Source organism: Tasmannia lanceolata, unplaced genomic scaffold (genome assembly GCF_043159265.1).
Source record: "Tasmannia lanceolata isolate RefF3 unplaced genomic scaffold, GAP_Taslan_0.1 ptg000011l, whole genome shotgun sequence".
Lineage (NCBI taxonomy): Eukaryota > Viridiplantae > Streptophyta > Magnoliopsida > Canellales > Winteraceae > Tasmannia > Tasmannia lanceolata.
In genome coordinates, this window is record NW_027518688.1 from 16,581,601 (window position 1) to 16,725,376 (window position 143,776).

General features: G+C 39.4%; 9 protein-coding genes and 1 long non-coding RNA gene across 13 annotated transcripts; 3 read left to right on the forward strand and 7 right to left on the reverse strand.

Moving 5' to 3' along the window:
- Positions 1 to 157: 157 nt before the first annotated feature.
- On the reverse strand, positions 158 to 1,548 carry LOC143886495 (MYB31 transcription factor31-like). Its single transcript, XM_077390484.1, has 2 exons — positions 1,179 to 1,548; positions 158 to 800 (listed from the first exon to the last, which is right to left on the reverse strand). Exons 1-2 carry the CDS (start codon positions 1,439 to 1,441, stop codon positions 425 to 427), a joined length of 639 nt encoding a protein of 212 aa, XP_077246599.1. The 5' UTR covers positions 1,442 to 1,548; the 3' UTR covers positions 158 to 424.
- Positions 1,549 to 10,937: 9,389 nt separating this feature from the next.
- LOC143885935 (DNA mismatch repair protein MLH3-like) lies at positions 10,938 to 12,844 on the reverse strand. Its single transcript, XM_077389966.1, has 4 exons — positions 12,711 to 12,844; positions 11,975 to 12,026; positions 11,833 to 11,880; positions 10,938 to 11,125 (listed from the first exon to the last, which is right to left on the reverse strand). Exons 1-4 carry the CDS (start codon positions 12,834 to 12,836, stop codon positions 10,938 to 10,940), a joined length of 414 nt encoding a protein of 137 aa, XP_077246081.1. The 5' UTR covers positions 12,837 to 12,844.
- A 7,185-nt stretch (positions 12,845 to 20,029) lies between these two features.
- LOC143886183 (Tetratricopeptide repeat (TPR)-like superfamily protein) lies at positions 20,030 to 23,140 on the forward strand. Its single transcript, XM_077390136.1, has 4 exons — positions 20,030 to 20,305; positions 20,419 to 20,631; positions 20,733 to 20,888; positions 21,738 to 23,140. Exons 1-4 carry the CDS (start codon positions 20,144 to 20,146, stop codon positions 22,815 to 22,817), a joined length of 1,611 nt encoding a protein of 536 aa, XP_077246251.1. The 5' UTR covers positions 20,030 to 20,143; the 3' UTR covers positions 22,818 to 23,140.
- A 962-nt stretch (positions 23,141 to 24,102) lies between these two features.
- Positions 24,103 to 54,345, reverse strand: LOC143886496 (L-ascorbate peroxidase 3-like). The gene is made up of 9 exons (XM_077390486.1): positions 53,913 to 54,345; positions 49,529 to 49,653; positions 43,741 to 43,790; positions 29,760 to 29,825; positions 29,629 to 29,677; positions 26,881 to 26,963; positions 25,750 to 25,829; positions 25,325 to 25,427; positions 24,103 to 24,445 (listed from the first exon to the last, which is right to left on the reverse strand). The coding sequence occupies exons 1-9, from the start codon at positions 54,023 to 54,025 to the stop codon at positions 24,263 to 24,265; spliced, it is 852 nt and encodes a 283-aa protein (XP_077246601.1). The 5' UTR covers positions 54,026 to 54,345; the 3' UTR covers positions 24,103 to 24,262.
- Positions 54,346 to 55,925: 1,580 nt separating this feature from the next.
- LOC143886497 (cysteine protease ATG4-like) lies at positions 55,926 to 73,130 on the reverse strand. Its single transcript, XM_077390487.1, has 9 exons — positions 72,993 to 73,130; positions 63,723 to 64,204; positions 63,538 to 63,623; positions 63,029 to 63,079; positions 62,478 to 62,863; positions 59,776 to 59,914; positions 56,587 to 56,642; positions 56,394 to 56,464; positions 55,926 to 56,308 (listed from the first exon to the last, which is right to left on the reverse strand). Exons 2-9 carry the CDS (start codon positions 64,183 to 64,185, stop codon positions 56,091 to 56,093), a joined length of 1,470 nt encoding a protein of 489 aa, XP_077246602.1. The 5' UTR covers positions 64,186 to 64,204; positions 72,993 to 73,130; the 3' UTR covers positions 55,926 to 56,090.
- Positions 73,131 to 84,682: 11,552 nt separating this feature from the next.
- LOC143886184 (pyridoxal-phosphate-dependent serine hydroxymethyltransferase, putative (DUF632)) lies at positions 84,683 to 89,910 on the forward strand. The gene is made up of 4 exons (XM_077390137.1): positions 84,683 to 86,393; positions 86,512 to 86,705; positions 87,083 to 87,306; positions 88,770 to 89,910. Exons 1-4 carry the CDS (start codon positions 85,718 to 85,720, stop codon positions 89,551 to 89,553), a joined length of 1,878 nt encoding a protein of 625 aa, XP_077246252.1. The 5' UTR covers positions 84,683 to 85,717; the 3' UTR covers positions 89,554 to 89,910.
- Positions 89,911 to 92,901: 2,991 nt separating this feature from the next.
- Positions 92,902 to 114,120, reverse strand: ATRAD17 (RADIATION SENSITIVE 17). Of its 4 annotated transcripts, none has more exons than XM_077390488.1 (13): positions 113,867 to 114,120; positions 112,235 to 112,546; positions 109,156 to 109,219; positions 108,191 to 108,303; positions 102,862 to 102,909; positions 99,397 to 99,453; positions 96,176 to 96,278; positions 95,695 to 96,005; positions 94,824 to 95,211; positions 94,325 to 94,450; positions 93,795 to 94,005; positions 93,614 to 93,674; positions 92,902 to 93,376 (listed from the first exon to the last, which is right to left on the reverse strand). In XM_077390488.1, the coding sequence occupies exons 2-13, from the start codon at positions 112,415 to 112,417 to the stop codon at positions 93,131 to 93,133; spliced, it is 1,911 nt and encodes a 636-aa protein (XP_077246603.1). In that variant the 5' UTR covers positions 112,418 to 112,546; positions 113,867 to 114,120; the 3' UTR covers positions 92,902 to 93,130. The 4 variants fall into 4 exon arrangements, with proteins under 4 accessions (XP_077246603.1, XP_077246605.1, XP_077246604.1 ...); XM_077390490.1 differs by having other exon boundaries at positions 113,855 to 114,120; XM_077390489.1 differs by lacking the exon at positions 113,867 to 114,120 and adding an exon at positions 113,769 to 113,862.
- A 7,141-nt stretch (positions 114,121 to 121,261) lies between these two features.
- On the reverse strand, positions 121,262 to 121,850 carry LOC143886353 (uncharacterized). Its single transcript, XR_013253750.1, has 3 exons — positions 121,667 to 121,850; positions 121,507 to 121,572; positions 121,262 to 121,387 (listed from the first exon to the last, which is right to left on the reverse strand). It is a non-coding gene; the product is annotated as an uncharacterized LOC143886353 (long non-coding RNA).
- Positions 121,851 to 123,379: 1,529 nt separating this feature from the next.
- On the reverse strand, positions 123,380 to 123,963 carry LOC143885936 (protein FAR1-RELATED SEQUENCE 5-like). The gene is made up of 2 exons (XM_077389967.1): positions 123,948 to 123,963; positions 123,380 to 123,852 (listed from the first exon to the last, which is right to left on the reverse strand). Exons 1-2 carry the CDS (start codon positions 123,961 to 123,963, stop codon positions 123,380 to 123,382), a joined length of 489 nt encoding a protein of 162 aa, XP_077246082.1.
- Positions 123,964 to 126,805: 2,842 nt separating this feature from the next.
- Positions 126,806 to 127,876, forward strand: LOC143885937 (protein FAR1-RELATED SEQUENCE 5-like). Its single transcript, XM_077389968.1, has one exon. The coding sequence runs from the start codon at positions 126,806 to 126,808 to the stop codon at positions 127,874 to 127,876; it is 1,071 nt and encodes a 356-aa protein (XP_077246083.1).
- Positions 127,877 to 143,776: the final 15,900 nt, after the last annotated feature.

Here is a 143,776-nt window from a genome sequence, read left to right on the forward strand (position 1 = left end):
AAAGAAAAAAATGAAAGAAAAAAAAACTCAAAAAAGCCTAAAACAAATAGAAAAAAAGCAAAAGAAAAACAGTACCCATGTGTTTTCCTTCGATTTTCATCATGTCTTCCCAATCCCAAAAGCCCATTTTACAAGACCCAAGAACTAAAGAGAAAAATTGGAAAAAGACCCATTTTTTTTCTTTCAAATAAATGAGCAAATATTCCAACATATTTTCAATGAATCAACATAGATTCGATATATCTAAGGATAGAACCCATATGTAATAACCTACTTATCTTATAGTTCAATAATTACCCAAATAGAAGAAAGAGAAAAACATCAAATTTACACCCATCATTCATCTCTTTCCCTTTCAATCTCTCTTCTTCTTTATATCTCTCTATTACTTTACCAAGACAAATTCAATATTCTCATTAACCCATCATTTCATCTCCATGCTTCTATAATCCAACATCCCAGTTTTCAAACCCAAGAAATCAGTAGGGAAAAAAAGGCTTGTTCCTCTTTGTACTGACTCAGTATTCTCTTGCTGGTAAGGAGGGCTGATACAAAGGTCCAAGTTAAGATCTGGACACCTTTCTTCCTTCTCTCTCTTTTCTTCTTCAAACCCAACAATCTTCTCCTCTTCTTTCACAAAAGAGATAGTTATATCTGCTAGCGAATGCTGCTCGTTAATCGGACGGTGAGTCGATGGATCAACTCCTCTGCTTAGAAGCTTCCTTCTTATATGTGTATTCCAATAGTTCTTGATTTCATTATCTGTTCTTCCTGGTAATCTCCCCGCGATCAAAGACCATCTTTATAACAAAGTAAAAAGAAAAATAATCAATACCCAAATACTAAAAGATCGAAAAAATGGAAAATTAGAAGAAACAAAGTGGATTGTGGTGGTTGGTAACTCCAGTCATTTCACTCTTAATCTCATTCTTCAATTTTATAGCATAGAAAAATTAAAAAGAATCAATACCCATATGCTAAAAAATTGAAAAAAAAATCGAAAATTAGAAGAAATAGAGTGGCTTGTATTAGAATTGTGTTATGGGTCCGTATAAGACCTTACGTGGTCAATGGGTAACTCCAGTTATTTCACTCTTAATCTCATTCTTCAATTTAGACTGTCGATCTTAGATCAATGATTGCCCACATAAGATCTTACAGGCCGTGTCACAACTTACTTGTTGCCTAGTAGGCTGTGAAGCTTGATGATGAGTTCATCTTCTTCTTCAGTGAAATTCCCTCGCTTAAGATCTGGCCGTAGATAGTTGATCCAACGGAGTCGGCAGCTCTTTCCGCATCGGAGGAGCCCAGCAGCTTTGGGGAGAGATCTCCAACATCCCTCACCATGAACTCGGATGTGCGCGATCAAACGATCATCTTCTTCCTTTGTCCATGCCCCCTTGTTTGTGTGAGCTTTTTCACAACATGGTGATCTTCCCATGTTTTTTCTTCTCTATTTCTCCCTCTCTCTGATTTCTTGTGTGTGTGTTTTCCCTTTTTTGAGTTTTGGGGGCAAAGGGAAGATGGGAAGATGGGGTTTTTATAGACGTTTGACTAAAAAAAGGAGGGCTTTTCTTCTAGACGTGAGTTGGTGAGAGGGGGTAATAATACAAGTGAAAAAAAGACAACCGTTGGGTAAGGCTTAAAAAAGGGGGAGGTGGGGTTGGATAGATATAAGACTATTTAATAAGTATTGAAAGACAGAGCCTTGATTTCGGCCTTTAAATGTATTATATATATATCTCTCTAAATCAAACTTTTTAAAGTAATAGTTGTCTTTGCCCCATATGGATGAAGTTCTCCTATTTCCCCCCATGTCTGATTTTTCTCTTTTTTCTAACCTTGTGTTTGAAGAAACTAATGGAGAGATTGGAGGGTGTTGGGTATGATGAGAGAGAGAGAGAGAGAGTGAGAGTTATTTTGTTTTTATTTTGTTTGTGTGGTTGTTTTCCATTTATTAGCTTATTTTGTTGGTAGTGGTCATTGATGGTTGTAGAAGTATATGTTAAGAGAGAGACATAGAGAGGGGATAGAAATAGTGTGGTTGTGGTGGTGTGTGGGGTTTACTTCTGGTGTATACCTTCCCCTCCCCTTTTTTTATTTATTTATAGAAATGATATATTTGCCCCCTTTTCTTGCTGGGACCACCCCAGTGTAGTGTACGAAGAGTTGTCATAAATTCACTAGAGGGGGTGGCCCAGGGAATAAAATGGGGCGAATATATCACTTGCTTTTTTTCTGGTCATTCTTGTGGTGTAAGTTTAAGGTAGAAAGTGGAGTTAGGGAAGAGAAGGGTTGGTTTGCTTTTCTGTTATTATCTCTTTTCTCAATTGCAAACAACGTGGGGTTGCCCACCACACATTGCCTAAGATTTCCATTTATTTTTCACCTCTCTCTCTCTCTCTCTCTCTCTCTCTCACACACACACACACACAGTGGCCACCCATTTGAATGATATTGATAGTAACAGTCCCAAAGAGTCTTGGACGACCTTGGGGTCAAGTGGACGAGGGTCTGTTTTATGTCTACTTTTCTTGTTTTCTTTTTGTATAATTTAATACAAGGGAAATGATATCCACACTCATGTTTTGATATTTGCTATTTTGCTCTTAGTAGTTTCTAGAGGCAGAGTTTCAAACTTAATTAGAAAAGTGTAAAGGGAGATGATATTTTCACTCCCCCTGCATTACGTGCACGCTCCCCTTATAACCTGATTTGACGGGAAAAGTGGGCAATTTTAACGCTTTTTGATGTCAAATCACATTATAAGGGGAGCGTGCACATAAATGCGGGGAGGGGGTGTTGAAAATATCATCACCCAAGTGTAAATGATAGGATTGACAATGTGACATTATTAAAATGTTTAAAACAATCGATTGGAGATATATTTCTATTATATGGAATTTGCTAGGCAATTTTGCAGCAAGCCATTTCGTGGCTGAATTTTGTATGAGAAACAACCACCTCAGATGAATTAAATGAGTAAGACAAATCCATATTTTGTCTTACTCACTTAATTCATCTGAAGTGGCTGTTCTCTAATGCAAAATCATCCGAGAAGTGGCTTTTGGCCAAATTGCCTTCCAATTCCTGTATATGTGGGAAGTGATCTATTCATCCCTTTTTTATGTGGAACAGTTCACTCTGGTGTATTTATGACTACTCTTTTACACTACACTAGAGGGGGCTGTCCCAGGGGAAAAAAGGATGAATATATCCTTGTGAAAATTATGTGTTTCTTCTGTGGTTTTATATTTTTATTGTTTTGAAAAATGAAGGGTTTTGTGGCATTGTTTTTTTCCCTGAATCATTAAAAAACCATATTTTCAGTCTTGGGTATGCACAGAAACTTGGTGTATAAACTACCCGGATTGTCTGGTCGGGTGACTACATGCCCGTAAATCTGCACCGTCCAATTGTGATCACTTAGCTGATCAATGAGCTAAAAATCACAGACAAAATGATTCTAATTGTTGCCCATTTAACATCTATTCTCCATTTAGAATCAAAAGCTCTTGATCAAGCCCTAATGGGAGAGATGGCTTATACTCTTTATATCGGTGTATAGCTCTCATTCTTTCTCTCTCTCTCATGCTTATGAAATAGGGCTATAATGGTATGGAAATATGGTCATGTCTATAGACTCATTTTAGGGTTGGCAAGAAAGAGTATCTAGTTCGCACCTACACTGGGACCCAATGTAAATCATGTGCTTAGGTGATGAAGTAGACCCATGGGTTTTTTCTAGGTTTACCTGACTCTTTGGTTGCCTTTTGCATGTGGCTGTCACCCTCTTGTTAGTTTTCCTACTTGCCTAAAGGTGTCTCCATGTCCCCACTAACAGACTATAAGGTTGGCCATGGTTGTTAAAGGGCCTTCCCATTGTGTACTGTGTATACACCTAACCTTGTGTCAATTACCACACGTGCCATTGGTTGGAACACAAGTAGGCTACTGTCATGGGCCTTTTCTCTCACAGATAAACCCGTGGGGTACCCCACATACGCATATGCTAAGGCCAAGTGACCTTCAAAATTATTCTACAACTCACTCTGTCAATTGCATCCCCGTGACAATAGGCATTGTGCCCTGCACTTGATGTCTCAATGGTTCATAATATGCCTCGTGACGAGTGTATGCATTGATTTTTGGTGTATGTTAGTGTTTCAAAACTCTGGACACCAAGAATTTAGGGGTGCAATTTGGGTCGGGTCGGGTCGGGTTGAGCTTTTGAATGAGAATTGGAATGGTAAAAGCTCAACCCGAGTTCCCAAAAATTGACCCAAGTTGTACCCTCAGCTTAGATAAATGGGAGTCGAGTTGGGCGAGTCAATAATTAACATGTTCAATTTTTCATTAACTTGGGTGAGTCAAAGGAGTTGTGATTGACTCGGCGGGACAATACTCAATCTTAGACAAGAACCTGATCAAGGTAAAAGGGAGTCGACTTAGGTGAGTTGATGATTAGCTCAGAAAGTTCTAAAGTAGTGGTGTGTATATTGCAGATTGAAGGATAATGTGATTGGGCCCACCTACATGACATCGATGTGATACGGAACGTTCACATGATTGGACCCACCACGAGATTTCCTTGCCCAAAAATCACTCCAATGAACAATCCCCAATAATTTATTGGTCGGATACAATCGGTGGTTAGGATTCACTTGTTAGATGGGCCCACGGATAAACGGTCTAAATCATGTTGATGCCAAGTAAGTATCTTAATCACTGCATATATCTCATAAGAAGTCTAACACCAAAGTGAACAATTCATAGAATCTCATAGCTAGTATCATTCCCCATATACAAGAATTTCTCTTGGACCCACTTAATGTTGCTGCAATTTCCTTCCCAGTTGGAAATCTAGGGGGGGCTGTTTGGATGTTTTGGGGGGGGGGTGGAATTTAGGTTTTTTTCCATGGGAAATAAAATTTTCTGTCTTTTACCTTGGAACATTATTTTTCATAATTTTCTTTTCCCTAGATTCAAACACCCTAAGTGAAATACAATTTTTGAAAGAGAGTGAAAGAGATATCACTTTTGAACTTCTATTTTGGGGTTCCTAATTCTAATTAGGGTTAATTAAAAGAAATTAGTCTCCTCAATTGACTTAAAACTTTCAACACTTTTGAAATCACTTCTCATGATTTGATCAATTGCTTGAACGACCATTGTGTTGACGTTGCAACATTAATTTCACATGTCAATTTTTTTCCTAATGACATTTTAGTCTTTGTTTGCTTTGAAACGAAAAGGAAAAAATGTTTGTATGTAAAAAGAGATTTGACTGGTGAGGAATGATATTTCCATCCCATTTTGAGGGTCTCCACACCTTTTTATTTCTCTTTTTCTAGAAATAACTATTTTTATTTTATTTTATAGAAATGAACATTTTTTAGGAAAAGACAAATGAAATGGGGTGGAATTATCTGTTTCCTCTATTAGCAAGATAATATTGTCTTGGTAAAGACAGCATCAAATATTAGTGATTGCACAAAAGCTGGGCTTTGCTAGGGGATTTACTTGGGTTTTGGGTGCCACGTCATCACGAGCAAAACCGGGCCTTCTGCAGCAAACTCCCAACAAAATCCAAACAAAATCTCTCTCTCTCTCTCTCTCTCTCTCTCTCTCTCTCTCTCTCTCTCTCTCTCTCTCTCTCTCTCTCTCTCTCTCTCTCTCTCTCTCTCTCTCTCTCTCTCTCTCTCTGCCCACTTGAAAGCGATCAAATTCAAATTCAAAGCAGTGGATACCTAGGATATCTTGTAATCCAGTAATTCCCGTTCGTTCTCCTAATTGAAACTAAACTCGGCCCAATCTTTTTACTAAGAGGATTGAGCCGAATAAAGAATGAGGATCTTATGTACTTGCATAGTTCGATTTAAACAACTCGATTGTTTCTAGGGGCTCCTGTCGGAAAACTACTGGTCAAAAGTATCTAATTTGCGTGTAGGAATCCGTGAGTTGTTCCATGTAAGGGTTCCTCATAATTCAACATACTGAATCTTCTTCCTTTTTTTTCCTCCTTTTCTTTTTGCCACGTTAATTCCTCGGATTTACTGACTAAGGAACACAACATAACAAAGCCTTACTTGCGGATGCAGGCGCGTGTGTGCACATGTGTGTACCCGTATGTGTGCATGCCTATGTATGTTTGAGCATGGGCACATGCTTACAATTAATTGCCTATGCATGTGTGGAACAAAAAATATTTGGATTTAGATGGTAGATAGTTAGGTTTAATTTATTTATTTTTTCATTTTAGATATTCTTCTTTTGAAGAGATTGTATTGCATACATCTATATAATAAGGTACCCAAACTCTAGTTGTTTGTTACATAAGGTATTTAATAACTATAGATAAATTAATTTACATTTATAAGGAATTTAATTGCTAAAAAAAGTATGCATTTGTAAGATATTTAATAGATCATATGTAGAGGAAGTGAAAATGAGAGTGAGAGTGGGAGTGAGGAATGCTAAACTGAAGGTGTCCTTGCAAAATCCAACCTCAAAGGACTCCCCCATTGGATCCATGTCACCAAAGTGCATTAATATTTTCTTTACGTTTACAATTTTCAGTGCTATTATAAATGTGCTTTGATGGCATGGATCCAATGAGGGTGCCCTTGCGGCTTATTTCACCCTTCAGCTTAGCATTCCTCATATTTATATAAGGTCTGATATCTGCACGACCATGTTTTGATAATGGGATGACTCGCCATGTTTTACACTTCTTTAATTGATAGCCGAGAGCTTTTTGATAATTCTAATAGCTTTTGACAGCTAGTTAAACAAGTGTAAAACAAGGTGATTTGTCCCATTAACAAAACATGACCGTGCCAATATCATTCCCTTGTGTAAAACTGGATTAAATATTGGTATTTGGGTGCAAAGACAGATTCCATAATTTCTCAAATTTGGCTCGCTTAGAAAGCAACTATCTCAGCATTCTAATTACTCAAAGATATCGAAGAAATGTAAATAACACCGCAACAAAAGCTAGTTAATAAGGAAAAAAACTTGGCTCCAGATCGGTCTAGAGAAACTTCCTCCAAACACTTGCTAATAGCTCTAAGCAAGGGGTGTGGAAATATCAATTCCTTTTAAAACCAAAAAGTAAGCATTGAATTGATATTTCCACACCGCTTAAGGGGTTGGAGGAAGTTCTTCCAAACTGATCTGGAGCCAACTTTTGTTCGTTAATAAGGAAGTCTCTAATAGTTTAAAAGAATTGATTGGAGGACAGGGGTGTGTGTTACCATTATTTTGGTAACACAATCCAAGACACTTATGGTACTTTGCGGGGTGATCCCCACCGATATAGTGGGCATGTACAGCTACAAAGGATTTAATAGCTATTGAGAAATGTACATGCAAGAGATATTTAATAGCAGTAACAAAATATAAATTTATAAGAAATTTACTAGTTAAGAAAATTGCACATTGATAAGGATTTAAATGAGCTTGAGGCATACCGAAGTTTTCATGTTATATATAGTATAGATAGAATTTAAATAACTCTACACCGAGGGTGTGCTTGGACTGCAGGAATCATGAATCGGTATCAGTATCACATTCCAATCCAATTCCAATTTCCTCTGTAAATAGAATAATGATTCCAATTCTAGTATTTATGTAAGCAGTGGAATTCATCTAGGGAATCAATTGTCTTTTCCGGTTGAAATTAATTATCGTTTCCCATTCCATTTTGCAAACGATTTTTTCCTTCTTTTTTTAACCTAGAATTTATCTCGGAACCCAGGTAACACCTCAAATTTTATTGATAAGAAAAAAAAAGTTATAAGATGAGAACATAGAACGTTGCCTCTAACCCATCAAGGTAGTTAAAGAAAGAAAAAAATCCCTTTACAAAGAAACATTCAATATTTTTTAAGTGCAAATATAAGGAATATATAATTGTTGGCATCTAAATTCTCTTCTAGAGTTTTGGGGAGCGTAGACCAATCCAAATAAACTACCTAGGGGTTTGTATCTAAGAGACCCCAAGCTTCCCCATTTATTTGTTTCATTATTAATTAAAGATTATGGGTTTGCTCATGGCAATCCCTATTTTCTAATATATTTATATGGGCATTGATAGTTGCAATATCCCGTTCTGATACTTTCACTAACTCACTTTGTCTTTTACTATTTAACCAGTTGTAAAAGGTTATCACAATTCCCAAAAAAATCTCTCAGAAGCAAGTTGAAAAGAAAAGACAAGCAATTATCAAAACACGGTAGTGCAAATATCAGTAGCCTATTTATTTATAATATATATTTGTTTTGTTTCTATATTTTAGATCTTTATTGTTGCTGCTAGGAGAAGGGTTTAAATAACAAGAATAAAATTTTGACAGTTTTTTTTTGAATGATAGCCAAAAATATTTTAAAAAAAGACCGAGATGGTCGAGTACAAAAGTAAATAACAGGCGCATAAAGGTTACAAAGATCCGAAAAAACCAAAATCAAGGTGGAGGGTGTCGAACAAAGCAATGATTCTTCGAAGACACCCGATCTAGCTAACTTATCTGCCTCTGACTTAGCTGATCGCCGAACATGATGATGCATTATATTAAAATTGCCGGTCATATAATTAATTTCATCAAAGTATTTTTCAAAACTCCACGGATTATGATGTGGTCCATTAAGCCAGCGGATGACATTAAGAGAGTCACCTTCTACCACTAAATTGGAAAGGTGATTATGATCCACTAGCTTAAGTCTTGGTGAATAGCTTTGACTTCAGCTTCTGATGCATCTGCAACCCCTATTGGTCCTACAAATGCTTAAATAACCTCTCCTGAGTCTTTCCTTAATACACCTCCAACTCCGACAGGTCTAGGATTTCCTAAACTCGATCCATCAAAGTTTAGTTCTAGGAAACCCACAGGAGGAGGATTCCAAACTAGGATGATTTTTAATTTAATCTCAGAATTGAAGTAAACTTCCTTCCATCTTTCCCACTTCCTTCCATCTTTCCCATAAATCGTAAGCAGATACAAACTTAACAAGGAAGAGACTTAGCCCACAAGATCGTTAAAGCAATTGCTTTTATGAAAATAAAAGCAGCACTTCTAGCAACTCCTTTAAAGATTATTGCGTATCTTTTTTTTCAAATCACCCAAGTACTAGCTAAAAATGTTAAGTTCCATAGTATCTTTCCTTTCCTCTTTCAATGAACATGTGACCATCCAAGTAACAGATCCATGAGATTATTAGGGAAGACCCACTCAATGCCAAATCTGCTCAAAATTTTACCCCGCATTTATCCTTTTCACTTTGCCCCGCATTTTACTCCGACAGGTCTAGGATTTCCTAAACTCGATCCATCAAAGTTTAGTTCTAGGAAACCCATAGGAGGAGGATTCCAAACTAGGATGATTTTTAATTAATCTCAGAATTGAAGTAAACTTCCTTCCATCTTTCCCATAAATCGTAAGCAGATACAAACTTAACAAGGAAGAGACTTAGCCCACAAGATCGTTAAAGCAATTGCTTTTATGAAAATAAAAGCAGCACTTCTAGCAACTCCTTTAAACATTCTTGCGTATCTTTTTTTCCAAATCACCCAAGTAGTAGCTAAAAATGTTAAGTTCCATAGTATCTTTCATTTCCTCTTTCAAGGAACATGTGACCATCCAAGTAACAGATCCATGAGATTATTAGGGAAGACCCACTCAATGCCAAATCTGCTCAAAATTTTACCCCGCATTTATCCTTTTCACTTTGCCTCGCATTTACTCCGACAGGTCTAGGATTTCCTAAACTCGATCCATCAAAGTTTAGTTCTAGGAAATCCATAGGAGGAGGATTCCAAACTAGGATGATTTTTAATTTAATCTCAGAATTGAAGTAAACTTCCTTCCATCTTTTCCATAAATCGTAAGCAGATACAAACTTAACAAGGAAGAGACTTAGCCCATAAGATCGTTAAAGCAATTGCTTTTATGAAAATAAAAGCAGCACTTCTAGCAACTCCTTTAAAGATTCTTGCGTATCTTTTTTTCCAAATCACCCAAGTAGTAGCTAAAAATGTTAAGTTCCATAGTATCTTTCCTGTCCTCTTTCAAGGAACATGTGACCATCCAAGTAACAGATCCATGAGATTATTAGGGAAGACCCACTCAATGCCAAATCTGCTCAAAATTTTACCCCGCATTTATCCTTTTCACTTTGCAGTGTAAGAACATGTGATTCACTATTTCTCCGTCTTCAATACATAAGGCGCAATGATCCACTATTAGAATCTGTCTCTCACGTAAGAAATCAACCGTTTGGATTCTTTCTTGCAAGGCCACCCAAGTGAACACATTAACTCGTGGAGGGCCTTGGCATGACCACACTCTAGCTCCTTTGGAAGCCTCCGGACTAGCTACTAGTTGATGATATAACGATTTGACTGTGAATTCCCCAGAGTATCCCACATCCATACCCTCTTATCTTCCCCATCCTTCTTAATATATGTGCCTGATAGAATCTCCAAGAACCTTGCTATGGATGTCAACTCTCTTTTAAAAAAGTTCCTTCGAAACTTAGGTTTCCACACCACTCTATTAGATTCTTTATCTATATTATCCTTTACAAAGCTATCCTTCATTGATGCAATGACATACAAATCCGGAAACATGTCTTGTAGAGAGAGATCAGACACCCATTTGTCTTGGGAAATGTAATAGACAATTTTCCTAAGGCTCTGTTCACTTGTTTTCCCGGGAAAGAAAAGGAAAAGAAAGGAAAGGAATCTGATGTGGCAAAATGGAAAGGAAAGGAAAAAAAACTATGATTTTTCCTTGCTTTCTCGTTGTTCACTTGCCCAGAAAGCGAGAGAAAATATGCAGGAAAGTTGTTTTATCGTTGTTCACTTGTCCAGAAGGCAAGGGAAAATATGCAGAAACCCATATTAAACATATTTTGCACAATTTCATTTTTGGGCATTAAATGCTACCACATAAACAACACGTGCATGCCTTTATGACTTTGCGATAACCATTTGGCCTCTCACGAGCTTTTGTTACAACTTCTAACAAGGAGACGTCAGAAAGGGAACCCAATGCCTCTCCCCTAAAACCAACGCTTTCAATACCAGCATCCATTTCAGATAAGCAGTGAAGTTTCGATGTGGCTGTTCACGTATCAAATATAATCTGGGAGTTATGAACATTGACCAAGTTCATTAAATTACCTTCTGAAACAGAGGATGACCATTATCTAAATATAATCTGGGATTTTGCACACCACACACACATACACAAATACACACAACTCACCAAAACCTTCCTCCATGGAGAAGCAGCCAACAATAAAATCATGGAAAAGCAATATGAGTACAGTTGATCAAGCACCACAGGGTAAGGCCTCATGAATGATTGGCTATACATGTTGTTGATTCAAATAGAGCAGTGTATCCAAATAGAGCGGCAACAAACATCTAATAACTTCAATATTGGAAGAAAGCAGGTAGCAAACCATACTTTTTTGACAAATTAGAGAAGCATTGAAACTTTGAAGCATCCATCAAAATCGAAGCAAATAGCAAAAATAGTAAATTTCAGAGAAAAAAATCAGGATTAATCAGGTTTTGGTCCAGAAAAAACAGAAAAAAGAAAGAGTACTACGAAAATAGAGCACCAAAAATTTGGAGATTGAAAATTTGAGTTTACTTCAGCTTCAACTTAAAGAAGAAAAAGAGAAAAAAAATGTAAAGGAATGTAAATAAATATAAATTGCATTCTTGTAATATTATGCAATAGCTGTAAAACACAATAATATAGATTGCTAAGAGTGTGACTGACTGACTGGACAGAGTGAAACACATAGTTAAATAAATACCATATTTTTCCCCCAAGAGAACCAATCCATCACGTGAAACACCACATCCTGCAAGCATGCATACAAAATGGAACATAGTAAGTGGGGACTAAATTTAAGAGTGCCATAATATACAAACTAAATAAGTGAAATTATTACTCACCATCATCCTCTACTTTAACATAGCATGCCCCAACACCTACAGAGACATGTACCTGACACAACAAATCATAATCAGTTACAGAATTTGAAAAAAAAAAGAAAGAACCGAACATAAATGGATGGACTATATATGTAAACTGCTAGAAGGAAACCGAACTAAACCATTCAAAAAAAGGAAAAAAGAAAAAGAAAACCGAACTAGAGTTTGCTAGCATGATTTGCCATCGCATTACCTGAATTGATAAATCACAAAAAAACCTCAAAAAAAGGCACCCACATGAAAAATGATCTTTTTTCTTTACAAAAACATTGTAACCAGCCACATTTACAGTATTAGCCCCTCCAGTGCCTTTTCATAGAAATCATTATTGGACTTAAATTTTTTTAATGCAAAAGGTATTATAGGGCCAAAAACCGTGCATTATGGGAATGAAAACCATGTGTGCATAATGAGCAATCCCACACAAGACAAAAAGAATAGTTATATGGAAGAAGATGATGCTTGGATTGAGCATGGTATCTTGATAGGTGTTGAGTTTGTAAACTATCTCTTAATGTAGTTGCTAGTTTGTGTATCATAGCTGTGGGTCATAGGAAAGTACTAGTCATTTATATGTTTGAGGACCTATGAGCAAAAGAATGAACTAAAGGCAACAACAAAAATGACTAGCTTGATTAAATTTAAGCATGCAGACAGATCAAAAGAACTTTGAACAGGGAGAGATCAATCTTATTACCTTCGAAGCACCTGCGTCCACACTATTAAATACCAATTCCTCAACAACTCTTGTCAAGTCAAACAGAAAAATGCACGAACGCAAGGAACTATGAACAGCTCTTGGCAAGTGCTTAATGCTCCTCATTCACACCAAAGCTGAAAGCATACATAAATTAAATGCTACCACATAAACAACATGTACATAGTATGATCTACCAACAGAAAATAAACATAACTTATAACATTTCTACCAAGGTCTTGGTACACACAAAATATAGATACACACACATAGTTCATACATAAACGGTTCAATTAAAAATAGATAAACATCACATAGCCAAACGGCGCATTCGGCGCAGAATGCGCCCCAACATCTCTACTCGGTCCATCTCGTCCAGAGAAAGGAAGGCCTCAGCTTCCTTGTGATGCCCGTGCAGGTACATGTAAGCATCAATGAGCTCACCTCTGACGAAACCATCAATGTTCAGCACGGCATCTTTGAGGTCAGGGAGGCTGTGTACCTCACCAGAAGTAATTTTGGCATTAGCAACCATTTTAATGCCCAGTCTGCATATAAAACCATAATGTGAGTCAACATACCTCATAAACAAGTGGAAAAAAGTCTAAAATGCTACTGTCATAGGTACTAACCCCACACCAATGGCTAACCCCAAAAACCAAGGAACACTGTGGATGTCCTTTTCACGCTTGTCTTTCAAATCCTCATGGCGCTCAATATATGCATTTAAGGCTGCTTCTGCCTCCTTCCTTGTGGCATTGGAGCGATAAGATGGTCCACTATACTTGTTCACTTGAAGTGACAGTTTGCCCAACTCTTGAATATGCCCACCTGTCGTCCCTTGAAAACCACATAAAACTTATCCTTCGTCATTACCTGGTACCACATAAACAACACATACATAGCTGCAACAAGAAATGATAGATAAACAACATTTACTTATGATTTGGGCCAAGGACCACAACCTTCACACACACACACACACACACACACACACACACACACAAATCATCAAAATTATCAAACAAAATTTAGCCAAAGACCCCAACCTTCACATAAATCTAATATATCTAAACATTACACCCATCCATAAAACCAATAGTTCCAAGAAACTATTACACCCATAGTTCCATCCATTTCCCAAACAACACATAGTTCCATCAAACAAATACACCCAAAATATATCTAAACATAACACACAGATAGTTCATAAGTAAAAGGTTCATAAGTAACACATACTTCCATCCATAAAAAGACCCAAGAACCAAGAAAACCTCCAACCGAAATGGTTCAAGACATAGACCCAGCCAAACGGCGCAGAATGCGCCCCACCATCTCCTGTCGGTCCATCTTCTCCAGAGAAATGAATGCCTCAGCTTCCTTGTGATGCCCGTGCACGTACACATAAGCATCAACGAGGTCACCTCTAGGGAAGCCCCCAATTTGAAGCACGGCATCTTTCAGGTCAGGGAGGCTGTGCACCTCACCAGTAGTAATTATGGCATCGGCAACCCTATTAATGCTGGAAGACACAACCTGCAACTCCGATAGAAGTGCAGCATTAGGACGCTTCTTTGACTTCTTCCCACCATTAGCAGATGGGCCCCTGATAGGAGAAGAGTCACTATAGCCAATGCTAGCATCTAAGGCAGGTGTAGATGAAGACGCTCTACCATGAGGCGGAGTACGGAGGAAGCTGTCGTCCATATCATCTAGCCCAATCGGAAGGGTCGATGAAGAAGCACCATGTGTGTCCTGCGTCGTCTGAGTGGGATCCCTTCTTGTGTCCCTGACATCCTCCCCACGTGCGTAACCATCATCGCAGACAGCTTTCATATCTTCGAAGAGGGGATACCGTTTGCTAAAGAAGCGTTGGTGTTCTGGATGCAACTGTAAAAAAGGAAAGGAATTGTCACGGAATATTATTTAAACATGTAACTTATAAATAGAGGACGCAATATACGAAAAATAAATATTACCCTCAAGTATTCACTCTTCACTTCTTCGTCAACCGATAACTTACATATGGTTTCATTCCATCCAAAGCCACTGAGATTTATGATGGAGTTCAAAGTCCTATAAGTTGTCTTCAATGTCTTCAACCGATTTTTCACATGCTCTTTCGTTAGGGTCATGTTCAGAACAGTAACTAGTTCCTGCGCAACAGCAAAATAAGCACACTCTTTGAACCCAACACCAGTTTTTTTCCCCTCGGCTATCTGATTCTTAAGGGCTGCCAAGAGAGCCCCATCCATAGTCACATTCCATGAGACATTCACCTTCTTATCAGTTGTACCTGCAGTTGCTGCTATCTCGCCTGCAACTTTTCGAAACACTTCATATAAAAATCTTCAATCATAGAATTATAGATAACCAATAGACATAAGCAATCTTAGAAGTTAAATTAACCAATACTGTAGCAAACATATAAATTACATAAACAGATCTCCAACCAGCACACTAAATGAATATCTATAAAAATAGTACACCACAAAGAAAGGAATATAAGCTACAGTTCCAACAAAGTACACATCGAAAATGTAAACATAGGTGTGTTTCCTAACGACGACGACGTGCTTGGAAATCATTCCACATCTGATTCATGATTGTGGTTCGAATGTTACGACCTTTCCTTAAATCCTCGGCCCTGGTCATAGGAGGAGGAGGAACAGGTCCTTCCTCCTCTTCCTCTTCAGGTGGAAGCAATGCCAGCTTATCGTCAACATCCTGAATGTAGGCATCGTCGGGCATCTCCCTCCTAATGTGGTTGTGGACGCAGCAACATGCCAACACTATGTTGATCTGCTTGTCATATGAGTACATGGGTGTTGAATTTAATATGCCGAATCGCTTCTTCAGGACACCAAAAGTTCGCTCGATTACATTCCTTGCCGAAGAATGCCTTTGGTTATACAACTCCTCGGGTTTTCTTGGTCTGCGCCCTCTAATCTGATTGAGATGGTAACCAATACCTCAGATTGGAGTTATAAAATGGGACAGGCACGGATACCCGGCATCACCAAGGTAAAACTTTCCTACAATCAAAGAAAGGATTATACTCAAATTAGCTATGTACTACGGGAACTGCATATGTACAAACATAATAATAAGGTAACTATTACCTGGCAAAATAGAAATCCTGTTCTGCTTTGATATGGCAGATGCTAACACCCGTGAGTCCGATGCCGACCCCTCCCACCCACAAAGGACGTACGTAAACTTTAGGTCAAAGTCGCAACAGGTTAACACATTTTGGGATGGGAAGTGCTTACGACAAATATATCTTTTCTGAATATCCTGAGATACTTTTGCAGGAATGTGCGTCCCGTCAATTGCACCGAGACAATCCTATAATATGGACATCCAGATGTCAACCATCACTGTGAACATGCCTCAATTACTAACAAACTACAGTCGAAATACGTAGCTATCGTAAATGTACCTTAAAATACGGCATGAAATTAAGATTATCAAGGATTGCACGTGGTGTCTCCCTTGATGGACGTACTATGAACATGTATTGCAGAATGAGAACAGCATCGAGAACCTTATTAAAATACTTTGAAACAGTTGCCCCAGACTTTCTTGTGGTTGCCTTAACAGTACGATTCCTTTCGTTGTGTGAAATCACACTTAAGAAAATCATAACTTGTTCCTCAACAGTGCAATGAATTGTGTCTTCCAGCAAAGTAGTGTTTCTGAAAAGGGCCACGAAGGTGCGGAAGCACCGAACATCCATACGAAGAAGAGCAATACAATGGTCATCTGCGTTCGTGATACGTCTAACAAAGGTCCTACGGGTTAGGTACCCGCTTTCGTAAGGTGCTCTTGTAATATTCTGCTCTAGGTATAGTCGAACCTTAAGCGTAACTGCAGCTGTCGCAGAGATTACTATAGTTGCAGCTCGAAGGATCAATATCCGCCTATCTACTAGTTGACGGGGCATGATGGTAACCTTACGAAATACTAAAAAAACAAAATTTAGTATAAGAAGACAACCGGCAAAGACACCATAACCACAGTCACAACCATTGAAACAAAACTCCTATAGCCACCACCAACCACCAAAGCACCGACTTGCAACCACAACCACCGTAACACCAAACAACATCATCCACAAAGCACCGACAACCGCCCAGAACCACTAAACCACCAAACACCCATCAACCACCAAAGCACCAACATCCATCCAGAACCACAAAAACATCTAAACCATCATCAACAACCAAAGCACAAACATCCACTCACAACCACCAACACATCCATACTTAAAACATCCATACACCAACAACCACCGACAGAATTATATAATATTGCCATTGCAAACAGAAATCCCCCAAAATCAGCCATAAAAACCATTGCAAAAAAAGAAAAAAAAATCTGTATGAAGCCATTGCAGACAAAAAAATAGCATAAAAATGAAGAGAAAAGAGAAGAAAGGGGATCTGAACCCTAATACCCAAATAAAAGCTTTAGACAAGCCATTGCAAACAAAATGCCCCCAAAATCAGCCATAACAACCAAATCCGAACCCTAAAACCCAAATACACTAACAACCACCAACACATCCATACCCAAAACAGCCATACACCAATAACAACTGTAGAACCGAGGGAGAGGGGGTTCTCCAGATCCGAACCCTAAAACAGGGAAGAAAAGGGATCTGAACCCTAAAAAACCTAAATAAAAGCTTTCTCAACAACTAACACTGATATTTCCATGAAAAAAAATATTAGTGCATATCAGAACTTGTCGAGGATAGTTGTAAGAAAAAAGGCCAAAATCCCACAAAAAATGAAAAACGAAGAAGGAATGCAGAGATTCAGTAAAAAAAATGAAAAAATGAGGGAGAGGGAGGAGAAATCTGAACCCTACCAACGTTTTACCACCAAAAATAAAGAAAAAATCTCGAATAAAATGAAAAACCGAGAGGGAATGGCGAGTTTGGGCGAAAAAAAATAGCAAATGAGAGTCATGAAGAAGGGCACTAACCTTTGTAGTGTTCGCCGGAGGTGGAGCTCGCCGGAGAAGATGATGTTGCCGGCGGGTTCGTCGAGGGTTTCGTCGAATGAGGGTTTCGAGAGGAGAGAGACAAGCGATGAGAAAAAAGAAAGATTTTCCCGTGCGTTCTTTTTCCCACTGTTTTTGCAAAATTTCACGAGAAAGGAAAATCGTGATTTAGAGGGAAAATCCATTTTCCACATCATTTTCTTACTTTTCCACATCGGTATTTCGATTTTCAAGGGAAATGCAGCGAACGGCGGAAAGTAAGAATCGCGAGAAAATTTTGGGTACTTTCCTTTCCTCTCATTTCTCGAGAAGGCAAGTGAACAGAGCCTAAGAGAAATGTTATCAGCACAACCATATTTTGATATTTGCGCAAACCCAGCTGTCTTTTCTTCTTTAATTGGCTACTGAGAGCCTTTTGGGAAATGTATTAAGCTTTTGACAGCTCTTTAAATACTAAAAGACAAGATGGTTTGTGAAAATATCAAAATATGGTTGTGTTGACCTCATTTCCCTTTTGTAATAAGTCTCTAAATAGTAATATAATTTCCAAATAATCAATAAAAATCATATATTATCTAAACAGAAGATTTTGAATTTTTTTTTCCAAAACATCCCTAGACTAATTTTCATTGAATTCCATTTACGGTTAACTTTATAATTATATTTTTACCATTAAGTTTTTTATTTAGTTAGTAGAACAAAAAACTAAAAAATATTGTTCATCTGTCTCTTCGGGTTCAAGTCAAACCCTAGCCCCAACCCCCACCTCTGTAATACATTGTCACAAAGTTCGAGGTCTGATCTATTGGTCATATCGGATCCCCTCTGATACCGAATTATCTCAACGATTCTCGATATATTGGCATATCGAACCCCATGAGTAGGGAAATGATATATTCACCTCCTTTTCTTCCCTGGGGCACCCTCTTGTAGTGTATATATCACTGCCCATATATGCTCCATTTTTTACCGTGTAGAGCTTGTAGGCCATTCATTGTGATGGGTCCCACTCATGATAAATAGATATCAAATAGAGAAGTAATATATTTGCCCCCTTTTCTTCCCCAGGCAACCCAGAGTAGTTGTACGCCTAATCTAGAACTACGCTCAATTGTGTAGCCATAAATCCTATTACATTGACTAGACGGGGTGGCCCAGGAAAGAAAATGGGTGTATATATCATTTCTGAGTTTTTATATGGTGTAAGACCGTCTAGTCTAGTATTTTTCCAAAACTTGGGCCATGCCATAGGATTTGTACCCAAAAATCATTTCCACCGGATGATCTCACCCCTCCAATCAATAGAGGTTTTCATATGCAGTTTCTCTATTGATTGGAGGGCTAGGATCACCCTATGGAAATGATTTTTGGGGCACAACATATTTATGTGTTGGCCCATTAAATGAACGGTTCGGATCATCCTATGGTGTAACCCGTACAGCACTTTTGGAAAAGAAAAACCTGTACTCTACTGACTTGCACAATATAATAAGGGAAATGTTATCAACACTACTATATTTTGACTAGGGCACTCCTCACTTTATTAAAAGTACGGTATGGCCCGCACCATAGGATGATCCAAACCGTCCATTAGATGGGCCACAGCCTTGCACAATATAATAAGGGAAATGTTATCAACACTACTATATTTTGACGGGAGCACTCCTCACTTTATTAAAAGTACGATATGGCCCGCACCATAGGATGATGCAAACCGTCTATTAGGTGGGCCACAGTCTAAATAGGATGTGCCCCAAAAATCATTTCCATAGGTTGATCCTAACCCTCTAAATAGGATCAACCCTCTAACATTCAGATCGGAGGTTAGGATCAACCTATGGAAATGATTTTTGGGGCACATCCTATTTAGGCTGTGGCCCATCTAATGGACGGTTTGGATCATCCTATGTACTTTTAATAAAGTGAGGAGTGCCCTCATCAAAGTTCAGTAGTGCTGATAACATGTCCGTATAATAATAAGTCATCATTTTACACAGCAAGGGGTGGCCAGGGGAAGTAGGGGGGGCAAATATATCATTTCCCAGCACATACAGGGCAATGTCCCATCTTTTATTTGGTACAATTTTCAAATGACTGGGCAAAATTGTCAATTACGGAAAACCAAAGGGCATTGGTACATATCGACTAAACATTTTTTTTTTTTCGAAAAAAACAAAGCAGAAGACAACGGCTAGATTTTCGAACGGTAACTCTCCAACGGTCGAATGCTTCAAAATTCCCTTCGATATTAACAGCAGGGGCTTCATCTCAAAGAAGAAACCTTTACTTCACACTCTCTCTCTTCTCTCTTCTCTCTTCTCTCTTCTCTAATTCCTCCACAGCTTAAATTCCTAAATTTGTCTCTTATTCCATAGATCTACATCTTCTTTACAATTTTAGCACTAAAATCATAAGAACAAAAGATGATGCAGGATCTATGGAATGCTCCCATTGGAATCAGGCCTTCAAAATCTGCTCCATGTTCTCCGATTAAGCCGCTCTTAAAAACCGGACCAGAGTCCTTTCATGTCGCCCATAAGGTCCCTATTGGAGATTCTCCCTATGTTAGGGCAAAACAGGTTCAGGTAAGTTTCTGGGTTTTTTTTTTTTTTTTTTTGGGGTTAGAAGAATAAGATAGGATATTTTGATTTTTTATGGGGTTTTTTCATTTATCTTTTGGCTTATTTTCTATGGGTAGTTGGTGGATAAGGACCCAGAAAAGGCAATAGCTCTGTTTTGGGCTGCCATTAATGCCGGAGATCGAGTCGATAGTGCTCTTAAAGACATGGCCATTGTAATGAAGCAACAAAATCGGGCCGAAGAAGCCATTGAAGCGATTAAATCGTTGAGAAGCCGGTGTTCGGATCAAGCCCAAGAGTCTTTGGATAATATTCTTCTGGATCTTTATAAGGTACTTTTTTTTTTGTTCCCAATTTTTGTTTAATTTGTTCATATCTGAGTTGCTGTTTGGCCTAGAAACTAAGGAATGAGAATGAGTAAAATTTTGTGCAGAGATGTGGGAGATTAGATGATCAAATTGCGCTATTGAAGCACAAGTTGAATTTGATCCAAAAAGGGATGGCTTTCAATGGAAAGCGCACGAAGACAGCTCGATCTCAAGGGAGGAAATTTCAGGTCTCCGTTGAGCAAGAGGCAACTCGATTACTGGTAATTAGTCCTTTTTTTTTGTACCCTTTGGTTGTTCCCCCAAGATTTTTCATGGGTGATTCCAAAATGAGGAGGAGGGTCTGATTTGATAATAACTGTGAAATAATTTATTACTTTAAAAGCTTAAGCTGTTAGAGTTCGTGTTATTTAATCAGCGGATTTTTAATGGGTTTTGCTAACGGGGTTGCCCTTACTGTTAAGGTGCATTGGAAATGGTATTTTACACATCTTTTCATAATAAATTCACAGAATATGATAATTTTACCCATAAAAAAAAGAATATGAGAATTTTTATCAAACAATGTGTAAAATGATTGTAAAATATCATTTCCAATGCACCTTAACGGGGGTGCCCTTGCTAAAGTTGGCAAAGCCCTTACCGTTAAGGTGCATTGGAAATGGTATTTTACACATCTTTTGATAATAAATTCACAGAATATGAGAATTTTACCCATTAAAAAAAAAAAGAATATGAGAATTTTTATCAAACAATGTGTAAAATGATTGTAAAAAATCATTTCCACTGCACCTTAACGGGGGTGCCCTTGCACACATTGGCAAAACCCTTTTTAATATCAAGGAGTTGTTGGGTTTTGAACACATGGAAACAAACAATTACTCCAAAAGCTTGAGTTGTGCTAGAGTTGGTGTTATTTACTCATTTATACTTATAATACTCCCCTCACGTGTGACCCTTTTTGGGTTGGGCTGTACACATGAATTTTTAATATCAAGGAGTTGTTGGGTTTTGAACCCAGAACCCTGTCGCAAGGCAATAGCTCCAATACCCTGTCGCAAGGCAAAGCCCTTGGAGTTTTGGTGTTATTTAATCATTTATGGATGTTGCAGGGTAATTTGGGTTGGGCACTAATGCAGCAGCAGAACTACACTGAAGCAGAATCAGCTTACCGAAAGGCCCTTGTGATTGCACCAGACAATAACAAGATGTGCAATTTGGGCATCTGCTTGATGAAACAAGGGAGAATCGCCGAGGCCAAAGAAACTCTAAGACAAGTAAGACCGGCAATGGCAGATGGCCCAAGAGGCGTAGATTCCCATCTCAAAGCCTTTGAAAGAGCACAAGAAATGCTCCGAGACCTTGAGTCCGAATTGATGAATAATTCTCAAGATCGATTGAAACAGAGTCAGCTCTTCGATGCGTTCTTGGGTTCTTCCTCCATTTGGCAACCACAGCCATGTAAAGATCACATTCCATCTATCACAAACTCATCAAAATTGATAGATGATTTAGATAACAAGCAAGATAGATTCAAACATAGCCAGCTTTTCGATGCATTTTCGGGCGCTTCGTCCTCCCTCTGTCAAGCTCCTCAGCCTTACAACAAAGCTTCCTCCATTCCATCAACCACAAACCCATCAAATTTCCATGGTGATTTTGCAGATGAGAACTTTGATGTAAACAAAATAAATAGAGGGGTTCAAGTAGATAAAAAAGCACTTCCTCCTCCATTACACAAAGGCACAAAATGGACTGTTCAGCCCCAAAACTCTCTCAACTACAATGCTCCCCCATTCATTTCAAAGTTAGTAAAAGACCCACGCATAGCCCAATTTCATGATCCAATCAGTACCCTTAAGAGGACTAGGTCTGGTAACATTACCCGCGGCCTATTCACAGAGCATAAAACAGAGAAATCACATGAACCCATTTCAGGTATCGAGCCATCGGAGAATAAGACCAGAAGAAGATCTCTTTCTCTCGAGAAAATTGATAATAAGTGGCTGGATTTGTTGCCAGACAGTAATGAATTCGAGGAAGCGATCATGGCCGCAGTTCTCGCTCCGTTTTGTGACACGAAAACTATGGAAACAACAAGTAATAATCCTGGAATTTGCCATGGGAAGATACACCAAAAGAGGCTCAAGGCCTTTCAGGATATGACACTCTCTTTGAGCCCCAGAGCTTGAACTCATTCTTTCTTATATTGTTTCTGACTTTCTTATCTAAGTAACTTTATAGATTAGGGATGGTGGGGTTTGGAGATGAACTTGTTCTCCTTAACTCCTTTATTTTTCTTCACTCCTGTCTGTCCTTTTCAGTGCCTTTCAAAATAACACTACCCTTCCTTTTTTTGGCCAAGTTTAATTTTTATTTCTGTTGTATTGCTTTGCAGATTTCCTCTCAATTTATTGTTAGTTATTGTTAGTCATTCAATGTAGCTGAGAAGGTATTATTGTTAGTCATTCAATGTCACTGAGAAGTGTTAAGGGAAAAACTACTATTATTCTTCTGGGAAGTGTTATCATCCAATTTTTATTCTTCTGTTGTAATTGCTCCTCTCTCAATTCTATTCACACCACCGAGAAGTGTTTAAGGAAAAACCACCAAGAAGTGTTTGAATGACACCGAGAAGTGTTAAAAAGGAAAAACTACTTTTGTTGGTTCGGCTGTTGATTGTGATTTTTCATTGACCCACTTTAAGAAAACTAGATAGCAGTTAGTTTATTAAGGTTTTGGTTGAGAGAGTTTGTTAAGGTTTTTGTAACCACACTCTTTGCAAAGGGTTTTCCTTAAACACTTTGAAATTAAATCGTTGCTTTTCAGTATCATGCATAGTAATTAAATGGGGTTCTCATTAAATGAAACACTTGTCTGCACTTCTGGTTTTTGCTCCAATTTAATAATTTCTATACATGAGACTGAAAGCTACGATTAAATTTCTCTAACCACACTCTTTGCAAAGGGTTTTCCTTAAACACTTTGAAATTAAATCGTTGCTTTTCAGTATCATGCATAGTAATTAAATGGGGTTCTCATTAAATGAAACACTTGTCTGCACTTCTGGTTTTTGCTCCAATTTAATAATTTCTATACATGAGACTGAAAGCTACGATTAAATTTCTCAGCCTGAAATTAAAATGTTGTCAATAATAGTTTTTAATTTCTATACATGGCTGCTCTCTTAATAGGGCACTGATAAGTCGGACCCCCTATGTGAGGAGAGAGATAGACACAGAGGGGGTCAATTTAAGATATATGGGGGTCGATTTATCACTTCCCTCCTGTTCTCTTATTAAATACTTTATATGGGTTCCTTATTAAATGAACCCATTTAAGGTAATACCACATTTGTTTTTAAGGCAGAGAAGTTTATTTGAAAATAAGTCAGTCAAGAAATTTCTTTTTGGGCGGTGTGTCCATCTAATTTCTTAGAAACAGAGGAGAGGAGAGAGTATTTGAAGGGACTATGTGAGAAGTTCAACTGTTGCTTTTATACCACTGGGCATTTTTTACTAAGAAACAAAGCAGAGAAGTTCAACTGGTAGATTTCCAACATGAGCCAAACCCTGTGCCCACCCCCCCTCAATCCAACAAGGTCCAAATCAGGATTACAGACACAAACAGCTCTGTTTCAATTCCTTCTAACCTCAAATAAGTAACTTAGGATCACTACAGCAGCTGCAACAGCTAGTCCTACGCAACTTTGTGCCAATGTGATGCGGGTCTTAGGGGCTGGACATGAAGGAGGAGTAAAGCCCAATTCTGAAAGTTTCTTGTGTGATTCTGCATAGTCTCTGAAAAATGCATCCTCATCCTGCCAAAGTTGAAAGGAGGGAAAAAAATAGTCAAATATAGAAATGAATTTTTTACAGGTAAGAAACAAATTTTTTTTACTGAAACTCGAGAAAACGAGGGAGTATTGTGATCAAGATAAATACAGAAAGGAGGAGAAAAAATTAGTCAAATATAGAAATGATTTTTTCCTGGTAAGAAACAAATTTTTTTTACTGAAACTCGAGAAAACGAGGGAGTACTGTGATCGAGATAAAGTATTTACATCTCCGCATTGTAAATAAGGATAATCGACTGCAGTTCAATATTCTACTCTGGTTTTTCTTTGACGTGGCTAAATTAGCAAGACTTTGAGGGGGAATATAAGAAGAAACTCAGTTCTGTTCTCTCCAAGTTTTCATCTATATAGGAAGCTGAGTAATTGAAGTAACAAAAATGGAAACCATAGCAACACTTTTAGGTCAGTAAATGCATTAATTATCTATCTGGGTTAGCAAAGAAGATACTTGGGAAATTACTGAGATCTCTCTACTTGGTTTTAATTGACTATCTGGGTTTGCAGAGAAGATCTGGGTTAGCAGAGAAGATGCATGGGAAAGTACTGAGATCTCTCTAGTTGGTACACATTCACCTCTCCAAACAAAAATTATAATATGTCAAGTTCATCACACCAAACCAGGCCGAAAGGCAACAGGTAAATCCAAGAAACAAAACATACATTTTATTTTTGCAGTTTTATGGAATGAAAAAAGTTTTGAATTTCCTATATATATGAATGTAATTCACACTTTGGTTCCGAATTTGGAGATCAGACATTCCATGGTTATAGGAAATCATGGGTCTTTTGGTTTATGTAAGATTACTGTACTTACATGGTGGAGGTTGAAAGAAAAAGCATTACCTTTGCATACAGCTCAACATAATGTCGAAACTTTGTATCTTCTAATAAAGCCTTGTCTGTAGGAAGTTTCAATAGCCCCTCTGTATCCCCTTTCAACAATTCCCTGATACAATATTTACAGCGAAATTTACTCGGGTCCCTTATTCGATTAACTCAAGTATAAAAGGTCAAGAGATTAACACCAAAGATGCCACTGACATGGAAAACGATTAATTTAGAGTAATGTTAGCAAGACCGAGCAGGGGACCGAACAAATGGGTTCTCGCCACAACATCACAAGTGATGCAAGCAAGCGCTTAGGTTTAGGAAAATCAACAAAAAAGTAGATTTTTCTGCACACATGGCACATTCTCATTGTCGGGCTCTCCCATCGGTCTTATTTTCGGCCACGATATCATTTTCCATTAATTTATTATTACTCTTACACAAAGTAGGAGTTGTCAAATTTCAGGGGGTCCTTGGTCCAAGGGCCGTCAAAGTCTGACCTCTGTGGATGTGCCCTTCCCTACAACAGCAAAGTCATATACAACATACAAATGTGAGGTGAGGCTTCGCTCTAGTGGAGATGACCCCATGCATAGGGCATTGAGATGAGAGGTTGCCCTTCAAAAAATTATGTAATTAATAAATGAGTGCTTACATCATGATACAACAATAAACATAGGCTACTGATATTCCCACTGGCATGTTTTGATAATGAGTCAAAATCACCATGTCTTTTATCATTTAACCAGAATCAAAAGTTATTTCTATTACCAAAAAGCTCTTACCAGCTAATTAAAATAGAAAAGGCAAGGTGATTTCTTCTCATTATCAAAACATGATAGTGCAAATATCAGTAGCCTATATACATATATAGGGGGCTAGTATAGACAAATGTTTCAGGTTTTGATTTTTGTATATATTTCGTCGTGACAGAAATAGAAATATGTTCGTTTTGGATGGAAATTTCAGTCAAAATCCTATAAGATCGTGAAAAGGTATGAAAATATATGCAAATGATGCACACAATAGATGAAACGTCAATAAGTGCTAGAATAAGCACAGATACACACTCAAAAACATCACATAAGAAGAAAAAAAGTACCCATAATGGTTTAACAACATCGAGCACATTTCACATGTAATTCATATCAATATTCATTCATAATTCATACACCACATTTCATATGCATTTCATATAACATTATAAATATTATTATGTAATACATATTGATATAGTGTACCATTGATACAAGCACGGCTTTGGTTTCAGTATGCAATTCAATTTCGATATGCATTTTGGTGGGGCACAAAGACAAAATATTCCGGTTGTTTTGTGTCAATTTTGCTGAAACTTTAAAACCATGGTTAGAAACCCTTCAAATTGGGCATTACACCCATGCCAGTTTGTCCTTTATGTAGAAAAGTAAAAGAAAATCAAATGACAAAACCCACATGGTGGAAAAAGCCTAAATTTACAGGTTGAATACCACTTCCTTGTATGTGATATGTGTGTGTAACTGTGTATGTATGTATTTAGTTCACAGACGTGTATCTCACTATTTCTATATTACCAGTGTGTGTGCACCAGACAATGCCACAATGTCCTTGTCGCATAAACCCATTCGATAGAAAATGTCCCTCAGATGCTTTGAACCTACAACCAACATATATAGTTAAAATGGTCGAGTTGAACAGTTTCAAATAAGAGAAACTTTGGTGAGTGATTTAAACATGCAGAGCTTTTCGCCCAGGTGTGAGGTGTCATTCATCCATATTTGAATCTTGAATTGGAATATATCACAGAGCATTAAGTGAAGTTGGAAAGCACATTCATAATAAAGACGAGGAAGTAAGGAGGTATCTATACAATAATATCAAGAGAGCAACATATAGGAAAAGCATGTGCCATCAATGCCATGGACCTTGTTTGATAACTTTTATGCACTGTTAAAATATGATGGGTTCAAAAAAAATCAAAGACGGGCGATTGCGTGCATCCATAGGGATTAGTCCCACCCTAAAATGGGGTGGGGATACCCTATGTCATCAAAAAAAGAAGTCAAAGACCACTACTTGGGCAAGCAATGATCCATCGTGATAGATCAAATACTGTGACATCTCAATTACATAACAATGCCAGGAGCAGCCTGACTAAAATGCAATAATAAAGGAAACATCCAACTCCATATGTGAAATGAAAGGTTTAGAACCAACCAGATATTCCATGATTGAGGTGTATGGAAAAGGAGTAAGGAACAACAACTTGCGGAAAAATATGCCTTGTTTACTTAATGAATGCAAGAGAAAAAATTGTAACAGATCTCTGTAGCAGTAAAACAGAACAAATTTTGCGAGCAAAAAAGGGTCTGCCATTAAAGTTCACATGATAAACATGGCGGGAATAACATAGACATTATGCATCTGACCTAAGATGCTTTTGTAGTAAATCAAGGGTGTCAACAGATATATGGGCATAAGACTTTATACATGGAAGCAGTAAACAGACTTTTAAGATGCATCAAGGGAATGAAAAATGTTTTTTATCACAAGAACTAATAACTTTTTTTGGAAGTAATTTAATTTCATGGAGCAATAGATGTTGGATTATTGATAGATATGACGTAGAAACAGAGTATAGAGCTATACATACATGTATTATGGGCTATGATGTATGGACACGGACTCGAGTGTCGTGTATCGACACGAATATGGAGTGTTGGACACGGAAAATCCCCAAATTTTAGAATCAGGGACACTGCTCAAATAAAAAGTATATATAATCATGATTTGGGGACACGGATTTGTGTGTTGAGTTTCGACGTGGGTACGGGGTGTCTGACATGGTAACCCCTAAAAATATAAAAATGGTGGCACGCCCATTCAAGTACATACATATAAAATTGCTGATTATTATTATAATTTGCAACAATATAAATACGGTATTCATTAAACAAATTAATAATATTAGGATTAACCAACTATAATCTAAAACAAACATGAGATCATCAAATAACGCATTCACCGATTTAATCTAGTTCCCTACTGTCTCCAATATACAGCGAGAAAGGGAGACCAGTATGATACCATGAATATAATATTGGAATAAGAGTTTGTTTAGGGTTTTAGATTTAGGGAGGGGATATAACATCAAATATTAGTTGCAGAAGAGCTAAAAGAAAAGTTTATAATAAAAGAAGAGTTAATGATAAAGGAGGTAAACACAATATTCAATAATAAAATACGGTGTCACATTTGACAAGGTACAAAAATGTGTCGACACGACCACATTAAGTCCGACACTTCTAGCAGTACATTTAAAAGCGTTGAAAGGAGTGTCGACACGTGTGTCAACAATAAATTCAAAGTGGGCTAAATCATAGATTATGTGTATATACATATGTGTGTGTGTGTGTGTGTGTGTGTGTGTATATATATATATATTACATGGTGGTGGGGCGGGGGGGGGGGGGGGGGGGGGGAGATTGTAGGCTTCAATTCTTCTTGTATTTCCTCCCAATATATCAAAAAATGAGGTTTTCAAAATTTCCTCATATTTTCAATCTATGATTTGGCCGACACTTTGAATTTATTGCCGACACTCCTTTGGACACTTTTAGTTGTATTGCTGGAAGTGTTAGACTTAATGTGAGTGTGTGGACATGTTTTTGTCCCGTTTCAAGTGTGACATTCTGTTTTTTTATTGAACAACTTGAATCCATGTCGAAACTAGATACACAAATCCATATCCACAAATCATGATTACATATACTTTCTATTTTAGCCGTGTCCCCGTTTCTAAAGTTTGGGGGTTTGCCGTGTCCGACACTTTGTGTCCATGTCGGCACACGACACTCGTGTCCATGTCCACAAATCATAGTTTTCAATAGATTTTTTATTATATTTATATTTGTTCATTTTTTGGATTCCCTTTATTTACTAATTTAATTTTCCATGACATTTTCCTACTAATATCCTGAGAAAGAACTCAAAATTTGAAAATGTTGTGTGAAGTTCCAACATGATGTGCCACTACATATAGGAAGCTGGTGTGTGTATGTCATGTTCCCTTTATGTATGCGCACCATACATCCACACATCATGTATGTATGTACGTACATTTGTATGTATGTGTGTGCATTTTAAGCTTACTGATTTAAACTCCGAGGTTCCAAGTAAATACGGTTAGGGTACTCTGAGGGTTCCAAGTAAATATGGAATACAAAACATCATTCACGTACGAAGTAGAATCTAACAAATGGAGAATTTCATTTTTCATTCATTAAAAGGTGTCAATAAATTTGAATAAGGTATCAAGAAACCTTGTTTTGCATCAGGAAGCCGTCCTTCTTTGGGAGAAGCCAGTGAATCCTGACAGCAAGACAACAATTGATATTAATGAGCAATAATATATTGAACAGCTATTTCCCAATAACATACCATGTTACAATACCTTTCTACCTGGAACAAAGTCAATGGTGGGTCCTCCAGTGACCTCGACTGCAACAACCCCAGAAAGCTGAAAGTTTCAACATGTTAGAAATTGGTTAGTTCATGATCACCATTTTGAATTATGATAGCTCAATAGAGTAACTATTACGATGAACAAAAGGAACAGACAAAGTAGCAAGCAATAAAATATAGAGCAAATGATGCAGAACAATACCTAATTTAGGGAAAATCCCACACTCCGAATGGGATTAAGACTTTAGGGCAGTTTAGGGCTTACACGGAAGACTAAAAGAACACTTAACAACTAACCTAGGGCTGAATTAACGCCTAATTAATCTATGGGCAGCAGCAATAATGAGCCTTAAATAGCATAAATAAGTGTAAAGATTGTAATTAAGCATGAACTAAACTTTATACTAATCAATCAAAGCGATAAGGATTCGTTAGATGAATCAAAAATATAAAGATTAGTCCGAAACTAGGCCTAGGCATGCAACCAATTAAAAGAACTAAAAGATAATGTAAGACCTATCAATTAGATGTAACAAAAGCATGAGAAATTAATAATAATCTGAACTCCGCTCAACTCAACTCAACAAAGCCTTTGTCCCAAACTAGTTGGGGTCGGCTAAATGAATCCTTTAGAAAAATTTCATGGAGAAGGTGAAAGGAATCTACCCGGCTCTAATCATGGCTCTAGTTGGGTTCTTCTACGTGGATCATTTTTGTTGCAAGAGAGATTAGAGAGAAAAGAGAAAGTGAGTTGGGCATCTCCCCCTCACTCATTATTAATAATAATAAAAAAGAGAAGTACAATGACCAAACTTCCCATAGACTTATAGACTTATTCTAACACTCCCCCTCAAGCTGGAATGTATAAATCATACATTCCTAGCTTGTTACATATATCGCTAAGCTTAGATTTATTCAATGATTTTGTGAACATATCTGCCAACTGTTCTACAGAACGAGTGAATACAACGCATATCTCCCATTTCTGAATCCTCTGACGAATGAAATGACGGTCGACTTCGATATGTTTAGTTTTCTCATGAAAAACAGAATTTGTCGCAGTATAGATGGCTGCCCTGTTATCACAATATAACTGTGAAGGAGAGGGAAATCCAATACCAATCTCAGTTAAGAGTGACCTCAACTAAATAATCTCAGTCGTAGTATGCGCCATGGCTCTATATTCTACTTCTGCACTTGATTTCGCAATGACATCCTGTTTCTTACTTCTCCATGAAACCAGGTTACCTCCAACAAAGGTACAAGACCCGGTAGTCGATCTCCTATCAGCAGGAGATCCAGCCCAATCAGCATCTGAGAACCCCTCAATCCGTGTATGACCATGCCGTTTGAATAGTAATCCTTTCCCTGGAGCACCCTTCAAATACTTGAGAATTTGAACCACTGTGTTCCAATGAGATGTGCGAGGAGAGATCATGTACTGGCTAACTACCCCAACGGCATAGGATATATCAGGACGAGTAACAGTAAGGTATATAAGCTTGCCCACAAGTCTTCTATATCTACCAGGATCTTTCAACAAATCACCCTCTTCTGGAACCAGTTTCACATTTGGATCCATGGGTGCAGCTACTGGTTTCACACCAAGATTTCATGTCTCTTCTAGCAAATCAAGAACATACTTCCTCTGAGATAGAGATAAACCACGAGAGGAGTACGCAACTTCTATCCCAAGAAAGTATTTGAGACGTCCCAAGTCCTTTGTTGCAAATTCTTTTTGTAAGAAGTCTTTCAATTTTTGAATTCCCCCTGAGTCACTGCCTATAATAATGATGTCATCGACGTATACAATCAACATAATGCACCCTGCTGAGGACTGATAGCTGAATACTGAGTGATCTACAGCACACTGTTTGAGACCAAACCTCATAACTGCCTCACTAAATCTACCAAACCAAGCATGTGGTGACTGCTTTAACCCATAAATCACTTTTCTGAGTCGACAGACAGATGAGGACAACTCCCCCTGAGCAACATAACCTCGCGGTTGCTCCATATACACTTCTTCAAGGAGGTCGCCATGCAGAAAGGCGATTTTCACATCGAGCTGGTGAAGAGGCCAACCATTATTAACGGCGAGGGAGAGTAGAACACAGACAGAAGGTATCTTCGCAACTGGAGAAAATGTCTCATGGTAGTCTACACCGAATGTCTGAGTGTAACCCTTCGCCACCAGACGTGCCTTCAGTCGATCAACCATGCCATCAGGAAGATACTTAACGGAGAATACCCATCGGCAGCCAACTGGTCGTGCGCCGGCAGGTAGAGAGACAAGATCCCACATACTGCTGGACTAAAGAGCGCCCATTTCAATGTCCATTGAAGCTCGCCAGCCTGGGTGGAGGAGAGCCTCATCCAAAGACTGTGGTAACACAGCAGAAGACATAGACAAGACGAAGCTTTTGAAAGGGAGAGTTAGACAATCATAAGAAGCGAAATTAGAAAGTGGGTGAGCAATAGAATGGGAACGAGTACGGAAAGCAATAGGAGAGTCAGAGAGAAAGATGGGGTTAGGTTCGGAGTGCTGGGCGAAAGAGGGGGTTAGGGTTCGAGTGCTGGAAGAAGGAGGGGGTTAGGGTGAGGAAGATGATGGGCTGAGAGAGAGGTTAGGGTTAGGGTTTTCGGGGAGACGGAGAAGATGGAGGCTGCGGAACTTCCCTAGGGATCAGAAACTCTACGGCTTTGATACCATGTTGCAAGAGAGATTAGAGAGAAAAGAGAAAGTGAGTTGGGCATATCCCCCTCACTCATTATTAATAATAATAAAAAAGAGAAGTACAATGACCAAACTGCCCATAGACTCATAGACTTATTCTAACAATTTTCTTCCATTCTATCATATCCAAGGTCATATTCTCTGTTATGTTCCTAGCTATCAAGTCTTTCCTCACTGTTTCTACCCAAGTTGTTTTCGGTCTGCCCCTACCTCTTTTTACTCCCTCAATTTGGCACGAGTCACCTCTTCTCACCGGAGCATCTAAAGGCCTATGTTGGATATGTCCAAACAATCTTAAGTGGTGCTCTCTCATCTCCTCCTCAATTGGTGCCACCTCCACCTTTTTACGAATACTTCATTTTTAATTCTATCTAACCTTGTGTGGCCACACATCCATCTAAGCATTCGCATCTCCGCTACACTCAACTAATACACATGCTGCTTCTTGGTGGCCCAACATTCTGAGCCGTACAGCATGTCTGGCCTCGCAGCGGTCTTATCAAACTTTCCCTTCAACTTGGTAGAAATTAATAATAATCAATGAAGAAAAATAAAAAAAATATCCAGCAGCAGGAATTGGGTCAAACGGTCTAGATTTAGGCCGTAGGGGTATTTTGGTAATTTCTGCAAATCTGAAAATTGAAGAAAATTGTTGTCCAGATCTTAGGTAAGGGTTTAGGAAGGGAAAATCAAGGTAATTCTAGGTTTTAAGTTCTGATTTGATAGTAGGTTTAGGGTATGGATCTTTAAAAAGAGTTTTCGGGCTTAAAAAGCAGTGTTTAAAAACTCGTTGACTCGGCACAGAACTCGGCCGAGTCGACTCGGTTTCGTGAAGACCACATTTTGGAGTAGCAGACTCGGTGAGTCCGGGCCGAGTCAAACACGAATATTACTTTTCTCTTGGATGGGATCGACCAGCAGGAGAATCTTGGCGATCCGTGACTTCTCCCACTGGTTGATCTTCCCAAAACATATTTCTGAATCTAAGGCTTAAAAAGACAAAAAAAAGAAAGATCCGTGCTTGATTTATTCAACAAAAATGATACGATTCATACCTATAAATCTGTGTTGAATGTCTCACATTTCTATTCATCCAAAGAAAAGCTCAATCTCCCTTAGTTTCTTCACTTTCTTGTGCAAAAACCTTTTGCCATTGCCTTCATCCACTGTTTTCTTTTTGTGGAAGCAAACCCACATCTAAAGCCTATGATAAACCCTCCTTGCGGGGTTTCTGTTTCCTACTAGTTGGGCACTTGGGCTTTCAATTTTCGGCAGAAGAAGAAAAATTCTCTGGTTTTCGTGCATTTCTTTGTTAGGAGGAAGAAGAAAGGTTATTTTCTAGTTTCCTTATCTGCTAAGGTAATGAAATCCTACAATAAAGTATTTATTAGGGAAATTATACATCCGGCCCTGTCTTACCTGGGACAGCCCCCCATCTTTGTAAAAGAACAGACATAAACACATGAAGGTGGCTGTCCCAAGAAAGAAAAATGGGGTACAGTGCATTAAATGACACGTTGGGCCCTTGTTCTTACTTGGGACAGCCTCTTAAAGTTAAAGAAATGCTACAAAGTACAAACTACAAACACACTTGAGGACCTTGAGGTGGTTGTCCCGAGTAAAAAATGGAGCACATATAGTTTTAACTTTTAATAAAGTGAGGAGTGCCCGAATCAAAATACAATAGTGCTGATAACATTTCCCTTAAAAAAAGGAAAAAAAATCAAAATTGCTTTGACAGCCAGACCCATTTAATGCCATTTATTAAACACAGGCATAGCATAGCATAGCATAGGTGTACTGGGCGGCTACCAATTTTTTTTTGAAAAAGTTAGCTGCAATTTAAACTTTTAATTTTGGATAATCCAAACCGTTGGATAATCCCCTGTCATATCTATTTTAATTGGTTTGATCATCTGAGCCGTCCATTTGATAGGTGACAACGTAAGTAGGTTATGCTCAAAAATTCATTTCAATGTTGGATTATCCAAACCGTCCATTAGATGGGCCATAGCCTAAATAGGTTATGCCCCAAAATTATTTCCATTGGTTGATTCTAAGTAGGTTATGCCCCAAAATTATCTCCAAAAATCCTTTGGAAATGATTTTTGGAGTATAACCTATTTAGGCTATGGCCCATCTAATGGACGGTTTGGATCATCCTATGGTGTGGGCCATACCATACTTTTAATAAAGTGAGAGTGCGCTCATAAGAAACAGTAGTGTTGATAACATTTCCATCTGTTTTTTATTTTATAAGAATTTGCTACCAAGCTTCTCCTATGGCAATTTCTCGGCAAGTGGCCATCGTGGTGCAAAGATACACACAGGGGCGAATGTTGCTAGCAAACGAAAAAAAACGAAAAAAAGTAATCATTACACAAAAAAAAGTAAAATAGCTAAATTATAAAGTTTTAAATGAAAAATTACCTAAAAATGGTTATAAAATAGTAAAATTACGAAAAAAAATACCAATAAAATATAGAAGGTTATGACAATTACAGAAAAAACAGATGCTGTCATATCAGGTGACCCGCGGGCCACGCGGGTCACCTAAATTTTGACCCGCAAAAATGCGGGTCATTTCCTCACCCGACCCATGGACCCGCACCCGCATCACCCGCGGGTTGACCCGGCCCGACCCACCCGTTTGCCAGGTCTAAATGTGAGCCTTACAGTACTTCTTGAAAAACAATACATCTGGTATATTTTTAGTATGGCTCACGCATAGGATGATCCAAACCATCTATTTGTTGGGTCAAAACATCAATAGGTTGTGCCCAAAAAAATGATTGCCACAAGATGATCCTAAATCTATTGATAACTGCATATTATGGAAAGTTCTATAGATCAGAGGGTTGGGATCATCCTAAGTAAATAATTTTTGGGCCACAATGCATTTACATTGTGGCTCATCCAATGGACAGTTGGGATCATGTTATTTTTTAAGCCATATAGTACTTCCTGAAAAATAATGGACTATAGGGGATTACACCATATAGAAACTCATATAATCTAATCCCTTATTTTAGTAATGACAGTCCTCTCCTATTTTTACACTTTTCTAGATATAGTGACACACAATGCCTCTTGATCCTGCATGGGAGCATGGGACGATGTCGAATCCACCATCGAGAAAAATGGTGCGTTGTATTTATTGTAACAAAATCACTACCGGTGGGATTAATCGCTTTAAACATCATCTTGCTAAGTTACATGGCAACGTTGCCGGGTGTCCAAGCGTGCCTGAACAAGTGATGAAAGAAATGAGAGCTGCCCTCGAAAATTATAAAGAGGAGAAACAAGCAGTAAAGAACGTGAACGAACAGATTGCTGAAGAACGAGGCACACAAGAAGAAGACATGCTAGATAGAGATATGCGTGCGGCGAGGAAAGCTAGTCAACGTACATTCTTTATGGAAATGGAAGCACAACGCATCGCACGAGATGGAGCTGGCCCATCATCAGGACCTTCACGTAGGTCAGATGCAAACCTGTCATTTGCACCTAGACGTAGGTCTGATGCTGGTCCATTTGTGGCAGCACGAAGTTCTGATATTGGCCCATCGGCGATAGGGCCCACAGGTACGGGCAGAGGTTTTCGTTCAGCCTCTTATCAAGAGGTTCCTACAAGGACTGGAACTTTAGACCCACTTACGTTTGTACCCCCATCACGACAACCTACTTTAAGAGCAGCATGGGGGAAAGACTTGAAGAAGAAGTTGGGCAGGGTGGTGGGAAGACTATGGTATTTTGCCGGACTGCCATTTCATGCGGCTTCCAATCCATACTATAGGGCGGCCATAGAAACAGCGCAACAAGTAGGACCTGGAGTTAATCCACCAACTCCATACGAACTTGGAGGTCCCATATTAGATGCAGAGGTTGAAGATGTCAGACAATATGTTAATGACTTTAAAAGAATATGGGACAGATCGGGATGTACAATTATAGCTGGAAAGACATCAATGGAAGGACACTGATCAACTTTTTGGCATATTGTCCTCGAGGGACAGTGTTCCTTAAATGCATTGATGCTTCAAGTGAGCAGAAGAACGCAAAATATTTATTCAAACTATTTGACAAAGTGGTTGAAGAAGTTGGAGAAAAATATGTTGTTCAGTTTGTAACTGATAATGCAGCGAACTATAAAGCAGCTGGAAGACTATTGATGGAGAAAAGAAAAAATCTTTTTTGGGCCCCTTGTCTGGCACATTGCATTGACTTAATGCTGGAGGAGATAGGAGACTTGCCAGAATTAAAAGAGTGGATTGAGAAAGGAAGAAAGATAACAAAATTTATTTATAATCATTCACAAGTCCTAAATTGGATGAAACATCATACTGGTCAAAAAGATATTATTAGGCCCGCTGTCACACGATTTGCTACCGCATACCTATCACTTTCTAGCATAAATGAGTGTCAAGCAGGGTTGAAAAGCTTGTTGGCTTCGAGAGAATGGAATGGATCCCGCTATGCAAAACTGGCAGATGGAAGAGAGGTTGAACAAATTATAACAGATCGAAAGTTTTGGGAAAATATTCAGCGAATCATCAAAGTCACACAGCCACTTGTTACCGTGCTAAGAATGGTGGATTCGGAAGAAAGACCTGCTATGGGGTTTATATATGAAGCTATCGATCGTTCAAAGGAGGAGATACAAAAACTAATGAAAAACTTATGCAAAAAGTTGTGGGATATCATTGACAAGCGATGGGCAGCGCAACTCCATCACCCTCTTCAACCGCTTGGAGCCAAGTTCCTCAAAGCGAATGAACGCATCAATTCAAGTATAAATATTTACCAATCAAACATAATTTATTCATTATAAATTCCTTTCATTAGATTCAATAGTATCTTATGTAGTATTACTGATGCATTCTCTTTTTATTTATAAGATTGCGGAGTTTCGCGATGTTATTGGTAATTTTGGGAGTGAAGATGCATTGAGATCCAAATCAGCAATGGACCCAGGTAATTTATTACGATGTAATTGTAAATAACATATGATTACTATTTGACATGATTCTATCAAATTTATATGAATAATTATTTTTTACGTTTTTATTAAATACAGCGGAGTGGTGTAGTTTACATGGTACTAAGCATCCTGAATTGCAAAGGATTGTTGTGATTGTGTTAAGCCAAACTTGCTCATCTTCAGGATGTGAGCGCAATTGGAGTACATTTGCTCACATTCATACAAAGAAGAGAAACAGGCTTGCAGTGAAGAAGATGGAAAAACTAGTGTATGTCCATTACAATTTGAGATTGTGAGAACGAAATGTCAGAAGTGGTCCCAAAGGTCCAATCGATTTGGATATAATTTTTGCTGAAGAAAATGCTGAGGAATGGTTAGTTGAGAAGGAACCACCACTTTTAGATGTTCAGGCAAGTAGACGAAAAGAGATGGAATGTGAGGAGTCACCGACAAATGAAGGTGGGTCAAGTGACAGTTCTGATAGATATCAGCATTGCATAAATGATGAGCCTAGTGATAATGATGATGGTGATGGAGACGACAGAGGTGACTTTGCAGTTTATAATGAAGGTGTTGATGAGCCCAACCCTGATGCGCATGGAGACGCTGCGGGTCATGAATATTTTGTTGGATCTGATGATCAACATGATTATGATGACCGTGATCCGTATCAACACTACACTGGGGACGTTGACGCTTATGATTTGCATGGTGCTCTAGAGATGGATCCGAATATTGGCTATACATGGCAGCATAATATAAACACATTTGGCATATTTTCTGAATATTCTGAGAGTAACTCGATTGATAACCATAATTACACCGACCAAAGAATCCATCAATTTCCATATAGCCACTACGAGAGTAGCTATGATCTACACTACTGATGTGCCTACTCTTATATTCATCGAGAAGAAATTGTCTGAGCGGAAGCCCTTGTAAAATTTTGAATTTAATGTAACACAATGCATGTATTGATCATGGGCTATCTTAGGCTCTTTTCCTTTTTGTCACCATATCGACTCTTTGCATTTTTGTCAAATATAATGTATTCATTTTTTGTAGAAAAATATGATCCATTTCACTAATGATACTTTAATACTTATTTTTACATTATTTCTATTTTTTGAATTATTTATTTATTTTTATAAAAAATTACGGCTCATCTGACTTGGCCGCGTCAACCGTGTTCTTGACCGCGTCCGCGTCGAGTCGACAAGGATTTCCTTCGGCCGCATTCCGCGTCGAAACCGCGTTTTTAAACACTGTTAAAAAGGGTAAGAACTTGCAATAGGGTTCAAAAAAAGTTTGAAAATTGAGATTTTGTGAGTTTTAGGTAAGGTTTAATCACTAAAACAATCCCTCAAAATCTCGAAGATCTTGAAGAACAAGGGAGATCTATGGATTTTGGGTAGTTTTAGGGTTCAAGAACAAAGAAAATAGAAAATCTGATTTACTAACCTTGTTTGTGCTGATTTGATTGAAGAAATAGAAGATAATATATAAGAGCAGATGGTTCCAAACCACAACAAGAAGAGAGAAGAAGAAAGCACAAATTTCTGGCTTCAAGGAAAACATCAATTCTATTAAAAAAAGTCCCTTACATTGCTTTCATAAGATGTATTTATATAAAAAAACCCTAGAAGATAACTTAAAGTTAAAAACTGATCTCAATCATTCATCTAATCCAAAGTAAACTACATAAAGTTCAAAACTTACCTAAAATAGTAATCCGATAATAGACCTATACCACTTTCTAAAAACACTCATAACTTCTCAAATCACATCCAAATCATGTGATCTTAGGCTCATTAGATAGGTAATTGAAAAAACTTTCTAATAATACCAAAACACGCCAAACGGATGAGATTTGATACCTAAAAAGTATGTTACAAATAAAATGACGAAAATAGAAAATAAATAATAAAAAAAAGACACCCGTGTCTAAGGCCTATACTAGAGTCTCCACCATCAGTCTCGTCCAAGACTGCGCTTGTAAACCTTGAATCCACGCCCATTGCTGATGTCCCCATCAGCTAAATAAGACAAAATGTTGATTTTTAAAATCACAGTTTAAACCCCCACAGATAAATGGTTTTGTGAGGCTTATGCCTTCGACTTAGGTGTACACCTAATATGCCTTCGGAGTTTGCAATGCAAGCCTCAGAGGACCGTAGTACCGTACATGCCTCCTCAGAGGCATATGTCTCGCAGACTATGCACCGAACATCTTTTAAAACTGTTGAATAAGGGTAGTTTAGGCATTACCTTTATATTAGAGGATATTGTAGTTGTTGCACCATGGTTGCCCTATTTGGGCCTATATATACATCATTTACATGAGGAGCTCCCTAGTGGAGACTTCCCATCTTCTCTACTCTTCTTGTTCCTCTCTTCTCATCCTAAACTCATCTCTAACATGGTATCAGAGCAAAGATCTTTGGGAAGAGTGAAGAAGAAGAGTTTCAACTATATCCATCTCTCTCTCTCTCTCTCTCTCTCTCTCTCTCTCTCTCTCTCTCTCTCTCACACACACACACACACACACACACACACACACACCATACCTCATGCGCAAACCCTCTTTCCCTTTCATGCGTGGATCTCCTTAATCTCTCTCTGTTTTGTGCACAACGCAAAGTCTTTTTTTTTTCCTCTTTTTTTGTTTTTCGAAAACCCGTATATTCTCTCCCTTATCTCTCGTGCAACCAAAACCCTACAATTTCTCTCCCAAATCCTGAAAATCTCTCTCAGATTTTCTCTCTCACACTCGCATATCTTAGATTTTCTCTCGCCCGGATTTTCTCTCCCTCTCCCTCTCGTATTTGCGACTTTGAGCAAATAGGCATGTCTGCAAATTGGTTTTCCATTTTGCCACGCATAGCAGTGTCCCATCTCTCCCCTACGGCCTTTGTGTTTGTGTCGATCTACTCCCCAAAATCCTTTCCCATTCCCAAATCTCAACTCTAAATCTCTTTATTTTCTCTTTTCTATATTTTTTTGCCTCTATGGCAAGTGTTCGATGAAATATTCGAGAGATGTGGGGTGCCTTGAGAGTTCTTCTGTTTGTTTCAAGTTGAAGACCTTCGGCCTCAACTTGAGGGGGAGTGTTGTCATGTAATCCTTTTGATGTCATGTAGTTCTTTGTTGTCCTTTCTTGTCTTGGCGTTGCCTTGTTGGTGTTGTCTTTCTTGTGTCGTCTCCGGGCTCATGTAATCTCGCCCAAGACGAGTGTTGTTGTGTTCTCTTTCTGTTCTTAGTCTTTCTTGGTTGGTTGATTATTGTTCTTTCTCACCTGTCTTATTTTCTTCTCTAATTGATGTTTGTTCACCCTTCTATAGTGGTTTTCTCTCTTCCTTGCATTGTCATTTCTTGCTTCGCATTGTTAGTTGCTTTGTCGTTCTTCACATTGTTCGGTGTTTCCTCTTCGTTTTCTTGGCGTAGTTCTACGCATTCTTGTCCGGCTATATGCTTGGTCGTTAGCATGGCTTTCGAACTTACCTGCCTCGGGCGACGTGCTTTCCGCCGTCGTTGGTCGGTGTTCTCTTCAGGCGACGGTGTCCCCATCGCTGGTTGGTTCTCTTCAAGCGACGATGTCCCCATCGACCTTGTCTCCAGACGTGGTGTCCTCATCGTTGGCTGGTTCTTTTCAGCAACAGTGTCCCCATCGATCTTGTCTCCAGACGATGGTGCCCCCATCGTTGGTTGGTTATCTTCAGGCGACGGTGTCCCCGTCGACCTTATCTCTCCAGATGACGTGTCCCCCGTCATTGGTTAGTTCCGATGACCTTTCCGGTGGTTGTTCTTCTTCTCTTGGCATTGTGATACTCAGGTGATGTCTCTACCAGCCAGTGCTACTTCACTGTTGCTCGTGCGCACTTTCGGTGCTTATTTTGCTCGATAGATCGCTGTTATTTTCCTACCACAGTGTCACCATTCGATCCTTCATGGTTTGCAGATTTATTTGTTGAGCTCTCATTCAAGGGGAGGTCCTGTTTTGATTGCTCTCGCCGTCATGCTGATTTAGGGGGGAGCTGCTCTGTTTTGATGGCCGTCAATCTCGCTGTTGTACTCTTGTGGTTGTTGCTATCTTTTTGTTATCTTTTTCATAATGTATTCACCACACCAACTTGAGGAGTGTTGTACTAAGCTGGCTGTGTGTCTGAGATTATTGTACTTTTTTTGTTGTAAGGTTATTTTAAGTTGTTTGTTATAGTTTATTTGTAGCAAGCTAGAGTTTCATAGTATATACAATCCAGCTTGGCGGGGGTATTGAATAACATGTAAGGGTACTTTAGGCATTACCTCTATATTAGAGGGTATTGTAGTCATTGTACCATGGTTTCCTTATTTGGGCCTTAATATACACATCATTTACATGAGGAGCTCCCTAGTGGAGACTTCCCATCTTCTCTACTCCTCTTCTTCTTCCTCTCTTCTCACCCTAACCTCATTTCTAGCAAAAACATTGGTATATATTATATGGGATTTGCTAGGGACCATCGCAGAAGGCATTTGGCGGAGCGTCTGTTGCATGAAAGAGTAGCCACAGGCTGGCCAGCGAAATGCCTTCTGTGATGGTATATATATACATATATATACACACACACACACATATATATATACATATATATATATATATATATATATAGAGAGAGAGAGAGAGAGAGATTTTCTATGGTGAGTCCTACAGATTGGAGGGTTACGATCATCCTATGGAGATGATATACGAGGCACAACCTATTTACATTGTGGCCCAACAAATGAACGGTTGGATCATCCTATGAAGTGGGCCCCACTGTACTTTTTGAAAAAATACTGGACTTCACGAGCACACGGAAGCATATACAATCTCTCTCTCTCTCTCTCTCTCTCTCTCTCTCTATATATATATATATATATATATATATATATATATATATATTATTTTTGGTATAAACATCCCTGAGCCCAAAACAATCCCAAAAACTCATCAAATTAGGAAAAGAATCTAGTGATCTGTAGTTCTGTACATTGCCACTTGTACGTTTGTCAAGTGTCAATATATCCTTGATTTTTGGAACCAAAATAGAGCAAAGTGGCTGAGAGAGTGTTTTCATTCTCGTGATTGTTTTATTGAGCTTTAAATGAATCCATTTCTCTCCATGAATGCTTTGGTAAAAGAAGTTTTTTTTTTTGTTGCCAAAACTGATATGTTTCAGCCAAAACAACCAAAACCAAACAAATAGAAAAAACAAGTTATACATGTAGCATGACTTGCAGTATTGTTTCATGACAGTATGGCCTCAGTTTTGGCTGGAATTTAGACCACGCTTACAGCAGTATCAATTACCAATCTCTTCCTCACCCCACTGTTCGAAAACCATAGAGAATCGAGGATTCTTATCACTTTTCTCATCCTCAAATTCCTACCCAGTGGTGTAGAAAATAACAGGGAGGCGTAATAACGTTATCACTACTCTTAAAAACTTTAACTCTGTCCACATATTGAGAAATAATGCAAAGATTGAGCGGCGACATATTTTATGTTCAAGGTGTTGCAATCAATCTCTCAAATTCAGGTAACCAAATAAACATTAATGAAATTTTAGGGATCTAGATTCATCTTTCAGTCCACAAAGGATGCAATCATAATAAAAAAAATGCCCAAATTAGCCAAAGAAGTTTTAGACAATATTCTTTCATGCAAGCCAGACATACAAAATCTCGAGTTCAATATGATTAAAAGGTTAGAGAAGTCAAAAAAATGTTTTCATGACAGAAATTGAGAGAGGTCGTGTACGAAGTTTGTACTTCGTACGTACAAACTTGTGAGTCAGGAAAAGAGACCATGAATGACTGGACAGACATCAAATCTATTGACAAGAAAAGACAGTTGTCCAAACAATGATGATAGCAACAAATAAATAAGTAACTACAATAGTTTGATAGGCTTTGGAAGCTTTAACAGCAGCTGTCGTACAAGCAATTAGCTTAAGCTAATAGCAACAAATAAATAAGTGACTACAATAGTTTTATAGTCTTTGGAAGCTCTAACAGCAGCTGTTGTACAAGCAACTAGCTTAAGCTACCTTGTTAGCTTCTCTTATTAACTAATACATTTCCTATTCTCAAGCAAAGGGAAAAGCATTGCAAAAAAAAGAGGCAAAGGAATAAGCAAAGCTGTTCTCTCCTAGTGATCAGAATTTAGAAATTAAATCAATGAATTAGTAGAGACAACAAATACAGAAATGATATTCCCACTCTAATCACCTGATATAGATCTGCATATGTAATCCTTGGACGTTTTGCCTTCACTTGCTCTGATATCAGGAGAAAAGAGAGAAAATAAATAAATAATTTCACCCTCCCGTAAGGTTATTTACATATAAAATGTAAGATCAAAATCTAGGCCATGCATAAGCTTTTAAAAGAATCAGATATGTATCCAATAACAAATGGCATAAGCAATCTGGTCCCTTCTGTAGCCACCGTGAAGCTACATTGGGAGCAATACTTCTTTTTAATGGAATTGAAGTAATAAATGGATGGAAACTCAAAACAGAAATTGATTGGGAGCTATCCTATAATAGCAGTTAAATTCTTTCCTGGTACCAGTCATTTTCATTTGCATTGATCCTGACAAAACCATCCAAATCAATACATAAAGACAGATTCCTACAATTCTAGACATAACTAATTTTTTACATCTCCCTGAATAAATGTGAAAACTGCCTACAAGGGATTCTCTTTGTATACATGCCCAATAACTAAATTTTTACATCTTCCTGGATATATTTCAGAACTTTTTTTTTTTTTAAATTGACAAATATATTCAAACCAGCAAAATTTACAATGGGGACTGGTAGTCCCACCAGATTTACATAGTATGAATTGCCCAGGAGAATTTTCCTTGGCCCAAGAGAAAACCCATTACCTCTTGCATTACCCAATAACCTCAATTGTATCGAATCCAACAAAAAGTGCCATATTTGTAGGGCCCACCAAGTCAAGATCTTAACCTGCCACGTCACATAGACATCTCCACCACATTCCAGCTGGTGAATTCGATTTTCAAAAATCACGCTCGAAGGGCCCAGAGCTATTGTGCGCCCCTAACCTTGCACGATAGCCAACCACCCAACAACATCATCCGATCTCCGGCGGCCTCCACCTCGTACCACCACCAAACACCGACGGGTCCCCATTAAAAATATATATGCTCCTTCCACCTTCCTCTCCATTTCCTACTTCCACTAACCCAAAAATCAGAATCCTCCTCCCCACTAGAATCAAATCATTCAGTTCCCATCTGAAAGTATACTCCAAGCCCTAACCCTAAACGACTATAATACTCCCTTCATCTTTCCCCCTTCAAACTCGAATCTCCAAACCCCAACTCTAACGACTATAATACTCTGCTCATCCTTCCCCCTTCAAACCCTAATCTCCAATCCCTAATCTCCACACCATAACCCTAACAACTATGATACTCCCCTCATCCTTCCCCCTTCAAACTCTAATCTCCAAATCGTAACCCTAACGACTATAATACTCTCCTCCTTTCCCCTTCAACCCTAACCCTAACAACCATAATACTCCCCTCCTCCTCCTCCAAACCCTAACCCTACATGGCTACTAATGAGTCTCATTGCTACCATCCGCAACCTCCCTCACATCCACATCCAACCTCCTCCTTTTCTCCTGAATCTGGCCACCCTTTTCCTTCGGCCACTTCCACAGCCTCTGACGACTCCCCAACCCAATTTCTCCATCAGCCGTAACCAGATCCAGCCCTTTCACCATTAAATCCGGCCTCCTCGAGCCTACAAGAGATTCTCCTTATATGCATGTCCAACCTCGAAGATGAAAATATAGGTCCTGAATTTGAGCACTAACTGCATAACCTCGGTGTGGAATGCAAGGTGAGCATACATCCATTCTATTTACATAATTGGTCCTTGTATTATATGGTATGTTTTCTGTCCTTATACTGCAAGAGAGAGAAAAGATTGACATGTGCCTCATTGCACGCAATTAATCCTAAAGCTTCCAAGACCATCATGTCTAGATTTTGGGCTGAAATATCAGCGAAATTCATATGAAACAAACATCCTAAAACTTATAGAGTTTTGGAAGGTCTATTGGACTCCTATATGAAGTTTAAAATGGTAGCTTAGCTGATTAGTTGTTGTTATATCAAACCATTAAGGATATTTCATCTTCACATTAGCATTACAATGGACAGGCATCCCCATTTTAAACAATACCCATAATTCTTTATGTTTGTAAAGAAATTTGAGGCACAAAATTTTCATCTTAAACCAATGGTTGAATTTGGTAGAAACTTAATCCTTCATTATAAAAAATTTGATGATAAGAAAAAATATGACTAATAATATTGCTTATAAAAGGTCAACGGAAGTTTATATGGAATAATGATCCCATGTTTAGAAAGGTGCACTTAGTTAATTGCAATCATGTGTGCCTTCCTGAAAATGCAGGGGGCTTGGGCCGTGTATATAAAGCTCTTTTGACCAAGTGGTCGTGGAGACTCCTCTAACCAAATGAGCTCTAGGATGGAATTATTTTTTTCCAAAATTCAGGGGCAAGGTATACCCCTCCACCCAGGGGGAATAGAAATTCGAAGGGCTCTCGTATGTGGTAATCTTAGAAGCTCATTTTGTCATCTTTTATCAACTATATTGATTTTACATTGGAAACAGTTCCAAGACCTTCTTTTGGCTAGACAAATGGTTAGGGGATTTCATCCTAGCTGAGGACTTATATTGTTCAAAAAACATAAAACCCTAGGGCCTTGACAATTACACTGATAGAAGTACCCTATTATAATTATTACTTCTATACATAGGGAAAGTTTTGAGGGCGAGCCTTGGCACAACGGTAAGGTCGCTCCATCGTGACCTGGTGGTCACGGGTTCAAGTCACGGAAACAGCCTCTCTGCAAAGCAGGGGTAAGGCTGCGTACATCTAGCCCTCCCCAGAGCCAGCAATGGCGGGAGCCTCATGCACCGGGCTGCCCTTTATACATAGGGAAGGTTTCTCTATCTGGGCCTCTACTAAGTTGTTTCCCTTCCAGGAAAGACTCGAAAGTCTAATATCCCTTCTAAAGATGCCATGTAAAAAAAATGTCCCTTTTAAAAATACCAAGAATGAGGGCATATGGTTAGCCAATTGTTCTCGTCGATTCTCTATCAAGTCCTTTTATTTCTCCTCTCTCCCTAGAGAAGACTCTAGAATTCCAATCAAGAAAAGATTCGAAATGGAGATCAATTTTGATCTACAAGTAGACTCGAGAGATTGAATTTTTGTGGTCCAGAGAAAATTGTGTCTCATATATATGTCCACAATGCATTAGGACATCTCATATCTGGTCTCATTTCTTTAATTTATTCAATATCATTGATAGTTTATATGGAACTTCAAGTATATGTAACATATGGAAGTGGTGACATCATCCTTTCAATAACAAAAGGAAAAAGCACATTTGGAAAATCCTATTATGCTTGACCCCTTTGGTAATTTGGAACGAGAGGTATTCTAGATGTTTTAAGGAGAAAAGTAAAACCATTGGCAAAACATTCATGATATAATAGTGGAGGCATTTGATTGACCTTTAAAGACATAAATTATGGATTTCTCTTTTAACTCTTCAATTTTTTATTGGGACAAAGCATTCCAATCTTATGTTTCTCCTTGCAGACCTCGGGAAGTTAGGGTGGCACCCACAGTCGGCTGGCTCAAACAACTTCGATGGTCATAGTAAAATTTTAAATGATAGTCTCAGCTTTTAAATTGGGTTTTGTCGAGTGTCTATTTTCCTATATTCATCGAGAAGGAAACCCCAAGGCTGATAGACTAGCAAAATTTAGGGTCCTTTGATGATGATGTTATTGGGGGCAAAAAAGCAGACTGCTGTAAGAAGGGAAATGAAGATAGTCAATACGCACTTTGTTCAATCTAATGAAGTGACACAATAAGGTGATGGCATGGGTCCATGATTGATTGTGGTGATGTCTCTATAATGTCCGTGCTTTCATGCCTCTCACGTTAGTAATGATGCATTTGTTGATGCCATTAGATGATGCACAAATCTATCATTTAAGTTATTGACCCCATTCATGAATTTGGGCATTTCATGGAAACTATGGGGTGGGAATGTTTGAGGAACAACTCCTTTCAGAGGAGTATTTGCAAAAGAACAAATGAGCTTAAACAATCCTTTTATTGGCCAATCCAAACCTTATAATGTGGCTAAAATCAATAAGGGTAATAATTTATTGATTCCTTCGACAACTCCTTAAATAACTCCCTTTTGTGGGACCCAAGTAAGTGGCCAAATATAAAGTGGCATGTGGCTAGGTTGCACTTCTTACACCTCTTTCAAACAATGGTTTTCTATTTTGTATGGGCCTATCGTGGGAAAAGACATTTGGAAAAGAAGCTTGCTATCAGAGTAATCCTATTGGGGTAATCCAAGGTTCTGATTGGGGTAATGCTATCAGGGTAACAAGGAGTTATGTAACAAGTTCTGTAGAGGGTCTTCCTAGCAGCTCTCCATCAATAATAGGTTTCATAATCCATTATCTTGATTGTGCACATCCAACAAGTTTCTCAATCTCTAGGATGGCTTCCTCCTATCCTATCTAAAAAATCTTACTCTGCCTTGCTATTCAGCAATAATTCCTTCCAAAACACATTGGATCAGTGGCACAGTCGAGCTTGTACAATGCAAAAGGCTAATAGTAATATCAGTAAAGGTTCTAGTTCTCGTCTACAATGTCTGTTGCATTCTCTATAGGGCCTTGATTCCAATCTAGAACTCCGAATATGAATTCTTCATTATGCTAGATGGAAATTCTGCTCATAAGCTATGAAGCATGGGTACCGGTACGGGGTGCAGGTACGACACGACACAGATACGGGGGTACATGATTTTCCAAAAAAAAACGGCTGCGGGTACATTCCCGTATGCCAAATATAATAATATATTTTAATATTTTATTATATATTTATAAAAATTAAAAAACTAATTGGACAACAATCAAATAATAATAACATCACCAAAATGGAAAATTCTAATATCACTCTTCATTTCATAAGTGATTAAGTTCCATATTTCATAACATGAGGCATCAATACATCATTCATTAGAAAAAAAAGTCTGTTGACCAGTGTGTTGACCAGTGCCTGACAAGATGAATAATTTTTAGAGACCAAATTATAAGATTTTTTATACCGGACTTTTGGGATTTAATAATGTTTGGACATGATAGATTTTATGAATTTTTAAAATTTGAAAAATACCCCACCGTTTGGAAGTTACGAAAGTTAAACTTTGACCCGACCATTTTTCTTCGAATTTTGTACTAGAACAGGAGAGTTGACTTTTTTTCCTTTTAGATTTGGCTCTTGAAACTATTTTTAATAAATCCAAATGGGGGTTATTCCGTTATTTACATGTAAATCTTAAGTAAATGGACAATAAAATAGTAAAGACAACTATTTTATTCTCCATTTGATGCTCCAAAGAATAGCCAGAGTACCCGTGCAATACATGTCGGGTACGGGTACGGGAGCCCCGGTAGAGTACCCATGCTTCCTAGCTCATAAGACAACTTTGATGTTCCAAAGAATTGCCAGACGGATATAAAATATCAACCAGCCAAATATGGTTTCAACTATAAACATAATTAGTCTTGCATGCAATGTTAATACATTAGTTATGCATGCTCTAGTCAGTTCTATGAGTGTGAGTTCATGAAGATGAAAATAACTAACACAGAAAAAGAAATATATGACATGCCGTAGGCTTGTATTAATGCTTGGATAGTGTCTAACAATCTTTCTAAGTGATCAAAGCCCTATATTACAAGTGCATACCACTCAACTCAACTCAACTAAGCCTTTGTCCCAAACTAGTTGGGGTATATTACAAGTGCATACATAATCAAAAAATAAAACAATTACTAAAAGATTATGTCAAGAAAAAAGTATGGAACAAACTTGCCAAATGTCAAGATATGAGAAGGAAAATTACCACAAAGATCAATTGCAATTTCTAAGCCTTTATTTGAACCATGTTTAATTTCTTCATCATTCCTGATTGAACCATTAGGACCACCTGTCTTTGTATTAACATCATAAGTGCCAGCATCATGCCATCTGCAAGAAAAGAAAAGCATATGTTACTCTGACACCTTGGTTTAACAAGGTGATAGTCTAAACATCTAAAAAACTAAACTAAAACTACAAACTATCCCACAGAAATGCCCAGGCAAAGATTTCACTGGCTAAACAGAATACTGATTAAACAAAAACAAGCAATAAAAGAAGAAAGGCAAGAATTTTTTAGAATAATATGACTACAAATCAATCCTTCAAAGCCCGAGAAGCAGGGGAACAAGAAGACTAAAGAAAAAGAGACAAAATTTGACTAACATTGATTACATTAGGATGGCATCATCTTGACATAGCAGGTAGCCCCACACCTCTCAGATTCACAAAAGAGGGAAAAATGAGTCGTTCTTTTCTCTTTGGATAATTATGAGGAATTTTATTTGAATTTACGTCAATTGGAAGGGTTTCTAAAGCTACCCATGTGTATGCTCAGGTCACAAGAAAATGGAGTTTGTATCTAATTTGAAATTTAATGAGAAAAGGTGATGAGTTGGAGTTCAATATGAATACAAAGTAGACTTCATAGAGTGCAAGAGTTTCAGTTTGGGAAGAAAAGAACATGTTTTAAGGGCATTAAATAGATTCTAAACTAGTAAAATTCCTGGATTTGTGGACTGTCATCACAGCAGTTATTATTTTAGTTCAGTTTGGGCGTTTTACAGGTACGAAAAGGGATTCTACTTTAAGCTGACAAAGATCCCCAGTAATGAAGTATAATAATTAACAAAGTTCGCTCAACTCCTACAATACAAACTAGATGATGAACACAGAAGAACTTCAATAGTTAAAGTTTTTTTTTTTTGAAATGGATTCAATAGTTAAAGAAAATATTCAGCGAAGAAGAGAGTCAAAACACCACATAATGCTCGAAGATAAAACAAATAAATGCAGAAACCACATTAGTACGAAAACAAACCTACCCTAGGAATAAAAGCCAATGTAGCAAATTAAACCAGTTAAAAACAACAAAGCCACCAGACTAATCTCCACAGGAAGGATGTGAAACAACCAAGCCCCTCTTTTTTAGGCTGGCCATACACATGTATTTTTAATATCAAGGATTTCTTGGGTTTTGAACACAGGACCTGCCGTGAGGCAATAGCTCTGATAGACTGATACATATGAAACAACCAATTTCTCACTCTGATACCATGTGAAACATCCAGTTTCTCCAAAAGCTTAAGGTCTTAGAGTTGGCGTTATTTAATCATTTATACTTCAACAAAGATGAACCCAACTAGTGTCAGGAGTGGACCTAGTCGAATTGAGCCGGGTAGATCCTTCACCTTCTTCATGAAAATTTTCTAAAGGATTCATTAGCCGACCCCAACTAGTTTGGGACAAAGGCTTAGTTGAGTTGAGTTGAGTTATTCTTCAACAAAGGACATGCTAACCCACTAATGAGGCCAAATATCAGTAAAATACAAAATCCGTAAACAAATTGGCAAAAACAGTGTTGCAGAAACCAAGGAAAGAACAGAAACAGGAACAGCAGAGGAAAAGGGTCATTACATTAAAATTCCAAAAAAGAAAAAAAAAAAAAAAAAAGAACCAAATGGAAAATATTAAACAATAAAATCCCAAAAGCCTGAAATGCATAAAAGATAAATGCAAAAAATGAAAATGTATGCAGAACTAAAAGAAACCAATAAAAGAGAAGGGAAAAGGGTAATACACTAGAACTAACACAAACCCATCAAAGATAAGGAAAGAAAACAAAAACCCAATTGAGAAAACTAAAAACAAACAAAACCCAATTGAGAAAACTAGAAACAAAAGAAGCCCAATTGAGAAAACTAGAAACAAACGAAACCCATTTGAGAAAACTAGAAACAAACAAAAGCCAATTGAGAAAACTAGAAACAAACAAAACCCAATTGAGAAAACTAGAAACAAACGAATAATGTAATTGAAGGCCAACTGTTTGATGCAATGCCAACATGGTAGCCATGTCAATGAAGGAAAATTTCACGGCGTTGAATTGCAAGGAAACAACGATGTGCCCAGAAAAGAGCTGGCAGACGGATTGGCAATGTCGCCATTGTTCTTACCAGAATTTTAGTTGGAGGTGGAAATGTAGAATTTGTAATCGAAAAATAGAAAATTGGGGTGTGAAGGAAAAGGGGATCTCAAAGCCCTTTCAAAAATCAACCCACCGAGGCGTTGGCTCTTCGGCATAAAGTCACGGGTTTGCTCCCTGTTGACAAGTGTTCGAATCCCGCCCTCGACTTACCTGATACACGTGGTGAGTGGGTCGTTGAGTGTATCCGTAGGGACTAGTCCTACTCCCGAAGGGGGTGGGGACATCCTACGTCATCAAAAAAAAAAAAAGCCTTTTCAAAAATTAGGGTATGGAAATTGGTTCTGCACCCCATGTCAATATTCTAACTTCAGTTGGCAAGAAAACTGTCGTTGGTGTCGACAGAGCAAAGTGCCATCCAGATGGATTCCTCGTCTGTCTTTGTCTCAGCCTTGCCTGAACTTGACTATTGGAGGATAGTCAATGGCCCGACTCTGGCTCTATATCCTACAGGAATAGAGAATATTTGGTCATCTTGGGTAGGGAGGTGGATGTTCGTATGGAATCCCTAAAATCCTGTTTAATTGGGAAAAGAAAGTGCCCCAACGAATCGATTGAGGATATTTGGGCTTGGGCGCAAAAGGTATGGAATGTTCCATCTTTACAATGTCCTTGCATATTGTCAGAAGAGGAGCTAATCTTTAGTTTTGACTCTGAGGCGCAGGCTTCGAAGATTTTATCCAGATGCCCTGAGGTTTTGAGTCCTCATCTGTGTTCTCTTGCTCCTTGGAGTAAGGAGTTTATCCAAGGTGAGAAAAGTTTGTGGGTTAAATTCTATGGAGTCCCTTTGCATGCCTGGGCCATATCAACGGTGGAAGCATTGGGAAGTCTATTTGGCAGAGTCTTTGAAACTAAGATGACAGGAAGCCATCAGCATTGCATAAGCTTTGTCTCGGCAAAAATCTTGGCTCCTCGAAGGATCATCTCAGGGTCTTGTGTTACCATTAACATAATGAATCAGATCTATAGAATTAGTGTTGAACCATTTGACTTTCCGGAGAGCGGATCCTCGCGCAAGTTGTCTTCCCCGAAGCCTTATCTCTCCTGGTTTGGCTCCGGAATCGTTCTCGGTCAAGTAGCCGAGTTCGGGCTAGTTTGCCTTCCTGACACCCCTCTTGATTTCAAAATTCAAATTTCCTAGCTATTCCTAGGGTGTGTTGGAAAGTTGAACTTATTTTGACTTGTTGTCTATTGGAGGGGGTTGGTCGAGTCCGATCCTTAAGTCGATTGATTTAGGGTTTTCTTATATACTTTTTTGAGGTTTGGTTTTGAGTGGATTATGGATGATGGTCGGTCCTTTCTGTGGGGCTTTTGGTTTGATAGCAAGGTTTGGAGGTATTGCTTGTTTTATTTTGGGGTTACATTCTGCTTTTGGTCTGCCGTATGGGGTTTTTTGGTTCTTGGATTTCTTTTCTTGGGTTTCCTCTTGAGGTCAATTCTGACAAGAGGAAGGGGATCTAGAAAGTTTGGAAGATTGCGATGTGGATATTGTCAATAGGGATACGTTTCGTAGATTATTTCTTCGATTAATTCTAATTAGGGGAACGGATCAGGGAAGTTGGTTTTGGTTTTGTAATATTTTGTACCCAGATGAGGTGTGGTTGGGTCATGGGTATGCCCGAGCCCGGTATTATATTATGTTGTGCCAGCTTCACAAATATGGCACCTTCAAATGAGATCATTATGCAACGTAAAGGAAATGAGGAGAGAATGGTGAAGGCATTTTAGCTCGGTAGTAGATGAAGAACTCGAAAGGAAAGCGAAATAGGTATTCGGCCGGGTGGTAAAGCACGGAAGTGTAGAACTCGTTGTGATGGTTGACCCAGAAGATCATTCTTTGGTTTTTTACTGGTCTAGGAGCATGCTCCTAGCCACCCTTAATTGATTCTACGTAATGCAAGTAGGGACCCCTGGTCCCCAATGTAATTTTCATAGTATCAATGAAATTGTCAATTTTCAAAAAAAAAAAGAAAAAAAAAATAAATACTAGAAACAAAAGAAACCCAATTGAGAAAACTAGAAACAAACGAAACCCAATTGGGAAAACTAGAAACAAACAAAACCCAAAACCAAATAATCCTCTAAAGAGACAAAAATACCGAACTGCATAGAATCAAAAGAAGACAAAGAAAAAAAAACAAATAGAAAGGAAAAGAGCAATTACGCTAAACGAAGCATGATGGGAGCACAGCTCTTGCTTGAAATAAGCGCGCGAAGATCACGGCGAGCTTTTTCAATGGCCTTTAGATACTCCACATCAAGACCTGGTGCCGCCATTAAAGTTGATGAAACCGAGCTTCAAAGAAGGAAAATGAGAAATGACAAGAACAGCTAAGTGGGTTTTGGATTTATAAAGAGAACAAGAAGAAAGAGAGTAAGTAGAATCGCTTGGAAGGAATGGGAGGGGGGAAAAGGATATCTTCTCAGGAGGAAATGAATGTAATTCTCGCTTTCAGTTGGTGTTTTCTAGTCTTCTCTGTTTCGAATAAAACGGTTCTTACAAAATATTGAGAATTAATACGGGGGAAATGATATTATTCACCCCCCTTTTCTTTCTTGGGACAGACCCCTCTTGTGTTAAGAGTAGTCATGATCATAATTCTTCAGGGAAATGATATTTACGCCCCTTTTATCACCGGGGACTCCCATTTGCCAGTGTACTGTGCAATCAAAGCCTCTGGATTTTTCTGACATAAAGTACATGAGCTCCCTTTTTGCCATTGATACACTTACGCTGGGTGTCCCTGGTGATGAAAAGGGGCGTAAATATCACTTCCCTTCATAAATGGGGGTGAGTTTTATGAGGTATAGCTCAGCCTGAGCAACCCACTATAAACACACCATCTCCATGCTGTTTGACTCATCCTACTCATTCATTCTAAGGCACCTCACACAGATAGGGTGTTCCTAACAAACCATCGTCATACCATAATCCTAACCATTCGATTTATAGGAGCCTAATTTGTAACCATCCATTTTAAACCTTAACAAATCATAACCATAACCATCACCTATAATCCTAACAATGACCTATAGAATGAATGGGTTGGATGAGTCTAACAACTATGGCAGATGGCTCGATACCTCAGAAACCTTTTACTGTTCATAAATACACTAGATGGGCTGTCCCAAGTAAGAAAAGGAGGTGAATATATCACTTCCCTTCCCTTTATATGGTGTGTCGCCCTATAGTTTAATATTTTTCGAAAACGACCGTAAGGCCGACTTCAAGGGATGATCCAAACCGTTCATTTGTTGGTGCCCCAGCAATCATTTCCATAGGATGATCCTAACCCTACGAGATCTATAGAGGTTAGGGTTAGGATCATCCTATGGATAAGATTTATGGGGCCAACCTACATTGTGGCAACAAATGGACAGTGTGGATCATCATAGGGAGTGGGCTGTAGAGTACTTTTTGAAAATTACTGGACCATACTGGCACACGCCAATATAAAATCTCCAAAATTATTCATCCATCCAGTTTGATCAAAAGACAGCACATTTTTTACGAAGTTGTTGTTGTTCCACCATTGATGTCTGATCAAACGACAGCGCATTGTTTGCATCAAACTATGCACAACACATAATTTCACCATCTGATCAAGGTTCGTTCCGCCGGTGATGTTTGATCCAATGGACCCCTGCGTAATCAAGTCTAAAATGTAAATACATTCTAACTGTCAAATAACCAAAAAACCTAATAGACCCCGTGTAGACGTTTCCTTACCATGTCTTTCTTTGATGAAAGGAAAGCCACATCTAAAGGTTTTATGACAATGCAAACTTTTCCTTCTTTCCAACTTGGAAAGCCTTTTCCCTTGCACATACAAACAAATTAGAGAAAACAAAAGGCTTTCTTTAGGGCGTTGGGCCAGTGGTAGAGGCTTTGTTTCTCAACCTCAACTACTTTCCAGAAGTGCTCTCCTGTGCTTTTGGCCAACATTAAAAACAAATGCTAGCACCAAGCACAAAAAATGTGTCAAGAGCAGAACACTCGTGCAACCACACCAAATACCCAAGAGAGGCAGTCCTGCCATCCGCACCAACTAGGGCACCACAAGAAAGCACTTGGCCTTGGGCAGGGATTATTTCCCAAAAAAATCACTTTTAAACAAATCCCCATTGGGCCCTGGGCCTCCATACCATACAGCATTAAGTGGGAGAACAAATGATCTGGGCAGAACTATTTTGCTTCCTTATAAACATCTCTAAAAAAATCGTAGATAAATGAGAATAGAAAAGAAACCCAGCAATCAATCAGGTTAAATAAATACGTGGACATATAAATAGAGACTGATATAAACACACTTCCCAATCTCAGAAAGTGTTCCATCCTTCTTCATAACAATTGCCAATCATCCTCATGAGAGTGAGCTTCACAATAGCTCAACTTCTCATCATCAAAGGTATCATGATCCCCACCAATTTCATCAACCATCACATCCTTATGGTGGCCTGGTTTTGGCAGATTGAGAGACTTAGCCACTGTGAAGAGTGGTGCACCACTTGACCGATCTGCGAGCTCAGAAGCTCGAGCACATAAGTCAACAAAATCATCTGCACATCATTAAAGATACTCATGTCATAGACAAACCCTTTCACATGATGGTCATAAAAAACTGGTCAAGAGCACGCAACTGACCTTTATCTCGGCAATAGAATCCAATTGCCAAGGATGGATCAATCATGTCAAGCGGCATTTGTCGTACATCACTAAAACCATTTACAGAGAGGACAACAAATATTATTAAAACAGAAATGGGTAAGATTTACAAATTTTGGCATCTTCTCTGTTCATGTTATGATAAAACTCAAAACAGGAACTCAAAACATACTTGCAGTGATAGGTCGAAGTGTCAACCTCCAGATTATCCCTAGTAATGTCAACAACCTGATTCACAATCAGGTCAAAATATTAAGAGTCACATTACCATCACATCTCAACTATCACTGTAATAGCACGGTAAATAGCTCTAATGGGTTCCCTTTTTTTTGCAAGATTTAACGGGTCCTATTTGGCGAAAGCAATAACATGCAGGCACATAATTTAAAAAAAAAAAAAAAAAAAAAAAAAACTAGAAAAACAATGAAGACCCAAAACGGAAAATTACCCATTTATAGTTTCATCGTATTATGCATAAGGTTTCATCACATTCTGCAAGTCACAATGAGTGTTCTGTGTTATTCGGTCCCACTAAGATTATGTAGGATGTGACACCTCCATGGCAGTGCCAGGCGAGCCAAATTTGACATTCATGAGCATAGTTCTATTAAAAAAGAGACAGAAAATGCAGATACTCAAGCAGTTGACTTAATAATGTTACCCTTAATGTGTAATGTGTTGCACACGCACAGTAACAAGCATCGAGTGGGCAAAGAAGAGATAAATACAAAAGAAAAGGGCAGATTTCTATAAAAAAAAGTAAGGGCAGAGATTGCCTGATACACAATCCTTGCCTAGAAACACCTTCACTAGCTAAATATCTGCCAACCATTTGGCCTCATGGAAGACGTGAGAATAAGGATATATCTAATGTCACTTGCCATATGTCTAATTTCATCACCAAGGTTTTAAATTTCGGCTTCGGTCGCCACGGAAACCTGAACTGAACCTTGTCGCTCTTCTTTCTTTCCTCGTGGGCAGGAAACACACCAGCAGCGTGCGTTATGTGATTCCACGGTTTTTTTTTTAACTTGACTGGGTGGCAGAGGGCCCTTCTAGATGGAGCCAGGTTAGGTCACTTCGATTGCTTAATTTCTTTATTTTGGTGCGAGGAGCTTACCATGAATCCACTGATTTCTGCCGCTTCCGTTATTGCTGCTGGATTGGCCGTAGGAAACATTTCAGTTTTAGTTGGAATTTTTCATGGAAATCTCGTAAAATCACAAAAATGGATGGAAACATATGCACAAATGAAAGAATTTCTGATGAAACATCAGGGCCATTCATAAAAAGAGGATGAAAAGGAAATAATACTTTTTGAGGTGCTTTCCTCTCATCCTGTACCAGTCTTGAGCCCTAAACCTCATGGAAAGAGAGTACTTATTGCCTCTACCACTAGCGCATGTAGGAGATTGGTAAAAGGGAGTAGTGTTTAGAAACTTCAGGAAATACTAAAATAAGCAAAAATACAGTAGCGTTTAAATACGCGGATGCGACGCCGAACGCTACCGAAGAAAATCCTAGTCAACTCAGTTGATGCGGCTGAGTACTCGGTTGGTGCGGTTATAATTCGGGAGTCACATGAGTTTTTATTGACTCTGTAAGGCAAAATGCGGAACACGGATGCAGCACGCAACACAGAACGCTGCCAAGGTAAAAGGGAGTCAACTTGGGGGAGTGGGAGTCGACGCGAACGCGGGGAAGTTTTAAAATTTGGAAATATAAACCTTCTGGTGCTCAACCAATTGGATGTTGAAGGGTGTTCTCGATTAAATACTCGCCGGATGGTACTGTTGAGCGTTTGAAAGCCCGCCTGGTTGCAAAATGATATACTCAGACCTTTGGGGTTGATTATACAGAGACCTTCTCTCCCGTTGCAAAGAGACCTTAGGTCTCTCACATTGCAAAGATACCTTCTGTCAGTGTGCTTCTTTCTCTCGCAGTTAATCATGGTTGGACCCTTCATCGGTTAGATGTGAAAAATGTGTTTCTTCATGGCGACCTCACTGAGGAGGTGTATATGGAGCAACCTCCAAGGTATGTTGCTCTGGGGGAGATGTCTTCCTCTCTGTGTCGCCTGAGGAAATCTCTCTATGGTTTGAAACAATCTCCGTGCGCATGGTTTGGGAGGTTCAGCGAGCCGTCATGCGTTTTGGCATGAATCAGTGTACCATAGATCATTCATTATTCAGGCATCAGTCCTCAACTGGTTGCATTTTGTTGATTGTGTATGTCGATGGTATTATAGTCATTAATAGTAATTCAGGGGGAATAAAGACCTTCTTACAGAAAGAATTCTCCACCAAGGATTTAGGTCGCCTCAGAGACTTTCTTGGGATAGAGGTAGCATATTCTTCTCAAGGCCAATCTCTATCACAAAGGAAGTATATTTTAGATTTATTGGATGAGACATGGAGTCTTGGAGTGAAGCCTGCATCTGTACATATGGATCCTAATGTGAAACTTGTTCCAGAAGATTCCAACAAGTCCCTGGCAGGTACAGTCATTAAAAGAGAAGAGACTGAGATGGTCAAATACAAGCAAGCTCCAAACAATTGCACATGAAGCAAATGTTAGGAATATGATGCAAGCTCTGTAATAAGAAAATCCTATATGTTATTTTGTTTTATTCTTTATTCATATTGTGTTCAAGGATTCCAAAATTTTCCTCTTTCTTTTGTATTTTTCAGTTTTGGAAGTACCTATTTAGGAAAAAAAGGCAAAGACTTGTCGTGTCACATGTATCAACTTGCTCAAGTCAATGTCACAAGCATGAATGGACTCCATTGGCTTGGGTTTTCAAACAATGGTCCACACTAATTAACACTTACCACAAACTAAAGACTTTCGAATGTAGCTAAATGCTATTGGTGAAAAATGTTTGTACATACTATAATAAAAAAATTTGGAGTGATAGATCAGGATTATCTTCATGCAACTAATGTACAAATAGCAACTTATGTATGGAATTAGATTTATTGGATCCAAAAATTATAACTTTCGTAAGGCATCAACAAGTTCTGGTGGTATGAGACATGCCATCATCTCGGCAGTTATTGCATAAGCTTTTATGCTATTCTATCAATATGAAGACTTACGGCACCATGGTTTTAAATTTCGTCCTCGGATTTCGCAGGGACCGAAATTTAAAACCGACACCGAAATTATAAGATTTACACTGAAATTTCCACCAAAACCGAAATTGTTTTTTTTTTGGGCTGAGGCCGAAACCGAAATTTCAAACCTAGATGGCAACAGGTAGCTTTGAAGCATATAACAATTCTCGGCATATAATTAACGACATAACAGTACATATGAATGACTAGATAGAAACAATAATAGCTTCAGGATTATACTATACCGGCTGAACTTCATGCGGATCCAAATATAAGGCTTTATCATCTTGCACACCAACAATATAAGTTGAAGCCCCAGGTTTCCCACCCAAGATGCCAAGGCTCTGGGGGAAGCTGAACATTGCCCATAGCAGTGGGATATACCTGTAAAACCTCAACTGAATGAAGTCAATGAACATTTAGGGCACTAAATTGTACATAAACTTCCCACTACAAGTACCATGCTCCTCCTATAATAGATTTAAATCATGAGTGAGAATATAATAATGAATTGAAAGAATATAACACCATTCGCATTGCTTATTTGTGTTCCAGCCTTCCAGGTTTAACACTCACGAGGGGAGAATTTCTGATCAAAGTCAAAACTCTGAAATTCAAGCTAAACCATCCAATTTCTCTTGCATGATGTGATCCAAAATACATTTTCCTCTTCTTTTTTATGCAAATGGGATTATGTAAAGAAAAGAGAAATAAGATTAAAGGAACGGCGGTTTCTACAATGAGTCAAAGAAGCTACAACTTCAGATAATGGGGGAGGGAATCCAGCAGATAAGCATTTGTTTGAAGGCATGAGAAAAATATATATTTCAAAAGATGTCAAAATTGGTAACTTGAACTTGGTCAGACTATATTGACTTAACTCTAAGACTTGGGCATGCCAATTTTATTGGCTCAGCTCATTTAGATAGGTAAGTTTCAAGACTTGTAACAATTTTGGGCCAATAAGATTTTATTGCACATCCCATGCCTTCCTTAAGCAAACAATTTATCTAATATACTAGTTTCCCCAGTGATTTAAGGGCGATCCAATTCCAGCTTTTGCACAAAATAACTCATCACTTATCATGGCTTGATTGGAATGATCCAGGTCAATTCAGGCTATATATCTTCCAACCATGGATTTAAATTTCGGTTTCGGTCGCTACCGAAACTGAGTTTTTTCAAATATCGGTCATTTCGGCCGAAATTTTTACAAATGACCAAATTTCGGCTGAAATCCGAAATTTTCAGATATCGGTCCCAACCGAAATCCGAAATTTTGGATTTCGTCTGAAATTTCAAACAACGCATCTAAACATGTTCATAATGTACAATGATTTTAGGATCCTATACAAATGTACAAAAGGAAGACTGAGTCTCTTTCCTATCTACCATTAGTAGAGAAACAATATAACATACAACACAACAGCTATTAAAAATGTTAAAAGGGGATTAAGCACCACCTGATACACAACAAGCGAATGACATGTGAGTCAACTTACAAGGTGACATCCAAGTCCCCACTTCCCATGGAATAAAGAGAACTAAATGTAGAGAACTTGCTGAGATGAAAAGAAAAAATGCACAAGATGTTTTCCTATAGAAATAAGCTTATATGCATTGTTTTGAAAATCTTACGATTTACGGTTCAATTTACGATTCGATTTACGATTCTTATGCAAAACGATTTGAATCCCATGATGAATCTTAATTTGTATGAATCTTACGATTTTTTATTGAATCTTACGATTCGATCGTAAATCGTACGATTCATACGATTTATGCGATTTATCCAAATTAAGTTTTGTATAAAAGAAAATATGTCTTTCTTTCAAAAGACCTCATTTCCTTTCTACATTACAAGAAGCCTTTGAAATCCCTCTCATTAGAAGGAAGAAGACAGAGGAGGATTAGGACATCGAACAAATCGAACCAATCGAGCACAGAGCATTTGTTGAGGGCATTACTCACATCAAGGTGGGAGTCGACGTGGGAGACTACCATAATAAGGACAACATCGATTCCCGTCTTTTATGATTGATATTTCTCATTTGATGTTTGAGACTTTGAGAATTGATATGATCATGTGCCTTTTTTTAAAGATTATTAACCAAGATTCATGGTTTTGGATGAGAATTAGATGATTAGTATGTGTCAAGTAGTCAACTCAGCATGACGCGGTCCAACACTCGGTTGACGCGACTGAGTACTCTAGTGGTGTGGTCCAGTACTCGGTTGATGCGGCAAAGTACTATATTGACGTGGTCATAACTTGGGCGAGTCAATGGAGTTTCTATTGACTTTGCAGGGCAAAAGGCGGAACGTGGCCAACGCGGAACGCGGCCACGGTAAAAGGGAGTTGACTCGGGGGAGTCCACACGCGGGGGAGTTTTGAAACTATGATGTATACTTTCCGCATGAAAAAATATGCTGTTAGACTGAACCATGGCAACTGAAACCATTACATAGTCGGGTAAGAAATTAAAGATCCAATGTGCTGGAAACTATGCCATATATTAGAAGTGGCTGTGAACCATGTTTTCGTGACGAAAGGAACCTTTTTCTTGGATGGTACGGCTAAAGGATTTTGACTGTTTAAAAGAACTTAGAAAGCAAATACATCCACAAATTTAGTTGAAGTTCTAAAAAGTTACATGCAACCTACCCTAGGCAGAGTGGCAGACTCATGCATGAAATGTTGAAAGAATGTACTCATTAACCAAGTGGTAAAAATCAATCTCTAGTGAGGGAGACTGCCAGGTACCACGTCGTCTTCTCATAACAAATTGCAGACCGTGGAACCCACTTTACCAACCAATCAAGAAATTAACATATCCACCAATTAACTTGCAATGTATATAATAAAACACACATAAAAATGGGAAGCCCATAAGAGAATAGAGAAACTACAAATTTTCAGATAGTTCATCACCATTCAGAAGATTACCTCGGATTGATTTTGTCAATTCCAAGAACCAAAGGGACTAATAGGAGAATGGGAGCCCAAGAAACTTGACCCTTGCAAAAATCAGAACAGAGCCTAGCAACATCTTCAATACAGAGTACTGGTGCGCCACCTCGTTCCCCATCTTCATCGCCAGAAACAACATACACAGCCATTGGCAATGAATGGCTGTGTTTTTCACAGTTGATCGGCTCTCTCATGGCACGGGCAAGAGTCTCCCATGAACGACATGTAGCATATGGGCCCACCCACGAACCAGCAGCAAGGCCATAAACCGTCCCAGCTTTAAGGAGATTGTGTATGGAGAAAGCAGATTCCTCAGTGTCACCAAAAAGATGTAGAATCTCAACATACTCCTGACCAAATGGCTGCATAATCAACATGGACCATCATGAGCAACCCAACCCTACAATGAAAATTAAAGAACCTTATCACCCTCTATACAACAATGACAAGCCAGGCTTTGACTTTTACTATTCTGAAATGAGTTATTAATGAGATTGTGATGTCCTCATATATACAATCCATCTCACCTTCTGCAAGGGCTTTCTCCAAGATCTACCTAAACGATGAAAAAGCATTGCCTGAAAGCATAAAACCAGCAGCGTACAAGTATTAAGAAGAAGGGAACCAAATATAAGCACTAATGGCACAAATTTTATGACTAAAAACCTTATAAGTATAGAGTTTCGTTGCTTAATAATATTCAGGGACTACCATTCAAAACCATGGACTTAAATTTCGGTTTCGTTAGGCCAAAATCCCGAAATTTCGGCCGAAATCTGGTAAAAAAAAGTATTAATTTATTATTTCGGTAATTTCAGCCAAATTTCAGAAAATTTTATATTTTTGAAAAACAATTTCAATTTGTCGAAATTTTGGCCGAAATTTCGGCCAAAATTAGGGAAATCCGAAATCTCAGATTTCGGGAAATTTAGGTTTCAGTCCCAACCAAAATTTCAGACCGAAATTGGTCCGAAATTTAAAACCATGTTCAAAACAAAATATTCAGGGATGCATAAGAACTTAAGAAGCACCATACCTGGGCAACGAGCATCTGACTGCTTCTCAGCATGCAGCCCCAGTTTACATCACTGGTGATCTTCGAATCACCAATAGGTTCAAAACCTGTGCGTAACAGAGACAATTAAAATATCCTAGTCATGTTTTAGAGATTAATTTGGAGTATCAAATCAACGGAACAATAAACCTTCAAAGAAAACTAACCTTTCCGGTATGTCAACCTAATTCTTGATGAGAAATCCTGAAAGAATGCAACCAACCCATTCCCAAGAATTGCATCACTGGATGACTCTTCTGGTGAAACTTTATAGCATACACCTAGAAGCCATATTTCACTAGTTGAGCTAGAAACAACAGATTTGCTCAGCCCAAATATACGCTCCTGGAGTCTCCTCATTGAGCCACTAGTCATGGCTCTCCTCACTGCCGCCGTCCACCCATGTGTTCTAGTATTAGAAGCTTTTCTTTCGCAATGGGATGATTCAATGTATGGTTCAAAGATGGAGAAAGTAGATGCAAAGAAACTTGACAAAAAGGAAGCTTTTGATGACTTAGTATGGCTAGTTTGTGCGTCTGAACTAGCAGATGCCGGGTCACTATTTGTGGATTCAGTTGAATTTCCTGCGGGAAATTTTGAAGCCACAGCCCTCTCAGGCAAGCCCTTCATTACCTAATCATACATAAACCTACAATAACAGAACCGCGTCATAGAAGCAAGCAAAATCTGGATACTATACTCTGTCCAGAGGCGAACAATTTAGAGGAATGCATGCAAACTACAAACTCAAATAGCTCAAGCCCCACAGTAGAAAAATATGGAAATGTACTCAATACCACCAAGCAAATTCAGAAAATAACATAAGCAATCCACGATCTTGAGTAGAGTATATAATCCAATTCATTTTTAGACAAGAACCAAGTCTGATAATGGGATACAAAAAAAAAAAAAAAAAAAAAAAAAAAAAAAAACTGATTATACCTTTTTTTCTTAATTTTTCTTGTTATTATTTACACATACCTAATAGGATAATACACATCTGCATAGCCAGAGAGCTTTTTAAAAATAAATTACTTAAGTATAATTGCACTTATATAATACTCCATCTCTCCATCTCTCCATCTCATTCTCATCAACATAGTATCCTGAAGACGCGACGAGACGAGACGCGAGACGAGACGCCCCCACCATCTGAAGACGCGACGAGAAGAGACGAGACTCCCTCCTCATTTTTTGGGTTTCTCCTCTCTAAATCCTAAGTCCATAACCCTCACACCCTAACCTCCATCTTGTGAACCCCTAAACCCAAACCCCTTTACCATTTGTAAATCCACCATTTTTCCGAACAAAAAAACACAAAAGTCCCCTCTTGTATATTCTTTTGTTCCCTTTTCTCCATCCATAAATCCCTTTCTTGTTCTTTCTTTTGTTCTAAATCCATAAATCTTTTCTTTTCTACATCTTAATCCATTGTCGGTTTCTTTCTAGTTTTCTAACCCTTTCTTTATGGTTTAAATCTTTTCTATCTCTCATTCTTTCGTGTTTTGAGTCTCATCCCCCCTTCTTCTCCATCCCAATTTTTGTTCTATCCCTCTATATTCGTTGTTTCTTATAGCATTTTGGTTGATATCAAAGGTGCACACCAAGTGTTTGTTAAAATCTCCAAGAGGGATAATGTGTGTTGAAGGTTGTCTCTTCGTTGCAAGTTGAACGCCTTCGGCCTCAACTTGAGAGGGAGTGTTGAAGCCCTCATGTAGTTCCATGGATGGAGTGTGTTGTATCCTTATTTTATTGTTGTCTTGTTATTTCCATAGTCTTCTATGTCTTTTGTGTTAATGTCAAAGGCGCACACCAAGTGTTTGGCAAGATGTCTAAGAGAGGTGTCGTGCCTTGAAAGTCCTTTTTTTCCTCGTTGCAAGTTGAAGGCATTTGGCATTCAACTTGAGGGGAGTGTTATCATGTAGTTGTGTTATTATGTAGATGATTGTGCTATCTTGTCTTAGTGTTGTCTTGCTATTGTCTTGTGGTTTTGGTGTTGTCTTGCTGTTGTCTTATTGTTGTCTTGGTGTTGTCTTGTTGTTGTCTTTATTGGTAGTCTTTTAGTCGGTCGTTTGGTTGTTGGTGGACAAGGGTTGTTTGGTTGGTTGGTTGTGATTAGTTGTTTGGTTGGTTGTTGGTGTGTGTTGAATGTTGGTTAGTTGTGTTTGTGGTCGGTTTGTCAGATGGATTGATCGTGGTTGAGATCATAGTGGTTGTTGTTTAGTTGTGGGTTTGTTGGTTGGTTGGTTGGTTGGTTGTGGTCGGTTTGTGATTATCGTTGGTTGGGTTGTTGTTGGTGATTGGTTAGTGTTTGGTTGGTGTTTGTTGGTTGTTGGTTCTCGGTTGGTTCTTGGTTGGTTCATTGGTTGGGTTGGTTGGTTTGTTGTTGGTAGTTGGTGGACTCACTTTGCAAGTCATGTTGTTAATGCTTCTACATAGTTAGTGTAGTTGCTCTGCGTAATTTTATGCCTTTATTGTTGTTGTTGTTGTTGTAGCGGTTTGCATTGCAATCCACGTTGTTGGTGCTTCTACATAGTGAGTGTAATTACTAGGCATAGTTTCACGCCTTTGTTGTGGTTGTAGTGGTTTGTGTTGCAAAACACTTTGTTGGGGCTATATGCCCAGTCGTTAGCATTACTTTCGGCCTTACGGTTGTTGGGGCTATATGCCCGGTCGTTAGCATTGCTTTCAGCCTTGCGGTTGTTGGGGCTATATGCCCGGTCGTTAGTGTTGCTTTCGACCTTGTTGTTGTTTCTTTCAGGCGACGTGCTGTGTGGCCGTCGTTGGTTGGTTGTTGTGGTGGGCTGATCTTTATATCGCCCTATTGGTTGGTTGATCGCCGTTGGTTAGTTGGTGGTTATTCTCATGGCGATGTGTTGTTCAGCTGATATCTACTCGTGGTGCTTCGCCGTTGCTCATGTGCACGCCTTTGGCATGCTTATTTTGTTCGAGGATCGTTGTTGTTTCCTATCGAGACGCCTCCATTGCTCATTGGTATGCGGATTTGTTCGTCGTCCTTTGATTCAGGGGGAGGCCCTGTTGTGATTGATCTTGCGGATTTGCCGTTGTGCTGATTTTGGGGGAGCTGTTATCTTTGGTGGCCATTGAGCATGCCATTCTATTCAATGTGGTCGTTGCTATCATTTTTTTGTTATGTATTTCATTATGTATTCACCACACTAGCTTGGAGGGGAGTGTTACACCAAGCTAGCTGTGTGTATGAGCTTATTGTACCTTTTTTGTTGTATGGTCTTTTTTTGTTGTATGGTATTTGTAGCAAGCTGGAGTTCCATAGTATATACACTCCAGCTTGAGGGGGAGTGTTGAAGAGTGTAAGGTCATTTTAGTCATTACTTGTATAAGTGAGAGTATTGTAGTCTTTGTACTATGTTGCCCTATTTTGGGCTCTATATATGCATCATCATTACATGGGAGAGCTTCTAAGTGGAGAATCTTACCATCTTCTCCCTCACTCTTCTTCTTTTCCGTCTCTTCCTTATCCCCATTTCTAACAAATACGATACTTTTATGATTCAAACACATATGTAGAGAATGTCAGCATCTCAGGTTTCCACACTGTTTGACACCTAATGTATGGTGTCTAATAGCAACTCCTGTCCTAGCTTACATCAGATAGGAGGGAAAGCACTGGGGGGTATTGGCTGGAAAGCATTAATAAAATCACGGCTATATAGAATTTGGAAGTGGAGTTCCAAAATTGAAAATAGCTCATACAGAAAGAGAAGGATTTATATGAATGAGCCATCAAACCAGACATAGAAGCACAAAATATCCAGGCTTACTAGATTAATTGATAGTATAATAATGCTCGACATTCAACTCCTCCAGCTCAGACAATTGCAGGCAGCTTACTAGAAGCCAGTGGATCAGGTCTTTTTCACAGGTATCCTGTTTTCAGATAGTTAAAATATTAGATCAATGCAGCACCAAAATTGCATTTCCGGAATCAACCATTTTCATCATCCTTACTCGTTTCACACTCCGATTCTCAGACTCGCCTTTAGTTTGCTAGATATTGATTGACGTCTATTGCAGCTCACCCATCAACCAATCTGATATGTGGATACTGGTGTATGGAGGTAAACCTTAAGCCCTCCCCTATTTTTATGTTCAGGGCAAACAAGAATTAAAGCAATTAAAATATTATTATTTAAATGATAATGTACGTAATAAATGTGTTGGGAAAGTTGCCTTGTTTCTCTTTTGCAAGAGAAAACAAAATAGGAAAGCGTCTTTTTCTAGGTTTTAGAAAACCTAGGTATAAAAGCAAGTTCATTCACAATAACAGGGTGGTGCGACTAGGGCTTGGGCTGGAGAGAAAGAGAAAGAAGAGAAGGGGTGAGAGAGAGAGAGAGAGAGGAAGAAAAAGGAGTTTTCCTCTTTTGGGTTTATTCTCGGGTTACTCTCGGGGTATCTTCTCGGGTTTTCTCTTGGGAATTTTCTCGTGGTTCTCTTGGGAATGATCTTGATTGAGAGGACAAGGAAAAGGTTGCGGTTTTGTGTAATCCTTGTATATTGTTTTTCTCATGGTGGAAGATGATGTTCTCGCCCGTGGATGTAGGCATCTTGCCGAACCACGTAAATCTTGGTGTTCATCTTGTGGCTTGTTTTCCTGTTTTACTTTCCGTTTACTTGTGCATGATCGGATCTGATTTGCCCAGCGAACTTTCTCTACAAAATGCATATACACTTTTTTTTTTTTAATAGTAAAAATGCATTTACACATATACAGAAGAAAATAAAAAAATGTTCAAAAATGGAAAAAACATACATAGTGTTAGTGTATGTATATGCCTATAGACATATTCGTCTTTTGTATATCTCTTTTTATATATAAATACATAAGTGAGGGGGAGTCTCTCCAACTCACACACAATTCCTTTCTCTCATTCTCTTCCTCAACATGGTATCAGAGCCCTAGGGTTCTGAATCCCTAGGGACCCCCATAGAAACCCCTTCCCTCTTCCCTTCTTCTTCTTCTTCTTCCCTAACCCTAACTCTAACCTTAAACCCGTCCCTAACAACCTTGTCTCTAACCCATCCCCATCTCATCCCCACTTCAGCCCTCGTCCCCCCTCTCCACAAACACCCCGCCCCACCTCCTGTACACCGCCCCCCTCTCCCTACACCCCCGCCCCAACCTCCCGTCCCCCTCTCCAAATCCCCCGTCCCACTTCCCACCTCAATGCACATTTGTGGGAAGTAACCTTGTGTCATGGCGGAGTAAGAAACAGGATGTTATCTCCAAATATAGTGTAGAGGCGGAATATAGAGCTATGGCACACACAAATGGGGAGCTCATTTGGTTATGCTCTCTCAGGTCAGAGATCGGTTTTTCCCCTTCATCCATGGTTTTAAATTTTGGCCCGAAACATTTCGTTTCGGCCGAAATATTTCGGTTTCGGCAGAAAACGAAACGAAATGCACATAGTTTCGGGAAAGTACAAAATTTCGCTTGAAATTTTTACAAGATTTCGTCAAAAATTTCGTACCGAAACCGAGATTTAAAACCTTGCCTTCATCTCCTTCTCGGTTATATTGTGACCACAAGGCAGTGATTCACATTGCCACAAATCCAGTCTTTCATGAGAGATCTAAACATCGAGGTTGATTGCCACTTCATCCGGCATCGAATTCAAAAAGGAGAAATATGCACAGTGTTCACTAGATCGGTGGACCAATTAGCAGATATGTTTACCAAGCCGTTGAACAAAGCCAAATTGAATGATAATTGTAGCAAGCTAGGAATGTTTGACATATACATTCCAGCTTGAGGGGGAGTGTTAGTGTATGCATATGCCTATGGGCATATTCATCTTTTGAATATCTCCTTTTATATATAAATACATAAGTGAGGGGGAGTCTCTCCAACTCACACACAATTCCTTTCTCTCATTCTCTTCCTCAACACATAGAATATGACTGTTTTTTTTTTTTTGATGACGTAGGATGTCCCCACCCCCTTCAGGAGTAGGACTAGTCCCTACGGATACACGCAACGACCCACTCACCACGTGTATCAGGTAAGTCGGGGGCGGGATTCGAACACTCCTCAACAGGGAGCAAACCTGTGACATTGTGCCGAAGAGCCAACGCCTCGGTGGATATGACTTTTTTTTTTGAAAGGTCATAGGGGATGATTGTTGGAAAAGGATACACTTATTTCCCACCTTATTTGGGAAGAAGTGATGTCTTTACCCTTCTAATAGTGGTACTTGTGGCCCTTGTTGTAAGCTTTTTGCCCCCATCTGAGCACATATGCACCAAGGCAACCAAGCAAATACCTGTGATAACTAATTGTCATTATTTACAGCTATAGTCTGAACTCTGAAGGGTATTTTTTGCTTTTATCTGTTCCACTTATAGTACCTCACTTTTCAAAACCCTAGCTAGCTAAGATAGTTATCAATAGATGCATCATTTGTTATTATCTATAGTTTCTTACATTTATTCTAATTCTACCTCATCCAAAACCCCATCCAGCAAGGTTTCTTCCCCAACCATTTATTCTATCATTTTCATAAATCACTATAGATCAAAACTGAAAAGAATAAACCAAAATATTGGATATACCACCCAAATTCTGTCTAATTGTCGAATCAACTCAAGTCCTGCTTCTTCGAAAGAGGAAAACAAATGTCGACAAAGAAAAGGCACACCTGAAGAACCTATCATTTAAAAACCCAAAAAGTAGATCAAGCTCAAGAGAAGCCTAGCTATATAACTTTAGGTTTTCCCAAAACCTAAAGAGTCGATTTCTATTTTGTCTCCCCACTGACCATGGGAAATAAGACAACTTTCCCAACAATCCCCACCTTGGCTTATTTCCCAGCCACTTAAAGATTTTTCGTTGATGCCGCTACCAGTCCGTTGTTGCCGCAAGCCACTATTGGCCTTCTGAAGTACAAGCTACACACCCTCGAATCATCCTGGTTCTCACTCTTCCCAATTCGATCAGCGCGACCAATGCACATGTATAACTGCCAACCCATTAACTCATCTAGTCAAACCTGGAGAGGGATCTCGATCCATCCTTCCCAACGCAGGTCTTGTCAGCTTCTCATCAACGTCTTCAACCTGGAAACATGTCTCTCCACCAACTGCAGAAGAGACCCTACACGTGCACGCGCTATTACTCCGTTTTCAACTAGTCATCGAGATCTTAGGAACACTAGGTTACCGTGTCCCCGACCAGATGATATAATTCGCCACACTTATCTCCTTTCATCAGAACCATACAGCCGCGTGTGATTTTCTTTGCTCCACCTGCAGCAGAATACCAACAACCCCTACATTCCAACAACCAAGAGATATTAGATTCCTTTGCATCTTTGGGACATACGCCACACCACCCAAAGTACGAACCACTCCATCGAACATCTTGATCTACACCGTCCCAACTCCCATTACATCACAAGTAGACCCGCCACCCAAGGACACTACACATGCCCTTGTCTCTGAAACGTATCAAAATATTCCCTCCTGGAGCATATGTGAACAGAGCACCCTGAATCTAAATTTCACTCAACAGGAGAAGTGTGATTACCAGTGGAGACTATCAGAACGTCTCCAACATCTTCGCTCTCCTCATCCGTTACGGCCACCACCGTATTCTTAGCACCATTGTCCAACTAGTCAGCTCACCCCGAGAAAATTCCCAAGATAAAACCCATGAAGAAACCCTAAGAAGAACCAAAAAAGAAACCCAGAGAAGAAACCCTACTTCTCCTTATCTCTTCCTCTTTCTCTCTCTTCTCTCTTTTCTCTCCCCCCTTCTCTCTTTCCCTTTATCTCTTTCCCTAGCCACGCCCAAGCCTCTCTTGTAACCACACCACACCATGTTCAAGAGAAGCCTACCTTTATAACTTCAGGTTTTCCCAAAACATAAAGAGTCAGTTTCTATTTTGCCTTCCCCACCGACCATGGGAAATAAGGCAACTTTCCCAACAAATACTCAATTAGCTTCTTCAAGTGCTCAAAATCATTGTCTTAGAGATAGATTGCAAGTTCACACCATAGTTAGCAAAACGCCATTTTAAATGGAATAAAACACAAAATGAATCAAGCCAAAGTTATGAAAATTCCTGGATCGTGTGAAATAAGAGTAGTACCAAAGGCACCCTTTGATTTCATAATCCAAAATGGAAAATGGGCTACGGAGATTCCGCGCGGTCAGAGATACAATTGCCAATAGTTCAATGTATAAAGGCTATAACAAGCTATGCAATGAGCCTACTACGGTGGAGAGAGATGACCATAAAGGAGTTTTGGAAGAGAACACTCTGAAAACCAAATGAGGTATGAAAGAAGGCATCAAGGGCCTTACCCGAGCCTAACCGAATCGCCGTCCGAGTCCTCTCTTTTAGCACTTGCTTTAGAGGCAAACTCTTTCGCTTCGCTATAAGAAACAGGCCTGGCTCTTACCAGTTAGCCGGTTTTCCTAAGCAACTACTGTGACCATGGTCAAAATCTTGTGCAAGAGGTCTAAGAATAGATCATCCCCAAATCTTGAAAGTCCCGTCCAGTATCATGGTCTATCGCAAAATCAATATATCGCAAAATCGACCGAGGTGCTGAGGGCACCCTCTCGAGCCAAAAGGAAATTACCCAACAAGGGAGACCACGAATGCTCCTTGGTAAAAATGTGTTTTACTAGTTTGCCATTTAACACTCCGTTCAAAACTTTTACAGTAAAAAACCCCTTTTTTTTTAGGAAAATGCGTTTTAAACACATTTTTTGGCCAACTTTCCAACTTTACCTCCACTATATTTTGCAAATGACAATTTTAAACGCTTTTTTTTTTTTGTGTTGCCGTTTTTTACTAAAAAAAATTTCAAACCAATACCATATCAAACTCGAATTTTTCCTGTCCCTTCTTTTTACTGTGCCTAATCACGTTTTGCTATCTATGGGTCATACAAATTTTCAGCCAATATCTTCTTCTTTTTTAATGGCACAAATTGCAGGCAAATCCAATTAATTAAAAACCCAATTCATATTTAGATTGCATGTTTACATACAAATTGCATCCACAATCCAATTAGATTGCACACCCAAACCAGCCCTTACTTTCTCCAGCATCCAGCCAAAAGTTTCAGATTCAAAGCAATCGCATCGTCATATAACGATTTAGGTTCACAAAAACTCCTGCAAATTTCCAGGGTTTCAATTGAAATTTCATAACAGTTGTTCGTTCTAAGTGAAATCAAACCAAACCCTAGCATGCTTGAGAAACAAATTCAATGCCCATGAATTTTCTTCAATTTCTAAATCTACTAAATTTAATAAAATTAGAACAATACCAACTATTCAATATAGGGCAAAACAATAAATCATACATAAAAGAGAGAGAGACATAGAGAGAGAGAGAGAAATTGAAACAAAAAAAAAATCAATTCGGAGGGTATGAAAATACCTAAAAGGGTGCGAATCCAACGAAAATCAGAGAGAGATTTTCCAGAAACGAAACCCTAGAGAGAGAGAGAGAGAGAGAGAGAGAGAGAGAGTTTTTATAGAAACGAAACCCTGTTACATCAGAAACAGGTGTTGTGGAAAGTTGGAAAACTATGAAATTCTACGTGGAGGATGAGGCTCCTATTTAATTTAGTAAAACACTTTGAAAACGGGATTCCGTTTGGAAAATAAAAACGGGCCTGAAATGACCGTTGATTAAACCCTTTTTGTGTATTTTATTACTTTTATGGGGATTTGAGAAGTCTCCGTTTGTTTTTAGTGGACGTGGTTCCACTTGCTAATGCCCGTGTTTTTCCTAAGACGGGATTCCGTTTTCCTACCAGTGACCTTTAATTTACTAGTATCCTTCTCCCAAATCTCCTTCTCGTCCATCTTGCTCACGTGTCACGCTTGTGCGCTGATTGGAATTTTTGTCATACTTTTACGATGATTCCGCTAAAAAGTGGGACCGGATGGTATTTTGTTTAAAAAAGAGCGTAGAAAAACAAGAGAGATGATTTTTTCGCCCCTTGTAGGATTATGCACTCCACTTGTAACGTGAATTGTGGGTAGACTTTAACGCTTTTTGACACGAATCACGTTAAATGGGGCCCATAATCCTACAGTGGGGGAGGAAAAATCATTGCCCAAAAAAACAGCAACATAAGAAAATGGGTTTAGATTTTGTCATTAAAAAGCATGCTGGGTAAAGTTGAAAAGTTGGCAAAAACAGAAAATGGATTTGCTAGGGTCCATCCCAAAGGGCATTTCACATACCATTGTGAGAGCAGCCACCTCATTAATAATGACATAATCTGATGGAAAGTGAGCCTATGTGGCTGCTCTCTCATGCAACATACGTTCCGTGAAATGCCTTCTGCGATGGACCCTAGCAAATCCCTAAAAGACATCTTTTAAACGTGTTTAAAACGTTTTCCTAAAAAAAAAATTATTATAAAGGTTTTAGAGCAGTGATAGATACAAGGGAGCCCTTGCATAAAGAGCCACAAAAGGGCTCTTCATTAGATCCACATCATTTTCAGTTACATTTTAAAATGGGCCTCGAGAGAAAGGCACATGGAGAGTCGATTTATCACTCCTTTTAAAATTAGTTAAAAAAGTAAAATCAGTTACATTTTACTAGCAATCTCTTGTAGATGGGTTCCAGCCATCTTCAACACATTGAGAGATCAACACACACACACACAGAGAGAGAGAGAGAGAGAGAGAGAGAGAGAGAGAGAGAGAGAGAGAGAGAGAGAGAGAGAGAGAGAGAGAGAGAGAGAGAGAGAGAGAGAGAGAGAGAGAGAGAGAGAGAGAGAGAGAGAGAGAGAGAGAGATTTACCCAAATTTCTCCTCATTTTTTGAGGAAGTTTTTAGGGATGCAGCAGGGCTGCCACCTTAGCCGAATTTCTCTTAAGTTGATGTTCAGATCAACAAGTTAGAAGTGGAGCTAGTAAGGACTTTTACCACAGAGTATAAAAGTCTTTATTTTTACCATTTTCCTTTTGAGTCGTATGGGTGCATGTAATATAGAAGTAGAAGGAAAGGAAAACATATTCTCATTTCTTTACATTCCATTAACTTGAGTTTCCCTATTTTTGGTGCAACCAAAGGAACTATTTCGCAACTCTCTCTCTCTCTCAATTATAATGGTTTTTACATAGGCACTTTCATTCGTGCTCTATGGTAGGGCATGCTTGCATTTGGAAAATTTGTGTGCCATTTGGACTCTCATGTCTCACCTAAGTTCGGATTCAAGAATAATTAGACCAATCAAATATTTTGAACAAATAAAAGTATTTAAGAAAGACCCATTCCCTCTTCCCTTCATTTTTTGGCCATTTAACCTTCTTTTTTGCTTGTCTTTTTCAAAAAAATGACTTTTGTCATACTCCCCAAATTTGATGGAAGATGAGTGGGCTCGAGTCACAGTGCTACTTATGCATTGACTCAGATGGCACTTCTATTGCTATGTAGAACAAGATGGGACGCAGAATCCCTTCTACAAAATCGCCTAAACGCTCTCTGTTTACTTACTCGCACTAGTACGATATTTGCATTATACTGGTTTCTAATTACTTCAAAGATTATAGAATGTTTCTGTTAGCATTTATTTTTTATGTAGTGTTGAAATTTTGAATGAGAGTTTATTACTTATATAAGTTAAATTATGAGTTTACTTTAAGGGAAATGTGATCAGCGCTACGATATTTTGATGATTGCACTCCTCACTTTGTTAAAAAGTAAGGTATGGCCCGCACCATAGGATGATCCAAACCGTCCATTGGATGGGCCACAGCCTAAATAGGTTGGACCCCAAAAATCATTTCCATAGGTTGATCCTAACCCTCCGATCTATAGAGGGACTGAATCTTAGAACGTGGATCCTAACCCTATAGATCGGAGGGAAAGGATCAACCTATGGAAATGATTTTCGGGGCACAACCTATTTAGGCTGTGGACAATCTAATGGATGGTTTGGATCATCTTATGGTGAGGGCCATATTGTACTTTTTACTTAAGTGAGGAGTGCTATCATCAAAATATGGTAGTGCTGATAACATTTCCCTTTTTAATTAGAAATCTCAATAACAACTTATTGAAAACATTATAGTAGGATTTGTTTTGATGTATTATATATGAGGAATGCTAACATTAGGGGCACCCTTGCAAAATTCGGACAAAAGGGCACCCTCCTTGGTGGAATGTCACCAAAGTGCACTTAATGTTCTTTGACTTTTACATATTATAAATGCACTTAGGTCACGTTCCACCAATGGGGGTGCTCTTTCATCCGATTTTTCCAAAGGCGCCCTTGAGTTTAGCATTCCTCATTCTATAAATGCAAAATTATTAAGTGTGTAGCTAAACGCATTCATTCATTTACAGGGTTCTCATGAGAGAGCTCATATTACTGTTGTCGGTTCTGACTTACGCATCGGAGAGCCTTCCCAGAGTCCAAATTTCAGTTGAATTTTAGATTGTTTGATCGTGAGCGCAAGTCCTCTCCTTTGGCGTGCTTCTAGTTGGGACCAATGGCAAGTAAGGACTCTAATCCCTCCTAAAAATACAGGCACAATCTCCAAGGTATGGACTTTTAACCATTTTTGGATTCAGTCGGTTCCAGAGTTCTCACCAGAGAGCTCATATTACTGTTGTGGGTTCTGACTTAAGCATCGAAGAGTCTCCTTGGAGTCCAAACTCTGGGTGCTTTTTTACCTTTAGATAGTGAACGTAAGTCTTCTCCTCATGTGTGTTTCTAGCTAGGACCAATGGCAAGTAAGGACTATAATCCCTCCTAAAAATAGAGGCACAATATCCAAGGTATGAACTTTTAACTATTTTTGCATTCAACCAGTTCCAGAGTTCTCAGTAAAGAGCTCATATTGTTGTTGTTGTTTCTAACTGAATCATCGGAGAGCCTTCCTAGAGTCCAAACTCCAGGGGATTTTGTGATTGTTTGCTCGTGAGCACAGGTCTTCTTCTCAGGTGTGCTTCTAACTGAGATGAATGGCAAGTAAGGACTCTAATCCCTCTATAACAGAGGCACAATCTCCGAGGTATGGACTTTTAACCAGTTTTGCATTTAGGCAGTTCAGAGTTCTCATTAGAGAGCTCATATTAATGTTACCATTTCAGGCTTAAGCATTGGAAAGCCTCCCCAAAGTCCAAACGTCGGGTGGTTTTTTGAAAGTTTGCTCATGAGTGCAGGTCTTCTTCTCAGGTGTGCTCCTAATTGGGACCATTGGCAAGTGGGGACTGGTAATCCCTCTTATAAATAGAGAAAAAATCTCTAAGATATGGACTTTTAACTATTTTAGCATTCAATCAGTTATAAAGTTCTTATCAGAAAGCTAATAATACTCTTGCCATTGGTCTCATCGGAGAGCCGGCCTCCTTGGAGTCCAAACTCCACGTTTTTTTATTATTGTATGCTTGTGAGCGCAGGTTTTCTCCTTAGGTGTGCTTCTAGCTGGGACAAATGGCAAGTAAGGACTCTAATCCCTTCTTTAAATATAGGCACAATCTCCATTGTATGGACTTTAACCATATTTGCATTTACTCGGTTCCAGAATTCTCATCGGAGAGCACATATTATTATTGCCAGTTCTGACTTAAGCATCGAGGAGCTTCCCCTGATTACAGACTCCCGGGAGTTTTTTGACTCTTTGATCATGAACATAGGTCTTCTCCTCATGTATGCTTCTAGCTGGGGACCAATGGCAAGTGAGGAATCTAATCCAAGGCCAAAGTATGGGATTTTAACTATTTTTGCATTCAGTTAGTTATAGAGTTCTCATTATAGAGCTAATGTTAATGTTGTTGGTTCCGACTTAAGCATCGGAGAGCCTCCCTAAAGCCCAAACTCCGGGTGGTTTTTGACTGTTTGCTCGTGAGTGCATGTCTTCCTCTCAATTGTGCTGCTAGTTGGGACCAATGGCAAGCAAGGATTCTAATCCCTCTTATAAATAGAGGCACAATCTCCAAGGTATGGACTTTTGACTATTTTTACATTCAGTCAGTTCCAGAGTTATCATGAGAGAGCTCATATTACTATTGCTGGTTCTGACTTAAGCACTGGAGAGCCTCCCCGGAGTCCAAACTCCAGGTGGTTTTTTATCGTTTGCTCGTGAGTGCAAATCTTTTCTTTAGGTGTGGCAAGTAAGGAATCTAATCCCTCCTATAAGTAGAGACAGAATCTCCATGGTTTGGACTTTTAAGCATTTTTGCATTCAACCAGTTCCAGAGTTCTCATCAGAGAACTCATATTATTGGTGTTGGTTCTGACTTAAGCATCAGATAGCCTCCCCGAAGTCCAACTCCGAGTGGTTTTTTGAGTATGTGCTAGTGAGCTCAGGTCTTCTCCTCAAGTGTGCTTCTAGATGGGACCAATGGCAAGGAAGGACTCTAATCCCTCCTATAAGTAGAGGCACAATCTCCATGGTATGGACTTTTAATCATTTTTGCATTTAGCCAGTTCTAGGGTTTTCATCAGAGAGCTAATATTACTGTTGCCGATTTTGACTTAAGCATTAGAGAGCCTCCCCAAAGTCCAAACTCCGAGTGGTTTTTTTTAACATTTGCTCATGAGCGCAAGTCCTCTCCTCAAGCGTACTTCTAGCTGGGACCAATGGCAAGTAAGGACTCTAATCCCTCTTATAAATAGAGGCACAATCTCTAAGGTATGGACTGTCAACCATTTTTGCATTCAGTACCTTCTAGAGTTCTCATCAGAGTACTCACATTAATATTGTCAGTTCTGACTTAAGCATTAGAGGGCCTCCTCATAGTTTGGACTCTAGGTAGTTTTTTGACCTTTCGCTCTTGAGCGCAGGTCTTCTCCTCAAGTTTCCTTCTAGTTGTGACTAATGGAAAGTGAAGACTCTATTCCCTCCTATAAATAGAGGCAAATCTCCAAGGTATGGACTTTTAGCCAATTTTGCATTCAGTCAATTCCAGAGTGTTCATCAGAGAGCTCATATTACTACTGTTGGTCATGACTTAAGCATTAGAGGGCCTCCTCAGAGTTTTGACTCTGGGTGGCTTTTTGACCATTTTCTCGTGAGCGCAGGTCTTCTCCTAAGGTGTGATTCTAGCTGTGACAAATGGCATGTGAGGAGTCTAATCCCTCCTATGAATAGAGACACAATCTCCAAGGTATGGACTTTTAGCCATTTTTGCATTTAGTCAGTTCCAGAGTGCTCATCAAATAGCTCATATTACTGTTGCCGGTTCTTACTTAAGCATCTGAGAGGCTCCCCGGAGTCCAAACTTCGGGTGGTTTTTTTATTGTTTGCTCGTGAGCGCAGGTCTTCTCCTCAACCGTGCTTGTAGCTGGGACCAATGGCAAGTGAGGACTCTAATCTCTCCTATAAATAGAGGAGAATCTTCACGCTTTGGACTTTTAACCATTTTTGCATTTAGTTAGTTCGAGAGTTCTCATCAGAGTGCTCATATTATTATTGTCGGTTCTGACCTAAGGCATCAGAGAGGCTCCCTAGAATCCAAACTTTAGGTAGTTTTTTTACCGTTTGCTCATGAGCACATGTCTTCTCCTTAGGTATGCTTCTAGCTGGGACTAATGGCAAGTAAGGACTCTAATCCCTCTCATAAATAAAGGCACAATCTCTAAGGTATGGACTTTTAACTATTTTTGCATTGAGTCAGTTCCAGAGTTCTCATCAGAGGCATATTATAAATATACTTAGGTCATGTTCCACCAATGGGGGGGCCCTTTCATCCGATTTTTGCAAGGGCACCCTTGAGTTTAGCATTCCTCATTATATAAATGAAAATTTATTTAGTGTACAACATGTAGCTGCACTTAATGGTGATACCACATATTTGCCACCCTTGATGGTTGATCCCTTATAAAGTTGGCCGTTTTTGGATAAAATCTCTTGGACCGCACCTTGTTTGTGCTCACACCAGATAAAAACTCTTTATAAACAAGAAAGAGCCCTCTATGTAATTGTCCATTTTTCTAGAAATAATTTTTTGTTGATTTTTTTTAAAATCTTTTCTAACCATTTTCTTATTAAGAATGATAAATGTATGACATAGACTCACAATCATATGAAAATTGATTAGGTCTATGACTCTTGTTAGCCTTAACAAGTTCAACCCATTGCCCTAAGGCAACCCTTGTGGATGAATCTAACCCCTTGGTCGACGGTCGTAAAAAGTATGAGCCTTTTTGGACACCCTCTAAAATTTATACGCATAGAATTCATGTGTTTTATTTTAATTGCATATAATCTTATATGCAGATAATAGTTAAATAGCTTTATATCTATCTTAGTTAATGGGTTCCAAAATGGCCCTAACTTCCCATAAGATTAACTTAAAATAAATTTATTTGCAAATGATGATCGATTTAGCCATTAATTCTTTGTAGACATTAATTACAGGTAGGGCTCTAGGTAGGGCTCTACTGCTCCATAAATTTATATTCCCTTATATCTTATTGCCCATACAAGGATACAATATCGTTCCTATGGTGGTAGTTTATACTCTCTTATTTCTAATACTTAATCCAAACTTAGACTAAGATAAAAGAGAGTACTTTCTTAGGAGACGTGGTTTAAAGCATGTGTAGGTGAACATTAATGTTATTCAAAGTATATATTATATGTAGGTATATAGGAAAATGGTCTTTAGTCTATTCGGTGGAATCTGTTTTGGTGGTCGCAACAGTTATGGACTCTAGTGTGGCAATGATAGTGGCACCAATGAGAGATGCATGCATGAAGACTCATACTCAGCAATGACAATAGGAGATTGTCAGTTTTCTTCTTGCCAACTGAAGGATATAAAACCTAGTGCACCGGAAACATGGGCTAGGCAAGGACAAAGAGTTAGATACAGGAAGTACGGGGGGGGGGGGGGGGGGGGGTATGGGGAGGGTGATGGACAACACCTATCTAATAATTAGTACTTTATAATGCCTGGCATAAAATGTGGCCGCCAATGATAACAGTTATTAGAGTTCCAACTGTAGATGAATCTTTTGGCTATATAAGTTAGGATTTAACATACGATCTCATGGTTAAAAGGAAGTATTTTTAAGATGCTTTATTCATTAATTGTTAGCATGCCACGATCTTATAAATGAGATATCTATTTTAAGCCTCAATCTTATAAATGGGATTTCTTAGCAGATGTACTCATGCATTGCTTATTGAAGGGCATCCATCTTGCTAACCAAATAAGTGTGCCACATATATAATGAGTCATGTCTATGTATTAATTTGCTGCTCTCTCTCTCTCCTTCTTTCTTTTCTACCTACTTGGTAACAAGCGGCCACACACTCTAAGCTTGTGCCTCCTCTGTTTTTAAATTAGTCTCTCTCTCTCTCTCTCTCTCTCTCTCTCTCTCTTGTCTTGTTTCTTTTCTGCCTAGCTGGTAACATGCACCCACACACTCTAAGCACGTGCCTCCTCTGTTATTAAACTAAACACACACACTCTCTCTCAAACTACTCTTATTTGTTGAGTAAAACCTAATAAACGCCCTTCATATATAGCTTTCATTTTGAAAAATTCCTAGTATAAGAGGAATGATACTCTCTTAATATGAGAAGCCCATGAGAAATTGATTGTGGACAGAAACTGACTTGGCCCACCCGTATGAGCTCAACTTGATTCAGACCCTTTATTTAAGGACCCTCATTCCAGCAAAGAAATTGAATGTGGAACATTCTTCCTTTTTTTTCATCAATTTGTAAGCAATAAAGAAACTCAAATTTTCAACTTGAAAAGGGAGTGCAGATGTCAGCTTTCAATTCATATTATATTTTTAACTTACTAGTAAACATTAAAAAATATTTAACAGATCTGTAGATTTTGGCCTTTCTAAAATAAGACTCTCAATCTGTAAGTAGATCTTCATCGATTTAATATCACATGGGAGCAACTTTCTGTTAGTGATTTTGGATTTTCAAAATAATGTATTTTGCATGTTTTAGTGTTTTGGAAAATGTTTTATCAAAAGCGTTTGGAAAAAAGAAAATATTTTCTTGGAAAGATTTGCTTTTACGAAAGGATGTAGAAGTGTAGTTGAAAAGATAGTCCCGTACCGGATGAGAGAAAGGAAAGAGAATGGCTTATAAAGCACTACACTTCTCTAATACTTATTGATTGTACATTGGGTTGAACCCATGGTTGGACCCGTGGGACGGTGCAACGCACCGTTCGCAAACGAGCGCATGGGCAATGGGCTATAGGGCGCATAGTGGTGCTTTTTTAGGCGCACTTTGCACTTGGTCAAATGGTTCGTAGGCCCATCAAGCCGAATGGTTTGGTTGGGTTGGGCTTCGGTTCGGACCTAATGGTTGGCCCAACAGGCCCATAACTCCACGGTCAAAGAGTGTGATCAAATGGGTTGTGTCCCTTCCCCTAACGGTCAAGTGCCAAGGGGTGTGATCCACACCATAGATGGTTGATCTAACGATGACTGGGTTGGAGAGAGGTTTTACTCAAACCAACAGTCACCTCTAGGATCGATCAGGACCGTTCAATATCAATGGGTGTGATCTAACGGTCAGATTTCAAACATTCTGAAAAGGTGCACCAGGTGGTCTACAAAATGTGCAGAATTCAGTCATTTCATAACAGGAAAACAAATTGGCAATTCTGACAGACTTTACACTCTCTTCTACACTCCTACAAAATCCCCACGTATTTCTACATACTGTTTTTCTTTTGTTTACTGTTCTAGATACTGTTTTTCTGCAGAAACAGTATCTAGAAATTTCTCTAAAGCTTGAAATTTCGGAAGGGCATTTCGGGTTTGATTCCGCTAGTGCGACGCGTCATCAAACATTAGTAGGGCTTCCCTACTAGGCTTCATTGTATCTTGGAGGCAATTCGCGGATCCCCTTTGTATACTACTAGTGGGGGCGAATCTTGTCTTAAGGAAAGTGATATCACGTCTTGAAACAACAAATTTCTATTTTCTATCAATAACAGTACCCTCAATTTTTTCCAACACTTTCAAGAGGTTTGGTGAGGATATCATCAGATTACAACATTTCCTACTGCAAGATAAAACAAAAAGAACAAAAAAAGAAGAAGAAGATATTCAAGAGCAACTTTGAAGAGATTTAATGAGGATATCAGTTTCTTGATTACGAGAGAAAACAAAACAAATAACAATTAATTCAAGCGCAACTTTCTCTCACACAAAGTGATAGTCTAACTCAATGTGTTTTGGTCTTCTGGTATGATAAGTGACTTTTCTAGTCATACTTATGGTCATGATAGAGCCTATCAAATGAAAGACGTATCAACGAGACGGGATAACCTGGGGATCCCCCTTCTCCGTTTTAAGGGTTGATCATTTTTCTTGTAAGTTTATTTAGGTCATGTCCTTTGGATTTCTAATAAAATCATTAGGTCCAACTTGGGGCCATAGCACAAAATTCCTGGTTAAAAAAATGATGGGCCATCACGCTAATATCATGTTGGTGGCCATTTCTCATAGTATCATTATAGAGGGAAAGATTTTAACAGAAATGAAAACTCAAAATCTTCTCTTAATTAAGGCCCCTTTTTTCTTAACTAAAACGTAATATATGAATGGACTTATCTTTGCAATGAAAAATATGCACGAATAAAATTACAAGTAGGACCCACTTGTTTGATCCAAACCCTTCATCCAATAGGCATTGCTATGGGTGGCCATGGATCATGATCCATGCTCATTGGACGATTCTAACCCTCCAATTTTTATACTAGCGACATCGCAAAAAGGCATTTTGTGGCTGGCTGTTACATACGAGAGCAGCCACCTCCCTCAGATGAATTAAATCAATAAGACAAAATCTACTGAAAAGTGAGACTGTGGGTGCTCTCAATTGCAACAGCCAGCCGTGAAGTGCCTTTCTGAGATGGCAGCTAGCAAATCCCTAAAAAAAACTTGGTCATCCATCATGTAAATTCCAATTTATTCTGATTTATTATATTCGCGCCCGTAGCTAGATGCATTTTTAAGAAATTACTGTGGGCCGGCCTTATTCGAAGTCCCAAACCACTCATTTGTTGGGCCCCAATGCAAATAATATGTGCCCCAAAAATGATCTCCATATGATGATCATCCCAATCATCTCCATAGAATGATCCTAGTCCTCTGATATGTTGAAGGAAGCCACGCTATAGAAACCTCTACATATTGGACGGTTAGGATCACCCTATGGGAATTATTTTTACGCATGGTGTATTTATTCAATAGGGTGCAACTCGGGTCCAGTTCAACACGAACCCAACGGGTTCACCTCGAAAAAAGGTCAGGTCAGGTTTGGATTGAGTTTTCCTAATCCTATTCCGGTTTGGTTTCGGTAGAAGGTCTGGGCAATCCGACCCGAGTGAAAGCTAACATTTTTTATGAAATTTTTTCGTAAGCTTAAAAACTCGGGTTGGATCGGGTCGGGTTGGGAAAAAGGGTTCCCGGGTCGGGTCGGCCTCAACGCGATCCAACCTGACCCAAGTGGACCCCTTGTATTTAAGTTAGGGCCCAACAAAGGAATGGTTTGGATCTTCGAATATGGTGGGGCCCACTATAGTTTTTTTTTTTAAATATGAATGTAAAATTTTATTTTATTTGCTTATAAAAATGGGTCAAATACATGTTTTCAATAGAAAATCTCATGGTAAATTTCAGAGAATATTTTGGTGAGATAATCAACTTGTTTAGCAATTTTCAATGGTCAAATACATGTTTTCAATGGTCTTTTAATAGAAAAAATCAGGGTAAATTTCAGAGGATATTCTGGTGAGAAAATCAACTATTTTAGTAAATTTTACAGAAATAGTCTCAGCTTTCACTAGCACATCTTCCCAAAAAAGCCAAGGTCTTGGATAAACAAGTACATTTCCCAAAAAACCTATAATATCTCCCTAAATACCAATCTCCATGCATGCGTTAACTAAATTAAGCGTTTAGAATCCCGTTGAAATCTCAGATTGACCAAAATACCCTCCACCCTCTTTAATGAAACGCACGCTTGCTTCGCATTAAAAACAGGCCAACTTACTTTCCCTTTTTAAGCGTATCAAGAAAATATTCCAGGGGTAGTTTGGTCATTTGATCCCAAATAAACATATCTCTTTCACTCTGCCCAATACCCCATTGTTTGTTTGCTCCTCAAAACTGTTGTTCTGCCTCTCTGTTTTCACTTCCACCAAAAAAATTCATTTGCAGAGAAAGAGAAACAAAGGCAAGAGAAAGGGGGAAAGGTTGAAACCCAGATGTGATTTCAAAGGAGCAAGCTTGTATGAAGTTTAGACAAGAACAAAATACAGAGAAGAAGAAGAAGAAGAAGAAGAACAAGTAAGTTTCAGAGGCAAAAGAGTCCTTTTTTTCATTGAAAAACAAGGGAGAAAAAGATACAAAAAGAATACCCAGATGGGATTTCAAAGGTTTCGTCTTTTCTGAAGAAGAAACAAGAGTTGAATACATAGAAGAAGAAGAAGAAGAAAAAGATATAAAGTTTGGCGAAAGAAGGATTATTTCTAGTGGCAAAACAATCAGAAGAAGAGACCCAGAATACATTTCAAAAGGAAAGCAACCACTTTTTCTGGTACTACACAAAGAAAAAGAGACCCAGAAGAGGTACAAAGCCAAAGGAGCCATTTTATTTTATTTTTTGAAATACAAGGGAAAAAAAGGAGAAAACCCAGATGAGATTCAGGAAAAAAATCAACAATTTAATCATAAAAAGAAGGTAGACTGTGAGTTTTCATTGGAAAGGAGACACCTTTGCAAAAAAAAAAAAAAAAGGGTTCAGAGCCAAAAGAGTTATTTTTCTTGTTTTTGAAATACAAGGGGGAAAACAAGAAGAAAACCCAGATGTGATTTCATGAAAAATTCAACAAGTTCAACATAAACAGAACGTAGACAGTGAATTTCTGAGAAAAAGGAGACACCTTTGCAAAAAAAAAGGCAAAGAAGAAGAAGAAGAGACCCAGAAGAAGTTCAGACCCAAAATAGCCATTTTTTTAGCTTTTGAAATACGAGGGGGAAAACGAGATGAAAACCCAGATGAGATTCAGGAAAAAAATCAACAACTTCAACATCAACAGAAGTTAGATAGTGAATTTCAGTGAAAAAGGAGACACCTTTGCCAAAAAAAAAAAAAAAAGGAAAGAAAAAGAAGAAGAAACATTTGTTCAAAGAAGAAGAAAATGGGTTGTTGTTATTCAAGACTACAGAGAGAAGAAATGGTAGTCAGATGCAAAGCTCGCCGGAGATACATGAAACAACTAGTCGCTGCCCGGCACGCCTTCTCCGCGGCCCACACATTCTACCTCCGGTCACTCCGTGGCACCGGTGCCGCCCTCCTCCAATTTGCCAATGAAGAATCCCATTCCAAATTTATCAACCATCATCTCCCCCCTCTTCTCCCTTCTCCACCCCCCACCCCCCTTCCCCCACCCCCACCTCCACCCCCTCTAAGCCCAAGCTCAGATAATTACACTTCTTCATTAACTTCCTCTCCTCTCCCACCCCCTCCTCCGCCTCCTCCACCCCCTTCAAGTTGGGATTTTTGGGACCCTTTTGTCCCTTCTTCTTCAAGGTCTAATACTGAGGAGGAATGGGAAGCTACAACTATTGTATCTGAAGTTACTGTTACCGCGGCCGCCGTGGTGGAGCCAAAACCACTTTCTGTTAGTGCTAGTGGGTATTCAAAGGATTCTACTAGTGAGAGAGCTATGGTGGTTTCAAGGAATAGTAGTAAAGATTTTAGTGAGATTATTAAGGAACTTGATGAGTATTTTCTCAATGCTGCTAATGCTGGAAGCCATGTTTCCTTGCTCTTGGAAGCTCCAAATTCTGGGTTTTCTAATCAGAGACCAACAAGCAAGTGTTTTTTGTTTATGGGTCATTTGAGATTTTACTTCTTTTGTGTTTTGTTTCTTTGTTATGATCTAATTTTTTAATTCTTTTTTGTGGGTTTTTCTCACTTTTCTTTTTGCAGGTAAGGTGTATAACCATGGGAGGAGTTTGAGTCCATCTTTGTGGGCTTGGGGTTCAAATTCAAAATCAGGCAATTTTAGTGGTTTTGGGAGGTTGGGTGAGAGTGGGAGTGATATTGGTGTTGTCAATACAAGCCATTGTTCTACAATAGAGAGGCTTTATGCTTGGGAGAAGAAGCTCTACCAGGAAGTCAAGGTATTATTACTTCTCAATTAGCATTTCTTCTTAATAGAAATGTAACTCTGTTTTACTCTTTTTGTTTCATAAATTTTTTTCCCTTTCTTTTGTCGTGCTTTAGATCAATTGAACATGATTTCTGCATTTTCTTTTCCCTTTTGTGAGCTCTGAATTTTCTCTCTGAGAATTTGTGCCAGGTTTAACCATGATTCTTCTTTTGTCCCAAATAAGAATTCATGCTCTTCTGTTTCTTCTGACTTCATTATAACCTTGATTTTCTTTTCTGGGTCCCAACATTTTTAAAAGGAGAAAAAAGACTGGCATGCCCCTGATATCTATATTTCTCAAATCTTTTGCTTTCCTTTTCATTATATTTGTTTCCCCCTCTTTGTCAGAATGCTGAGAATATGAAAATAGAACATGAGAAGATGGTGGTATTACTAAGGAAGCAAGAGGCAAAGGGAGCTGATTATATAAAGGTTGAAAAGAGTAGGAAAGAAATTGAGAGGCTTGAGTCTAGGATGATGGTGGTCTCTCAAGCCATGGAGAGCACCTCTGCTGAAATCATAAGGTTGAGGGAAGTAGAGCTCTACCCACAGCTCCTTGAACTGGCCAAAGGGTTAGTGTTCTTACCATATTTCTGGTTCCTATTTTTGTTAAATGGTTTTTCTTTTTTTCTTTTCCTTGTTCATGGTATGGAACTTACATACATAGACTGCCTGTGTTTTTTTTTTTTCTTTTTTGACTGACTACCTATGTTGCTATTCTGATTGATGGTTGGTTTTATGTATGCATGTTGACCTCCTCTTTTACTTTTTCTTTTTGGCCATGGCTGTTCTCCTTGTAAACTTAATGATGTTTGCATGGTTAGTAAGGTGGCAGGGTAACGCATGGACCTGCATCACAGGGTTGAATAGTCAGAGTTGAATCTGATCCTTTAGGAAAATAGGTCAAAAAATGAAAAGGACTTTCCTTTGACAAAAGTAAAAAAGATTTGCTTTGAATCAGGGTTGACTCATCTCCATTTCTGTATGAGTAGACTTAGTTCGTACATCTTATATGTAGTGGAGCCCTGCTGAACCAATACATGTGGGCACTACCTTGATTAATCTGGAACTTTCACAGGTAAGACCCACCTAGGATTGCCTCTGGCCTAGAATTTAAACTGATCGAGGCGATCCCAACCGTCCAATTGAGAGACAGTAGAAAGAATTGCAATCATATATGTTCAAAGATTGATGATTATGATTGTTTGATCAGATTGATTTTTATGCAATGCACAGTCTTAGGCATGGCCCACCACATGGATTGCTCATGGTGGATCAAATGCTAACAATTGCAATGTGTTATAGTATGGTGGAGATTTTGGGTCATAGACCACCCATGGTGGGCCCCATATAGTGTTGTGGTCCCCACACGTCAAATATGTGCCATATTTATTGTGATGGAGTCAGGTCCAGTTGGAACTCTCATTGCATGAATAACTTGAGTTGGTAAGCCATTTTTTAAGCATGCTGTTGTGTCTGCAGTTTATTTCTTCTGTTTAGAAGAAATTGATTACTGCTCTCAGTTTTTCTAGAGAGTTGCAGAACTAATATTCCTTTTGTTGTTCTACAAAAAATGGTCAAAGAAATTTATGAACAAATTAAGACTCATGTTCTTCCTTTTTCTCTTTTGGAAAGGATTATTTTATTCTTCAATGGTTAAAGCTATCCACTGTTCCTACACAGACACTGTTTAAATAAAAAATTCTATAGTCTCTACTTTATTTGAAGAAAATCATGTGAAATTCAGTTTATGAGTTCGAAGTATAGTGTGATTTGGCACTTTATTTGGCAATTTCAGTAGGTTTGGTAAACTAAATCCTTTATCTATGTTTTGATACGAAGAACAACATGTAGCCATTGATTAAAATCAGTAGCATTCAAAACCTTTTCATAAGGAGTTGCAAACACTTTATATGTGAGATACTTTAAACCAAGATTGCTATTGATATACTACTCCGAGCAACGGGTTTCTGTTGGTTTCTTTCTGCCAATTATAATCTGATTGAAAAAAAAATCTTTTTAACTGGAACTACAGATTGATGTGCATGTGGAGAGGCATGTATGAATGCCACCAGGTCCAAACCCATATAGTTGAGCAGATCAAGTTCCTCAACAACATCATCTCGGGGACAGAACCCACATCCGAAATACATCGACAATCCACTCTCCAACTCGAGCTCGAAGTCCAACAATGGCACACGGGATTCTGCAATCTTGTCAAGACACAGAGAGACTACATCCATTCCCTCACAGGCTGGCTAAGGCTCTGCCTCTTCCAATTCAACCACCACCCACTTACCAAAACCCAACAAAACTCCTCAATCTATTCTTTATGCGAAGAATGGCAACTAGCCCTTGATAGAATCCCCGACAAGGTAGCTTCCGAAGGTATCAAGAGCTTCCTAACAGTAATTCACGCAGTAGTCCTTCAACAAGGGGAAGAACAAAAACAAAAGAAGAGAATGGAGGGTGCATTTAAAGAGTTAGAAAAAAAGGTAGCGAAACTGAGATCCTTGGAGTGTAAATTTGGCCCTTATTCGATGGAGGATTCGGGACCGAGGACACATGTATCACCAGTTGCGGAGAAGCGAGCGAAGGTGGAGGTTTTGAGGGCCAAGGCCGAGGAGGAGAAGACAAAGCATGAAAAGTGTGCGAGCGTGACAAGGGCGATGACTCTGAACAATTTACAAACGGGTTTTCCGAACGTGTTCCAGGCCATGACAGGGTTTTCTAGCGTTTGTATGCAGGTGTTTGAGTCAGTTTACAACCAACCCAAGAGCTCTGATCAAGGTCATGACTTAAAGAGGCTACTAAGTTGAGAAAAGGAACTCATTCTAGACTTTAAGACTCTGTAAAAAGAAAGACTGTTAATTTTCATAGAAGGGTGGTCAAATTTTATCTTAGATATAAATTCTGATGAAGAGGATCTTCACAAGTAGCCGATCATCGACAGATTTTGGAACAGAGAATTGAATCGTCGCTTGGATTCGGTCTGTTACAGTAAGCGAGAGGGGCGCCTCTGATGTGTGAAAGGTATATGTAAATTTTTGATGGGATTTATACCCATAATTGTCTTCTTACAGGAAAGCCTTTTGATGGGGCTCTAGCTTGTTCTTCTTTTCTTGTGTTTGATTTTAGGGAAAAAAAGATTTCATAGAGTTTGTAACAAGTGAGTGTTCTTGTTCTTTGTTGGTTTTTATTTACTTCATTGTTTGTTGATGTGTTATGTTGTAAATGGGGGGATCATGATTGAGATACAAGGGGGAAAAAACGACGCTTTGGATCATCCAAACAATGTGGGCCCACATTATTTGGATATTTTTTGGTAGTGTTTGGATTCGGGTATGGGCCCACATTATTTGGATGATCCAAAGCGTTCATTTGATGGGTCCTGACATAGATAGGGTGTGCCCAAAAAATCAGCTCCATCGGATCATCCTAACCCGTCAATCTATGGACGAACCTTCAGCTAAGGGGGCAAACCTTAAACAAATTGAAACTACAGGGGTGTATTTGTCACGTTTTAAACTACAGGGGTGGAAGTGGATATGTCAGGGGTGTAAATGTAAATATCCCTTTTATTTACTTCATTCTTTGTTGATGTGTTATGTTGTAAATGGGGGGATCATGATTGAGTAGTTTACAGAGATCAGAACCGTTCATCTAGTGGGACCTACAGACGCATCATAGCCCGTTGATCATTTATGTGTTTCCAAGTCAGTGATTGGATGGATAGGATTGCATGGTAAGAATTGAAGTTTGCGCTTCCAATGATGGGCCCCACAGGATGAAAATCTATATTCGGCACATATTATCTCAATCAATGGACCCACTTGGATCGGATCCATCTATGCATGTGTCCCAATCCATTTGAATCCTAATTTGGTTAAATGGATCCTAACTGGGTTGGGTTCTACTCGGTCCGCTATGTGGAATCTACTTTCTGTATGTTCACAAGGAATTAGAACATTCCTCGGAGTTCCTCGGAGTGTCCTGTCCTACCATTATTTCTGGATAATTAAAATTTGGGATTTGATTGGGGCATAGAGGTCACTTTTCAGCAGGTTTTGTCTTATTCATTTAATCCATCTGAGGTGGCTGCTCTCTCTTGCAACAGCCAGCGAAGCCGCTAGCAAATCCCTTATGCTCTGTTTGGTTGCCAGGTTTTTTTTGTGCGTGGGAGTTTTGTGGGAGAGTAAGTTAAATTTTGGTTCCATCCCATGTTTGGTTGCCTTTTAGCACTAGGTTTATTTTAATCCCACTATTGTAATGATTACTTGTGGGGTGAATTTTTTAATCCCACTTTTGTAATGATTGCCTTTTCATCCCATCCCAAGATAACCCCAGGAACCAAAATAAACTCAGGAACCAAAAATAAGCTTGAGAAGAATTTTTTTCTACCCAACAGTTCAAGCAACCAAACAAAGGTTTTTTTTTCTCCCACCATATCTCCCAGGGTATTTTTTTCTCCCACATAACCAAACATGGGATTTTTATTTTACCAGGATACTTCTAGGACTTTTTTTTTCCCACCTATCTCCCAGGGTATTTTTTTCTCCCACTTAACTCCCGGGAACAAAAAAAACCCGGCAACCAAACAGAGCATTAACATTTTGTAAAGAGTCAAAATTTTCAACATGTTTTCAATCACCTATGAAAAGAGAAAATAATGTGTGATTTTACTATTTGCGAAGAAAATGAAGGAGACAATAGTCCTTGGAACGTACCTCGTGGAATAGCATGTTTGGTTGTCAACTTCACAAGGAGTGGTAAGGGGTGTCGTTACCAATATAGAGAGAAGAAAGAGGGAAGAGAGAGAGAAAAAGCATCTTTCCTAGGAAATCCAAGCCCACCCTTTTGTAGTTTTTTGGCTTGGATTTCATAGGGACGAGACACAAAATCTGGTGACGTGCCACCAAATGCCAAGCAAAACCCCTAAGCCATACTGGCTTTTGTGAGCCAAAGACACTTAAGAGACAAAGAAATTGGCCTGACTGTGAGAATGTAAAAGGTGGCGGGTAGAGACAAAACCTGCTGTCTTGGTTTTTGAACCAAGGAAAAGTTAGAAAAAGGGTTTTCTCTTGGATTAAAAATCAAGAGAGAGATGGTTTTCTCTCTCCGCCCTTGCTGTCTTGGTTTTTGAACCAAGAAAAAGTTAGAAAAAGGGCTTTCTCTTGGATTAAAAATCAAGAGAGAGATGGTTTTCTCTCTCCGCCCTTTATAACCTGACGGTCGGCCATCATATAAGTTCTCATTTTTTATATGTAAATTAACCCTCAAATAAAAACATAAGGAGGTATTCAAGGGTTGTGTCAATGTCCAACATGAGACACCAACTGACCCACATCATCCTTCTATGTTACCCACATTTAGTGTCGGATCCAATCAAAGGCCAAGATCTTTTACACCCATCTATGTTGTCTACCCATTTGTGGGACCCAACAACTCAGGTTAAAATGTGCAGAAGAATGAAGCTATGAAAGGTGTTCAGCAGAGAAAAAGAAAAAAGAAATGGGGAAAATAATACTTTCATGGTTACTATTGGTAATTTACTATCAAAAGCATCCAAAAAAATTGGAAAAAGAGATGTAGATATGTCTGAAAAGGGGTGTGGCTATCAACTTGGACGGGTATTGATTTTTTTGGTAGGAAAAAACATAGGTTCTGGCTGGATGAATTCTTTTTAGACTCTTGCTAAGTGAGCCAGAGTTTTATCTCTTAGACCTGTTCTTGGAAGATGGCACATTTCCCACCAATGTACATTTTGAGGATCCAACAACTGGGCCCCACTCAAAAATTTTACTCATCGGTTTTGGTGAAAGTTATTTGTGGAATTCTTTTTAGAAATTCCTTTTAGAAAATTTTTCCCAGGAAAAAGGGACACAGATATGACATGTCTTCTTGCTTTCAAGCTTTTCTGATGAACACTGTGTACCTGATTCCTTTTCAAAGCCTAAAAATTGGGTTACCAAATCTCAGAAAACTCAATTCTCAGGGTTATTCTTTTCCAGGAAAAAGGCAGCTCTACTTCAGAATGTCCTAAATTATATGGAGGCCCCAACTGGATGAAAACCATTCACAACCCACCAATCAGACGGTCGTAACCGTCTAATCGATCTGATGCCAAGGCTGCAATCTGTCCATATGGGCCCACCAATCAGTACACATTGCCAATGAATCCACCAGTCATTTTGGCATCAGATTATTCTGGCCATATAGAAACCTATTTACAATTGGAAGTCGCAGAATTTGAAAAAACAGTCTGGAAAATTCATATACAGATTAGACCCACCATTGGAAATACTTCCATACAAATCACTACCAAAAAACATTTCATGCTCAGCAGCCCAGGAATTGAGATTTATCATTTTAGAAGCAAAGAATGATACATACCTACTAATCCTCTATTTCATCACCTTCACTTTCTCCTGAATTTTCGCCTTTAAATTCATGCGAACCCATCCAATCAGAGTCGCACTCTTCCACCTTGCTGTTCTGGGTCGGTTTCTTATGTGTTCGAATACCTTCCGGTGCCCTGAATCCGAGCCATTTAAGTGTAGGTTTATATTCAGTAGCCATGGCAGACATACCCAATGAGCCGAAGCTATTGTAAGCTTGGAACCTCTCTAGCGCCATCTGATTCTGTATTCATTTATATCAATAAAAGTAACACAAAATGAATGCAGACAAAGGCGCTCCATGAACAAGTGCAGATAAGCAATAAAAATTAAAACATACAATACAGGCAGTCAAAAAACAGGGCCACCAATAGACATCTACCATAGGGAACCCATGAATTTGTGATGTGCTAAGATAAAAAAAAAAAGTGTCATATTTCTATGCAATCAAAACAAAAACTTATAAAAAGTACTAACACACCTCGTTGTGCCAAGATGACTGCTCAGCCTGCCAAAGCTTCGGACTACGAATAGAGTGCCACCTGCTTTATCATATCAATTGGTTATGATGGAGCTCATTTTTACTTACCAATAAAAAGAAACTCATGTTTGACAGTTATTGGTTGCATGTTACAGGAACAATACATGGATAAAACTCACACCTGGGAGGTGAGGGATGCGAATTTCCAAAGAGCACCCCGCGCACAGCAACTGAAGCACCAACTAATTGAGCCACATTTTCCAATTCATATCTGCCAGCTATCATCCGTTGCCATGTGGGCCCATGAGTAGCAAGAAGGCAGTCGGCATCACTTAGATAAGAGGCCACAGTCCATGCATCATCAATTGCTTCATCACTTACAAAATCTAAAACTGCAAGAAAAGTAAGTGGTCATTGAAGATAGCCCATAATTTTCATATCAAGCACTAAATGGATTGGGATCAGATTTAAATTTAAAATATCATATTTAAATTTCAGAATGAATTAGAAACCCTGATGGTATAGTATAACCTGAACATAGGTTAGCAACCAGTATACAAAGAAAGAACATCACTGAAATGTAATGAAGTACTTCACATAATAGCCAAAAAATGAAATATGCCATGATAAATCATCCTTTAAAGAGGGAGGTGATAATAAAGTACTAATGAATGAAAGAAACATATTTCAAACAAATTATTGCATGATCACCATTTTCATGGAGAAAATCAGCAACCGTCCTTGCTTGTCCATGTGCTTGACAAAGAACTTTCTCTGGAGAATCCATTTTTAGTGGAGGCCTTGCGAAGCTCTCCCGTAAAAGAAACACATCTTGTCCTACAGTGGTACAACATAATACATTCAGATCTGAAATTAAGATAATGAAACAACTCATTAGAATATTGATTGGTGTAATTGTAGAATTTGAAATACAAATTCAGTTTCATGACATTCAAATTCGCTTAATAGGTCTATATTTCATGACATTCAAATTTAAGACAACGTTGGCAACTAGAACATGATGGAGAACGAGAAACAAAGTTTGTAAAAATTTGGCACAATTTATTAAGCATCTACCGACAGTACAACACTTTTTATATTGCAATAACAGGTTTAGAATCAAATATGTAAGGTATCAAGAATTAAACCCTAAGAACCATAACCATTCAAACAAACAAAAAAACTAAGAACCATATTTTTTGTTACATACCCAAGCTACCAGAATGTACAGTCTCTCTCTTGTTATGGAGAAACTTTCCCAAGGCATGAAATAGAGAGAGTGACTCATCTCTACCAAATGGTAAGGAAAATCCCTCATCCAATCCCTCGTCATTATTGATACTTGAAAATGGTAATGCATCAAGCTTCTCAGATTTTCCTTTTGAATTAGTAATAGTCAGACAGGATAATGCTAAAGAGTGCATAAGGTCTGGTCTCAGGCAGAAATACTGCAAAGATGTTATCGCGTGTCTGATGTCACCTCCACTGGATTTTGCTATCTGATCTATCTGCTCAGCAGGCACGTGAAACTGCTCCTCTCTGCATATTCTAGAAAGAGTCTTTTTGATGGAATTTATTGTAAGAGGATTGAAAGCCACCTGCAAGAAGTTTCAGAGGCAAATTAAAACCATAGTTTTAAATTTCAGCCGAAATTTGAAATTACGGCCGAAATATTTCGGTTTCGGTTAACGAAATTCACAATGAATCATTTTTAACAGGATTTCGCCGAAATTGCGAAATTTCAACTGAAATTTAGTTTTCACGCTTATTTACAAGTTTTCCACCGAAAATTTTAAATATTTCCACCGAAATTTTAAAGATGTCCACCGAAATTTGAAGATTTCCACGGAAATTGCCAAAATTTACACCGAAATTCAAAATTTACACCGATATTGCCAAAATTTGAACCGAAATTCAAAAAATACCGAAATTATTAACCGACTTTCGGTGGTGGAAACTGAAATATTTCGATTTCAGTGGTGGACGAAACCGAAACCGAAATTTAAAACCTTGTTTGAAACAAGTGATCGATAAATGTTAAAATAGTAAATTCCTAGACAAACCTTTTGAAGAAATATTACCTTAGAAGCTCCAGCTCTTTCCAGAGATGATTGGAGTTCCTCTCTGTACCGTGTTGTACTGTCACCAGAGTCGGTTTTATTATAATCTGTGAACAATATAACAGTTGGAATCTGTGCTGACAGAGCAAGAAAATGCAAGCATTTGCTGAGTCTCCCAAAAGCAGCTCTTCCATTTGTTACAGGAAGATCGTCAATTAAGACTATAACTGATTTTTTTGATCCTCCTATTGAGACTGATGGGAGCAATGCGTACTTTCTTATTCTCTCTACGAAGGTTTCGAACTCTTCCAACTTCGACGTGTAGCACATCTCTAGAAACACATCAGTATCAGTTACATAAAAAAATCAATCCTTTTTTATGCCCCACTGAATGCCATACACAATCCATTTCTAAATATAAAAGATGAATGGAGACAAGTAAAACTAAAATATACATTCATTTTTTTTATTATTTCAAGATGACCAAGATCTATTTATTTACCTGAATTGGCATTATGTATATGTTCTTGCCAAAGAGTGGGTGTAGGAGTTTTCCATTCACACAATTCAGCTCGAAGTTGAGACGCAATCACATGTATAGTTGCCTGCAAGACAGAAAAAGCCCTCGTACACAGCCCACAATCACTTTAAATTGTTTCTGGAATGTATAAGCAATTAGTGAGACCTAACAAATTATTTCAAGAAAATAAGTGTTATAACTTCAAATATGAGCTCAATGGGACAGAATAGCTACTTTATTACTATGAATAGGTGACTACTTATTGATAAATTTCTTTCTTCCAACACATAAAGCTTCATAAAGTTGCAAATGGTCATGGAAGCAGGTAAGCACAAGTACACAACCCATAGTCAAAGATCCTCATAATTAAATAAAGTCAAATTAAATCAAAGCTTATCAATATTGATACAAAGAATCACCATACAAACATGTGTGTGTTAGAGTGCATAATAACTGTTAAATGTACTGTCGCCCTAGTAAGGGCATTTGTGACATTTCCACATATATATATATATATACATATTATGCGTGTTGGGGAGAGATTGCTTAACGCATTCTCTCTCCCAACAGACGTAACTCTCTTCCTCCATCGTTTCTCTCTCTCTCTCTCTCTCTCTCTCTCTCTCTCTCTCTCTCTCTCTCATACTTCTTCTTCCTTCTATTAACCATCATGTAGATCTAACAATAACATATAAATGTGTGTACAGATTTAACATATATTTATATATGCAGTAGGCACATATACATATACATATAGACATACTTCACACATATATAGATAAATATTGTTAATTTCCTAAGAAGAAGAAGAGTAAAACAATTGTTTTTTTTTTCAAATATGTATTATAAATACACTCTAAGGGATACGGCCGAAGCTAGAAAAAAAAAACGGGAAGAGATTTGCAACCCCCGAGGCAAAAACTCCTGTAAAGGAGGCATATCATGCCACACTTTAGTTATTACAAGACCACCAAATATTTGCTAACATATCAGCTAAACTATTCCCTTCCCTGTGAATATGAGAGAAGAGGCAATTATCCGACATGAGAATAATATCATGCATATCGGGCTGTTAAGACTATTTGTTAACATTAAGTGTGTCACCTTCAATCAAAAGATTCTTTACATTGCCGTGCTTCAAGAGCCATAACCCTGACCCGATAGCCAAGACTTTTGCATTTGTAGTTTGGGCCTCACTTCCTAGGGCCGGAAAAACAATAATCACTTTACCAAAAGCATCCGTGAGGCTACCCCATACCTAGCCTGAACAATAAATGAATTAATTAGCTTCTCAAGATTTTTAACCTTACCATTAAAGATGGAATCATTTCTTTCTTTCCAGATTAACCAAACGCATTAAGGGAAGATGAATTTCCACAAACAATAAAGCCTCTTATTACCATTAGAGCGACGCCACCACCAATGCCAAAACTCTTTAATAGACTCAAATGGGTTTGACATAAGGTTGATTTGGAACAAAGCAAAGAAAAAAGCTCCATATTGTGAAGTCCAAGGACAAATAGCGAAGATGTGAAACGATGTTTTGTTGAGGAGCCTCAGAAAGAGCAATCTCTGTCCGAACAGATATGTCTCCAAACAAGTTGGCCCCCCAATTAGGAACTTTCCGTGCATAGCACACCATAAGAAAGTAGTCATCTCAGGAGAGGCTGCAGAATTCCAAATGCTAGGAAAACACGGAGAAGTTGTTGGAGGGTGATCTATTCCAATTGATACTTGGAATAGATCGCCCGGCACATAATTTGCCTTTGGAGTGGAATAACTGCCACCACCATTTAGCTAGGAGAGCATGATTTTGGGCACGAAAGTTTTCGATTCCCAAACCCCATGCTCATTTATCTTGGCAAATTTGTTGCAAATTGATAAGATGAACAATTTGAAGAGGACGAATGTCTTTTGAAAAAAAAAAATCTTCTGGATTTTCTCAATGCAATCTGCAATCAGAGGCAGAATGCGATACATCAAAAGGAAATATGCTGGGGTATTTGCAAGGGCGGCTTTAAGAAGAGAGATCCCGCCAAGAAGAGAGAGGTATTCTCCTTGCTAGTATTCCAACCTAGATTGAATTTTCTCCACCATCAGATCCCAGACATGGCGGCAAATGTTGCCTTCCTGAAGGGGGAGGCAAATATACTTAATTAGGAGGGAGGCAGGATAGAAGCCCAGCTCATTAGACAAATCAATATATTAATAGTTAAATATTCACTGAAAAAAAATTACAATTTAGCCCAAATTAATTCTTCAATGTTAAAAATGCACCCTCATTGTATCTCAAGGTTACTCAACAACACCTCTTTCCAATTGGAGAGAAGAGGCAAGCGCATGGATTTGGCTTCGATCTCAGCTCGATACATGTTTTATGCTATGCTTATATGCATATATCAAGTTTTCTTCCATGGAAAGGAAAAGGAGAACACCTTCAACAATTTCCATCATACAATTGTACCTTCCAATATATTTCCAATGGCTACCTAACAATGTTGGTTGCAGAATTACTGGTTTTCATCATAAGAACATTTAGTAATACTAAGTCATCTATTTGAGATTTTCTGTTTTAATCTGACTGGGGAACTAACATCTAATACTCTGCACTAGAATTTGAACCCTTGGTATTCTTAATTTTTTTTTTTTTTACTCGATAGAATCTGCAGCATAGATAGGCATAATATCTCGCTAGTAATAAGTTTTTCTAGACTAGGAAAAATAACTTTGCCATATGCAGCAAAAATATAGATCCTTGGAGTGTAAGATATTCTAAATTGTCTAACAATCATCCTCACATTGTGATATCTTCTCTAGTAGTTAAAAGTTTCCACATTCATCGAGAAACTGGAGACAGTAGAATTGGATTGGTACACAAGATTGAAAACTAGTATGCATATCCAATATAAAAGTGGACAATATCAGTACAGATCTGTTATTGATCAAAAGTTCGCACCCTTTCAATATAATATTTTCAACTTGAGTTCAGAAAATTACAAATATTTTATGTAAGGAATGATTGGATGCTAAGGGTAATGGATTATCATTCTCTGACAATATAATTCTATCTCTCAACTCTCAAACAAAGCCTTTGTCCCAAGCCGTTGTCTCTGACAATATAATACCATTAAAAAAAAAACCTCTGACAATATAATGAACAGGTTGAAAGTGCTAATCCATGAAAGAACAGAGCAGGAACGTACCGATTTTCCAACTCCAGCTTGGCCAGTAATAACAAGAGCATGGTTACGAAATGCGTCCTGTCAATACAGGAGGAAAAGGCGTATGGGGTTCTCCAGATATGGAAATAGAAAAAGAAACTAATGGAACAGAACAAATAAGGCACAAATTATAATGACTTATATGAATGGAAAACATAAAAATTCCAATAAAAGACTAAATTCTGGACAGAAAACAATCTGAGACAGAACTAGTAAAACACACTACTGATTTTGTGGCAGAACTGAATTCAGCATTCCTTGTTCTTGAGATAAGATTATCAGTGGTTCAGAAATTCTCCATTAATATACCAGAGCTTGAATTTTTACCCTCAATAAACATAAATCATTGGGACCAAGAAAGATATTCCTGTTCAGTTTAACTGACATAATATGGTAATGTGGATTCCCCATCTGGTTACGAAAACAGTGTCCCTGTTCCTTGGAATAAGAATAAATTATAGTAAATGTTGAAAACGACAAATCCTAAACTAGAAAAAAAAACTGTTATAAGGCGTAGGTACCCCGTTAGGAGTATTTTGGTCATTAACCAAAATCAATGAAAATAAAAGAAAAGTATAGAGATCACTAACCACTTCAACTAAGGAGAAAAGGACAGACATCTTTTCACGTGGACATGGAGGCAGCCCTTCACTTCTCGGAGGCCACACACACAGCAGTCCACACGTGGAAATGACTTGGAGAAATTTTGCCAAACAGGTTGTGCGCAAGGAATAACTCCCCACTCCACACACACTTGCACAGTTGCACACAACAAAGCCCAACACTAACACACCGTATAAATCTGCACATAGCACCACAAAGGTCCGTCCACATGATAGATACCAAATCAGCAACTCTGAAGATCACAATCCACCATACCACATCCAGATCTGAAATCAATACTAGATATAACCAAACCACATCCAGATCTGAAAGAACAAGCAGATCTAACAACACCGTGCCCAGTTCTAACCTAAGCAAGCCCACATGCTTCTCTTGAAATCACGATCTGAATCACACGACACCACAATCAATGCTTGAGATCATCGGATCATATATAAACATCACACCACCATGACTACTTAGATCTAGGGGTGGACATGGTTCCGGTTCGAACCGAGGAACCGAACCGAACCGGCACATATGGTTCGGTTCGGTTCGGTTCCTTATTTATATGGTTCGGTTCCGGTTCTAATATCCTGGAACCGATGGAAATTCGGTTCGGTTCTGGGTTTGGAATCCCGGAACCGAAAACCGAACCAAGAACCGACCCTCACCTTAAAACCCAACGCCTCATCGCTTGATAAAATCACCCCACCCCCTTTTAATTCACCTCTCTTTAACGTGTTGCTTTGCCTTTAAAATTTTAATTCACCCCTCAAATTTGTGCTTGATTATTCCAATTTGTGCATGTTTGTAGGTCATATATAATTTTTGCATTGCCCAAATTTGTGCAAATTTGGGCCTGATTATTCCAAATTCATGCATGTTAGTCTTTGTAGTTCATATATAAACAGGACCGAACCGATTATAAATACGATTAGGCAAAATATATACATTTGGTGAAGGTTGGGTAAACCCAGAACCGAACCGAACCGAACCGATTATATATGGTTCTAGTTCGGTTCGGTTCCAAACATATATGGTTCGGTTCTGGTTCCAATTTCAGGGAACCGATTATATATGGTTCGGTTCTGGGTATACCCCAAAACCGAACCGAACCGAACCATGTCCACCCCTACTTAGATCGTCCTCATTTTGTAGTGTTAGAATATGTGGGATCCAACGGTTAGATTGGGTTAAGATCTCACCGTTGGATCATCTTGGAGGTAGATTAGGTAAGTTGGGTAAACAAGGCAACTAGATAAATTAGGCAAGTGGATTAGAAGAGGCAAGCAATAGAGATTAGGAAAGTAGATTTGATTAGGTAGATTTGATTAGGATTATTTCCTTCTAGAATTATCTTGATTCCATTCCATGTTTATCATGTAAGTGCTCTATATAAGCACACATTGATCCTCTTGTAAATGCATCCAAGAATAATAAAAAATCTTCTCTTCAAAATTTAACATATAGGATCAGAACAAGGCTTCAATCACCACAGTATCACGAACGAACCGATAAACACAAGAGACTCCATGTTTCCTCCCCCTATTTTTGTGTTCAAGAAAGGAAGAAAAGAGGGGAAAAAATATAAAGGGGAATCCTAAGCTCTGATCCTGCGTAAATACTCACATGATAGAGATCTAGAGGGAAGAGAGAAAGAGATGGAGAGAGTGATGTGAGAGAGAGAGAGAGTATGCAAAGCGTCTTGTCCCCTCCTTTTCTTTTCATTGATTTTGGTTAACGACCAAAATACCCCCACATAAACCCTATAACAACATTAAAGCATGCTGTTGAGAGAAATAATCTACAAATAGAGATTAGAAATGACTCCCAATAACCTTTTAGAGGACTCAGGTATGTGGGTTTTTGGTTATAAGGAAAAAAAAGTTAGAGAAACATGCCATAACCCATAACAGATTCTCGCCATACTCCTGATCAAATCAATGGCATCTGTCAAAAACAACTTCTGAGGTGCATGGCTTTTAGAACTGTATGGTCCCAAATTGAAATATTAACACAGATCTGAGAATCAATACAAATTATGAAAAACATCGCACTGCAATTTTTCAGTTTTTGATCCACAAAACTCATCCAATATGAAACTGAAAATTCAAACTCCAATCACAATAAATCTAATAAAATACTTCTACCAAATTCTATAGAGCTTGGCATGGTTTGCTATCATTTCATGAATAAAAATGACAGCACCCATGTTGTGGGCAATGTCCAGACAGTATGGTTGAAAGGGTCCTTATTCACATCTCGAGGTACTAAAACTCTCAACCTTAGATCCTTTCCACTGTCAAATGGATCCATCCATGACAAATAATAAAAAAGATATAATCCTTGCTAGAGAAGACTCAAAGCCAAGAGGAGGAAATGCAACCACAACAGTCATGATACAAATTTTAGTCATTTAGATCTCTCTTTCCCAAATACAAGGAAATGCAACCACAACAGTCATGACATAAATTTTAGTCATTTAGATCTCTCTTTCCCAAATACTACTGTTTATTTGAGTTGCTACATTTACTTTGCAAAAAAAGAAGAGGTTCTCTCTAAAATCATAGTTACTTGCCAGTTAGTTGCCAAATAAATGATGCCAGATTTGCCTATTTCAATTCAGAAAAGAAAAGAAGTTCGCATATGAGTAGAATTGAGCTCATGAGAGTGTGACACTTAATCAAAGAGGAATTATAATGAGGTGAGGCAGGCCTGTACCACTAACCCATCATAACCTTAGGTTGTCTAAATGCAAGTAGAGATAGTACAATGCTGATATAGCACTAGAGAGTTCTTTAAAACAGAGGGAAGATCCTCTAGGTTAGAAAATAAAATCACCTTTGACGTCCTAATCCTTTCTTCCAACCACATTTTGACTTCTTCAATCTGCAAAATAACTATGAAAATATCAGAATAAAATTAATTCCCATAGAGCACCAAATTAAACAAAAAGAGCTCTGATATTATAACTAGAAAAAACAAAAGCAACATCATATGCTAATATTATCAATAGAAGATGGATCATGAAAGGCTCAAGACTAACTCTAGCAACTTTTCAACCCTTCATCTACTCACTATTGAACAACCAAAATTCCAACACTAGATCATGCATTGCAGATAATGAACTGATTGATCTTCCTTTAACAGGCTCAGCTTTTACATGGTCACGAGGAGAACATTGAAGCAGACTTGATCGGTTTCTAATATGTGTTGAGTGGATGGCTATGGTACCGGATGTCCTCCAAAAGACTATGATTCACTCAGTTTCATATCATTCCCCTATTTTGCTTGATCCAAGGCTCAAATCTTGGGGCCCGACCCCTTTTAGATTTGAAATTGCCTGGTTGAATTATCCACAGATGGTGGAAAGGTTGGGAGAATGGTGGTCATCTTATCAAGCGGAAGGTCCAGCGGTTGTGACAATAGGGAAGAAGCTTAAATTTATGAAGCAGAAAATTAAAGTGTGGGTGGGAGAAGAAAAAAAACAGATTTTAAACAGAAAATTAGTCCTGGAGAATAGAATGGAAGAATTAAAAGCTCTAGACGAGTGCCTTTTGGGCGGGGAAGAGGAGTGGGAAGAATTGGGTAAACTAAATCAAGAACATCAGGCTTTTCTTCTACACGAGGAAATCTCTTGGAGGCAGAAATCCCGAATTAAATGGCTGAAGGAAGGAGACAAAAACATTGCATTTTTCCATGCTATGGCGAGTGCTAGGAGGAGAAGAAATAGAATTGAAGTTATTAACGTTGGAAATTATTCGATCACAAAAAAGGATGTTATCTCTCAAGCCTTTGTTGAATTCTTCTCATCCTTGTACACTTCAAAGAATTTATCTCGTCCAATTCCGGAGGATGTGGAATTCAATAGTTTATTTTTAGAAGAGAGTTCTAATTTGGAAAAAACTTTTGAAGAGGACGAGGTGAAAGTTGCCCTTTTTTCTATGGAGAAAGATAAGGCCCCTGGTCCTGACGGTTTCTGTCTAGCTTTCTTCCAGTCTTGTTGGTCTTATGTCAAGGCCGACGTCCTTCAATTTTTCAAGGATTTTCACAGAGGTATTTCTCTTGATAAAGGATCTGGTGCGTCTTTCATTGCCTTGATCCCTAAAGTAGAGGGTGCTTCGAAAGTTTCATATTTCAGACCTATTAGTTTGGTGGGCTGTTTACACCAACTTTTAGCCAAAGTTTTGACTGATCGTTTAAAAATTGTCCTTCCCAGGGTGGTGTCTGATAGTCAAAGTGGTTTTGTAAGCAACAGACAAATTCTTGATTGTTCTTTGATTGCGAATGAAGCTATAGATTACTATTCGAGAAATGGTGGAAAAGGAGTGGTATGTAAGCTGGATATGGAGAAGGCATATGACAGAGCTGAATGGGAATATTTAGATTATATCCTTGGGAGAATGGGTTTTGGGAGTATTTGGAGAGGCTGGATTCGAAACTGTGTTTCTTCGGCTTGGTTCTCTATATTGGTTAATGGTTCTCCTAAAGGTTTTTTTAAAGCATCCAGAGGACTCAGGCAAGGTGATCCATTATCTCCTTTCCTTTTTGTTCTAGTAGCAGAAACTCTCAGTACACTGATCCAGAAAGGTTGCGAGAAGAAATTAATTGAAAGCTTTGTAGTCGGTAAGGATAAAGTGGAAGTGTCCAGTTTGCAATTTGCAGATGACACCTTGCTTTTCTGTGAGCCGAAGGACAACAATCTTTTAAATCTCAAGGCGATCCTAAGATGCTATGAACTGATAACAGGACAGCGGACAAATCTGTTAAAATCCAGAATCTTTCCTATTAATATTTCTTCTACAGAGAATAGTTTGTTTGCAGAAGTTTTGGGATGCAAGGTGGATTCATTCCCATCTTCTTATCTTGGCATGCCTTTGGGAGTTGGAAGACCAAAAAAAGTCTTTGGGATCCAATTGTGGATAGAATAGAGAGGAGGTAGGATACTTGGAAGAGAAAATTAGTCTCAAGGGGGGAAAGATTAACTCTGATTAAATCGGTTCTTGCTAACATACCAGTTTACTTTTTATCTCTATTCAGGTGCCCGGCCAGCGTGGTTTTGAGGATTGAGAAAATCCAGCATAGATTGCTTTGGGGAGGATCAAATCACAGGGGTGGAATTGCTTTAGTAAAATGGGATACAGTTTGCCTTCCTCGTAACAAGGGAGGCCTGGGTATTCGCAGAATAAAGCAATTCAATCTTGCTCTCATGAGCAAATGGTTGTGGAGATTTGGAGAAGAGAGATCAGCTTTATGGGTGAGAGTTATTGGCAGCAAATATGGTTTTCTCTCCGGAAATTGGGAGTCAGATGACCTGTATGAAAAGAAAGGTATAACTACCTAGAGGGATATTTCTATTTTGAGTAATGATTTCAGAAAAGGGTGTTGCTTCAAGGTAGACTCTGAAAATCGGATCAGATTTTGGATTGATGCTCGGTGTTCAAAGGACCCTTTGAATATTATCTTCCCTGATCTTTTTATTGTCGCTGCGGAAAAGAATGTCCTTGTCTGTGACTGCTTCGAAAGAGTGGACCAAAAAGTGGTGTGGTGCCCAAAATTTAGCAAGATCTTTTTCGAAAGAGAATTATCTTCTCTCTCATCATTATTTGATTTAATTGAAAAATATTTTATAAAGAAGTCTGGTTCGGATAAAAGAATTTGGATGTTGGATTCGTCTGGCTTCTTCTTAGGTTAAGTCTTTTTATAATCGGGGAGTTACTGGTTCTGAGGAATCCTTGTCGGCAAAGATTTGGAATTTCCATTGCCCGCTAAGAGTAAGTTTCTTTGGGTGGTCTGTCAGTTGCCGTCGCATTCAGACTATCGATTTCTTAAGAAAAAGAGGTATGTGGCTAGTTGATCACTGTTCTTTATGCTTAAATGATGGTGAATCAATTGATCATTTATTCATACATTGTAGTTATGTACGCGAAGTATGGGGTTTGATTTTGGTAAGATTCGGTATCCAGTGGGTTTTCCCGTACTCTACTGATCAAGTTCTTGAAAGCTGGGATTTTGTTCCTTGGAAGAAAAAAGGCAATGTTCTATGGAAGATTTGTTTATTGGCAGTTTGGTGGTCCATTTGGAAAGAGCGTAACAAGAGAATCTTTAAGGGGAAGGCCAAATCTTCCTATGGTATTGCCATGGCTATTCACTGGGCAAAAAGCTCTCCTCTCTTCTGTATGGTCTCGGCCTATGATTTGTGGGAGGGTTGGCAGATTATTTGCAATGAGGCGACTTCCAAATCCAAGGTGATTCAAAACTGGTCTCTTCCTCCAGATGGTTTTTTCAAGCTTAATTTTGACGGAGCTTCTTTTGGGAATCCGGGTGCAGCTGGAATTGGTGGTCTTCTTAGAAATGATAAAGGTGAAGTGGTTTGGGCTTTCTCTGGTCCAATAGGTATCGGTGATTCTTCTGAAGCGGAAGCAAAAGCGGCTTTTTCCGGAATTTTACATATAGATAAAATCATTCTGGACAAAGTGATAGTAGAAGGGGATTCGACAAATGTGATAAAGTGGATATCGGGTTTGGCTCCGCCGCCGTGGAGATTCCTTAATCTTATGGATGAAATTTATGATTATGTTTCTGATTCGGCTGCAGTTTTCTTACATATTCGGAGATCGGCAAACGGCGAATCGGATTCTCTAGCTAAATCGGGGGTTAGCAGGGCTAGTTTAGAGTGGTTTGATTATCTCCCTCCGTAAATTGTATTTGTCTTTTTCTTCTCTTTGTATTTTGTGAACCTTCTCGGTTCCCTTCTTTAATCTATTAATATTTTAAAAAAAAATAAAAATCATCCATTGCAGATAAGGCCATGTCTGGTAACCAAGAATTTTTTTCATGATAACTAACTCTAGCAACTTTTCAACCCTTCATGCTACTCACTGTTGATTCTAACACTAGATCATGCATTGCAGATAAGGCCATGTCTAGTAACCAGGAATTTTTTTTTTATATGATAAATTAGTTTCTCCAAGTGGTGAGGGAGGGGTGGGGTACGATTGAGTCGAGGGTGAGAAGTGGCTAAAAAAACCAGGAAAAAGTCGATCAGATTTTGACTGGAATTTTTTGTTTCAAGCTTTTCTTATCCTCTCATCACACAGTCCCTCCCCTATCTATCCCTCTCCCACTCCCCTTCACCTTTGGATAAGCTAATATTCCGGGGGGAAAAAAAATTCAGGGTAGCCAAATGTGCCCTAGGATAAATCAAGTTCATATGAAATAGATTTATCCAGCACCCCATCAGAACAGCTTGATAAGGAAAATGAGATGGAGAATTTGTCATCCCCACTGTAAAATGTAGAATACATAAATGGATTCTTCACTTTGCATGTAAGAACCATAAACAGTGAAAGAATGGAGACACATGAAATACAAAACACTAATGCACGATACATCATTAGACAAAAGCTAGGTGTGTGGCAGTGCCCCATAAGTTGATGATGGACTCTCTGCACTGAAAGCCACAACAATACAAGAACGGACTCGCAACAAGATCTACCAAAATGTGAGCAACTTGGTCAATGTCATTGCCCATGGGCACTCAATGAAAAAAGATAGAACATAACAACGACACAAGACTGAAGAAATTTTTGCCAAAATATCCCAGCCAGACCAAATGCCACATATTGGAAGTTTCATGGATGAAGATAACAAACAGCACCGCAATATCCTTCGCATAGAGCTAACTGTCCATAATTACAATAAAAAAATTTCTTACTAATCCATATTGGATAGAAAATCTACATTGTGCTCACTAAGAGAATAGCAAGAACTATTATCCATAGATCTTTAGAAATTACTGCTAGCTCAGGTCATGGAGTTTAGAAATGTTATTAGATTTTTGCATAAGTTTGAAGGAAGAAGCTGCGTAAGACCTATTTCGTAAATAACTAATGTTGGCTGTTGCTTTCCCCACTTCTACAGGCATACACAAACCAATGTACAATGCAATTGCAACACAATACCGTAAACAAATATAAATACAAAAAACACTTGTAACTACTTGCTCGAAAATGAATTAATATCCTGCATGAAAAATATGTGCAAATTATGTAAATATTAGAAGCTTGAATATCAAATTATCAATTCATGGAATGAAACATAGCATGAAAAGAAGAACATGACACCGATAACTTAGAAAACCTAATCATTCAAAAAATAACTTAGAAACCTTTTTCTTGTGGACAGCAAGCTCAGCCAAGGAACGAGGTTTATATTTGTCAACCCATAGCTCCTTTTTGTCTGTCCATCCAGAGCTTGATTCATGTTTTCCTTCCCTCACAGCTAGGAAACAATTAAAAGAATAAAAAACAAGCTGCAGTTTTGAAAGCAATTATTCAAGAAAAACGATAAACTGGAGATCCATGTTTACAGTTAGAGAAGACAATAAAAACATTTTTTTCTGAACAATAACAACGATGTTAATAAGAACCAAGAAACGATGTACATGAGAGTATAAAGAAGAAAAAGATTTCTCTTCTAACATCAACAATCCAGATTAGTAGGATGCAAATTTCATGCAGGAGGGTTCTCAGTTCTGCTACATGTTCCTTCTTAAAAACATGTGTGTTCCTACAAAAGGTTTCACATCATATTCCTTCTAGATTCAATTTTCAACTACACTCTTTTCCCTTTTGTTTGCCAAACAACATTCCTATCCAATACCCATAAACCATCTATTTGAAAGAAAACAATCATTTCCAAACAAGGTCTTGAACTAGCATACTTTATCCACATTCTCCAATAAAAAGTGAGAGGGGGCAAACTTGATTCAATCTGATCAACACAAAAAACAAACCGATCATTTATGATCTAGAAAAATATTAGGTCCCAAATCAGCAAGCCCAACAAATTTAAATCCAGAGACTCCTGCACGTTTCTAAGATGGATTTGCAACACCATTAATCACATTCTGATTTGTCATAAACACCCACCCAACACCGCCTACAGTCCAAAGTATCAAACCAATGAAATATAGAGTGGAAACACACGATAAGAATTTTATCCAGTGTATGGGATATTAACAAGTAAAAAATAATGCGTAGAAATAAAAACCACCATAAACCAGGACTGAAATTATTCCAATTGAAATCTATTAAGAAAGCATAAATTTCACAGTTGGCAACCATGACATACCAGGGAATATGCTGAACCCATGAAGACCTTCATAAAAATCTTCAGAAAGTGTATTAAAATTAACCTGCATTGGAAGCAACTAAAATAAGAGGCTCCAAATAGCAATTCCAAAAAAAGAAACATAAGAAGAATAAAGTCTAGATTTGTAAGATTAAATATCTGAAGTTCCAAAATAAGATTCATCATTTTGACGAGTGGTTACACATATAGCTGTCGTTCCCTGTTGAAGCATTTTTCACCACCTCTCATTCCTCAAGTTTCACTTCAGCCATTCGCTACACTTATCAGTCTAACCCCCTATGCATTAAAAGTATGGTTTATAATTTAGAAGCTCCCATACCAGAAAAAAATAGCAATTTAGTATACAAATGTTTTCATGCTTCTTTGGTCGGAACAAAGTACAACCATATCAAGAGGTTAATTTAAATATTCTCAACATTCACATGCTAGACTGCCGTCTCTTTTAGAAGTACATGCCAAGTGAATTTTTCTTCCATGCATATAATCACTTCAGAGAAAATCTCACTGCATCTTTACTAGATTCAGAGTGGTCAAAGGCTGGCATCTAACACATGGACATATAGTAGATAAGTAGGTTCATCGAGGTCGACTAATCAAAATGATCCTACACAAAAGAGGCAAATAACGTCCACATAGACATAAGTAGAAACACTTAAGGGGAAGGCCTAGATATATGATGGGTAGGTAACCATAAACGCAGACATTAGCAATCTCGGACAGAATAACTCTCTTGAATATTTACTGACAACATTTCCATTGTTCAAGAAATGTGCATAGCATGGACGGAAAAGTCTATGGAGAGGGCTCCATTGTCTAATTGCTGGTTCTCGATCTGTATCAATGGGGCATCAATTTGGAGATGCATTCTGAAACCAAATGAAGCAGAGTACTTTACCTAGCAAGGTGGCTGAAAGTTCAAGCGGAAGAGAGCATGAAATGTCTAATGCATAGTTACCAGAGTGGGAAACGAATTCGGGAAACAAAACATGAAACGGAAACGGGAAACGCATGAAAAAAAATACAGGGGAAACGAGAAACGAGAAAACAGTATGAAAAATGTCTTAGGAAACACATTAAAAGTGCTTCAGAAACGATACAAAAAACACAAATGAAACACAAGGAAAACACGAAATATGTGGTTTTGAAAATTCAAATTTTGTTAATTTCGAATTTTTATTTGATTTTTCTTATTTTTATTACCATATACACTATTCTTTTCTATTTTAATATCTATTCCACATTTTTTGTGTGTTTTTTTCAAAATGATTTTCATAAGTTCCACACATCTTTCCCACACGTTTCACGTGTGTTTTTCTACGAGTGTTGCATACGTTTATCACACATTTACACATGATTTACATAAGTTTCTCATATGTTTCTCATGCGTTTCGGAAACATTTCTCCAATTTTGTATCATGTTTCAGAAACGTTTCCGAAATGCATTTCCCATGTTTTAGGGGAAACGAGTTTCCCACCCGCGAGAAACACGTTTGAGGGGAAACAGGTTTCCCACCCCCCCAAGGAGTTTCCGGCAACTATGGTCTAATGTCTTCAATGAAGAACCAGCAACTAGGGAAACAATTGCAACTGTTAAGGCCTTCCGACTTTCTCACCAGGCTTAGCTCTTAAAACAAAGATCATGCAAGTGATTACACCAGATCCGTCAATCAAAATAGTTAGTAACTGTCACCCGGTGCCGTGAGGGAAACAACTGTCACGTAAGTGATTACACCAAATCCAAGGTTCAGCTCTTAAAACCAAGTTCATGTAAGCGATTACACCAAATCCATCAATCAAAATAGTATTTGTACTGCGTACCAACCATGGATTTAAATTTTGGTCTCGGTCCCCATTTCGGCCTTGGACCGACTGAAATTTTGTAATAATATTTTTTTTAAAAATTGAATTTCTCGAAATTTCAGCCGAAATTTGGGAAATCCGAGAATTCAATTCACAATGAGTGACTGTCTGAGAAAGTGTAGGGGCAATGTTGTTTTTTTTTTTTGATGGGTAATGTAGGGGCAATGTTCACGAACTAGTAATGTGATCGTAGAAAATAGCACTTCACTGATGCAAAGATGGTTCCTAAGAGAACATGGACTTGGTAAGAGCAGATGGTCTAGGTTCAATGAGCCCCAAGATCCGCCCACAAGATACAGCCCGTGTCGACCCCTGTACAGTCTTTGATGTGTTCCATATTCTGCCTCATCCATATTCAAGTGAGTTAACCCACCTGAGTTGAATGTGAACTAATCAATGCCTCAAATGGATGGTGAGACCATGCAACGTTAGGCAATCTCCCAAGAATAGCCCCGGGTTATGACCCCCCCCCCCCCCCCCACACACACACACACACACAAAACACCATGCCGTTCACAATATCAGCCATATCATGATAAGTTGCCATGCTCCCAAAGAACTTGCTTATTTCGATGATGATCAAACTACCAGAAGAGCGACATTAAAACTACAGGTACTCATTGGACCACATTTAATTCCGCTGGAGACCAGGTATCAACCTATCAAGGGAGTACATTGAGTCATTTTGTAATATAAAATTGAGATCATATGGCTCAACAAAATATTGTCAAATGTAGTGGAGACATAATACAGATGCAATTAGAATTAAGGATTTTATTTCAGGGTTTGCATCTTTTGTTTTTCTTTTTCATTTGATTCGCACTGAAGAATATAAGTAAAATTCTATCATATATTTGATAAAGTGGTTCAATCTATTCCAAACTCTGTAGTAATAAAATTAAATCTTCCAAAAGTGATAATACGCATCATCGTAATTCAAAAGAAAGAAGAAAAAGCACATCCAAATAAAGAAATGTGAGAGTACGAGCAGGACCCATTGATATAAATAAGAAGTACGAACATTCAAATGGTCACGCATATAACATAAATCGATTATTTGTTGTGATACTGTAATGTTTCTAGCATTGCCCAAAGCATCAACTATTCTAGAAGAATCTTGTTAGAAGAAAAATCAAGATATATGGAACAAGAACACCAAAAGGAAAAAAAAAAAACTGAAATAGAAAGCTAAGCATACCTCTTCAACTTTGTGCGACTCTTTACAAAATTCAGTATCTAAAATAGACGCCTTCTTTGGAACTCTAGATCTCTTTTGGGACGTTCTCGATTTCAACTTGGAAGAGCTGCAAGTTGTATGCCCCGAATGATGTATATCCTCGTCGTCAGATGATAAAACAGTGACTATGTGCCTTTTCCCCATCACCCCACAACAAATCCCTAACTTCTTCTGTTAATATACTTCATCCGCTTATTCACCAAACCAAGATGGTAGTCCCACATCTTGTATACATAATTATAAATAGCCATATCTCCATAACATCACCACGCCCTAAAATCAATTAAAACAATCAATTACGCCATACTTATACATAAAATAAGCAGAAAAAAGTTTTCTCCATTTCTAATTTCCTTTAGGTGGGTTGTATGGGAATGAAAGCACAAACTCAACATAGCAACACTAAAAAAACTATCAGTGTATTTTTTTAAAAAATATGCTCTGATAATATCTATATGCTCAATGAAGGCAGTGAGCTTATAGATAGCAATATGCCCATAACACCACCATGTCCTAAAAATAATTACTCCATACTTATACATGAAATAAGAAGAGAAAAAAGGGTTCTCCATTCCTGATTTCCGTTAGGTGGGTTGTATGGGAATGAAAGCACAAACTCAACATAGCAACACTCAAAAAACTATCAGTGTATTTTTTTTTAAAATATGCTCTGATAATATTGGGATTACAGTTTAAAATGCAGTTTAGAAGAATCCCATTAAAACCCACAAAGCCCCATAATTAAACAAGCTCAATGAAGGCAGTGAGCTTATAGATAGCAATATGCCCATAACACCACCATGTCCTAAAAATAATTACTCCATACTTATACATCAAATAAGAAGAAAAAAAGGGTTCTCCATTCCTGATTTCCGTTAGGTGGGTTGTATGGGAATGAAAGCACAAACTCAACATAGCAACACTCCAAAGATTATCGGTGTATATAAAAAAGATATGCTCTGATAATATTGGGATTAGAGTTTATAATGCAGTTTAGAATAATCCCGTTAAAACCCACAAAGCCCCAAAATTGAACAAGCTCAGTGAAGGCAGTGAGCTTTTAGATAGTAATATCCCCATAACACCACCATGTCCTAAAAAACAATTACTCCATACTTCTACATAAAATAAGTAAAAAAAAAAGAGGGGGGTTTTCCATTTCTGATTTCCTTGAGATGGGTTGTATAGAACTGAAAGCACAACCTCAACAAAGCAACACTCAAAAACTATCTGTGTATTTTAAAAAAAAAATATGCTCTGATGATATTGGGATTACAAAGTACAATGCAGTTTAGACAAATCCCATTAAAACCCACAAAGCACAATATTCAGAGAGTTAGGGAAAACTAATGGTTCAAAAATCACCCGTCATAGGTAATGTTTGGCGATCAAAACAAAAGAAGATTGAGAAAAAACACAACATGGGTCTTACTTTAAACAGGTAATTATAACATGAAATAATATGAAATTAGAAGAGGGAAAATTTCATTTGTACCAGAGAGAATGGCACAAGAACACATACAAGAAGGTGAAGAGAAAGGGGAAAACGCAGAGAGGGGTGTCGATAATAATCAGACATACATATAAAGTTACCTTCTGTTTCCTTCTAACTTCTAAGGGAAGCCAACAAAGGAAAAAATTCTTCGCGGGCTACAAATGAAAGGTTTGTTAGGTTATTAGGGAAGCCCGGGAAAGGACTCAAATGAGGTGGGGAAAGAAAAAAAGAGGAACCCTGGGTAGCCTCTGAAGGATGACACCTCGGCCACGTTGGGCCGGGTTAAGGCTTACCCTAACCCCAGTACCCCACCCGAACCGAACCTCGGGTCGAAGAGGGTCAACCCTAACCCAACCCGCCTCTAAATCTCTCAACCCGTGCAACCCATCTTTTTCCAAATTGTCAAGTTGATTCGGATTGGGTTTGGGTTGGCTAAGGGGGGAAAAGACAAGGGAAAAATACACTTAGACCTCCTGTGGTTTCTGACACATTCAATTTAACCCCTAATGTTTAAAAAATTATAAATAGACCCCCTATGGTTTCAATCTAAGGTAGACCCCCTCAGTTGACGGTTCGTCCACAGATTGAAGGGTTAGGATGATCCTATGGAGCTGATTTTTTAACACTACCAAAAACACAGTGTGCCCACATTGTTTGGACGATCCCAAGCGTTCATTTGATGGGCTCTGACATAAATAGGGTGTGCCCAAAAAATCAACTCCATAGGATCATCCTAACCCTTCAATCTGTAGACGAACCGTCAACTGAGGAGGTCTACCTTACACAAATTGAAACCACAGGGGGTCTATTTGTAACTTTTAAAACATTAGGGGTTAAGTTGAATGTGTCAGAAACCACGGGGGGTCTAAGTGTATTTTTCCCAAAAAACAAAGCATAATCCTAAGATTTTGAAAAGGGCAGTGATAAATTGACCCCCATATATCTTGAATCGACCCCCATATAGGGCAGCACTTAGAGAGAGATGGGGGTCAATTTAAGATGTTAGGGGTCGATTTATAATTGCCCTTTTGAAAATCATGATAAAATTAAAGTGTGGGATAGGTTTCGGGTTGGTTTGGGTTGCGGAAGACCTCAATGCTAACCCCAACCCAAAATCAAATCGGGTTGGCTTTTCCCAAACCTAACCTAATGCAATCGAAGGAAATGCCAACCAAACCCCAGCCGAAATTGGGTTGAACTAGTTTGGTTCTTGTTGAGCCCGACCCAAGTTCTACCCCTAGTAGTTCTTGTTATTTGAAACATTTTTCAAGTGTTTTGAATTGCCAGTGCCACTCTCTCAAATTGCACGCTCACATTCTCGAGTGTGTACCCACTATACAAGTGGGACATGTATATGTAGTGATATAATAGCAGTTGATCTAGTGGGCTGAAGGCAAATAGTATGAAGAAGCTCGGCCCCATGCCAGAGATAATCTTCAAATATCAATGGAGAAATGGAATTTTTTGGATAGTACCAAAGAAAGTTCCTCTGAATCAAGAGTGGCTTGGGGATATCTCAGTTGGTAGAGCTCCACTTTTGCAATAGGGTCCCATGGTTAGGGTTAGGACGTCTAATTGTCCAAAAAGCCTCGATAAGCTTATGCCCTTTTCATTTTGGATTTTGAGAATAAATTTTTCCTGAATTGATTATTGACTCAAAAAATCGTTTAATTTTGAGTCCAATAATCAGTTTTGGAGTGAAAATCTATTCTCAAAATCCAAAATGAACGTCTGTTCCTAGCAGCCCTCAATTTGTAAGACTATGAGTTTGAGACTGGTGATCATGGGTAGCTCTAATGAGCTATTTGGACATGAAGTTTACCTTGTATATTTATGAGGGATGATGCCCTTTCATTTTCTCGTATAAAACCAATGACCAAACCCAACCACTGCCACCTCCATAAATGAGACCTCTCTCACAAGGCTCCATTTTTTGGTTTCCTCCCCAAGGTGGAAAGGAAAGTAATTCTATCATTTTTTACTTTCCTTTCCACCCAAGGGAAGCAACCAAACAGAGCCCAGCCCGAGGTATCGTATCTTGGTAACAAGTGCCCTTGTTCCTTCATGGAAATTTTTTTGAGGACACACATGGTGTGTAGTTTCAGCCCTGTCTTCCTTCCTGAGGGTCCTGCTAGCACTCCTCTTTCTTTTCCGCTAGTAAAAAATGGCCAACAGGCACACAAAATTTATATTTAGGGAGATGATTTTTACGCATTTCACGGAAGTTCTGTTGCATGAAAGAGCAGCCACGTTGGATGAATTAAAAGAATAAGACAAAATCTGAGCCAATGTGGCTGCTCTCTCACGCAATAGACTCTCCGTGAAATGCCTTCTGTGATGGACGCTAGCAAATCCCAAGAAAAATTGCATCTATAATCATGGTTTGAAATTTTGGTTTCGGCATAAATTTCGGACCTAACCGAAATAGAAATTTCAGCCGAAATCCCAAAATTTTGGCCGAAATTTGGTAAAGATGCGCGAAATGCCGAAATTTCGGTAATTTCGGCTGAAATTTGGGAAAGGAATAAAAAATTAATAAAATTTTCAAATTTCGCCGAAATTTGGTACGTTTCGCCAATTTCGGTTTCGGTTAAAACCATGTCTATAATACATACTAACCATGTTTCTTTCCATTGTTATTCATTTTCTTTGCAAGAAATTTTTTTATTAGAAAACTCTCTCTCTCTCTCTCTCTCTCTCTCTCTCTCTCTTTCTATATATATATATATATATAGAGAGAGAGAGAGAAAACTGTTGGTGCGCTTAAGCTCACAATTTTTTTGGTGCGCTTAAGTTGTTATAACGCCTCCCATTCGTTTAAATGTTTGGGTCCCGCACCAATGGGAGGCGTTATAACAACTTAAGCGCACCAAAAAAATGGTGCACTTAAGCTCACCAACAGTTTTCTCATATATATATATATATATATATATATATATATATATATATATATATATATATGAGAGAACATTTCCTACACACTTGTGTAGGTATTAGGTAAGTTACCTACACACTACCTTAAAATACAGTGGGGGCTCACATTGTTTGGGTGATCCAAACCATTCATTTCAATGATCCTCACATAGATAGGGTGTGCACAAAAAATCAGATCCATAGGATCATCCTAACCATTCAAACTATGGAGGCAAAAAATGGACTAATTTGTGAAGGTTTATACACGTCCATTTTACCTCCACAAATCATAGGGTTGGGATGATCCTATGGATCTGATTTTTTGTGGACACCCTATCCATGTGAGGACCATTCAAATGAATTGTTTGGATCACCCAAACAATGTGGGCCCCCACTGTATTATATATATATATATATATATATATATATATATATATATATATATATATATATATGAGGAAACTGTTGGTGAGCTTAAGCTCACCAAACTTATGGTGAGCTAGCTTGCCCAATCACATGGGGGCCCACTTTGTTAGGATGATCCAAACCATTCATTTGAAAGTCCCTTACATAGATGGGGGGTGTACCAAAAATTAGCTCCATAGGATCATCCTAACCCCTCCATTTGTGGAGGACAAAAATGGACAGACACAAATCTGCCCCCTTTTTGTCCTCCACAAATGGAGGGGTTAGGATGATCCTATGGAGCTGATTTTTGGTACACCCCCTATCTATGATGAGGCCTTGCAAATGAATGGTTTGGATCACTCCCCAAAATGTGGGACCCATGTGATTGGGCAAGCTAGCTCACCATAAGTTTGGTGAGCTTAAGCTCACCAACAGTTTCCTCTATATATATATATATATATATATATATATATATATATATGTGTGTGTGTGTAGAGAGTTTTCTACACACTAGCTTAAAATACAGTGGGGGGGGGGGGCACATTGTTTGGGTGATCCAAGCCATCCATTTTAAAGGCCCTTACATAGATAGGGTGTCTACAAAAAATCAGATCCATAGGATCATCCCAACCCTACGATTTGTGGAGGTAAAATGGATGTCTTTAAACCTTCACAAATTAGTCCATTTTTTGCCTCCACAATTCGAATGGTTAGGATGATCCTATGGATCTGACTTTTTGTGGACACCCTATCTATGAGAGGGCCTTAAAAATGAATGGTTTGGATCACCCAAATAATGTGGCCCCCACTATATTTTAAGCTAGTGTGTAGATAACTTATCTACACATGTGTGTAGGAACCGTTCTCTCTCTCTCTCTTTCTCTCTCTCTATATATATATATATATACTATATAGCAGAAGAGAAAATAAGAGAATTTTTTGAATATTTTGAAAATTCTATGAGAATTACACATCACTTTTTTTGACTTTTTTTAACAAATGCACCCATTCAACCCACATATTTTCAATCCTACCCCCTCCTTTATGCTTTCTAACAAAGGCACCCATTCAAGCCAGTCCCTCTAAGTTAAGGCAGGAAGAAGAAGGACCGTCGATCGGTTCTAATCCAAGCCGTCCAAACACTATGGGTTAAGTGCCTCTCAGTTGCGCATTTCTCCCTCTCCTGCGTTACGATTCTCGCTGCCCTAGACGAGAAAAACCGAAGAAGAAGAAACAGAGGTTTCTACTCCCTCCTCACGCTGCCCCTCTCCATAGATTATCTCCTTCACGCCGCGTGTCTCTCTCTCTCTCTCTCTCTCTCTCTCTCCCAACACTTGTTTATTTTTAGGAAGTTGCGCATTTCTCCCTCTCCCTGTTTCGATTCTCGCTGGAGAGGAGAAACCTTAGATGAGAAAAGAAGAAGAAACAAAAACTCTCTCCCTCACGCCGCGCGTCTCTCTCTCTCTCTTCCAACACTCGTTTATTTTCAGGTAACTTATCTTTCTTCTTCTCTATTTTTCAAACCCTTTTTCTCTATTTTAATCTATGGTTTCTCTATTTGGGGAAAATGATTTAACAAAAACCCCTCTCTGCTCTCATTTCAAGCTAGGATTTCTTCTTCTTCTACGGTTCGAAAATGATTTAACAAAACCCCTCTCTGCTCTCATTTTTAGGGTTCCAAAATGTACAGTATCTGAACCCACTCAAAACCCCTCTCTGCTCTCATTTTTAGGGTTCCAAAATTGCTTTACTATATTTTTCTCAACGTGTGAAAGCTCATGTATTTTTCTTGATTATACATATTTAATTCGATTCCAAAGAGCTGTTTACATTCTTCATATATTTAGTTGCTTCAAATTTATTTAAATTTTGATGTGGGACTATAGATTTTTAAAACTACAGATTTTGAAAACTACAGATTTTTAAACCCTTTTTCTCTATTTTAATCTATGGTTTCTCTACTTGGGGAAAATGATTTAACAAAAACCCCTCTCTGCTCTCATTTGAAGCTATGGTTTAAGCTCTATCTGATTTTATATATCATCATTACAGCCTTGAGTTGATATGGGTTACAGTTCTACGGTCCTATTTTATTTTCGGAAAATTGAACCCTAACAGTAGTTTTCTTTGTACTAAAAGTAAAACGAAAAGGGCTTTAAAACAGCATATTGTAATTTTCCATTGAATTTCATATCTTGGAAAGCATAGAAATAGCTAGTCAAAGCCATAATTGTGGTAATGCGATTGTTTTTGTTCAATATTGTGCAGATAGTGAAGATTAATGGCCTCCTCTAACCGTAGCGATTCCGGTTTACTTGGAGAATTACCATGTAAATGTGGAATAAAAGCAGGTATTAAAATAACTCAGTCAGATGTGAATGGCAACCGAGGCCGGCCCTACTACACTTGTGGATTTAGTATGAGTAACCATTTAATAGTGTTTTTTTACTTTTGAGCAAAAGTTCAATTTACTAAAGATTATATACAACACACAGGAAGGCAGTGGAAAGAAGAAGTGCGAGTTTTTCGAATGGTGTAACGATGTTGAATACAATAGGGAATTTGGTTCGAGGAGGGACAGCATAAGTGGTACTCAATGTCAGCAGAGGTTGGAGGCCGAGGTTGCCGAATTGAAGTTGTTGGTGCAACATGCGCGTCAACACATTAAAGACATTGAAAGGTTGGAGCATGAGGTTGCTGAATTGAAGTTGTTGGGGCAACAGGCACGTCAAGACAGTAAAGACACTGAAACGCTGAGGCAAGAGGTTGCCGAATTGAAGTTGGTCGTGCAACAAGGGCGTGAAGCCGTTAAATTAGTGGAGAATGAAAACGGGTGGATTAAAGCGATTGGGGTTGTTGTTTTTTTCATAATTGTTTTCTTTTTCCAATGTATCACTAAGTAAGTAAGTTAGGAAGCAATTACTTGCTTTTTAATATTGTGCTGTTCTTTTTTGTTCTTGACAGTTCTGTAATCAGTACATGGCATCCATGTTTTATGTAACTTTTTGGTTTGTTTATGTTTATATGGAAACGAGATGCATGTGGATGCAAGTCATCTTTTTCTTTTCTTTTTTCTTCTTCTTGAGGTAATGGAAATAGGATGCATATGGCTTAATTGTGCTGGTTACTGTTTGGCACAGAAAATGCAAATAATTTGCTGCTATGTGCAAACTGAGCTTTGTTATGGTTCAAATGTTCAAAGCCTTGAAATGACTACAACATTTGATCCAAAATCAGATAAAGTTATCATTCACAGTCCTACATTAACTTATAGCAAATGGTGGCCTACAAGTTATCATTCACAGTCCTACATTAACTTATAGCAAAATGTTTTTTTTTTTTTTCATTCTCTCTCTTTTTGGGTGAACGGACCTTGGGCTTTGATGAGCCCAAAAGCAGTAGATAAGGAAAATTAGTAGAGAGATCTTAGGTTTCATATTTGAGAAGAAAAAAGAAACTTGTCTTGGCTGTGGTTTTCTTATGCCTTTTTCATCTCTAATCACGAAAATCAATTGCAAATATAGTATTTAAAGTAACAGATTTTGGTCCTTTGGAGCTTATTACTGATCTTATTCTTCTTTAGAATATGTCACCGTCGAATTTCTAAAATTTTTCATGACAGAATCTATAATTTCAACAATTAGAATGGCGAATTTAGATACAGATGAAGTTGATTTTCAGTGCCTAATTTGCTAAGTTGTTTTTCTTGGTCTATATCTAGAGACCAGGCTTATCAACCCAAAACATGTAAACGCAACAAAGCAATGATATCATGAGATGTGCTTAAATTAGAGATCCCATGAAATGTAGAAGAAATCAAAGCAAAAAGAACTGGAATCAAAAATCAAAAAATGCTAGCGATGCATTTGGATTTAGTTACAGCTTCAAGCATCAAAAAATTGATATGCAAAAGTACATAATGCTCCCTGTACATTCAATTCCAATAGATGGGATACTTTGAGATTGCAATGGAAGTTCAAACATATAGTTAGACAAATATTCCAACAACCCAGCTGAAATTAATACAAGTTATACCCAAAACTTCATGCAGAGCAAACCTTCTTGCAAATGTCACATTAACCCACTAATACAAAAATCCATTGATCGCATTATGGTTTCAGGGACCATCCCATACAGAAACCATCCCATACATAATGTCAATACAATCCCATCCCATACAGAAACCAAAAGAAAAAACACATGGTGGTCAACATGTAGCTCTACAATTCAACCCAATGCTCTCTTCACTCTGAACTCATCTTCCAATGTGAACGGGCTGCCATGAAATAGTGACTCACCTGCATGCAATCAGAGGAATATTAGAACATGAAGGTAAGCATCAAATGACAGAAGAAATAATTAAGAATACAAGATGAAGAGCAAGAAGAATAAAAGATGATAAGAAACTACCAAGTACCTATTCAAATACATTGATTTCTTCACTCTCTTCCTCTTCCTCTTCATCTTCATCCCTTAATGTCATCTATTGGCACATAGAAAATGTTGCTTCACATGAATAATAATTACAACATAGAAAATGAGAAATTCTACAAATACAAAGTGAGAAAAACCCGAACCTCGAGTTCTTTTTTACACGTTCTTGTATTATGGCCTAATTCTCCACATCTTTTACACTTTCGTTTCTTTGTTTTCGCTTGAGAGGTCTCTATCGGCGATTTAAAACGTGTAGCAACCTTCGGGCGGCCCTTGGTTTTCACGACTTGTGGGTCATGAATATATATCCCTGCAGATTCACGCACAAAATTGGATTGTACTTGGCTAGAAGTAGTGTTTGCAAGAATAAGTTGTGTCTCTCTCTTCGCTTGTTCACATTCTGCCAACCATACATCAAGTGTTTCATACACCTTCTTAAAAAGACTCATATTACCCTTAAATTCATATACTAGCCTTTGACACCTTGCTATTACACATCATGTTTCATAAGGAGTAACTTCATTACTATCTTCTTCGCCTAAAGACACCTCACCACCAAGTACAAATCTAGCCCCGGTTGTCCATCTGGTTAAAATATATGGCTCTGGAATTCTACTCAATTGCTTCTTGGTCATAATACGAAGTATATGCTTGCACAAAATCCCTTCAATCTCGAATTTTGCACACTCACATGTAGCCTTCACACCTTCTTCAGGATCATCATATAAGACCTTGCACCATTTCCATTTCTCGTCTACACTTAGTCCCACAACGTATTCAGTTGTGTTGCCATTCTTATCCGTTTTCTCATGCCAACAGTCAAGGCTATCCTTAAACTCTACTTGGAATCTATCAAACATTGTCCTGGTATAACATTTGCTTGCTTCTTCTTATAATTTGAACCTTGAAATCAACACGGCCTTCGTAGTTTTAGATCTGAAATCTTCTTCGGACTCTGCTTTACGATGAAACTCAAGTGCCCTATCATATTGATCTACGAATTCTTTTAAAGTGGTGTTCATATTAACATACCCATCAAAGAAAGCATTGATGCTCTCACTGCGGCCACTAGAAGTCATTCCAGCTGTGAATGTATCTCTAAAATAGGCTGGTACCCAGTGACTACGTAACTCCCACATTTTTGCTAGCCATCCATTTTCATTAATCTTATATTTCTCTACTAATTCTTTCCATTTGAACTCGCTATCATGTATTTGTCTTGTATAAAACCATTTCTTGTAATTCTTGCAAAACTCACTATCAGTTTCTCTCATCGCAGGAACATGCTAAACTAAATGCTTGTGTATGTGCCAGGAGCAAAACCTATGGCGGGTGTCTGGGAAAACAGTTTGAATCGCATTTCTCATTGCCCCGTCCATATCTGTTATTATACAACCTGGCGCCTTTCCAAACATGCACTGCAACCACTGCTGAAATAGCCATGTAAATGTCTCCTCTTTCTCATTGGCTAACAATGCGCATCCAAATAGTGTAGACTGACGATGGTGATTAACTACGGTAAATGGAGCAAATGGCATCTTAAACATATTTGTCCTGTACGTGACATAAAAAACAATGACATCACTAAACTTAAGGTATGCTCTCGCGCCCATGAATCGCCCAAAACATCGATCGCAAGTTCCCATTAATGTCCAACTCCATAGCAAAATTGAAAGTTAGGGTCTTCTGATCGTTTCTTTTGGAAATATTCTGCTACCAAGACACCTTCCTTACCCATATGTTTACCCTCTTTTTCCTCAAATGGGACACACCTGATTTGTTGTCAAAGCAGCAGCTTTGTCCTTTACATGTGACGTTAATAGCCCTTTTAAACACCAGCAGGCTTCATTCCTATCTTACTTAGGTCCATCTATCAAAATCTTACATGCTTCATTCTTAAAAAATCTATTGTGAGAACGATGCATTAGCCTTCTAGGTGGAGAGGTAAGCTCGTGGCAATGATCATCTTCAAAAGCTCTGACGTGCCACTTCTCATCTATCAAAGAGATATCCATCTTGGCTTCGCAGCCATCTCTTACACTACGACGACGCTTCACTACTTTATCACTGTCTTTGTTATCTTTCATTTTTTTGAACCCCACTTTATCACATACAAATCTCCTGAAAATCACTTCCCCATTTTTCTTTGACTTATAAGTTGTGTCTTTTCGAATTCCAAATCCCATACCCAACACATATAAATTATAAAACTCATATGCAGCGACATCGATATCAAACATCTGGTCCTTAAACGGTCTGGAAACTAAATCCCCCTCATTAACATCCTTAGTAGGCGTACTAAATGTACCGCTACAACCCTCACCGTTATCTTCAGAATGTAAACAACCCTCACCGTCATTCAGATTTTCCTCCTCCTCAACATAACAAATTCATTGACATATTGTCCATCATTTTGTAAGCCACCGGCTTCGGACGCCATGTCATCAACCACAATCAATCTATTAGCAATCTATATCATCAATTGATAACCCAAAACCTTCGGACATAGTGTCATCCATTAGCTCAATAAAACTTAACCAATCCCTTTCAAATAGAGCTTAAACCCACTCAGAAGTTCTACCTGCGATTCCAACCAAATCATTCCAAACACAACAGTAAAGAGTTTCTTCAGCCCAATAAACCAGAAAAATTAAATTAAGGCCTTCTTCTTTTCAGATTATAACAACTGATTTAGATTAGAAAAAGGGTTTAAAAATCTGTAGTTTTCAAAATCTGTAGTTTAAAAATCTGTAGTCCCACATCAAAATTTAAATAAATTTGAAGCAACTAATATATGAAGAATGTAAACAGCTCTTTGGAATCGAATTAAATATGTATAATCAAGAAAAATACATGAGCTTTCACACGTTGAGAAAAATATAGTAAAGCAATTTTGGAACCCTAAAAATGAGAGCAGAGAGGGGTTTTGAGTGGGTTCAGATACTGTACATTTTGGAACCCTAAAATGAGAGCAGAGAAGGGTTTTGTTAAATCATTTCCGAACCGTAGAAGAAGAAGAAACCCTAGCTTGAAATGAGAGCAGAGAGGGGGTTTTTGTTAAATCATTTTCCCCAAATAGAGAAACCATAGATTAAAATAGAGAAAAAGGGTTTGAAAAATAGAGAAGAAGAAAGATAAGTTACCTGAAAATAAACGAGTGTTGGAAGAGAGAGAGAGAGACGCGCGGCGTGAGGAGAGAGTTTTTGTTTCTCTTCTTTTCTCATCTAGGGTTTCTCCTCTCCAGCGAGAATCGAAACAGGGAGAGGGAGAAATGCGCAACTTCCTAAAACAACAAGTGTTGGGAGAGAGAGAGAGCCGCGCGGCGTGAAGGAGATAATCTATGGAGAGGGGCGGCGTGAGGAGGGAGTAGAAACCTCTGTTTCTTCTTCTTCGGTTTTTCTCGTCTAGGGCAGGCGAGAATCGTAACGCAGGAGAGGGAGAAATGCGCAACCGAGAGGCACTTAACCATAGTGTTTGGGACGGCTTGGATTAGAACCGATCGACGGTCCTTCTTCTTCCTGCGTTAACTTAGAGGGACTGCGTTGATAAGCTTAGGTACTCGACCGAGTACAAACACTTCTCCGTATATATATATATATATATATATATATATTATATATAGAGGAAAATGATTGTGAGGTTGAGCGCATGGAGTATTGGTGCGGTTGAAGAGAGAGGTTGATTTCTATTGGTTCTGGTAGTGGGCCCCAGCGTGAAAAAAAAGACCCAAACGTGCTGTTTTTTGTCTCTCTTCGCACAGAAAACCCGTGAGCTTCAAACCCTCTTTCTCTTTCAGAGAAAACACAGAATAGCACAAGGAGAACCAAATCTCCGTTCATATCCGCCGCATCGATCGCCCTCTGCAAAACGACGAGAGACAAGACCTCTTACCCTCTGCAAGGTTAGTTTCTTAGTTCTTTCTCTTTTTTTATCTTTTTTTTGCTGAAAGTGTAAGAGGGTTTCTCAGACGAGGGTCTTCTTCGATTTATTCTGACTAAAACAAAACCCAAAAAACAGATAGAACTCAACAGAACCCTCGTCTTCACTCGCTCTTCTCCTTCAACAGAACCCTCGTCTGAGAAACCCTCTTCGTCTGCTTCTTCGATTTATTGTTACTAAAACAAAACCAAAAAAAAGACCTCTTACCCTCTGCAAGGTTAGTTTCTTAGTTATTTTCTCTTCTTTTATCTTATTTTAGCTGAAAATCAGTGGGTTCGTATATTTTACAGAGAAATTGTAAGAGGGTTTTCTTGCGGTTTTAAGTAGTGTTCCTATCTGCTTTTTTTTTTGTCCTGCCTAGACAATCCCAAAATTTCATGGTTGCTAACACATGCCCTTAATTTTAAACATGTAAAGAGAAGATGACCAAAAATTAGGGAGTAGTTATCTAAGGCCCTGTTTGTTTTGGAATTCGAGTTTTGAGTAGTGTTGTAAGAGGGTTTCTTGCGGTTTTTGAGTAGTGTTCCATCTGCTTATTTTTTTGTCCTGCCTAGACAATCCCAAAATTTCATGGTTGCTAACACATGCCCTTAATTTTAAACATGTAAAGAGAAGATGACCAAAAATTAGGGAGTAGTTATCTAAGGCCCTGTATTTTTTGGTTTCGTATATTTTACAGAGAAATTGTAAGAGGGTTTCTTGCGGTTTTAGTAGTGTTCCATCTGCTTATTTTTTTGTCAGTTGAAGAGGGTTTTGAGGAGGGTTTCATTACTCTGAACGAAAAAAGAGGGTTTGTGCACGAAGCTGTCGGCCTCTTCCACCATCCGCCAACATCCACGATCCGACGAAAAATCTCCACCACTAAAATTTCTCCGTAAAGAAGAGGGTTCCACAGCAGCCGCCAACTTCCACGATCAAAGGGACGAAAAAGCTCGACAAAGGTTAGTGCGTTCTTCACTTATTTATGTTTTTCTCATTTTTTTTTTTGCCCACGTAAGACGGTCTGTTGGATAATCCAATAGATTCGACACTGCGCACGGGATACCCAACCCTGACCCTACACCTGAACGTACCCCTGCAACCCTACTTTCTGTGTACCCCTGCAACCCTCGGGAATTCCCACGTAAGACGGTCTGTTGGATAATCCAATAGATTCGACACTGCGCACGGGATACCCAACCCTGACCCTACACCTGAACGTACCCCTGCAACCCTACTTTCAGTGTACCCCTGCAACCCTCGCTACTCTACTTTAAGACACACAGTAGAAAATATCTGTAATATTTTACCATTTCTTATTATCCTGATGGGCCATGTATATGTTGCATTTTTAGGTATAAAAAATGGACCCATCTATTGACGAAGTACATGCAAATGGTTTAATTGAGTGTGACAATGGGTTTAATCTCAACGATGATAATTTAGTATGGGATGGGAATATCCAAAACATTAATGATGGGGTGAATCTCAATTATGATGATCTACAATGGGAGGCTACTGATGGTAAAGACGGAGATGAGGGTTGTAGTCATACAGTTACTACTCCCAACAAGGTTGTCGGTGAGGATAGTATTGTGAATATGCCGTTTGAGGACCATGTTTTTCAAACTTGGGAAGCTGCATATGAGTTCTACAATCCTTATGCGTATGCTACTGGTTTTGGACTACGAAAATCTAGTACTACCATATCAAATTTAACAAAGACGGTGATATCGAGAACGTTTGTATGTAATAAAGAGGGAGAGAAAAAGGATAAGGAGAAGAGGGATGATGTTAAGGACTTGAGGGAGCGTCGCCTTGCCAGAATGAATTGTAAAGCAAGGATGATCATCAAATTGAGAGATAAAGAGTGGAAAGTTACAACATTTGACGACATCCATTCTCATGACCTTACTTCACCACTTAAAACGCAAATGCATCGTTCACATAGTCAGTTCCGTAAAAACAAAGGCTGTAAGAATTTGATTGAACAACTCAGTGGAAGCAATTTTAAGCCTGCTCAGATAATGAATGCCATTAACTCTACTTCTAATGCTCTCGTGGTCTCAACAAATCAAGTTATTGCCCATTTGAGAGCAGTTAAGGAGAACAATATGGGTAAAGAAGCGGTGATAGTGGCGAACCATTTCCAAAAGAGAAAGTCTGAAGACCCGAACTTCTATTTTGAGTTGGAGTTAGACGCGAATGGGACTTTGCGTTCGATGTTCTGGGCTAATTCCAAGGCAAGAGAAGCGTACCTTACGTTTAGTGATGTGATCGTATTTGATGTGACTTATAAAACGAACAGGTTTAAAATGCCGTTTGCACCGTTCACTGGGGTTAACCATCACAGGCAGTCGACTCTTTTTGGATGTGCACTTCTTGCCGACGAGACAGAGGAGACTTTCACCTGTTTGACAGTTCCAACGATGTAACTACGACATGTCAATGTGCTAAGTTTGAGAGGGAAGGAATATTATGCAGACATATCCTTCACATTATGGATAGAAAGCAAGTACCTACTATCCCCAAACACTATTTATTAAAGAGGTGGTCAATTGATGCAAGGCATCGAGCTGGGGGCACAACATCTGTAACCCAAGGAGATACTAGTGGCGTGAATGGACTGAAGAGGTGGTGTCTAATGTCAACATGGCAGCAACTGATTGAAAAAGTTGGTAATGACGAGATTCTCTTCAAGAAGATGACTGATTTTTGTACAGAGCTTGCTGTAGAAGTTGAAAATAAGGAGAAGGAGATTGTCTATCCGCAGAGTGCAGTTGGTAGCCAAGTGCAGTCAAACATTGGTCCTAGTGAAATACCTCAGTCAAACATTGGTCCCAGTCAAATACCTCTGTCAAACTTTGATTCCAGTCAAATACTTGGGTTTACAATTCGCGACCCTGAAGTTGTAAGAACGAAGGGCAGGCCAAAGCGTGCAACGCGTCATGTATCTGGCATAGAGGCCAGTCAAGCACAAAAACAGCAACGCCAGTGCTCAAAATGTGGGGGATATGGACATTACAGAACAAGCTGTCAAAAGAGGACTAAGGTTTGGAACCGTTATTATTGCTCTTGTCAATTTATTATGCTCTGTTTTTTTTTCTTATTGATTTAAATGTCTACTACTGTGCTTGCTAATAGGTGGCTGCAAATGACCAGCAAAATGCCCATACCCAAAATGGAAATGACTAAGATGAAGAGAGTTAGACACTTGCTTTCTAGATGAAGGTGCCATTTCTCACTGCCCATTTTCAGTATTTGTTACATAAGTTTAAATCACGAGTCCTTGGATTATGGGTGTTTTTCTCATTGCCCATTTTCATTTTAAAAATTTTACATCATTTACAAGAAATTTAAAATCGTCATTTAAAAAAAAACATCATTTAGAAGGTGCCATTTGTCACTGCCCATTGTCACTAACTTGGTCCTTTTTTGTTTTTGTTTTTTTTGTAGACCCACTATCGATCTTTCATTTGGTGCCATCAATATCGGCTGTACCTGCATTTGCTGCATGTTGGGCTTCATTCTGATTATGGCAGCTATGATTCTTTCGTTTTTGAAGCTGTAATAACGGATGGTAGGCATTGCTGGGATGTTATTTTGCATGTTCACATCACTATGTAGTATTTCTGATCTGTGGTATTTTAGAAAGAAATTATTTTTAATTGTTATTGGCTATAGAAGATAGGCCCAACCCCATTTGGATGGAAACTTTGTTACTGTATGAATGAGAGTTCTATTATATCATATCATTTGGATGAAACAGGTACAAAAGTGTTATATTATATCTCCCACCTATGAGACAGGTACAAAAGTGTTATATTATATCTCCCACCTATGAGACAGGTACAGAAGTGTTAACAGGCAGAGACTTCCATTTTACTTATGAGACAGGTACAGAAGTGTTATATTATATCTTCCACCTATGAGACAGGTACAGAAGTGTTAACAGGCAGAGACTTCCATTTTACTTTTCTATTTTTTTGAAAGGCAGCCATGTTTTCTATTGTCAAGAAGTGATTTCGTTAATGCAGTTTTGATGACAATCTGTCATGAACAGGCTGGTGTATGCCTTGGTTAATGATTCACTATTTTATCTAATAGAAATTATGTTATAAATCAACCAGAAGGTGTTTCACGGATTAAAGGATTTGCTAGGGCCCATTGCAGAAGGTGTTTCACGGATCGGCTGTTACATGAGAGAGCAGCTACGTAGGCTCATATTTTGTCTTATACATCTTATTCATCTGAGATGGCTCATATTTTGTCTTATTCATTTCTTAGAAAAACACAAAAGAAAATCTACTGTCCTTTTGTCTTGTGCAAGCATTTCGTATCTGTTGCCCACTCTGATCCATTTCATGGATCGGCTGTTGCATGAGAGGGCAACCCGAACCAACGTTATCTTGTGTGCTTGCTTGTTTAATTTTTGCCCGTGAACATAGCATTCCCTTGCTTTCAATTAGAGAGTCATCTCAACGTCAATCGCCATTCGAGAGATTCAATCCAGATTTCAACAGTAGCAACAAGCATGACCTCAAAGAAAATATTGGTGACAAAGTTAAACATAAGACTGTTAGACAACCTATAAAATGGACTTATTTGAGATTTGAATGTAAAGTTAAACATAAGACTGTTAGACAACAGCAGTCAGAACTCCATTGAGATTCCCGTTGAAATAAACATTTTGTTATCAACAGAAGAATTTCACAAGCTTAAATAGCAAGTAACGCACATGAAGCTACACAAGGAGAGCATAAACAGAAAATTCAGGCATGGTAGCTCACTGATTAGCAAGTGTACTGATAATTTGGTTTGAGAATAACATCTTATGAAAGTAACCAAGGAGAAGTTGCATTTAGGCTAGTAGTCAAGATCAGAATCTTAAGCTAGTTGTCAAGATCAGGATCTTACTAGTCTTTGATGCAGTCCTTCGCTTCCCATACAACGACGCAAAAAAATCACAGACTCATTTCATGGAAGACAAGGACGGTGGATCAGAAGAAAAATGCCCAATAAAAGAAGAAGAGTCTTCTAATATCAGAAAATGTAGAGGAAAAGGGGGTCCTGATAACAGTAAATTCCGTTATCGAGGGAATAAGTCCTATATAGATATAAGTCCTAAAACACACTTCATTACATAAATAGTTCATCATCTACCATTAAATAAGCTGATGGACTCATCTGCTTCCAAAATTACTGATGTATGCTAAAATAAGAAGGAAAATCACTATAACAACTAAAACTTTAAGCATGGCATTATCAATCTCCACTGCTCTCATGCGCTCCTCCAACATCCTATATTCGCTAAAGACTTCACGTCCGCTACCAACTTCACGCCCATTGTACGACCTTGCCTCACTGCCTACCTCGTTCCTGTCTAAGTCATTGTCAGCCCAATATAAATGCTCGCACTTCTTGCCCTGGATCATGTTTAAACGTTACAATTTGGAGAAGATAGAAAAAAGAGGACTGCAATAATGAATATTACTCACATTCTTCCGAGCGCAAGTGTAGTAAGGGCGTCCTTAGTTACCATTCTTGTTAGTACGGGTGATTTTCCTAACTGCTGGTTCAGAACACTGACAAAACTCGGCGGTTGGCCACACACTATGTGAGGTACTGCTGTAGTTACTAGATGATGCCATTTCTTAGGTTTTTCTTACATGCAAAACAAACAACCATTCATGAAATGAATAGGACAAAAAATTGCTAAAAATTGAGCATGTACGCCTGTACTATTATGCAAAAGTGGGCCACGTAATGGCATTCAGCCGAATTGCCCGACAAATTCTATTTTAAAATTGGGTGGCTCTCAGAGTCATTTGGAACATTATAAATGTGAAGCACCTTTTAGCTATTAAATATTGGGAAATGTTATCAGCACTACTGTATTTTGATGAAGGCACTCCTACTTTATTGAAAGTACGGTATGGCCAGCACCATAAGATGATCCAAACCGTCCATTAGATGGGCTACACAAAAGCCTTTTCAACAGAGAACAAAAAATGCCGACAGGATCAACGGTGATGATGAATTTCAGGATCCCACACCCAGATATCTGTGTAATCGAGACCGTTGACATGATAGAACATCATCGGGCGACCCACATGGTGTTGGTCCGATGCAGAATGGACAACCCTTGAGTAATATTGAGAACAACAAAAAAATCAACAATTTGGGCCAAATTTAGTGGTCTTAGACACCATGCAGTTGTTCTAGGTTTGAGAGATGATAAGAAAGCCCATTAACACAAGTGGTTAGGATTTTTAGTTTTTAGTGATTCTTTAAGCTAACATGTATGGATGAATTGATGATCACACAACAGATTGGAATGTTCCTTTTGGATTCTGAGAATCAATTTTGGAAAATTGATCATTTGACACAAAATTAAATGCAATTTTGAGCCCAATAACGAGTTCAAAACTCAAATTCCAAAACAAACAGGGCCTTAGATAACTACTCCCTAATTTTTGGTCATCTTCTCTTTACATGTTTAAAATTAAGGGCATGTGTTAGCAACCATGAAATTTTGGGATTGTCTAGGCAGGACAAAAAAATAAGCAGATGGAACACTACTCAAAACCACAAGAAACCCTCTTACAATTTCTCTGTAAAATATACGAACCCTCTGATTTTCAGCAAAAATAAGATAAAAGAAGAGAAAATAACTAAGAAACTAACCTTACAGAGGGTAAGAGGTCTTTTTTTTGGGTTTTGTTTTAGTAACAATAAATCGAAGAAGCAGACGAAGAGGGTTTCTCAGACGAGGGTTCTGTTGAAGGAGAAGAGCGAGTGAAGACGAGGGTTCTGTTGAGTTCTATCTGTTTTTTGGGTTTTGTTTTAGTCAGAATAAATCGAAGAAGACCCTCGTCTGAGAAACCCTCTTACACTTTCAGCAAAAAAAAGATAAAAAAAGAGAAAAGAACTAAGAAACTAACCTTGCAGAGGGTAAGAGGTCTTGTCTCTCGTCGTTTTGCAGAGGGCGATCGATGCGGCGGATATGAATGGAGATGAACGGAGATTTGGTTCTCCTTGTGCTATTCTGTGTTTTCTCTGAAAGAGAAAGAGGGTTTGAAGCTCACGGGTTTTCTGTGCGAAGAGAGACAAAAAACAGCACGTTTTGGGTCTTTTTTTTCCACGCTGGGGCCCACTACCAGAACCAATAGAAATCAACCTCTCTCTTCAACCGCACCAATACTCCATGCGCTCAACCTCACAATCATTTTCCTCATATATATATATATATATATATATATATATATATATCGAAAAAGTGATCCTACTCGGTCGGGTTAAAAACGGTGGGGGCCCACATTGTTTGGGTGATCTAAACCATTCATTTGAAAGGCCCTTGCCTAGATAGGGTGTACACAAAAAATCAGATCCATAGGATCATCCTAACCCATCTAAAAATGGAGGAAAATTGGAAAAAAATGAACAGACATTGTTTGTCACAAATCTGCCCATTTTTTCCCTCCATTTTTGTATGGGTTAGGATGATCGTATGGATCTGATTTTTTCTGGACACCCTATCTAGGTAAGGGCCTTTCAAATGAGTGGTTTGGACCACCCAAATAATGTGGGCCCACACTGTTTTTAACCCGACCGAGTAGATAAGCTTATCTACTCGACCGAGTAGGATCACTTTTCCCATGTATGTATGTGTGTGTGTGTGTGTGTGTGTGTGTGTGTGTGTATATATATATATATATATATACTAGTAAAAACACCTTTGCGATGCATGGGGCGAGAAAAATATAAATGGTTAATCACTTTCCCAATTGATGCGGTGGAGTATTTCACACTCATGCTTTGACAGGTGGGTCTCACGCACCATCTATAGCCAAACCTATGCATTCGAGTGGGACCCGGAATATTATGAAAGGTGGTCGAAATCTGTAGTATTATGTACTAATTGATACGTTCCGTATTAAAAAATAATCGGGTTTGTCAATATTTTGAAAGGCGTCCTGAATCCGTAATATTATCTAATATGTTCACAAAAATCCGTAGTATTATGTAACATATGTACCCAATCCGTAATTTTGCAAAGAAAAAACATCACTATGTTGACTTTGTCCATTGTTTTTATTACAAAAAGCAGGAGGGGAGTAGGATTGAAATTATGTGGCTTTAATGGGTGCCTTTGTTAAAAAGCATAAAGGAGGGGGTAGGATTGAGAATATGTGGGTTGAATGGGTGCCTTTGTTAAAAAAAGTCAAAAAAGTGATGTGTAATTCTATTAGAATTTTGGGAGAAATTCAAATAATTCTCTCATTTTTTCTTATATATATATATATATATATATAGAGAGAGAGAGAGAGAGAGAGAGAGGAGAGAGTGTTCATAAGCTATAGCTTATCTAAGCTTATCTAAGCTATAGCTCAAAAACACATGTGGCCACACATTTTTTGGGGAATCCAAAGCATTCATTTGGAAGGCCCTTCCATGGATAGGGTGTGTATAAAAAATCAGCCCTATAGGATCATCCTAACCTAATCAAAGGAGGAGTGGAAAATGGACAGACACTGTGTGTCCATGTTTCCGCCCAGTTTTTCCCTCAACAGATGGCTTTTTGGTACACACCCTATCTATGGAAGGACCTTCTAAATGAATGCTTTGGATCCCCAAAAAAACGTGGGGCCACATGTATTTTTGAGCTATTGCTTAGATAAGCTTATCTAAGCTATAGCTTAGGAACACTTTCCTCATATATATATAGACACACACACACACACTAGTGGGACACCCCGTGCGAGGTGACCAAAACCTATTAAAATTATTTTAAAAAAATTATATATTTGGACTACTCATGTGCAAAAATTGTAAAACAAATATAGTATGTTCGGGAAAATGAATAAAAATTGCAAATTAGTATAAAATTCAATAATGGACAAGACGGAGAATGAAACAGTGACTGAAATCATACAGCAAAATGGTAAAGAGAGAATAAAATTGTTGTATCTTGGACAAAATTTGCAATCCATAAAGGAATTGGGATACATGAGCTGCCAAAGTTTGTTTACAAATGGGACATTGACACCAAATTCTTCATCTCATGACTTCTGAGAACATGAAATTAAGAATAAGGCCAAGGCAGTAACAATCCCCAGGCGCTTTAAGCCTCACCAAGACATATGATTTAACAGCCAAAGTTCAAATACATATTTATTGTAAACCCGAAGGGAACCTCAAACTACCACCATTGGAGACACTTTCAATAAATACTCAACCTGATATAAGGCAACAAACCACCACGCCCACCATCTTAAATGACTTCAGAACCGAAAGCAATGCAAGCCAAAGAGAATGCAACCCAACCATACATACTACCAAAAATGAAGAAAATATAAGTAATCATAGTACTTGATTTAACTTAATTTTGGCTCCAAATGAAAGTTTCTTGACCTCATGCCCATGAGCTGGTAGCTTCTGAGAAACAACTGAAACTTTAGTAAAGGGCAGAACAAACGAGAGGAGAAGAAAGAACAAACATCGAGACAACAATTAAGATAATTGGCAGTTATTTATACATGCTGATTGTACAACACCGGATTTCGTAGCAAAGCTCCAACATGATGAAGAAAGGTAAAGAACAAATGAAGTATTTCCTAACCTTAGGTCATGAAAAAAAATATTCCTAACAGAAACTCAGCTAAAAACTTGTGGACTTTAAGCATTTATGACCAAATTTGAAGAGGATAGCAATACATCAAAGGTGTAGCTGTAGTTTCTATATACTTTTTCCTATTTTTGTTATTTGAGTGCACAATTTGTAAAGCAATATGCACAGTGAACTATGATAACATTAATTAATTTAACTTTTATATGTGAATAATAATAAATGGTTATGATAAAATCATGGATTACCAAAAAAAAATGAAAAGCACAGATACTAACGTCCTAATTATAAAAGTAAATCATGATTTGAAGCAAAAAAACTACAAACAAATAAAAGCGAGAATGACAAAAATGTAGTATCTTGACAGGGAGGTCATGCCCCTAGACATAATTCGCATGAGGGTAGAAAAGTCATAGTTGATTACATGTGAGTGCACAATTGTAAATTACACACATGGTATGGTTTTGGTTCAAAATCAATGAAAAGAAGAGAAACCAATTTAAAATGGAGTTCTAAGTAAGATTTTCTTTTAGGCTCTGTTCACTTACGTTCTCGGGAAAGCAAATCCTTGAAAAACAGCCTCTTTTTTCCTTGACAAGATTGAATTCTGGTGTTCACTTGCTTTCCTGAGAAAGTAACAAGCCGAGGTGGAAAATGTCAAATAATGACATGGAAATTGCCAAAAATGATGTGGAAATGTCTCTTTTCTCACAAATGTGGGAAACCAAATCCCACTATTTTGGTCGGATTTGCTTTCCCGTGAAAACTAGTGAAAAAGGTGGGCAAGCAGTTTCTCGGGAAACCTTTTCCTGCACAGTTCCTGAGCAAGTGAACAGGCGTGGGAAACCTTTTCCTACACAGTTCCCCTGGATTTCTTTTCCTAATGCCACGTCAGATTCCCGGGAAACCTTTTCTTTTCCTTTCCCGGGAAAACAAGTGAACAGAGCCTAAGGAATTTCATCGACCACTTCGTCTGCACATTAAACATCTGTGAAAAATCAAAAGAGTTTTGCCATCTTTGGCATGCCTCAGAGCACCTTTTCCATCTTGATTGTTTATGTAAAAGTTACAGCAGCTTAAGAACATAAATAAATAGTGCAGTGTAAATACAAAAAAATAAAGAACATAATTGGCACAAGAAAACATATGTCGTGAAGCTCTTGTTCACTGTTAGGTCTAAAATTGGTAACAGGTTATGGTAGGGCCGGAAGGGCTGATCTGGCACGCCACAGCTGGCGAGAAAGGCGCTTTCCTGTCCTGCACAAGACACATAAGGTCAGAAGGCCGAACCGGGGCGGTTGCTCCGGACGGACCCTTCGACACTCAAGTCAGTATGAGCAGGGGTCATAAGTCCGAACAGCAGAGGACCAGTTAAGTGCCTTGAGTGGTGATTTTTGTTCACCCCTACCTTTGAGCAAGTGAAGGCTATTTATAGTGATCCTGAGCCACCTACCAGGACAGGTGGTAGCCCCTGTGTGGACCAGGTGTCATCCCTAAGAGGGACAGGTGGAAGTCCCCGATTGGTCCAGGCGTCATACCTAGCAGGGACTGGTGTTGGCTTTGCAGTGGTCCCTGTGAGGGCCACGTGTCAACAGCCGATTGGTTGCAGATTTTGGACCCCATCAGTTGCCCCCTGGTTCTCCGAGCCATTTATGACGGCTTGGAGAAGCAAGAAAGCTTAGTGCCATAAATCCAAGCCCTTCTGGGCGGCCTGGAAGGGCAGAAATTGCGCTGGAGGTCTGTCCGTCTAGGCCTTCTGGGCGGCTCGGCCGGGCAGAATTTGCACTGGAGGTCTGTCCGGCCGAGCCCTTCTGGGCGGCTCGGCCGGGCAGAATTTGCACTGGATGTCTGTCCGTCTAAGCCTTCTGGGCGGCTCGGCCGGGCAGAATTTGCACTGGAGGTCTGTCCGGCGGAGCCCTTCTGGGCGGCCGGGCCGGGCAGAATTTTGTCTTCTAGCGAACGCATCATATCCAGTCGGTCTAAGCCTTCTGGGCGGCTCGGCCGGGCAGACTTTTGTCTTCTAGCGAACGCGTCATATCCTGTCTGGCTAAGACTTCTGGGCGGCTCGGCCGGGCCTAATTTTGTCTTCTAGCGAACGCGTCATATCCTGTCCGGCTAAGCCTTCTGGGCGGCTCGGCCGGGCAGAATTTTGTCTTCTTCAGATGACCAGATTTTCTGGTCGGCCTGAGATGACCTCATTTTCTGGTCGGCCTGTGATGACCTCATTTTCTGGTCGGCCTGAGATGACCTCATTTTCTGGTCGGCCTGTGATGACCTCATTTTCTGGTCGGCCTGTGATGACCTCATTTTCTGGTCGGCCTGAGATGACCTCATTTTCTGGTCGGCCTGAGATGACCTCATTTTCTGGTCGGCCTGAGATGACCTCATTTTCTGGTCGGCCTGTGATGACCTCATTTTCTGGTCGGTCTGAGATGACCTCATTTTCTGGTCGGCCCGAGATGACCTCATTTTCTAGTCGGCCCGTGATGACCTCATTTTCTGGTCGGCCTGAGATGACCTCATTTTCTGGTCGGCCCGAGATGACTAGGTATCCTGTCCGGCCATAGTATTGGACCGGAGTGAACCAAGCGGCTCCTTAACCCTAGTTTAAGAACTTGGATTTCATTGTGGGTGGTTTTTGGCCCCCGTACTCTCCTGGCCGGGAGTTGGCTCACAGCCATTTAGAGGCGAACCGAGGTGAACCACCAATGCAGGATCCCATTTTTCTGAACTCGGATTTCAGGTGGTTTTCCACGGGTGGTCCCTGGCCGGAATTGGGTTCCAAGCCATTTCGGGACGGACCGGAGTGAACCATTGCTTGGATCCAAGTCTTCAGAACTTGGGCTTTATAAGGTGGTTTTTCACTGGGTGTCCTTGGCCGGAACTGGTCTCCAAGCCATTGCGGACGTGCCGGAGTGTACCACCGCTGAGCTACAGAGGTCTAAGTCTGCAAACACTTAGACTGAGAGCTAAGTCTGCAAAAACTTAGAATCTTCAAGGTGGTTTTCCACTGGGGCGGGTCCTTGGTTGGAACTGATCTCCAAGCCATTGCGGACGTGCCGGAGTGTACCACCGCTGAGCTGCAGAGGTCTAAGTCTGCAAACACTGCAAACACTTAGAGCTGAGCTGAGGAGGTCTAAGTCTGCAAACACTTAGACTCTTCAAGGTGGTTTTCCACTGGGGCGGGTCCTTGGTTGGAACTGATCTCCAAGCCATTGCGGACGTGCCGGAGTGCACCACTGCGCCATATCCTGTCCGGCTTAGGCTGTGGACGGCCAGGCCGGGCAGGTCTTTTGGCGTCTAGCGATTGCGCCATATCCTGTCCGGCTTAGGCTGTGGACGGCCATGCCGGGCAGGTCTTTTGGCGTCTAGCGATTGCGCATATCCTGTCCGGCTTAGGCTGTGGACGGCCAGGCCGGGCAGGTCTTTTGGCGTCTAGCGATTGCGCCATATCCTGTCCGGCTTAGGCTGTGGACGGCCAGGCCGGGCAGGTCTTTTGTCGCTTAGCGAATGCGCCATATCCTGTCCGGCTAAGGCACTGGACGGCCAGCCGGGCAGATCTTTTGTCGCTTAGCGAATGCGCCATATCCTGTCCGGCTTAGGCTGTGGACGGCCAGGCCGGGCAGGTCTTTTGTCGCTTAGCGAATGCGTCATATCCTGTCCGGCTAAGGCACTGGACGGCCAGCCGGGCAGATCTTTTGGCGTCTAGCGAATGCGCCATATCCTGTCCGGCTTAGGCTGTGGACGGCCAGGCCGGGCAGGTCTTTTGTCGCTTAGCGAATGCGCCATATCCTGTCCGGCTAAGGCACTGGACGATCAGCCGGGCAGATCTTTTGTCGCTTCGCGAATGCGCCATATCCTGTCCGGCTAAGGCGCTGGACGGCCAGCCGGGCAGGTCTTTTGTCGCCTAATCACTTTGGAACTTGTGGCCCGCATTTAATGCGGACGGCGCATTTAATGCGGTAGGTGACGTGGCGCACTCCGGCTGGTGGGAAAAGGGCGGGATTATTCCCGCTCTTCCCAACCTATATATACCGGAGTTTTACTCCTCATTTTTCACTTTCACATTTTACTCTCCTCCTCCTCTGCTCGGCTATTCAAATTTCTGCCCGCTTCGGATCGGTGAGCCCGGAGATCTTCGGTCAACACTTCAGTTCGATACTTTCTTTTACCTTTTCTTTTCTCCCCTTTTAATGTCTAGCACTAGTTCGGAGTCGGACTCTGGATCACAGGAGTCCGGTTCGACCAGTAGTACGGGGTCCGGGGCGTCGGAGAGGACGAGGCCGGCCTCTCCTACGGAGGCCGGTGACGAGGAGATAATAATTGTAGACGAGGAGAGCGGGGAGGAAGTAATTGTGGACTTAGACACAATCCCGGTCCGTGGGGACGGACCGCACCGGGTAGAAACCAGCGGCGACGAAGAAGACGTTGAGGCGGTAGTTCCTCGCCTGCCACGCGCGCCCGTCGAGGTGACAGCGGAGGCACGGATGGAGGCCAATCCGCAGTACAACATCGGGGCCCTGCGCAAGGTGAACTGTCTAGGGCCGGGCAAACTTCAGGCCGTCAGGGACAAATACTGTATCCCTGATCGGTACACTTTGAGGGCGGCCGTTGAAGGGGACCGGGCCAGCAACGATAGTGCAGATCTCTGCCTATACGAAGAAGCCCTCCGGGCCGGGCTCAGGCTTCCCTTCCATCCGTTTTTTGTCGATGTGCTGAGGTACTACGGGCTGGCGGTTACGCAGGTCGTGCCGAACTCTTGGAGGACGCTGGTCAGCTTCCTTTATCTTTTGGGAGTTCGTCTCCGTAGGAACCCCACCATGCCCGTCTTCAGGATGTGTGCGCACCTGAAGAGGCACAAGGACGGCGGCTGGATCTACATCAGCCAACGGCCCGAAGTGAAAATGATCACTGGCATACCTACTTCCATTCACACATGGAAGAACAGGTTTTTCTATGCTAGGGACACCGAGCCGGGCTCCCACTGGCCGTTCTCGTTGGAATGGAGAACGCCAGACACCCAGAACCTTAGTAAGAAGCCAGCCCTTGAGGGTTACGACCACATGACCTTCGCTCTGATCAAGGAAGAGCTGAAGCGTGGTCGAATAAACTGCTCGGAGTTCTCCGAGGAGGCCGTCCTGGTAACGCTCGGGATCAGCCGTGCGACGCCGGCACGTACGTAGACTCTTTAGGCCAGCTTTTATTTTTTGAACTGTTCCTCCTTTGTTTTATAGTTCTAACTGTGTTCTGTTCTCGCGTTCAGAAATGGTGAAGCAGATGTCCATGCTGGACAAGATCAGGCAGACCTCCCAAGCGTCCCCAACGCAGGAGCAGCCCCAAACCAAGGGCAAGAAAAGAAAGGTGCCGGAGTCAACTCCGGCAATGGCCGCACTGGCTGAGCCACTTAAAAGCAGCCGGGCGACGCATAAGCTTTCCGTCAAGTCGAGCTGGACAAATCTCGCCGGACAGAGCTCCAGGTCTCCAGGGTTGACAGAGCCCCAACACAGCGGGCCGGTCCTGGGCATCCCTGCCGCCACGGCGGCGAGAGGCGACAACGTCTTCCGCCCGAATTGGGCGGTGCAGAAAATGGACACCGGCCTGGGGGATAGCCGGGTGGCCACGGAATTGGTGTACCAGGGCGTCCTCCCACGCGACCGGCGTGACGTTGAGAAGGAGGTGCCGGAGACCTGCGAAGCGGCAATCACCTCCGCCCTCTATCAACTCCAGGTCTACTCAAGGGACATGGCCAAGAAGCGTTATCTCTTCTCTGAGACGCTCACACAGATAGAGTCCGAGAAGAGCCAGCTCCAAAAGGACAAGGACGGGCTTACCGAAGCCGTCCAGATCAAAGAGGCCGAATGCAACAGCTTGAAGGACGAGCTGCAGAGGGTCAAAAACCAGGCCGTGCAGGATCTCGTAAATGCGCAGGAGAGAGCCGGTCAGAGGGAGAAGGCGGCTATCAAGGCGGCCGTGAAAGCGGCAGTGAGGGAGGCCGTGAAGGAAACTGAGAAGATGAAGGACACACAGTTCTTCAACCTGGGCCTCCAGGCCTATAAGGCGGGGTTCCTTTTCTGCTCCGAACAGGTGAAGAAGACTTACCCCGACATTTCCCTGGACGGACTGGTCGTCCCGTATGCACTTCCGGAGGAGGAGGAGGACGAGGAGGAAGACGAACCGGACTCCTCCCAACCCATCGAGGTGGAACAGGGAGTCGTTCTGGCTTCCGAGGTCACCGCCCCAACCACTGAGGCCGGCCAGGTTGCAGCCCCTACTTCAGAGGCAGTCACCGACGAGGTGGTCTACGAGGAGGCCTGAGTGGCAGCCCTCTTGCTCCTATCTTTAATTTTGGTTGTGTACTTTTGTAATGGCCCATGAGGCTCATTCTTTGTAAGCCAGCTCGGCGAAAAGAGCAGTTTTGTAATATGAATACAAATTCAATTTTGTCCAACTGTCTGTACGGCTGCCTTGTCTTTCTGCCGAGCCGGAGTGGTTGTCCGGAAGTCATTGGCCGAACTGGTCTGTAAGCCAATTAGGACGAGTCGGAGTGAACCACTCCTGCCCTCTAAGTCTGCAAACACTTAGGCTGAGAGCTAAGTCTGCAAACACTTAGAGTCTTTTGGCGTCTAGCAATTGCGCCATATCCTGTCCGGCTAAGGCTGTGGACGGCCAGGCCGGGCAGGTCTTCTAGGTGGTTTTCCACTAGGGCGGGTCCATGGTTGGAACTGATCTCCACACCAAATTGGACGCACCGGAGTGCACCACTGCCGCTCTCTAAGTCTGCAAACACTTAGGCTGAGAGCTAAGTCTGCAAACACTTAAAGTCTTTTGGCGTCTAGCGATTGCGCCATATCCTGTCCGGCTTAGGCTGTGGACGGCCAGGCCGGGCAGGTCTTTTGGCGTCTAGCGATTGCGCCATATCCTGTCCGGCTTAGGCTGTGGACGGCCAGGCCGGGCAGGTCTTTGAGGTGGTTTTCCACTAGGGTGGGTCCATGGTGGGAATTGATCTCCACACCAAATTGGACGTGCCGGAGTGCACCACTGCCGCTCTCTAAGTCTGTAAACACTTAGGCTGAGAGCTAAGTCTGCAAACACTTAGAGTCTTTGAGGTGGTTTTCCACTAGGGCAGGTCCACGGTTGGAACTGATCTCCACACCAAATTGGACGCGCCGGAGTGCACCACCGCCGCTCTCTAAGTCTGCAAACACTTAGGATGAGAGCTAAGTCTGCAAAGACTTAGAGTCTTTTGGCGCCTAGCGATTGCGCCATATCCTGTTCGGCTTAGGTTGTGGACGGCTAGGCCGGGCAAGTCTTTGAGGTGGTTTTCCACTAGGGCGGGTCCATGGTGGGAACTGATCTCCACACCAAATTGGATGTGCCAGAGTGCACCACTGCCGCTCTCTAAGTCTGCAAACACTTAGGCTGAGAGCTAAGTCTGCAAACACTTAGAGTCTTTTGGCGTCTAGCGATTGCGCCATATCCTGTCCGGCTTAGGCTGTGGACGGCCAGGCCGGGCAGGTCTTTTGGCGTCTAGCGATTGCGCCATATCCTGTCCGGCTTAGGCTGTGGACGGCCAGGCCGGGCAGGTCTTTGAGGTGGTTTTCCACTAGGGCGGGTCCATGGTGGGAACTGATCTCCACACCAAATTGGACGTGCCGGAGTGCACCACTGCCGCTCTCTAAGTCTGCAAACACTTACGCTGAGAGCTAAGTCTGCAAACACTTAGAGTCTTTGAGGTGGTTTTCCACTAGGGCAGGTCCACGGTTGGAACTGATCTCCACACCAAATTGGACGCGCCGGAGTGCACCACTGCCGCTCTCTAAGTCTGCAAACACTTAGGCTGAGAGCTAAGTCTGCAAACACTTAGAGTCTTTTGGCGCCTAGCGATTGCGCGATATCCTGTCCGGCTTAGGCTGTGGACGGCTAGGCCGGGCAGGTCTTTGAGGTGGTTTTCCACTAGGGCGGGTCCATGGTGGGAACTGATCTCCACACCAAATTGGACGTGCCGGAGTGCACCACTGCCGCTCTCTAAGTCTGCAAACACTTAGGCTGAGAGCTAAGTCTGCAAACACTTAGAGTCTTTTGGCGTCTAGCGATTGCGCCATATCCTGTCCGGCTTAGGCTGTGGACGGCCAGGACGGGCAGGTCTTTGAGGTGGTTTTCCACTAGGGCGGGTCCATGGTGGGAACTGATCTCCACACCAAATTGGACGTGCCGGAGTGCACCACTGCCGCTCTCTAAGTCTGCAAACACTTAGGCTGAGAGCTAAGTCTGCAAACACTTAGAATCTTCAAGGTGGGTTTCCACTGGGGCGGGTCCTTGGTTGGAACTGATCTCCACACCATTGCGGACGTGCCGGAGTGTACCACCGCTGAGCTGCAGAGGTCTAAGTCTGCAAATACTGCAAACACTTAGAGCTGAGCTGAGGAGGTCTAAGTCTGCAAACACTTAGACTGAGAGCTAAGTCTGCAAACACTTAGAATCTTTGAGGTGGTTTTCCACTAGGGCAGGTCCACGGTTGGAACTGATCTCCACACAAATTGGACGCGCCGGAGTGTACCACCGCTGGGCTGCAGAGGTCTAAGTCTGCAGACAGGTTCTACACTCGGGGGGCCCGTGGCTGGAACTGACCTCCAAACCATTGTGGACCGGCCAGAGTGAACCTCTGCACCGCTGCTGAGTCTGCGCTGCAAACAGGTTCTACACTCGG

What these genes read in the sequence shown, in the direction of transcription:
- LOC143885937 (XM_077389968.1), top strand. Translation starts at nt 126,806, where the DNA reads ATGGACCCATCTATTGACGAAGTACATGCAAATGGTTTAATTGAGTGT.
- LOC143886184 (XM_077390137.1), top strand. Translation starts at nt 85,718, where the DNA reads ATGGGTTGTTGTTATTCAAGACTACAGAGAGAAGAAATGGTAGTCAGA. An exon ending in AGCTCTACCAGGAAGTCAAG is followed by an intron (nt 86,706 to 87,082) that starts GTATTATTACTT and finishes CCTCTTTGTCAG; the next exon opens with AATGCTGAGAATATGAAAAT. An exon ending in CTCCTTGAACTGGCCAAAGG is followed by an intron (nt 87,307 to 88,769) that starts GTTAGTGTTCTT and finishes CTGGAACTACAG; the next exon opens with ATTGATGTGCATGTGGAGAG.
- LOC143886495 (XM_077390484.1), bottom strand. Translation starts at nt 1,441, where the DNA reads ATGGGAAGATCACCATGTTGTGAAAAAGCTCACACAAACAAGGGGGCA. An exon ending in CACAGCCTACTAGGCAACAA is followed by an intron (nt 801 to 1,178) that starts GTAAGTTGTGAC and finishes TTTGTTATAAAG; the next exon opens with ATGGTCTTTGATCGCGGGGA.
- LOC143886497 (XM_077390487.1), bottom strand. Translation starts at nt 64,185, where the DNA reads ATGAAGGGCTTGCCTGAGAGGGCTGTGGCTTCAAAATTTCCCGCAGGA. An exon ending in GGAGAAAGCCCTTGCAGAAG is followed by an intron (nt 62,864 to 63,028) that starts GTGAGATGGATT and finishes TTGATTATGCAG; the next exon opens with CCATTTGGTCAGGAGTATGT. An exon ending in ACTTCGACCTATCACTGCAA is followed by an intron (nt 56,465 to 56,586) that starts GTATGTTTTGAG and finishes AAATGGTTTTAG; the next exon opens with TGATGTACGACAAATGCCGC.
- LOC143886183 (XM_077390136.1), top strand. Translation starts at nt 20,144, where the DNA reads ATGATGCAGGATCTATGGAATGCTCCCATTGGAATCAGGCCTTCAAAA. An exon ending in TTAGGGCAAAACAGGTTCAG is followed by an intron (nt 20,306 to 20,418) that starts GTAAGTTTCTGG and finishes TTCTATGGGTAG; the next exon opens with TTGGTGGATAAGGACCCAGA. An exon ending in AAGAGGCAACTCGATTACTG is followed by an intron (nt 20,889 to 21,737) that starts GTAATTAGTCCT and finishes TGGATGTTGCAG; the next exon opens with GGTAATTTGGGTTGGGCACT.
- LOC143886496 (XM_077390486.1), bottom strand. Translation starts at nt 54,025, where the DNA reads ATGGCGGCACCAGGTCTTGATGTGGAGTATCTAAAGGCCATTGAAAAA. An exon ending in AATTGCAATTGATCTTTGTG is followed by an intron (nt 43,791 to 49,528) that starts GTAATTTTCCTT and finishes TCCTGATATCAG; the next exon opens with AGCAAGTGAAGGCAAAACGT. An exon ending in ACTTTGTTCCAGGTAGAAAG is followed by an intron (nt 29,678 to 29,759) that starts GTATTGTAACAT and finishes TCTTGCTGTCAG; the next exon opens with GATTCACTGGCTTCTCCCAA.
- ATRAD17 (XM_077390488.1), bottom strand. Translation starts at nt 112,417, where the DNA reads ATGGGGAAAAGGCACATAGTCACTGTTTTATCATCTGACGACGAGGAT. An exon ending in TTGCTGTCCACAAGAAAAAG is followed by an intron (nt 102,910 to 108,190) that starts GTTTCTAAGTTA and finishes GTTATTTTGCAG; the next exon opens with ATTGAAGAAGTCAAAATGTG. An exon ending in TCGCATCCCTCACCTCCCAG is followed by an intron (nt 93,675 to 93,794) that starts GTGTGAGTTTTA and finishes ATGATAAAGCAG; the next exon opens with GTGGCACTCTATTCGTAGTC.
- LOC143885935 (XM_077389966.1), bottom strand. Translation starts at nt 12,836, where the DNA reads ATGAGGAGCATTAAGCACTTGCCAAGAGCTGTTCATAGTTCCTTGCGT. An exon ending in TGGACGCAGGTGCTTCGAAG is followed by an intron (nt 12,027 to 12,710) that starts GTAATAAGATTG and finishes TTGTTGTGTCAG; the next exon opens with GTACATGTCTCTGTAGGTGT. An exon ending in TGTTAAAGTAGAGGATGATG is followed by an intron (nt 11,881 to 11,974) that starts GTGAGTAATAAT and finishes GCATGCTTGCAG; the next exon opens with GATGTGGTGTTTCACGTGAT.